Source organism: Pseudophryne corroboree, chromosome 8 (genome assembly GCF_028390025.1).
Source record: "Pseudophryne corroboree isolate aPseCor3 chromosome 8, aPseCor3.hap2, whole genome shotgun sequence".
NCBI classification, from domain to species: Eukaryota; Metazoa; Chordata; class Amphibia; order Anura; family Myobatrachidae; genus Pseudophryne; species Pseudophryne corroboree.
In genome coordinates this window covers 353873088-354017266 of record NC_086451.1, presented here as the reverse complement: position 1 = coordinate 354017266, position 144179 = coordinate 353873088, and the positions used below count along the sequence as shown (strand labels likewise).

General features: G+C 45.8%; 1 protein-coding gene across 3 annotated transcripts; it reads left to right on the top strand.

Moving 5' to 3' along the window:
* Positions 1-73601: 73601 nt before the first annotated feature.
* Positions 73602-130945, top strand: LPAR4 (lysophosphatidic acid receptor 4). Of its 3 annotated transcripts, none has more exons than XM_063937515.1 (2): positions 73602-73862; positions 129423-130945. In XM_063937515.1, the coding sequence occupies exon 2, from the start codon at positions 129574-129576 to the stop codon at positions 130624-130626; it is 1053 nt and encodes a 350-aa protein (XP_063793585.1). In that variant the 5' UTR covers positions 73602-73862; positions 129423-129573; the 3' UTR covers positions 130627-130945. The 3 variants fall into 3 exon arrangements, with proteins under 3 accessions (XP_063793585.1, XP_063793584.1, XP_063793586.1); XM_063937514.1 differs by lacking the exon at positions 73602-73862 and adding an exon at positions 74735-75029; XM_063937516.1 differs by lacking the exon at positions 73602-73862 and adding an exon at positions 122693-122715.
* The last annotated feature ends 13234 nt before the right edge of the window (positions 130946-144179 follow it).

Below are 144179 nucleotides of genomic sequence, written 5' to 3'. Positions count from 1 at the left end.
GGACGTCAGAGAAATGGTGGCATGTGAAAACTGGGCAGGCATCGGACCTCTGCAGCAGCCTGAATGGGTCATGTGTTTTTTAATTATGTTCCTGCATAGGGCAAAAAATCGAAGAGAAGATCTGTCAATACCCATGCCAGGAGTTTATGCTATAATGCATTTTGGAATAACTGTTGGATTGTATGATGTATTTCCCCCTTTGAAGTAAGATGAGTGGTCCTGCTCTTGAAAGGGACCGAAATGTGTCCTTGTGAAACCTTTCTATCGATGTCCACTAGGGGGTGATGAGATACAATGCAGTCTTGTCTGCCATGTGAGGGCCATGTGTATTATATTTTATGTTCCTGCTGTGGGGGTAAGAAATATTATTATTGGTTCTCCTTTGACTGATCTCAGTCAGTGGCTGCACTGCAGGGCACTTAATGCGTAATCGTACCTGTCCCTCGTACCAACTTCTCAGCACCTCTGCTGGTGTGCTCCCATATCAAGGTAACCTTGAGCCCATGTCATGCTTCTTAATGGGGTTGCAGTATGTTGACATTTACAGTGTAGGCTTTCGTAATTTCGACACCACAATGTCGACAGTTATGATGTTGAAATGTTGATACTGAACACGTCAGACTGCAGAATGTTGACAGGTAAAAAAAATCGACATCCTGCATGGACCAAAGGGATAAGATGTGGCATCAGAAGGTTAGGGTTAGGCTGCAGGTTTGGATGGTTTGGGTTAGCCTGCGGAAGGGGTTGGTTAGGGTTAGGCTGGGGGTGGAGAGGGTTAGGATTAGGCTATGGGAGTGGAGGGTCAGAGTGGAAAGTGTTAGGGTTAGTCTGTGGAAGGGGTAAATTAGGATGTTGGAGGGAGGATTAGGGTTAGTCTGTGGAAGGGGAGGGTTAGCTTTAGGTGGTGGGAGACTCAGAGCTCTATCAAACATTAAAAAATAAATAAAGCATTTTTTTAAAACAATTTACAGGTTTTAGTACAAGTTTGGGTTAGTTTTTTTTTATTTTAAAAGAACTTTATTTGAGGCATTGGTTCAGAAGATAAACAGCATATATTTCTCCTTTTGTTGACATCTTGGACATAAAAAAGACCAAATGCAATTAACATATAAATTTAACATACTGAGACAATTGTACTAATCACATAAAAAACAATATTATACTATCTATGAACAACTAGAGAGATGAAGAGAAGGTTAAGTATGTTAGGTAGGCGTGTGCGGGAAGCCCCATAAAGCCAATGAAAATTGCCAGTCAGGAGGGACATATCGGAACAACCTGTAGGAGTATCCAAGTTATAATCCATAGTGTTGAGTGGAAGTATTTGTGAATTTGGACTTTTATATTAGCTGTCCTACCCATTCTTTGCAAGGGAGTTTCTGATTTTCATGGTTATACATATAAATTATTGTTAAAAAGTTGGTAAATCTATAGAGATGTAAATTTGAGACGACTTAATGTAAGTAAATATTAATCCATGGTTCTTGGTGCTACCTGAGGAGCACCCACAGCAGATATGGCAACAAGTGACAAGACTATTTTTGTAGTTTATTAAATTCTACATACTGATGTTGCAATCCTAATTTTGATCTGATTGTCCGTTTGGGTTTATCATGCAACGCAAGGCACGCATCAGTAATGATGTAATTATGTCAACCCCCTTTTCTTAACCTTAGGAGATGTTTATTAAACTTCTGATTACGTAGTTTTTAGAGATGTGCACTTGAAATTTTTCGGGTTTTGTGTTTTGGTTTTGGGTTCGGTTCCGCGGCCGTGTTTTGGGATCGACTGCGTTTTGGCAAAACCTCACCGAATTTTTTTTGTCGGATTCGGGTGTGTTTTGGATTCGGGTGTTTTTTTCAAAAAACACTAAAAAACAGCTTAAATCATAGAATTTGGGGGTCATTTTGATCCCAAAGTATTATTAACCTCAAAAACCATAATTTCCACTCATTTTCAGTCTATTCTGAACACCTCACACCTCACAATATTATTTTTAGTCCTAAAATTTGCACCGAGGTCGCTGGATGACTAAGCTAAGCGACCCTAGTGGCCGACACAAACACCTGGCCCATCTAGGAGTGGCACTGCAGTGTCACGCAGGATGGCCCTTCCAAAAAACACTCCCCAAACAGCACATGACGCAAAGAAGAAAAAAAGAGGCGCAATGAGGTAGCTGTGTGAGTAAGCTAAGCGACCCTAGTGGCCGACACAAACACCTGGCCCATCTAGGAGTGGCACTGCAGTGTCACGCAGGATGGCCCTTCCAAAAAACACTCCCCAAACAGCACATGACGCAAAGAAGAAAAAAAGAGGCGCAATGAGGTAGCTGTGTGAGTAAGATAAGCGACCCTAGTGGCCGACACAAACACCTGGCCCATCTAGGAGTGGCACTGCAGTGTCACGCAGGATGGCCCTTCCAAAAAACACTCCCCAAACAGCACATGACGCAAAGAAGAAAAAAAGAGGCGCAATGAGGTAGCTGTGTGAGTAAGCTAAGCGACCCTAGTGGCCGACACAAACACCTGGCCCATCTAGGAGTGGCACTGCACACAATTGGACTCTCCTTGTGGATTTGGGATTTCGAAGAACGCACAGTTCTTTGCGGTGCTTTTGCCAGCTTGAGTCTTTTCGTTTTTCTAGCGAGAGGCTGAGTGCTTCCATCCTCATGTGAAGCTGAACCACTAGCCATGAACATAGGCCAGGGCCTCAGCCGTTCCTTGCCACTCCGTGTGGTAAATGGCATATTGGCAAGTTTACGCTTCTCCTCCGACAATTTTATTTTAGATTTTGGAGTCCTTTTTTTACTGATATTTGGTGTTTTGGATTTTACATGCTCTGTATTATGACATTGGGCATCGGCCTTGGCAGACGACGTTGCTGGCATTTCATCGTCTCGGCCATGACTAGTGGCAGCAGCTTCAGCACGAGGTGGAAGTGGATCTTGATCTTTCCCTAATTTTGGAACCTCAACATTTTTGTTCTCCATATTTTAATAGGCACAACTAAAAGGCACCTCAGGTAAACAATGGAGATGGATGGATACTAGTATACTTATGGATGGACGAGCGACTGCCGACACAGAGGTAGCTACAGCCGTGGACTACCGTACTGTGTCTGCTGCTATTATAGACTGGATGATAATGAGATGAAATTAATAAATATATATATATATATATATCCAAGTAGAAAAGAAGGCACTCACCAGACTTGTATTAAATGCAGATAAAGCCGTTTATCAAATTCACAACGGTGATTAAATCATGGTTGGTCGACGTTTCGGTCCTAGCCGGACCTTCTTCCAGACCAATATGTGCAACCGTCACAATCACAGATCAAATGACCAGTATTATTGTAGAGCCCTAAATACCCAAACAGAGCCCGCCCTCTAATTAACTAATGATAATGTCGTGCACCTGAGTAAACACATGGTTCTATATTGAACTAGAAGTATAACAAGTAGAACATCACAAGTTTAACACATAGTGGGATGTAAACAATAGTCATGATATTCAATCTTAAAAGCGCTCACCAAGTTCCCTGTAGGTATTAAAATCATCAGTGGAACGCACGCCAGCCGTGACACGCACGGCGCTTCCTCTATATGTAAGAACATTACTTCCGGACTGACGATGCTGCACTAAGTATGCTGGTGGAACGCAGTGCGTCAATGACACGCAAAGCGCTTCCACCTGTGATGGTGTGCATGTTCCCTGTAGATGTAAGTGGAACACCAGCAAGCCGTGACCCGCACGGCAATTCCGTTATAAACAAAGCCATTACTTCCGGAAGAGTGTTACTGAATAATCAGGTGGAACGCAGTGCGTCAGTGACACGCAAAGCGCTTCCATCATAGATCAATATTACAAATACAAAGGGAGAACGGTGGCTCTATATAAAGATAGATACTCAGGCATGAATAAAATAAGTAGAGTGTTTCAAATCTCAACTCAGCCAATATTCAACTAGTAGGGCAGGTTTAAGGGATATATAGAGCTCTACAAGAAACAGCATAATTACTACATATAACATATATAACTAACAAGACAATACATTTAAAAACATATATATTAACCTAAACCATATTAAATAAACTAAACTACAGTGGACTGAAAAGCTAGGTGGCCACAGTGGATACCCTAAAACACAAAAATACTCTCAAAAAAGTTTCAAAAAAATCGCGAAAAATCACGGTTGATTCATAGTTACAGAAACACACTGAGATGGTTCTGTTCGTTCAAACCCCTTGGGGATACAGTGCCCAGATGATGTATCCAATATGCCTCTTTTTTCAGTAGTGATAACCCTCTATCACCTCCTCGTGGTGGTGGTGGGATCCAATCAATTATCATATGTCGTAATGTAGCTACTTGATGTTTGAACTGTAGAAAGTGAAGTGCTACAGGTTTATCGCTCTTGCCGCTGGTGAGTGCCAACTGTATCGAGGATCTATGTTGGTTGATCCGTTCACGGTACGTCCTAATAGTTTTCCCCACGTACATTTTTCCACAGGGGCATGTAAGATAATAAATCACATGGTCCATTAGGCATGTTAGATGATATCTTAATTCAATTTTAGTGCCGTGCAGTGGGTGATTGAAGAAACGTCCAGTTATCATGGCTCTGCAAGTCATACATTTCAAGCACTTAAAACAGCCAGGGTTCACATTTAGCCAAGTAGTGCCAGAAGATGTTGACGGTCGCATTGTAGGTCTCATCAACATGTCCTTCAAATTGGCACCTCTTTGTACGCTTAGTAGAGGTGGTCGAACGCCAACTTTCTTGAACTTTGGATCAGTGCTGATCATAGACCAATTTTTCTTGATCGATCTCTCCACGTTGCGTAAGCCAGTATTGCAACTGGTTTTAAAGATGACCCGATCACGGGACTTATTTTTGCTACTGGTCTTGTGTATGTGTAGATTGCGAGCCTTGGTCATGCATCTGTCAACCACTGCGGCTGTGTAACCACGTTCAATGAAGCGCTTTCTGCATTCAAATAATTGAGTCTCGGCATTTAACTCATTAGAGTTATTTCTTAATACTCTAAGAAATTGAGAGACAGGTAAATTAGACTTCAAACTGTCTGGGTGATGACTGGAAGCCCATAACAACGTGTTCCGGTCGGTGGGCTTGCGATACAAAGTATACTCCAGTACTGAAGGTAAATCAGGATTCTTGTATATTGAAATGTCCAAAAAATTAATCTTGGACTCACTTACTGTAACAGTGAGTTTAATGGGACTAGTGAGGGCATTTAGGGTATCCACCATGGTAAAAAGTAGTTCAACAGAGCCCCGCCAAACTATAAAAAGATCGTCAATGAATCTTTTGTAACACACAATGTGCTCCGCATAGTTACCCAAGATATTTTCGTGTTCATACTTGGCCATGTACAAATTGGCGAACCCCGGGGCTAAATTCGAGCCCATAGCGGTGCCCGCCAATTGCACATAGTACTCATCCTGGTATTGGAAATAGTTGCATTTAAGAACCAATCTGATCAAGCTTAGGATAAACTCAATAGGCGGACCCTCGTACGGGCCCTTGATAAGAGCCTCCCTTACGGCAGCAATTCCCTCCTCATGGGGGATAACCGTATACAAGGAAGTTACATCTAAGGTGGCTAATGTACAAGATGATAAATCATCAGTAATAAGGGCTAGCGTGCTTAGGAGGTCATTAGTATCACGGATATAGCTGTCCATGACCCTCACACAAGGTTGAAGGAAATGGTCAACAAATTTGGCCAAAGGTTGTAGCAGTGATCCTTGTGCCGATATAATCGGCCTACCTGGTGGTGTGGTTAAGGATTTATGTACCTTGGGTAAGGTATAAATAATGGGGCAGATAGGATAAGCCACCGATAAATAATCAAAGACCTCATCATTGATCCAAGTGCATTGTAATGCCTGTAATAATAAATCATCTACTTCTTTCTTAAATCTCGGAGTAGGGTTATAGGGAATTTTGAGGTAGGTGTTACTATCAGACAGCTGTTTTCTGATTTCGACATCATAATCAGCGAAATCCTGAAGGACCACTGCTCCCCCTTTGTCAGCATTTCTGATGACCACATTAGTATTTCGTTTAAGATCTCTCAACGCTTGCCATTCACTTTTTGATAGATTTGAGAATCCTTTGTTGTTACTGTGATTCAATAACACCTCATTATCAACAACCTGTAGAAAAGTTTTCAAGCTGGCGTTATTAGAGATAGGATCAAACTTGCTAGTATTTCTAAATATGCCAGATGAGCGTATATCAGACTGTGCTTGGTTGTTCATGAATTTGTTATCGAAAAATTCCCTAAGGCGTAATTGTCGCCCCATTTTATATTTTTGGATAGACCAATTAAACGATTTAAAGTGACAAGTGGGAATGAAGGACAAACCCTTCTTTAACAAGGAGGTTTCAGCCTCTGTAAGTACATGAGAGGACAAGTTAAATATTAAGTTCGAGAGCCTCTCCCTCCCCGTCCTCGAGGTTTTGAACCTCCCCCTCCGCGGGTGGGGTCGCCTGTGGCGGTTTTGGCTCTCCGTGCCCTGGTGCCCGGTCCTAAAAAAGAGGATGAGGCACCAGATCCGGATGGGGGTACACTGTCAGTAAATTCAGAGTCGGAGGAGGAATAGCCCTGTGGGTGATTAAATCTTTGTTGTCTATGGTTATACCTATTTGATCGATTGTGTCGCCACCTGGTGGATGAATCATCCCCAGTCAGCCATTTGTATACCGAATGTTGCTGATAATCAGTTTCCACAGTTTCCCATTTTTTTCTCTTGAATGCTAGCAAGTCAGATCGGTATTTATCAATTTGTGTTTTAATTTTATCTAACCAATTATCCGACTTATCAGCCTTCAAGACAGAAACATGTTCTCGTTCAAATAGATCAATGTCACTTTTCACCTTTTTAAGTTCTACTCCGACCTCTTCAACAACCAGTATAAGGAGGTCAGAGGAACATTTGTTCAATATTCCACACCATTTCACACAAAAGGAAGGATTTTTCCTACCAATGGTGGGAGTATTGGCAATCCTAAATCCCCTAGGGATTCTTTTTTTCCGATAGTACTCGGATAAAAACTGTCCATGAAGAGTTAAATCTATTTCTCTCTTCTTTAATTTATTAAGTTTGTGAAAAAGGTCAAGTGGTGTACGGGCTGGTAATTGATCAAAGTCTGTTTGATTAAACAAGACTTTCTCAATATCGTCATCAGTGTAGCTGACAAAAGCATTCTCTGCTTCACTTAGAGAGTTCTCATCCAATATACCTACACCAAGAGACATTCTATACCAGGATGCAGTATGACCACTAGTGCACCAAGCGATTCAGTCCACAAAAAGTCAAACAGTTAAAATAACCAATCTTTGGTCAAATAGATATAGATAGTAAACGAATTGATTCAAAAAAATTAATCAAAAACAAATGAAAAAGACCTCATAGAGAAAAATATTCCAAAAAGATTTTTCAAAAAAAGGGTGCTCACTTAGAAGAATATCATAAAGATACCATCCAATATTCCAAGATAGATGAAGTGGCACTCACTATAAAAGCAGTATCGGCTGCTGGGGTGTCCAAATTCCAGGGAAAGTCCTGTTTTCACAAGGTCCCATAATATATCCAAGTAGAAAAGAAGGCACTCACCAGACTTGTATTAAATGCAGATAAAGCCGTTTATCAAATTCACAACGGTGATTAAATCATGGTTGGTCGACGTTTCGGTCCTAGCCGGACCTTCTTCCAGACCAATATGTGCAACCGTCACAATCACAGATCAAATGACCAGTATTATTGTAGAGCCCTAAATACCCAAACAGAGCCCGCCCTCTAATTAACTAATGATAATGTCGTGCACCTGAGTAAACACATGGTTCTATATTGAACTAGAAGTATAACAAGTAGAACATCACAAGTTTAACACATAGTGGGATGTAAACAATAGTCATGATATTCAATCTTAAAAGCGCTCACCAAGTTCCCTGTAGGTATTAAAATCATCAGTGGAACGCACGCCAGCCGTGACACGCACGGCGCTTCCTCTATATGTAAGAACATTACTTCCGGACTGACGATGCTGCACTAAGTATGCTGGTGGAACGCAGTGCGTCAATGACACGCAAAGCGCTTCCACCTGTGATGGTGTGCATGTTCCCTGTAGATGTAAGTGGAACACCAGCAAGCCGTGACCCGCACGGCAATTCCGTTATAAACAAAGCCATTACTTCCGGAAGAGTGTTACTGAATAATCAGGTGGAACGCAGTGCGTCAGTGACACGCAAAGCGCTTCCATCATAGATCAATATTACAAATACAAAGGGAGAACGGTGGCTCTATATAAAGATAGATACTCAGGCATGAATAAAATAAGTAGAGTGTTTCAAATCTCAACTCAGCCAATATTCAACTAGTAGGGCAGGTTTAAGGGATATATAGAGCTCTACAAGAAACAGCATAATTACTACATATAACATATATAACTAACAAGACAATACATTTAAAAACATATATATTAACCTAAACCATATTAAATAAACTAAACTACAGTGGACTGAAAAGCTAGGTGGCCACAGTGGATACCCTAAAACACAAAAATACTCTCAAAAAAGTTTCAAAAAAATCGCGAAAAATCACGGTTGATTCATAGTTACAGAAACACACTGAGATGGTTCTGTTCGTTCAAACCCCTTGGGGATACAGTGCCCAGATGATGTATCCAATATGCCTCTTTTTTCAGTAGTGATAACCCTCTATCACCTCCTCGTGGTGGTGGTGGGATCCAATCAATTATCATATGTCGTAATGTAGCTACTTGATGTTTGAACTGTAGAAAGTGAAGTGCTACAGGTTTATCGCTCTTGCCGCTGGTGAGTGCCAACTGTATCGAGGATCTATGTTGGTTGATCCGTTCACGGTACGTCCTAATAGTTTTCCCCACGTACATTTTTCCACAGGGGCATGTAAGATAATAAATCACATGGTCCATTAGGCATGTTAGATGATATCTTAATTCAATTTTAGTGCCGTGCAGTGGGTGATTGAAGAAACGTCCAGTTATCATGGCTCTGCAAGTCATACATTTCAAGCACTTAAAACAGCCAGGGTTCACATTTAGCCAAGTAGTGCCAGAAGATGTTGACGGTCGCATTGTAGGTCTCATCAACATGTCCTTCAAATTGGCACCTCTTTGTACGCTTAGTAGAGGTGGTCGAACGCCAACTTTCTTGAACTTTGGATCAGTGCTGATCATAGACCAATTTTTCTTGATCGATCTCTCCACGTTGCGTAAGCCAGTATTGCAACTGGTTTTAAAGATGACCCGATCACGGGACTTATTTTTGCTACTGGTCTTGTGTATGTGTAGATTGCGAGCCTTGGTCATGCATCTGTCAACCACTGCGGCTGTGTAACCACGTTCAATGAAGCGCTTTCTGCATTCAAATAATTGAGTCTCGGCATTTAACTCATTAGAGTTATTTCTTAATACTCTAAGAAATTGAGAGACAGGTAAATTAGACTTCAAACTGTCTGGGTGATGACTGGAAGCCCATAACAACGTGTTCCGGTCGGTGGGCTTGCGATACAAAGTATACTCCAGTACTGAAGGTAAATCAGGATTCTTGTATATTGAAATGTCCAAAAAATTAATCTTGGACTCACTTACTGTAACAGTGAGTTTAATGGGACTAGTGAGGGCATTTAGGGTATCCACCATGGTAAAAAGTAGTTCAACAGAGCCCCGCCAAACTATAAAAAGATCGTCAATGAATCTTTTGTAACACACAATGTGCTCCGCATAGTTACCCAAGATATTTTCGTGTTCATACTTGGCCATGTACAAATTGGCGAACCCCGGGGCTAAATTCGAGCCCATAGCGGTGCCCGCCAATTGCACATAGTACTCATCCTGGTATTGGAAATAGTTGCATTTAAGAACCAATCTGATCAAGCTTAGGATAAACTCAATAGGCGGACCCTCGTACGGGCCCTTGATAAGAGCCTCCCTTACGGCAGCAATTCCCTCCTCATGGGGGATAACCGTATACAAGGAAGTTACATCTAAGGTGGCTAATGTACAAGATGATAAATCATCAGTAATAAGGGCTAGCGTGCTTAGGAGGTCATTAGTATCACGGATATAGCTGTCCATGACCCTCACACAAGGTTGAAGGAAATGGTCAACAAATTTGGCCAAAGGTTGTAGCAGTGATCCTTGTGCCGATATAATCGGCCTACCTGGTGGTGTGGTTAAGGATTTATGTACCTTGGGTAAGGTATAAATAATGGGGCAGATAGGATAAGCCACCGATAAATAATCAAAGACCTCATCATTGATCCAAGTGCATTGTAATGCCTGTAATAATAAATCATCTACTTCTTTCTTAAATCTCGGAGTAGGGTTATAGGGAATTTTGAGGTAGGTGTTACTATCAGACAGCTGTTTTCTGATTTCGACATCATAATCAGCGAAATCCTGAAGGACCACTGCTCCCCCTTTGTCAGCATTTCTGATGACCACATTAGTATTTCGTTTAAGATCTCTCAACGCTTGCCATTCACTTTTTGATAGATTTGAGAATCCTTTGTTGTTACTGTGATTCAATAACACCTCATTATCAACAACCTGTAGAAAAGTTTTCAAGCTGGCGTTATTAGAGATAGGATCAAACTTGCTAGTATTTCTAAATATGCCAGATGAGCGTATATCAGACTGTGCTTGGTTGTTCATGAATTTGTTATCGAAAAATTCCCTAAGGCGTAATTGTCGCCCCATTTTATATTTTTGGATAGACCAATTAAACGATTTAAAGTGACAAGTGGGAATGAAGGACAAACCCTTCTTTAACAAGGAGGTTTCAGCCTCTGTAAGTACATGAGAGGACAAGTTAAATATTAAGTTCGAGAACCTCTCCCTCCCCGTCCTCGAGGTTTTGAACCTCCCCCTCCGCGGGTGGGGTCGCCTGTGGCGGTTTTGGCTCTCCGTGCCCTGGTGCCCGGTCCTAAAAAAGAGGATGAGGCACCAGATCCGGATGGGGGTACACTGTCAGTAAATTCAGAGTCGGAGGAGGAATAGCCCTGTGGGTGATTAAATCTTTGTTGTCTATGGTTATACCTATTTGATCGATTGTGTCGCCACCTGGTGGATGAATCATCCCCAGTCAGCCATTTGTATACCGAATGTTGCTGATAATCAGTTTCCACAGTTTCCCATTTTTTTCTCTTGAATGCTAGCAAGTCAGATCGGTATTTATCAATTTGTGTTTTAATTTTATCTAACCAATTATCCGACTTATCAGCCTTCAAGACAGAAACATGTTCTCGTTCAAATAGATCAATGTCACTTTTCACCTTTTTAAGTTCTACTCCGACCTCTTCAACAACCAGTATAAGGAGGTCAGAGGAACATTTGTTCAATATTCCACACCATTTCACACAAAAGGAAGGATTTTTCCTACCAATGGTGGGAGTATTGGCAATCCTAAATCCCCTAGGGATTCTTTTTTTCCGATAGTACTCGGATAAAAACTGTCCATGAAGAGTTAAATCTATTTCTCTCTTCTTTAATTTATTAAGTTTGTGAAAAAGGTCAAGTGGTGTACGGGCTGGTAATTGATCAAAGTCTGTTTGATTAAACAAGACTTTCTCAATATCGTCATCAGTGTAGCTGACAAAAGCATTCTCTGCTTCACTTAGAGAGTTCTCATCCAATATACCTACACCAAGAGACATTCTATACCAGGATGCAGTATGAACACTAGTGCACCAAGCGATTCAGTCCACAAAAAGTCAAACAGTTAAAATAACCAATCTTTGGTCAAATAGATATAGATAGTAAACGAATTGATTCAAAAAAATTAATCAAAAACAAATGAAAAAGACCTCATAGAGAAAAATATTCCAAAAAGATTTTTCAAAAAAAGGGTGCTCACTTAGAAGAATATCATAAAGATACCATCCAATATTCCAAGATAGATGAAGTGGCACTCACTATAAAAGCAGTATCGGCTGCTGGGGTGTCCAAATTCCAGGGAAAGTCCTGTTTTCACAAGGTCCCATAATATATCCAAGTAGAAAAGAAGGCACTCACCAGACTTGTATTAAATGCAGATAAAGCCGTTTATCAAATTTTTTTGAATCAATTCGTTTACTATCTATATCTATTTGACCAAAGATTGGTTATTTTAACTGTTTGACTTTTTGTGGACTGAATCGCTTGGTGCACTAGTGTTCATACTGCATCCTGGTATAGAATGTCTCTTGGTGTAGGTATATTGGATGAGAACTCTCTAAGTGAAGCAGAGAATGCTTTTGTCAGCTACACTGATGACGATATTGAGAAAGTCTTGTTTAATCAAACAGACTTTGATCAATTACCAGCCCGTACACCACTTGACCTTTTTCACAAACTTAATAAATTAAAGAAGAGAGAAATAGATTTAACTCTTCATGGACAGTTTTTATCCGAGTACTATCGGAAAAAAAGAATCCCTAGGGGATTTAGGATTGCCAATACTCCCACCATTGGTAGGAAAAATCCTTCCTTTTGTGTGAAATGGTGTGGAATATTGAACAAATGTTCCTCTGACCTCCTTATACTGGTTGTTGAAGAGGTCGGAGTAGAACTTAAAAAGGTGAAAAGTGACATTGATCTATTTGAACGAGAACATGTTTCTGTCTTGAAGGCTGATAAGTCGGATAATTGGTTAGATAAAATTAAAACACAAATTGATAAATACCGATCTGACTTGCTAGCATTCAAGAGAAAAAAATGGGAAACTGTGGAAACTGATTATCAGCAACATTCGGTATACAAATGGCTGACTGGGGATGATTCATCCACCAGGTGGCGACACAATCGATCAAATAGGTATAACCATAGACAACAAAGATTTAATCACCCACAGGGCTATTCCTCCTCCGACTCTGAATTTACTGACAGTGTACCCCCATCCGGATCTGGTGCCTCATCCTCTTTTTTAGGACCGGGCACCAGGGCACGGAGAGCCAAAACCGCCACAGGCGACCCCACCCGCGGAGGGGGAGGTTCAAAACCTCGAGGACGGGGAGGGAGAGGTTCTCGAACTTAATATTTAACTTGTCCTCTCATGTACTTACAGAGGCTGAAACCTCCTTGTTAAAGAAGGGTTTGTCCTTCATTCCCACTTGTCACTTTAAATCGTTTAATTGGTCTATCCAAAAATATAAAATGGGGCGACAATTACGCCTTAGGGAATTTTTCGATAACAAATTCATGAACAACCAAGCACAGTCTGATATACGCTCATCTGGCATATTTAGAAATACTAGCAAGTTTGATCCTATCTCTAATAACGCCAGCTTGAAAACTTTTCTACAGGTTGTTGATAATGAGGTGTTATTGAATCACAGTAACAACAAAGGATTCTCAAATCTATCAAAAAGTGAATGGCAAGCGTTGAGAGATCTTAAACGAAATACTAATGTGGTCATCAGAAATGCTGACAAAGGGGGAGCAGTGGTCCTTCAGGATTTCGCTGATTATGATGTCGAAATCAGAAAACAGCTGTCTGATAGTAACACCTACCTCAAAATTCCCTATAACCCTACTCCGAGATTTAAGAAAGAAGTAGATGATTTATTATTACAGGCATTACAATGCACTTGGATCAATGATGAGGTCTTTGATTATTTATCGGTGGCTTATCCTATCTGCCCCATTATTTATACCTTACCCAAGGTACATAAATCCTTAACCACACCACCAGGTAGGCCGATTATATCGGCACAAGGATCACTGCTACAACCTTTGGCCAAATTTGTTGACCATTTCCTTCAACCTTGTGTGAGGGTCATGGACAGCTATATCCGTGATACTAATGACCTCCTAAGCACGCTAGCCCTTATTACTGATGATTTATCATCTTGTACATTAGCCACCTTAGATGTAACTTCCTTGTATACGGTTATCCCCCATGAGGAGGGAATTGCTGCCGTAAGGGAGGCTCTTATCAAGGGCCCGTACGAGGGTCCGCCTATTGAGTTTATCCTAAGCTTGATCAGATTGGTTCTTAAATGCAACTATTTCCAATACCAGGATGAGTACTATGTGCAATTGGCGGGCACCGCTATGGGCTCGAATTTAGCCCCGGGGTTCGCCAATTTGTACATGGCCAAGTATGAACACGAAAATATCTTGGGTAACTATGCGGAGCACATTGTGTGTTACAAAAGATTCATTGACGATCTTTTTATAGTTTGGCGGGGCTCTGTTGAACTACTTTTTACCATGGTGGATACCCTAAATGCCCTCACTAGTCCCATTAAACTCACTGTTACAGTAAGTGAGTCCAAGATTAATTTTTTGGACATTTCAATATACAAGAATCCTGATTTACCTTCAGTACTGGAGTATACTTTGTATCGCAAGCCCACCGACCGGAACACGTTGTTATGGGCTTCCAGTCATCACCCAGACAGTTTGAAGTCTAATTTACCTGTCTCTCAATTTCTTAGAGTATTAAGAAATAACTCTAATGAGTTAAATGCCGAGACTCAATTATTTGAATGCAGAAAGCGCTTCATTGAACGTGGTTACACAGCCGCAGTGGTTGACAGATGCATGACCAAGGCTCGCAATCTACACATACACAAGACCAGTAGCAAAAATAAGTCCCGTGATCGGGTCATCTTTAAAACCAGTTGCAATACTGGCTTACGCAACGTGGAGAGATCGATCAAGAAAAATTGGTCTATGATCAGCACTGATCCAAAGTTCAAGAAAGTTGGCGTTCGACCACCTCTACTAAGCGTACAAAGAGGTGCCAATTTGAAGGACATGTTGATGAGACCTACAATGCGACCGTCAACATCTTCTGGCACTACTTGGCTAAATGTGAACCCTGGCTGTTTTAAGTGCTTGAAATGTATGACTTGCAGAGCCATGATAACTGGACGTTTCTTCAATCACCCACTGCACGGCACTAAAATTGAATTAAGATATCATCTAACATGCCTAATGGACCATGTGATTTATTATCTTACATGCCCCTGTGGAAAAATGTACGTGGGGAAAACTATTAGGACGTACCGTGAACGGATCAACCAACATAGATCCTCGATACAGTTGGCACTCACCAGCGGCAAGAGCGATAAACCTGTAGCACTTCACTTTCTACAGTTCAAACATCAAGTAGCTACATTACGACATATGATAATTGATTGGATCCCACCACCACCACGAGGAGGTGATAGAGGGTTATCACTACTGAAAAAAGAGGCATATTGGATACATCATCTGGGCACTGTATCCCCAAGGGGTTTGAACGAACAGAACCATCTCAGTGTGTTTCTGTAACTATGAATCAACCGTGATTTTTCGCGATTTTTTTGAAACTTTTTTGAGAGTATTTTTGTGTTTTAGGGTATCCACTGTGGCCACCTAGCTTTTCAGTCCACTGTAGTTTAGTTTATTTAATATGGTTTAGGTTAATATATATGTTTTTAAATGTATTGTCTTGTTAGTTATATATGTTATATGTAGTAATTATGCTGTTTCTTGTAGAGCTCTATATATCCCTTAAACCTGCCCTACTAGTTGAATATTGGCTGAGTTGAGATTTGAAACACTCTACTTATTTTATTCATGCCTGAGTATCTATCTTTATATAGAGCCACCGTTCTCCCTTTGTATTTGTAATATTGATCTATGATGGAAGCGCTTTGCGTGTCACTGACGCACTGCGTTCCACCTGATTATTCAGTAACACTCTTCCGGAAGTAATGGCTTTGTTTATAACGGAATTGCCGTGCGGGTCACGGCTTGCTGGTGTTCCACTTACATCTACAGGGAACATGCACACCATCACAGGTGGAAGCGCTTTGCGTGTCATTGACGCACTGCGTTCCACCAGCATACTTAGTGCAGCATCGTCAGTCCGGAAGTAATGTTCTTACATATAGAGGAAGCGCCGTGCGTGTCACGGCTGGCGTGCGTTCCACTGATGATTTTAATACCTACAGGGAACTTGGTGAGCGCTTTTAAGATTGAATATCATGACTATTGTTTACATCCCACTATGTGTTAAACTTGTGATGTTCTACTTGTTATACTTCTAGTTCAATATAGAACCATGTGTTTACTCAGGTGCACGACATTATCATTAGTTAATTAGAGGGCGGGCTCTGTTTGGGTATTTAGGGCTCTACAATAATACTGGTCATTTGATCTGTGATTGTGACGGTTGCACATATTGGTCTGGAAGAAGGTCCGGCTAGGACCGAAACGTCGACCAACCATGATTTAATCACCGTTGTGAATTTGATAAACGGCTTTATCTGCATTTAATACAAGTCTGGTGAGTGCCTTCTTTTCTACTTGGATATATTATGGGACCTTGTGAAAACAGGACTTTCCCTGGAATTTGGACACCCCAGCAGCCGATACTGCTTTTATAGTGAGTGCCACTTCATCTATCTTGGTATATATATATATATATATATATATATAATATCACTAGTACTGCAGCCGGACAGGTATATATATTTATTATGTAATGACTGATGTCGGACCTGCTGGACACTGTCAGCTCAGCAGCACCGCAGACTGCTACAGTAAGCTACTATAGTAGTATGTATCAAGAAGAAAGAGAAAAAAAAAACCACGGGTAGGTGGTATACAATTATGGATGGACCAGCGACTGCCGACACAGAGGTAGCTACAGCCGTGGACTACCGTACTGTGTCTGCTGCTAATATAGACTGGATGATAATGAGATGAAATTAATATATATATATAATATCACTAGTACTGCAGCCAGACAGGTATATATATTTATTATGTAATGACTGATGACGGACCTGCTGGACACTGTCAGCTCAGCAGCACCGCAGACTGCTACAGTAAGCTACTATAGTAGTATGTATCAAGAAGAAAGAGAAAAAAAAAAACACGGGTAGGTGGTATACAATTATGGATGGACCAGCGACTGCCGACACAGAGGTAGCTACAGCCGTGGACTACCGTACTGTGTCTGCTGCTAATATAGACTGGATGATAATGAGATGAAATTAATATATATATATATATATATATATATATATATATATAATATCACTAGTACTGCAGCCGGACAGGTATATATATTTATTATGTAATGACTGATGACGGACCTGCTGGACACTGTCAGCTCAGCAGCACCGCAGACTGCTACAGTAAGCTACTATAGTAGTATGTATCAAGAAGAAAGAAAAGAAAAAAACACGGGTAGGTGGTATACATATACAATTATATATATATTATATACAATTATATATATATATATATATATATATTAAACTGGTGGTGATTAATTAAACTGGTGGTCAGGTCACTGGTCACACTATCAGCAACTTGCAAGTAGTACTCCTAAGCAGACAATCACAATATATACTGGTGGTCAGTGTGGTCACAATGGCAGTGTGGCACTCTGGCAGCAGAGTGCCAGCAAAAGTGTGCACTGTACGTTAAAATATGTACTCCTGCTCTCAGACTCTAACTGCTCCCCACTGTCTCCCATACAAGTCAGATATACATTCACACTATCACTTCAGCAAGTAGTAGTACTCCTCCTAATGCTCCCCAAAATTCGCAATTCTACTAAGCTAAGATACACTCCCAGAGGGCGGCGGCTTAGCGTGTGCAATGCTGCTAAAAGCAGTTAGCGAGCGAACAACTCGGAATGAGGGCCTATGTACCAAGGGGTATCAGTAACCAGATTTAGGGGGCTATTCATGAAGCAGTGAAAAGTGTGGAGAAGTTTCCCATGGGAACCAATCAGCTGCTTTGTATGATTTTATAGTATGCAAATTATAAATGTTACTTTGATGCTGATTGGTTGTCATGGGCAACTTCTCCACTGGCTCACTTCTCCACACTTTTCACTGCTTCATGAATAGACCCCTCGAACTGTATACGGTATTAGAAAATTCAGAGATCTAATTTGCAAAGATACTGTATAGTTAAGCTCCAGGCCAACTTCACTGATACTCTAGGTCCCTTTACTAAGTTTAAGTATGGTTTACGGTTTGCATAACGCCACAAAAGCCACCCAAGTGAAAGACTAAGGTGTTAGTGTGTTTAATACCGCTTTCAGATCGCAAATGCCGGGTCGCACCTGGGAATTGGAAACAGATCCTTCCCGGGGATCACGGCGGCATCAGGGTCGGGTGTGGAGGCAGCTCTGGGAGATGAGATAATTTCCGCACTGCCTTTCCCTATGCTGTAAACGGGTACCGGATCGCATCGACCTGGGTAACCCGTTCACACTGCACCTGGCCCTGGAATAACCTTTCTTTATTCCCGGGTTGAATTACCAGGTCAGGCAACCCGGGAATTCGGGAGTGACCCTTTCAGACCGCACGGCGACCCGCATCGACCCGGCAACTTAGTAAGATAGAAGCAAAAGCTATACAGGATTTATTAGAAGGTGAGACATGTGAAAGGGTGTTAATTAAAATACTAAAAAAGAGTAGTAGTGCAACTGCATCTGAATGACTCCCATTGTGAGAAGCTAAGGAGTTGTCACCAGTGGTGTGTGGGTGTGGCCAGTGCCATGTGGGCGTGCACACCTCCTACACTATCAGCACCAAAGTTTCCCTAAATACATAGCAGTAGAAAAATTGCATAATTCTGTGAGGAAATTGGAAATGCAATTCTAATACTTATGATTAATGGCCAACTGTGTGGCCAGCTGGGCAGCTGATCATCATCATGCTGTTATAATGATGGGCCTATTATCTGGCGGCCTGGAGCTACATCTCCATCCGCCCCATTGTTAATCTGGCACAGGTTGCAACCATGCGCATATCTAGTGTATGGCAAGCAGGGCATATGCCCTGGGTGCTGTGACAGGCCTACCAGAAGGGGCGCCACCGGCCAGGGCAGTTTAAATGGTTGCAGTGTCGGACGCTGATCATCCCGTCGCCACCTCTGCTCCGAACCGTCCAGGAGCGGGTGGGGACCGTAGGACTGCTTACTTGCGCCCACAGTGGGAAGGTAGCCATCTTTGTGTTAATAGGAGATGGGTGGGGTGGGGAAGAGCAGCTATGGCAGCAGCATTGGGTGGGCGGGCCAGGCAAACATGCAGTATTTTTAAATCTAATGTATAGAGTCTGCCCACCGGCATTCCCGCATAGTGGATTGCTGGTGCCAGATAAGAGATGCTGGGCAGTGTAAAACGCTGCTGATCACAGTGAGGGTGAATGACACTACTGATGATTGCCGTGCAGCAGCAGCCAGAGCGGGACACATATGATGAAGTGCATGTCCCTCTCGGCACTGTACTTCTTCTAGAGGCTCCTCCCCCCAACTCTCTTACACATATGGTGGGCGGTCGCGAAACCTGCTTCCTCTGCTTTGAAGAAGTTTGATGCATACTTGCCTACCTAACCCTCTCCATGAGGGAGAAAATGCTCTGTTCCTGGACTTTCCTGGTAATGTATGATTGCCATCACCTGTGGTGAAACACCTTTCTTATCAATTAACTAGCTCACACAGGTGATGGCAATCCTACATTACCAGGAAAGTCCAGGAACAGATCATTTTCTCCCTCATGGAGAGGGTCAGGTAGGCAAGTATGGTGTGATGCACGGCAGAGAAAGCTGCCTGCAGCCGCAAGGTTTCCACATCCCTATATAGCAACATCCGGTGAGTTGACGTGATGGGGGTGGTTGAAGAGGTGTCTCAGTGTTGTAGTGAACTGTATGAGGGGGAGGGCTGTCTGGGTGTATGAGCAAGGGGGGGACTAAGTGCTGTATTAAATGAGGGTGGAGGGGGGTGTTGGAGTGTATGAGAGGGGGAGGGGGCTGGGGGCTGTAGTGTATAAGTGTTTTTTCTGGGTGTTGGAGTGTATGAGAGAGGGGGGCTGGGTCCTGTAGTATGTGAGGAAGGGGGGTGCTGGGTGTTGGAGGGTATGAGAGAGGGGGGCTGGGTCCTGTAGTATATGAGGGGGGGATGCTGGGTGTTGGAGTGTATGAGAGAGGGGGGCTGGGTCCTGTAGTATATGAGGGGGGGATGCTGGGTGTTGGAGTGTATGAGAGAGGGGGGCTGGGTCCTGTAGTATGTGAGGAAGGGGGGTGCTGGGTGTTGGAGGGTATGAGAGAGGGGGGCTGGGTCCTGTAGTATATTAGTATATGGGGGGGGGGGGTGCTGGGTGTTGGAGTGTATGAGAGAGGGGGGCTGGGTCCTGTAGTATATGAGGGGGGCGGTGCTGGGTGTTGGAGTGTACGAGAGAGAGAACTGGGTCCTGTAGTATGTGAGGGGTGGATGCTGGGTGTTGGAGTGTATGAGAGAGGGGGGTTGGGTCCTGTAGTATATGAGGGGGGATGCTGGGTGTTGGAGTGTATGAGAGAGGGGGCTAGGTCCTGTAGTATATGGAGGGTGGATGCTGGGTGTTGGAGTGTATGAGAGAGGGGGGCTGGGTCCTGTAGTATATGAGGGGGGGATGCTGGGTGTTGGAGTGTATGAGAGAGTGGGGCTGGGTCCTGTAGTATGTGAGGAAGGGGGCTGCTGGGTGTTGGAGGGTATGAGAGAGGGGGGCTGGGTCCTGTAGTATATTAGTATATGGGGGGGTGCTGGGTGTTGGAGTGTATGAGAGAGGGGGGCTGGGTCCTGTAGTATATGAGGGGGGGTGCTGGGTGTTGGAGTGTACGAGAGAGAGGGCTAGGTCCTGTAGTATGTGAGGGGTGGATGCTGGGTGTTGGAGTGTATGAGAGAGGGGGGCTGGGTCCTGTAGTATATGAGGGGGGATGCTGGGTGTTGGAGTGTATGAGAGAGGGGGCTAGGTCCTGTAGTATATGGGGGCGGATGCTGGGTGTCGGAGAGTATGAGAGAGGGGGGCTGGGTCCTGTAGTATATGAGAGGGGGGATGCTGGGTGTTGGAGTGTATGAAAGAGGGGGGCTGGGTCCTGTAGTATGTGAGGGGGGGATGTTGGGAGTTGGAGTGTATGAGAGAGGGGGGCTGGGTCCTGCAGTATATGATGGGGGGGATGCTAGGTGTTGGAGTGTATGAGAGAGGGTGACTGGGTCCTGTAGTATATGAGGGAGGGATGCTGGGAGTTGATGTGTATGAGAGGGAGGGCTGGGTCCTGTAGTATATGAGGGGGGGATGCTGGGTGTTGGAGTGTATGAGAGAGAGGGCTAGGTCCTGTAGTATGTGAGGGGGGATGCTGGGAGTTGGAGTGTATGAGGGAGGGCGCTAGGTCCTGTAGTATATGAGAGGGGGGATGCTGGGTGTTAGAGTGTATGAGAGTGGGGGGCTGGGTCCTGTAGTATATGAGGGTGAGGGATGCTGGGTGTTGGAGTGTATGAAAGAGGGCGGCAGGGTCCTGTGGTATATGAGGGGGGAATGCTGGGAGTTGGAGTGTATGAGAGAGGGGGGCTGGGTCTTGTAGTATATGAGGGGGGACGGTAGGTGTTGGAGTGTATGAGAGAGAGCTGGGGCTGTAGTGTATAAGGGGGGCTTGCTGGGCACTACCACTGTGTGGAGTAATGGGTATAATGGGCACACTGTGCGGCGTAATGTATATAATGGGCACACTGTACTGCATAATGTGTATAATGGGTACACTGTGAGACGTAATGTGTATAATGGGCTCATTGCGGCATAATGTGTATAATGGGTACACTGTGCACCGTAATGTGTATAATGGGTACACTGTGCGGCATAATGTGTATAATGGGTACACTGTGTGGCATAATGTGTATAGTGGGCATACTGTGCGGCGTAATGTGTATAATGGGTACATTGTGTGGTGTGAGGTTTATAGGGAGTACTACTACTGTGTGGCGTAATGTGAATAAGGACCACAATTGTGTGGCGTAATGTGTATAATGGGTACACTGTGCGGCGTAATGTGTATATTGGGTACACTGTGCAGCGTAATGTGTATAATGGGCACACTGTGCGGCATAATGTGTATAATGGGTACACTGTGTGACGTAATGTGTATAATGGGTACACTGTGTGGCGTAAGGTGTATATGGGGGGTAATTCCAAGTTGATCGCAGCAGGATTTTTGTTAGCAATTGGGCAAAACCATGTGCACTGCAGGGGAGGCAGATATAACATGTGCAGAGAGAGTTAGATTTGGGTGGGGTGTGTTCAATCTGCAATCTAATTTGCAGTGTAAAAATAAAGCAGCCAGTATTTGCCCTGCACAGAAACAAAATAACCCACCCAAATCTAACTCTTTCTGCACATGTTATATCTGCCTCCCCTGCAGTGCACATGGTTTTGCCCAATTGCTATCAAAAATCCTGCTGCGATCAACTTGGAATTACCCCCATGGAGTACTACTACTGTGTGGCGTAATGTGAATAAGGACCACAATTGTGTGGCATGTGAGTTTTTGGCATTTTACTACAGTACATATAATGTGACATGGATCATATTAATTTATAAAAAGCCACCCTGGGCCACCCCTGGTTTGAATAGTTTTTTTACAAAAAAATAATGAAAAAGTCCCAGGCTTTTTTTAAATGAAGAAAAAATTAGTCCCTACGACTTTTTTTTATATATTTTTAAAAGCCCCTTATTTATTAAAAGAAAAGCCCTAGGCCAGCATTGGCCAACCCGCAGCTCTCAAGCCACGTTAAGCTTTCTTTTGTGTGATGCGGCTCCCACACCCAGCACTGCTCCTACTGTTAGCCTGCCTATTTTGACATACGCACACAGAGTTGGACTGGTCCACAGGGGAACAGGGGAAACCACCAGTAGGCCCCACTACCTGTGGGCCCTCCTCCTCCTCTAGGGATCAGGTTCCAGTCTGTATCCTAGTGCACATGAATTATGCATTATACATATGTTACATTATACTTCATAAGAACATGGTTTATTATATGTTTACCAAGGGGCACAGAACATGTACTCTGTAATGGTTAGCCAAACTTCTGGGGTGGCTGGCCACACCCCCACTGGAGCATGGCCACACCCTTAAGCATGGGCCCCTACAACAGCATTCCCCCCGGTGGGCCCTTCATTCCCCAGTCCGACACTGTACGCACAACTGTTCAGAGGAGGATTCACTTGCAGCTGGGAGGAGCCCGCACTGTTCCGCACTATGCGCGATGTGATGTCATGATGACACATTGCCTAATGAGAGGCGGAGCTCAAGACAGCCACGAGGAGATGTTAGAAGAACACAGTGCTGACGCAGAAGTAAGTGTTGTGTGGCTGCAGGTGGGCTGCCTGAGTGTGAGTCAGGGGGAGCCTGGGGGAGGACTGCCTGGGAGTCTCCTCTGCAACCACGAGGACCGCCGGCATAGTGAGCTGGGCGACCCTGCTGACCACCACTGGGTCAAAGCAGGAGGTGAACTGGCCACCACTGTGAATCCTTTGATCCTATTGATTTTAATATAAGGTCAAAAACACTTACTTTCATGTTTATGATTTGTGCACCTTAGGTATCATTTTAAACCCAACCCCACACTCTGCTCTATTCCTTCATCCTTCCTCATCTTCCAACATTCCTGCTTTCCTCTCTCCTTCCTATTCCTTTTTCCTCATTTCTTTCTTTCCTTTTCAAGCTTTTCTGTCTCCTGTTTCCTGAGGGACTACCCTCCTGTATATCTTTCTTCCCACCACATAACACATTCTTGCTTCACTCTCTTCCTTAGTGCTGTGCTGCATCTTACCTTACCTGCAGCGGTGCAAGTGGGCGGGTACAGGTAGGTACGGCGTACCCTTAAGAATTTAGCCGTGGGTACGCCGTACCCACGCCAACGGGCCGACGCTCCTCACCGCTCGCTCCCCTCCCTCCCTCCGCTGATCACCGCCGCTGCCTCCCTCCCTCCGCTGATCAGCGCCGCTACATGAGGGGAGGAGAGCGGAGCGTTCGCTCTCCTGCCCCTCAGTGTCTTTCTTCAATTCAGCGCCCGGCCCATGAGCCAATCAGAGCTCGCGGACCGTCAGTCAATGCTGCCAGACCGCGAGCTTTGATTGGCTCACGGATCGGCGCTGAATTGAAAAAAGACACCCGCACCGACTGAGGGGCAGAGAGGCGCATCCCCTCACAGTCACACACACAGGACAGCAGCAGAGGTGAGCAGGGGGAGATGGGAGCAGAGAGGCATGTATACTTGGCACTGGGGGACATGTGTGTCTTTCACTGGAGGGCATATCTGGCACTGAGGGCATATCTGGCACTGGGGAAAATGTATACCTGGCAGTGGGGGCATATATGGCACGGGGGGCATATCTGGCACTGAGGGCATATCTGGCACTGGGGAACATGTATACCTGGCACTGGGGAACATGTATACCTGGCACTGGGGGAATATCTGGCACTAAGGGTATATCTGGCACTGGGAAACATGTATACCTGGCACTGGGGGCATATCTGGCACTGGGGAACATGTATACCTGGCACTGGGGGCATAACTGGCACTGAGGGCATATCTGGCACTGGGGAACATGTACTGTATACCTGGCACTGGGGGCATATTTGGCTCTGCGGGGGACATGTGTATCTGGCACTGGAGGCATATCTGGCACTGCGGGGGACATGTGTATCTGGCACTGGAGGCATATCTGGCACTGCGGGGACATGTGTATCTGGCACTGGGGGCATTTCTGTATCTGGCACTGGGGGCATATCTGGCACTGTGGGGGCATTTCTGTATCTGGCACTGGGGGCATATCTGGCACTGTGGGGGAATTTTTGTATCTGGCACTGGGGGCAATGTATATCTGACACAGTGGGGGCATTTGTGTATCTGGCATTGTGGGGCAATGTGTATCTGGCACTCTGGGGGCATTTGTGTATCTGGCACTATGGGGCAATGTGTATCTGGCACTCTGGGGGCATTTGTGTATCTGGCACTGTGGGGCAATGTATATCTGGCACTCTGGGGGCATTTGTGTATCTGGTACAGTGAGGCAATGTGTATCTGGCACTGTGGGGCAATGTACCTGTAAGACATTTTTTCTACTTGCACCACTGCTTACCTGCATTTATACATGAATGTGGGCTGGAATGACATGGGAGGGGGCAGGAGAGACACATTGGAGGAGCTGATGTGTACTATGTGGATATGGCTTTTTCAATGTATTTTATGTGGATCTGGCTCTTTCAATGTATTATATGTTGGATCTGGCCCTTTCACTGTATTTTATGTTGGATCTGGCCTTTTTAATGTATTATATACCAGGGGTGTGGCCTAGTGGACACAAGGCCATGCTCCATTTTGCGCGTGCGCTTTCAGCGCGCACATGGTTTCATCTCTTTGACATAATTCAAAGATTTTTCTTGTCTCTTTGTCGCTGACTGGATGGCCACCTCTGCTCTAGGCCTTGTTTAATTATTTTAAAAAAGCCCCAGGCTTTGCTAAATTAATTATAAAAAGACCTAGACCTTGCCTATTCATTTACAAAAAAAAAAGAAGCCCCAGGCAGCAATAAAAGTTTCATAGTTGTAAGTGTTTTATTTAATTATGGAAGCCGTTTTAGAGTAATTAACCGGTTTATGCATCTATCTATTTTATAGTTTGTTGTTTTTTGTTTTTTCTTGGGAAGGGGGGGGGGGCACCGTTTTTAATTTTGCCCTGGGTGCCAAAAAACCTAGTTAAGCCTCTGGTTGCAACATTTATCCCTTATTTGCTTTTTCATTTTCTCACAACAAAAAGGGTCGGTTACAATATGTGAAAAAATTAAAAAATTATCTAGTGTAAAACACCAGTCAGAGGCGACAGCAGGAGACACTGACAGCGGCCCATGCTGGAGCTCTGTCACCCTCTTTATATGTCTCACTGTCTGATTGTAGCTGTGCGCAGCAGGGTTCATTCTGTCCTGCAGCACCACTCTCTGCCCCTGATGCTGCAGCACCTCTTTATGCCCCAGCTGTTGCATCACCTCTCTGTGCATTAGAAGCTGCTTAGTAACATGTATAAGCATCTCTACTGTGGCATAACGTATTAAGGGGCTCTATAGTGTTGTGTAACTTGTATAAGGGGCTCTACTGTGTGGTGTAATGTGTATAAGGGGCTCTACTATGTTGAGTACAGTGTATAAGAGGAGTACTACTGTGTGGTGTAATGTGAATAACGGACACTACTGTGCGGTGTAATGTGAATAACAGACAATAATGTGCAGTGTAATGTGAATAACAGACAATACTGTGCTGTGTAATCTGAATTGGAATAATTCTGTGGCCACCCCAGTTCCCCATGAAGCCCCACCCCAATATTTTTAATTAACATATAGAAGGAGCGTCCAAAGGAACCTTTCACCCTGAGCTTCACAAAGTCTAGAACCAGCCCTGTCACCAACTTAAGTTTTTTAAAATATTCTTTTCTTTTCAAATGTAACATTCACCCAACACAGTAAAGTGGAGGAGGCACCAAAACAGTGGCGTCACAAGGTGGGTGTTGGGGTGCAGCCCACATCCGGGTGTAATCCGCCGAGGGGTGACACCAAAGTGCCGGCTCCTGCTCAGTGACAGGAGCTGGGGGCTGCACTGTAATATTACGTGCAGCAACCCAGCTCCTGTCACCATGTAGGAGCTAGCACTGCAAACACGCCAGTCTCCGGGGGCAGGCCGCAACTCCCGGACCCCGGGGTGATGAAAATGCGGGTCGGGGCACTTAGCCACGCCCCTCCCGCAGGCTGCCCGCGAAGCCACACACCGGGTACAAAAGAGGTGAGTAACGCCTCTGCGCTAAAACATGCCCTAGCTCCGGGCACCATAGCACCTAGCTACGCCTCTGACAGTAGGGGGGGGGGGGAGCAGATATAACATGTGCAGAGAGAGTTGCATTTTGGTGGGTTATATACTTTCCGTGCAGGGTAAATACTGGCTGCTTTATTTTTACAATTTGCAATTTAGATTTCAGTTTGACCACACCCCACCCAAATCTAACTCTCTCTGTATATTATATCTGCCCCACCTGCAGTACAATTGGTTTTGCCCATTAGAGGTAGATTTTGCTTTTGCAATCAACCTTGAATTAGGGCCACTGTGCGGTGCCCTAAGCAGGATCCTGGTTTCCCCTTCTCTCCGCTCCTCTTGTACAGGCCAATCAGTACCCACGGGGCACTAGGCTGGAGCCTGGGGTGTTTAGCGCATGACCTGGCTCTGACCAGGTCTACAGTAAGCACAGAATTAACCGTAGCAATTGCCAGTGTTTGAACATGAATGCAGGTTGTTTGACTAAATCTTGGATATAATTTAGCTTCAAACTGTTTTGATCTCTGTGTACTAACACATGCTGTATTTCTTTCATTTCAGTTAGGTTATGATGACCATGTAAAGAGATATAAGCGGTATACAGTGTATTCATTACAAACCTTATGAACCTTCTCTTCATTCAAAAAAAATCTTTGACAGACGTTTTAAAAGTTGGAGTGGCCCACAGGTATACAGGAGAAATCCCCAGTGGGGTCCCACCCCTACCTCTAGTGGTCAGGTTCTAGACTATGCACTACATTGTTTCTGTATTAGAGGATCAGCTACCTGGTGGAGCCTAACCATGGATGAACATAGGTGCTTCGTTCACTTCTTAAGAAACAACCATGATTCACCTTCCTGACAACTGAAGTTGAACACAGTTCCTGTCTGTGGTTAAAATGAAATTGTAGTTCTGCACTAATTCTCTAACATACGTGCTTAGTTGTTATTTTTTATATATATATATATAAGACGAAGGCGATGAAGCAATCAGCGGCACTCAGGGTCTTTTGTGATAATCAAGTGTATTGAAAAAAATCACTACATGAATCCCAACGTTTCGGGACACACACGTCCCTTTGTCAAGGTGAATAGCAAGTGAGAAGTGAATAGGAACATACCTTTATACCAAGAGGAAAAGATCCCTCAGGTGCTCGTGTGTCCGGCGTCGCCCGCTGTTCCCGGCTGGACCCGGCGTCTTCCGCTTGCGTCATCCAGCGGCGTCCGTCGGTGCCATGGAGACCGGGCAACGCCGGCGCTCCGTGTGACGTACTGTAGTAAACAAACAGAGAAGGCTGAGACTTAGCGCACAGACGCTGTGATTAGTTAAGCTCCTTACCAAAAAACTATTAAGGCCGTGTAGAGCGGACCAACATGGTGTCGTATCATATTATACAGAGTGTGCACTTGGTGTTCTGAAACAGAAGTGGACCTTAGTATATTGTGGTGATGTGAATGAGTCTGAGGGCAAAAATGGATAAAAGCATGCGGGGCCAATGAGTAGCCCTGCTGTGATGGGTTCTAAATAGACAAACCACCGTGGTTAGTGGTAATGTTGAGGGTGCGTGCAGTGAAAGTCTGTGGAGAAGGATAGATAAAAATCATAACGTGTAAAAGGACCATAACCTGTTCATGTGGTCCGTCAGCATGGCCAATGGATGACAGGATGAGATAATACTAAGTATGTATAAATAAAAGTGCACATGGGATAAAAAGGGGGGTTAAAAAGATGTCCCAGGTACCGAAAGGAGAGACTAGAGGGCAGAGATTAATAGAAATAACAGCACATCACTGACTGGGAATTATAGCTAATATTCTTCTAGTAACAAAGAGTCCAGAATGACACTTCAGATGGATGGAGGTGGAGATTCCTAGTACGGGAAATTTCTGGTCTTGGAGGGGTTTCTTCAACGCCTCCTGGGTCATCCCGTTCATTTCTGCAGGAACAAATTCCACGGCATCAATTCGTTTAGGCCTTTGGGACTAATGGTGTCGAGCTTGAAGATCCATTTGGCCTCAATGCGCAGTAATTTCTTCTCCCTATCGCCACCTCTAATGGATTTGGGCACATGGTCAATCAAAATGTGTTTGAAATCATTAATGGAATGTCTTTTTTCAGCGAAATGTCTCGCTACCGGTTGATCTGAGGGCTTGCCAGCTAGTGCCTGTTTTATGGCTGACCGATGAAGGGCCATCCTTTCTCTGGCTGTCCGAATTGATTTGCCAACGTAGTACAGATTGCATGGGCATATTATCAGATATATGATGTATGAAGAGGTGCATGTTAGAACATGATGGATCTTCAATGAAAAATCGTTGTGTGGATGTTTAAATGTGGTACCCGTCATCATATGGCCACATGTAGTGCATTTGGGGCACTTATAGCAGCCGGTTGGTCTAGTTAGGAACCCTTTGGGTCGTTCTGAATGTAATCTGAAGCTTGTGACGTCTGTATGTACTATTATATCTTTGATATTGCGGCCCCTAGTGTAACAGGGCATGGGGCGCCGATCTCTGAATGTGTACAAGGACTTGTCAGTTGCGACAATGGGCCATAGCGCTCTTGAGGCCCGGGGAATGACCGAGCTTGCGGTGTTATATCTGGTTACAAACGGGATGATTTCTTCCTGGGGCTTAGCTTTAGTCATCATAAGACTGTTCCTAGGCATCTGGAGTACTTCCTTCTTATGTTGTTGTAATAAATTCCAATCGTAGCCCCGTTGTAGAAATGTATTTATTAATTTATCCAGCTCATCTTCCAAGATTGATCTATCGCTAGTTATTCTGGAAACTCTGATCATTTGAGACCGGGGAAGTCCCCTGATAAGACCCTTGGGATGGTGGCTGTTAGCCCTTAAGATGGTGTTCTGATCTGTCGGTTTGACAGATACCATCCATATATTTATTGTCTAGATATGAGCCCCAGATGAAGTCCATTTGGACGAAATGCATTGGGTTTGGTTCGGATGTGAGAACATCAGATATGCACTAACTAAGAAACATCACTGGATTAACAATCTGTTCATATTGCATCATTTATACATCTGATGTTTGTATTTTAATGTGGATGTGTTAGCCATTTGACATTGACGCAGCTATTTTATCTACTGCGGTATATTGTTCAATGCTAATATGCAAGTAAATTGAAGTTTTTTAAGTAAATTGTGGTCAAAATTTGGAAGAGGTTCTCATATTTAAAGATTATATTGCACAGCTTCCTTGGACATTCTATTTCTTATATATATATATATATATATATATATATATATACAGTGACGGAACTAGCGTGCGGTGGGCCCATGTGCGACAAAATGCTTTGGGCCCCCTCATCCCATCCAAGTCCACCCCCTCACCCCTGGAGAGGATCTGGTGAGGGGGACCTGCTCAGGGCCAGGGAAATGGATACCTAGCAACAGTGCCGTAATTAGACATTTTAGCGCTGTGTGCAAGAAACGGCATCGGAGCCCCCTCCCCACTCCATGTAAAACAGGGGCGATGCGTGCCGTAGGCGCGCACATAAAAAATAGGAGTGTGGCTTCGTGGGAAAGGGGTGTGGCACAAAATAATACCAATTCATATAACAGTGCACAGTAGTCTCCATTATTCAAATTACTCCGCACAGTAGCACCACTACACCAGGTAGAGCCCCTTACGGCGGACAGATTCCCCTCTTTACACATTATGGCAGACAGCGTCCCATTTTTACACATTACGGCAGACAGCGTGCCCTTTTTACACATTACGGCAGACAGCGTCCCCCTTTTTACACATTACAGCAGACAGCGTCCCTTTTTTATACATTACAGCAGTGTCCCCCTTTTTACAGATTACGGCAGACAGCGTCCCCTTTTTTACACATTACGGCAAACAGCGTCCCTTTTTTACACATTACGGCAGAAAGCGTCCCCTTTTTTTACACATTAAGGCAGACAGCATCCCCTTTTTTACACATTACGGCAAACAGTGTCCACTTTTTTACACATTACGGCAGACAGCGTCCCCTTTTTACACATTACGGCAGACAGAATCCCCTTTTCTCTGACGTCCTAGTGGATGCTGGGAACTCCGTAAGGACCATGGGGAACAGCGGCTCCGCAGGAGACTGGGCACAAAAAGTAAAAGCTTTAGACTAGCTGGTGTGCACTGGCTCCTCCCCCCATGACCCTCCTCCAAGCCCCAGTTAGATTTTTGTGCCCGAACGAGAAGGGTGCAAGCTAGGTGGCTCTCCTGAGCTGCTTAGAAGTAAAAGTTTAAATAGGTTTTTTATTTTCAGTGAGTCCTGCTGGCAATAGGCTCACTGCATCGTGGGACTAAGGGGAGAAGAAGCGAACTCACCTGACTGCAGAGTGGATTGGGCTTCTTGGCTACTGGACATTAGCTCCAGAGGGACGATCACAGGTTCAGCCTGGATGGGTCCCGGAGCCGCGCCGCCGGCCCCCTTACAGAGCCAGAAGAGCGAAGAGGTCCGGAGAAAGCGGCGGCAGAAGACGTTCCTGTCTTCAAATAAGGTAGCGCACAGCACTGCAGCTGTGCGCCATTGCTCTCAGCACACTTCACACTCCGGTCACTGAGGGTGCAGGGCGCTGGGGGGGAGCGCCCTGAGACGCAATAAAAACGATATAAAAACCTTATATGGCTAAAAAAAATGCATCACATATAGCTCCTGGGCTATATGGATGCATTTATCCCCTGCCAGTTTCCTGAAAAAAGCGGGAGAAAAGGCCGCCGTGAAGGGGGCGGAGCCTTTCTCCTCAGCACACAAGCGCCATTTTCTTTCACAGCTCCGCTGGAAGGACGGCTCCCTGACTCTCCCCTGCAGTCCTGCACTACAGAAACAGGGTAAAACAGAGAGGGGGGCACTATTGGCAGCTAATATATAAATACAGCAGCTATAACAGGGAGTAACACTTATATAAGGTTATCCCTGTATATATATAGCGCTCTGGTGTGTGCTGGCAAACTCTCCCTCTGTCTCCCCAAAGGGCTAGTGGGGTCCTGTCCTCTATCAGAGCATTCCCTGTGTGTGTGCTGGGTGTCGGTACGATTGTGTCGACATGTATGAGGAGGAAAATGATGTGGAAGTAGAGCAATTGCCTGTGTTAGTGATGTCACCCCCTAGGGAGTCGACACCTGACTGGATGGTAGTAATTAAAGAATTACGTGACAATGTCAGCACTTTGCAAAAAACTGTTGACGACATGAGACAGCCGACAAATCAATTAGTGCCTGTTCAGGCGTCTCAGACACCGTCAGGGGCGCTAAAACGCCCGTTACCTCAGATGGTCGACACAGACCCTGACACGGATACTGAATCCAGTGTCGACGGTGACGAGACAAACGTAATGTCCAGTAGGGCCACACGTTACATGATCACGGCAATGAAGGAGGCATTGAACATTTCTGACACTACAAGTACCACAAAAAAGGGTATTATGTGGGGTGTGAAAAAACTACCAGTGGTTTTTCCTGAGTCAGATGAATTAAATGAGGTGTGTGATAAAGCGTGGGTTTCCCCCGATAAAAAACTGCTAATTTCTAATAAATTATTGGCACTATACCCTTTCCCGCCAGAGGTTAGGGCACGTTGGGAAACACCCCCTAGGGTAGATAAGGCGCTCACACGCTTATCAAAACAAGTGGCGTTACCGTCTCCTGATACGGCCGCTCTCAAGGAACCAGCTGATAGAAGGCTGGAAAATATCTTAAAAGGTATAATAATAATAAATAATAATAATTTTATTTATATAGCGCTCTTTCTCCAATAGGACTCAAGGCGCTTAACAGATACATAGCATAATATAGTACAGAAAATAATGAAGTACATTTTCATAAAATACAGAGCATGAAGATACTAAAAGGGACACTATGAAAATGCTTTAGTAAACAGAAAAGTCTTGAGTCTACTTTTGAAGGATTCTATAGTTGGGGCCTCTCGCACTGTGCGGGGAAGTGAGTTCCATAGAGTCGGAGCCGCATGACTAAAAGCTCGACCCCCAGATGAATTATGGTAGATTCTAGGTACTGCTATAAGTCCTTCATCTACAGATCGCAGTAATCGAGTGGGGCAGTATGGGGTCAGAAGCTGTTTCAGGTACCTTGGGCCTTAGTCATGTAATGCTTTGAAACTCAGTAAGCCAATCTTGAAGATGATTCGCCATCGTACAGGCAGCCAGTGAAGGGAGTAGAGGATGGGTGTTATGTGGCTAGAACGGGGCTGGTTGGTTAATAGCCTGGCAGCTGTGTTTTGCACCAGCTGTAAGCGCTGCAATTCTTTTGCTGGTAGACCAAGGTAGAGGGCATTACAGTAGTCTAAACGAGATGATACAAATGCATGTATGACTTTTGGCATGTCATCTGAGGGAATTAAGTGCTTGATTCTGGCTATGTTCCTCAGGTGAAAGAATGAGGATTTGATTGTGGCTGATATCTGATGTTTAAGTGTCAAGCCACCATCCAGGACAACACCAAGATTCCGCACACGATCACTGGTCTGTAATTCTGAATCCCCGAGTGTAAGTCCAGTTGGTTGGCTATGCTGCAGTCTTGTCCTTTGATGTTGCGGTCCTATAATAAGGACCTCTGTTTTATCCGGGTTCAGTCGCAGCCAACTGGCGCTCATCCACTCCTGTAGTTCAGCTAGACAGCCATTTAGGGTTGCTATTGGGTTATCAGTGCCCGGAGCAAAGGACAAGTACAGTTGTGTATCATCTGCATAGCAGTGGTAGACCAGGCCATGGCGCCTGATTATTTCGCCCAATGGGAGCATGTATACTGCAAAAAGCATGGGGGATAGTATAGAACCTTGTGGGACACCACATGGCAATGGCACTGGTGGTGATGAGTATAATCCAGATGATACTCTCTGTGACCTGCCTGTGAGAAATGATTTGAACCAACTTAGGACTGTGCCATCCAGACCACAGAAATGTATCAGTCGCTCAATCAGAAGCCCATGGTCCACGGTATCAAATGCTGCCGAGAGATCCAGAAGGATTAATATTGAACAGTCACCTCTGTCTTTTGCCATCAGAAGATCATTTAACACACACACCAGGGCTGTTTCAGTGCTATGTCTTCTCCTGAATCCTGATTGAAATGGATCATAAATATCATGGGTTGTCAGGCGGGTTTCCAGTTGATTTGCAACGACTTTCTCAATAACCTTTCCTAGGAAAGGAAGGTTCGATACCGGTCTGTAGTTGGTCATGCAGTCGGGATCTAAATTAGGTTTTTTAAGAAGCGGTCTAACAATTGCTTCCTTTAGGGGTCCAGGAAAAATGCCTGTCTGCAAAGAGCATTGAACAATTTTTGTAAAGACAGGACCAATTATATCCATACAACCTATTAGAAGCTTGGTTGAGGCTGGGTCCAGATCACAGGTGGTGGGACGCAAAATTTGAGCAATTTCAGCAGTGTCCTTTACATCCACTGGGTCAAAGCTGGTCCATGAAGGCAGGTAGCTTATATTGGCAGGCTTTGTAGTTTGGCACTCCTTTGATGGCACTGTGGAGATTCCAGCCCGGATGGTGGATATTTTATCTGCAAAGAAGTTTGCAAACTCGTTGCATCTTGCCTGGGAGAGGGTCTCATCAGTCTGCAGGCATGCTGGCTTGCAAAGCATCTCCACTGTGCGGAAAAGCTGAGCTGGCCTATTGTTTGCTGCTGTGATCTCATTTGACAGGAACTGTGCCTTCTTACGAGTGATTGTCGATTGATATTCTTCGTTATGCTTTATTAGTTTTATTTTGTCATCCACTAGGTTAGTCTTCCTCCATCGTCTTTCCAGTCTATGCCCCCTTTTCTTGAGCTCACTACCGGTGTTATACTGCGACCAGCGATCGCCTCAGCCTGGATGTGCAGCGCTGGAGTGGCTTGGTCGGATTCCCTGACTGAAAATATTGATACCCTGGATAGGGACAGTATATTATTAACTATAGAGCATTTAAAGGATGCATTACTATATATGCGAGATGCACAGAGGGATATTTGCACCCTGGCATCTAGAGTAAGTGCGATGTCCATTTCTGCCAGAAGAACGTTATGGACGCGACAGTGGTCAGGTGATGCGGATTCCAAACGACATATGGAAGTATTGCCGTATAAAGGGGAGGAGTTATTTGGGGTCGGTCTATCGGACCTGGTGGCCACAGCAACGGCTGGAAAATCCACCTTTTTACCCCAGGTCACCTCTCAGCAGAAAAAGACACCGTCTTTTCAAACCCAGTCCTTTCGTCCCTATAAGGGCAAGAGGGAAAAAGGCCGCTCGTTCCTGCCCCGGGGCAGAGGAAGGGGAAAAATACTGCACCATGCAGCCTCTTCCCAGGAGCAGAAGCCCTCCCCCGCTTCTGCCAAGTCCTCAGCATGACGCTGGGGCTCTGCAAGCAGACTCGGGCACGGTGGGGGGCCGTCTCAAGAATTTCAGCGCGCAGTGGGCTCACTCGCAAGTGGACCCCTGGATCCTGCAGGTAGTATCACAGGGGTACAAATTGGAATTCGAGACGTCTCCCCCTCGCCGGTTCCTGAAGTCTGCTCTACCAACGTCTCCCTCCGACAGGGAGGCAGTATTGGAAGCTATTCACAAGCTGTATTCCCAGCAGGTGATAATCAAGGTACCCCTCCTACAACAGGGAAAGGGGTATTATTCCACGCTGTTTGTGGTACCGAAGCCGGACGGCTCGTTGAGACCAATTTTAAATCTAAAATCTTTGAACACTTACATAAAAAGGTTCAAATTCAAGATGGAGTCACTCAGAGCAGTGATAGCGAACGTGGAAGAAGGGGACTATATGGTATCTCTAGACATCAAGGATGCTTATCTCCATGTCCCAATCTACCCTTCTCACCAAGGGTACCTCAGGTTTGTGATACAAAACTGTCATTATCAGTTTCAGACGCTGCCGTTTGGATTGTCCACGGCACCACGGGTCTTTACCAAAGTAATGGCCGAAATGATGATTCTTCTTCGAAGAAAAGGCGTATTAATTATCCCTTACTTGGACGATCTCCTGATAAGGGCAAGGTCCAGGGAACAGTTAGAGGTCGGAGTAGCACTATCTCAGGTAGTGCTACGTCAGCACGGGTGGATTCTAAATATCCCAAAATCACAGCTGATTCCAACAACACGTCTACTGTTCCTAGGGATGATTCTGGACACAGTCCAGAAAAAGGTGTTTCTCCCGGAGGAGAAGGCCAGGGAGTTATCCGAGCTAGTCAGGAACCTCCTAAAACCAGGACAAGTGTCAGTGCATCAGTGCACGAGAGTCCTGGGAAAAATGGTGGCTTCTTACGAAGCGATTCCATTCGGAAGATTCCATGCAAGAACTTTTCAGTGGGATCTGCTGGACAAATGGTCCGGATCGCATCTTCAGATGCATCAGCGGATAACCCTATCTCCAAGGACAAGGGTATCTCTTCTGTGGTGGTTACAGAAGGCTCATCTTCTCGAGGGCCGTGATTCGGCATTCAGGATTGGATGCTGGTAACCACGGATGCCAGCCTGAGAGGCTGGGGAGCAGTCACACAGGGAAGAAATTTCCAGGGCTTGTGGTCAAGCATGGAAACGTCTCTTCACATAAATATCCTAGAGCTAAGGGCCATTTACAATGCCCTAAGTCAAGCAAGGCCTCTGCTTCAGTGTCAACCGGTATTGATCCAGTCAGACAACATCACGGCTGTCGCCCACGTAAACAGACAGGGCGGCACAAGAAGCAGGAGGGCAATGGCAGAAGCTGCAAGGATTCTCCGCTGGGCAGAAAATCATGTGATAGCACTGTCAGCAGTGTTCATTCCGGGAGTGGACAACTGGGAAGCAGACTTCCTCAGCAGACACGACCTCCACCCGGGGGAGTGGGGACTTCATCCAGAAGTCTTCCAAGTGATTGTAAACCGTTGGGAAAAACCAAAGGTGGACATGATGGCGTCCCGTCTCAACAAGAAACTGGACAGATATTGCGCCAGGTCAAGGGACCCTCAGGCAATAGCGGTGGACGCTCTGGTAACTCCGTGGGTGTTCCAGTCGGTATATGTGTTCCCTCCTCTTCCTCTCATACCAAAAGTACTGAGAATCATAAGAAGGAGAGGAGTAAGAACGATACTCGTGGCTCCGGATTGGCCAAGAAGAACTTGGTACCCGGAGCTGCAAGAGATGCTCACGGAGGACCCGTGGCCTCTACCTCTAAGGAAGGACCTGCTCCAGCAGGGACCTTGTCTGTTCCAAGACTTACCGCGGCTGCGTTTGACGGCATGGCGGTTGAACGCCGGATCCTGAAGGAAAAAGGCATTCCAGATGAAGTCATCCCTACCCTGATCAAGGCCAGGAAGGATGTAACTGCAAAACATTATCATCGCATTTGGCGAAAATATGTTGCGTGGTGTGAGGCCAAGAAGGCCCCTACGGAGGAATTTCAACTGGGTCGTTTCCTACATTTCCTGCAAGCAGGATTGTCTATGGGCCTAAAATTAGGATCCATTAAGGTTCAAATTTCGGCCCTGTCGATCTTCTTCCAGAAAGAACTGGCTTCAGTGCCTGAAGTTCAGACATTTGTCAAAGGGGTACTGCATATACAGCCTCCTTTTGTGCCTCCAGTGGCACCTTGGGATCTCAATGTAGTTTTAGGGTTCCTAAAATCACATTGGTTTGAACCACTTGCCACAGTGGATTTAAAATATCTCACATGGAAAGTGGTAATGCTGTTGGCCCTGGCTTCAGCCAGGCGCGTATCAGAATTGGCGGCTTTATCCTATAAAAGCCCTTACCTGATATTTCATTCGGATAGGGCGGAATTGAGGACTCGTCCTCAATTTCTCCCTAAGGTGGTTTCAGCGTTTCACATGAATCAACCTATTGTGGTACCTGTGGCTACTAGGGACTTGGAGGACTCCAAGTTGCTGGACGTAGTCAGGGCCCTAAAAATATATGTTTCCAGGACGGCTGGAGTCAGAAAATCTGACTCGCTGTTTATACTGTATGCACCCAACAAGCTGGGTGCTCCTGCTTCTAAGCAGACGATTGCTCGTTGGATTTGTAGTACAATTCAACTTGCACATTCTGTGGCAGGCCTGCCACAGCCAAAATCTGTAAAAGCCCATTCTACAAGGAAGGTGGGCTCATCTTGGGCGGCTGCCCGAGGGGTCTCGGCTTTACAACTTTGCCGAGCAGCTACTTGGTCAGGGGCAAACACGTTTGCTAAATTCTACAAATTTGATACCCTGGCTGAGGAGGACCTGGAGTTCTCTCATTCGGTGCTGCAGAGTCATCCGCACTCTCCCGCCCGTTTGGGAGCTTTGGTATAATCCCCATGGTCCTTACGGAGTTCCCAGCATCCACTAGGACGTCAGAGAAAATAAGAATTTACTTACCGATAATTCTATTTCTCATAGTCCGTAGTGGATGCTGGGCGCCCATCCCAAGTGCGGATTGTCTGCAATACTTGTATATAGTTATTGTTACAAACAAATCGGGTTGTTTATTGTTGGAAGCCATCTTTTCAGAGGCTCCTACGGTTATCATACTGTTAACTGGGTTCAGATCACGAGTTGTACGGTGTGATTGGTGTGGCTGGTATGAGTCTTACCCGGGATTCAAGATCCTTCCTTATTATGTACGCTCGTCCGGGCACAGTATCTTAACTGAGGCTTGGAGGAGGGTCATGGGGGGAGGAGCCAGTGCACACCAGCTAGTCTAAAGCTTTTACTTTTTGTGCCCAGTCTCCTGCGGAGCCGCTGTTCCCCATGGTCCTTACGGAGTTCCCAGCATCCACTACGGACTATGAGAAATAGAATTATCGGTAAGTAAATTCTTATTTTTTTACACATTACGGCAGACAGCGTCCCCTTTTCATACATTACGGCAGACAGCATCCCCTTTTTTATACATTACAGCAGACAGTGTCCCCCTTTTTACACATTACGGCAGACAGCGTCCCCTTTTTACACATTACGGCAGACAGCGTCCCCCTTTTTACACATTACGGCAGACAGCGTCCCCCTTTTTACACGTTACGGCAGACAGCGTCCCCTTTTTTACACATTACGGCAGGCAGTCCCCCTTTTTACACATTAAGGCAGACAGGGTAGATAGATAGATAGATAGATAGATAGATAGATAGATAGATAGATAGATAGATAGATAGATAGATAGAATAGACATACTTACTGTTTCCGCTGGCTCAGGCTCCTCGTGCAGCTTCTGGCAGATCCCGGGCAGCCAGGGAGAAGAAGCGCATCCCAGCATTCACAGCAGCGGAGGGCAGCTTATGGTGATGGAGAGGGCCAGCAGCAGCGCATCCACCAATTACACAGCACAGCTGCGGCTCCCTCCTCCATCTCCCTCCTCCTCCTTCACCCCCCCTCGTAATCGGTGCGCTCCTCGGCGGCGGCACACAGCGGCAGCCAGGCGGCATGTAATGAGTCAGTTTGACTCTTTACATGCCGCTCTGGCTTTGGGCCCCTGGACAGTGGCGGGCCCCAGTGTAAGGCACTGCCAGCACTGGCGGTAGTTCTGCCACTGGATATATATATATATATATATATATGGTGATCAAGGGGTGATATTTGGCGCGTAGAAAACCTTCCTCCAATAGTTTATATAGTTTGGAATATATTAGGTATATTTAGGGCACTTCCCCTATGTTTTCCGGGGTGGCTGCCTATTTTCCAAACGACCCGCTGTTCAAACAGGTCTTCATAGATTCTAGAAAACAAAAAGTGAAAAAGGCGCCTCCTAGTGCAATACTGCTAGTACAATCAACCTCCACCAATATAAAAACACCCTAAAAGTTGGAGGTGTACCGTAAACTAGAGATGAGCGGGTTCGGTTTCTCTGAATCCGAACCCACCCGAACTTCATGGTTTTTTTCACGGGTCCGAGCAGACTCGGATCCTCCCGCCTTGCTCGGTTAACCCGAGCGCGCCCGAACGTCATCATGACGCTGTCGGATTCTCGCGAGACTCGGATTCTATATAAGGAGCCGCGCGTCGCCGCCATTTTCACACGTGCATTGAGATTGATAGGGAGAGGACGTGGCTGGCGTCCTCTCCATTTAGATTATAAGAGAGAGAGATTTACTGGAGCTTAGGACTAGGAGGAGTACTGTAGAAGTGTAGAGAGTGCAGAGAGTTTACTAGTGAGTGACCACCAGACAGTGCAGTTTATTTAATATATCCGTTCTCTGCCTGAAAAAAGCGATACACACAGTGACTCAGTCACATACCATATCTGTGTGCACTACTCAGGCTCAGCCCAGTGTGCTGCATCATCTATATATATTATATATCTGTCTGACTGCTCAGCTCACACAGCTTATAATTGTGGGGGAGACTGGGGAGCACTGCAGTGCCAGTTATAGGTTATAGCAGGAGCCAGGAGTACATAATATTATATAGTGAGTGACCACCAGACAGTGCAGTTTATTTAATATATCCGTTCTCTGCCTGAAAAAAGCGATACACACAGTGACTCAGTCACATACCATATCTGTGTGCACTGCTCAGGCTCAGCCCAGTGTGCTGCATCATCTATATATATTATATATCTGTCTGACTGCTCAGCTCACACAGCTTATAATTGTGGGGGAGACTGGGGAGCACTGCAGTGCCAGTTATAGGTTATAGCAGGAGCCAGGAGTACATAATATTATATTAAAATTAAACAGTGCACACTTTTGCTGCAGGAGTGCCACTGCCAGTGTGACTGACCAGTGACCTGACCACACTGACCACCAGTATAGTTAGTAGTATACTTATATTGTGATTGCCTGAAAAAGTTAAACACTCGTCGTGTGACTTCACTTGTGTGTTGTTTTTTTTTTTATTCTATAAAAATAAAACTCATTCTGCTGACAGACAGTGTCCAGCAGGTCCGTCATTATATAATATATAATATATACCTGTCCGGCTGCAGTAGTGATATATATATATTTTTTATATCATTTATCATCCAGTCGCAGCAGACACAGTACGGTAGTTCACGGCTGTGGCTACCTCTGTGTCTGCACTCGGCAGGCAGTCCGTCCATAATTGTATACCACCTAACCGTGGTTTTTTTTTCTTCTTTATACATACATACTACTACGACATCTCTTTATCAACCAGTCTATATTAGCAGCAGACACAGTACAGTACGGTAGTTCACGGCTGTGGCTACTTCTGTGTCTGCACTCGGCAGGCAGTCCGTCCATAATTGTATACCACCTAACCGTGGTTTTTTTTTCTTTCTTCTTTATACATACATAGTTACATAGACATCTCTTTATCAACCAGTCTATATTAGCAGCAGACACAGTACAGTACGGTAGTTCACGGCTGTGGCTACCTCTGTGTCTGCACTCGGCAGGCAGTCCGTCCATAATTGTATACCACCTAACCGTGGTTTTTTTTTCTTTCTTCTTTATACATACATAGTTACATAGACATCTCTTTATCAACCAGTCTATATTAGCAGCAGACACAGTACAGTACGGTAGTTCACGGCTGTGGCTACCTCTGTGTCTGCACTCGGCAGGCAGTCCGTCCATAATTGTATACCACCTAACCGTGGTTTTTTTTTCTTTCTTCTTTATACATACATAGTTACATAGACATCTCTTTATCAACCAGTCTATATTAGCAGCAGACACAGTACAGTACGGTAGTTCACGGCTGTGGCTACCTCTGTGTCTGCACTCGGCAGGCAGTCCGTCCATAATTGTATACCACCTAACCGTGGTTTTTTTTTCTTTCTTCTTTATACATACATAGTTACATAGACATCTCTTTATCAACCAGTCTATATTAGCAGCAGACACAGTACAGTACGGTAGTTCACGGCTGTGGCTACCTCTGTGTCTGCACTCGGCAGGCAGTCCGTCCATAATTGTATACCACCTAACCGTGGTTTTTTTTTCTTTCTTCTTTATACATACATACTACTACGACATCTCTTTATCAACCAGTCTATATTATTAGCAGCAGACACAGTACAGTACGGTAGTTCACGGCTGTGGCTACCTCTGTGTCTGCACTCGGCAGGCAGTCCGTCCATAATTGTATACCACCTAACCGTGGTTTTTTTTTCTTTCTTCTTTATACATACATAGTTACATAGACATCTCTTTATCAACCAGTCTATATTAGCAGCAGACACAGTACAGTACGGTAGTTCACGGCTGTGGCTACCTCTGTGTCTGCACTCGGCAGGCAGTCCATAATTGTATACTAGTATCCATCTCCATTGTTTACCTGAGGTGCCTTTTAGTTGTGCCTATTAAAATATGGAGAACAAAAATGTTGAGGTTCCAAAATTAGGGAAAGATCAAGATCCACTTCCACCTCGTGCTGAAGCTGCTGCCACTAGTCATGGCCGAGACGATGAAATGCCAGCAACGTCGTCTGCCAAGGCCGATGCCCAATGTCATAGTACAGAGCATGTCAAATCCAAAACACCAAATATCAGAAAAAAAAGGACTCCAAAACCTAAAATAAAATTGTCGGAGGAGAAGCGTAAACTTGCCAATATGCCATTTACGACACGGAGTGGCAAGGAACGGCTGAGGCCCTGGCCTATGTTCATGGCTAGTGGTTCAGCTTCACATGAGGATGGAAGCACTCAGCCTCTCGCTAGAAAAATGAAAAGACTCAAGCTGGCAAAAGCAGCACAGCAAAGAACTGTGCATTCTTCGAAATCCCAAATCCACAAGGAGAGTCCAATTGTGTCGGTTGCGATGCCTGACCTTCCCAACACTGGACGTGAAGAGCATGCGCCTTCCACCATTTGCACGCCCCCTGCAAGTGCTGGAAGGAGCACCCGCAGTCCAGTTCCTGATAGTCAGATTGAAGATGTCAGTGTTGAAGTACACCAGGATGAGGAGGATATGGGTGTTGCTGGCGCTGGGGAGGAAATTGACCAGGAGGATTCTGATGGTGAGGTGGTTTGTTTAAGTCAGGCACCCGGGGAGACACCTGTTGTCCGTGGGAGGAATATGGCCGTTGACATGCCAGGTGAAAATACCAAAAAAATCAGCTCTTCGGTGTGGAGGTATTTCAACAGAAATGCGGACAACAGGTGTCAAGCCGTGTGTTCCCTTTGTCAAGCTGTAATAAGTAGGGGTAAGGACGTTAACCACCTCGGAACATCCTCCCTTATACGTCACCTGCAGCGCATTCATAATAAGTCAGTGACAAGTTCAAAAACTTTGGGTGACAGCGGAAGCAGTCCACTGACCAGTAAATCCCTTCCTCTTGTAACCAAGCTCACGCAAACCACCCCACCAACTCCCTCAGTGTCAATTTCCTCCTTCCCCAGGAATGCCAATAGTCCTGCAGGCCATGTCACTGGCAATTCTGACGATTCCTCTCCTGCCTGGGATTCCTCCGATGCATCCTTGCGTGTAACGCCTACTGCTGCTGGCGCTGCTGTTGTTGCTGCTGGGAGTCGATGGTCATCCCAGAGGGGAAGTCGTAAGCCCACTTGTACTACTTCCAGTAAGCAATTGACTGTTCAACAGTCCTTTGCGAGGAAGATGAAATATCACAGCAGTCATCCTGCTGCAAAGCGGATAACTGAGGCCTTGACAACTATGTTGGTGTTAGACGTGCGTCCGGTATCCGCCGTTAGTTCACAGGGAACTAGACAATTTATTGAGGCAGTGTGCCCCCGTTACCAAATACCATCTAGGTTCCACTTCTCTAGGCAGGCGATACCGAGAATGTACACGGACGTCAGAAAAAGACTCACCAGTGTCCTAAAAAATGCAGTTGTACCCAATGTCCACTTAACCACGGACATGTGGACAAGTGGAGCAGGGCAGGGTCAGGACTATATGACTGTGACAGCCCACTGGGTAGATGTATGGACTCCCGCCGCAAGAACAGCAGCGGCGGCACCAGTAGCAGCATCTCGCAAATGCCAACTCTTTCCTAGGCAGGCTACGCTTTGTATCACCGCTTTCCAGAATACGCACACAGCTGAAAACCTCTTACGGCAACTGAGGAAGATCATCGCGGAATGGCTTACCCCAATTGGACTCTCCTGTGGATTTGTGGCATCGGACAACGCCAGCAATATTGTGTGTGCATTAAATATGGGCAAATTCCAGCACGTCCCATGTTTTGCACATACCTTGAATTTGGTGGTGCAGAATTTTTTAAAAAACGACAGGGGCGTGCAAGAGATGCTGTCGGTGGCCAGAAGAATTGCGGGACACTTTCGGCGTACAGGCACCACGTACAGAAGACTGGAGCACCACCAAAAACTACTGAACCTGCCCTGCCATCATCTGAAGCAAGAAGTGGTAACGAGGTGGAATTCAACCCTCTATATGCTTCAGAGGTTGGAGGAGCAGCAAAAGGCCATTCAAGCCTATACAATTGAGCACGATATAGTAGGTGGAATGCACCTGTCTCAAGCGCAGTGGAGAATGATTTCAACGTTGTGCAAGGTTCTGATGCCCTTTGAACTTGCCACACGTGAAGTCAGTTCAGACACTGCCAGCCTGAGTCAGGTCATTCCCCTCATCAGGCTTTTGCAGAAGAAGCTGGAGACATTGAAGGAGGAGCTAACACGGAGCGATTCCGCTAGGCATGTGGGACTTGTGGATGGAGCCCTTAATTCGCTTAACAAGGATTCACGGGTGGTCAATCTGTTGAAATCAGAGCACTACATTTTGGCCACCGTGCTCGATCCTAGATTTAAAGCCTACCTTGGATCTCTCTTTCCGGCAGACACAAGTCTGCTGGGGTTGAAAGACCTGCTGGTGACAAAATTGTCAAGTCAAGCGGAACGCGACCTGTCAACATCTCCTCCTTCACATTCTCCCGCAACTGGGGGTGCGAGGAAAAGGCTCAGAATTCCGAGCCCACCCGCTGGCGGTGATGCAGGGCAGTCTGGAGCGACTGCTGATGCTGACATCTGGTCCGGACTGAAGGACCTGACAACGATTACGGACATGTCGTCTACTGTCACTGCATATGATTCTCTCAACATTGATAGAATGGTGGAGGATTATATGAGTGACCGCATCCAAGTAGGCACGTCACACAGTCCGTACTTATACTGGCAGGAAAAACAGGCAATTTGGAGGCCCTTGCACAAACTGGCTTTATTCTACCTAAGTTGCCCTCCCACAAGTGTGTACTCCGAAAGAGTGTTTAGTGCCGCCGCTCACCTTGTCAGCAATCGGCGTACGAGGTTACATCCAGAAAATGTGGAGAAGATGATGTTCATTAAAATGAATTATAATCAATTCCTCCGCGGAGACATTGACCAGCAGCAATTGCCTCCACAAAGTACACAGGGAGCTGAGATGGTGGATTCCAGTGGGGACGAATTGATAATCTGTGAGGAGGGGGATGTACACGGTGATATATCGGAGGGTGATGATGAGGTGGACATCTTGCCTCTGTAGAGCCAGTTTGTGCAAGGAGAGATTAATTGCTTCTTTTTTGGGGGGGGTCCAAACCAACCCGTCATATCAGTCACAGTCGTGTGGCAGACCCTGTCACTGAAATGATGGGTTGGTTAAAGTGTGCATGTCCTGTTTTGTTTATACAACATAAGGGTGGGTGGGAGGGCCCAAGGACAATTCCATCTTGCACCTCTTTTTTCTTTTCTTTTTCTTTGCATCATGTGCTGATTGGGGAGGGTTTTTTGGAAGGGACATCCTGCGTGACACTGCAGTGCCACTCCTAAATGGGCCCGGTGTTTGTGTCGGCCACTAGGGTCGCTAATCTTACTCACACAGTCAGCTACCTCATTGCGCCTCTTTTTTTCTTTGCGTCATGTGCTGTTTGGGGAGGGTTTTTTGGAAGGGACATCCTGCGTGACACTGCAGTGCCACTCCTAGATGGGCCCGGTGTTTGTGTCGGCCACTAGGGTCGCTAATCTTACTCACACAGCTACCTCATTGCGCCTCTTTTTTTCTTTGCGTCATGTGCTGTTTGGGGAGGGTTTTTTGGAAGGGACATCCTGCGTGACACTGCAGTGCCACTCCTAGATGGGCCCGGTGTTTGTGTCGGCCACTATGGTCGCTAATCTTACTCACACAGCTACCTCATTGCGCCTCTTTTTTTCTTTGCGTCATGTGCTGTTTGGGGAGGGTTTTTTGGAAGGGCCATCCTGCGTGACACTGCAGTGCCACTCCTAGATGGGCCCGGTGTTTGTGTCGGCCACTAGGGTCGCTAATCTTACTCACACAGCTACCTCATTGCGCCTCTTTTTTTCTTTGCATCATGTGCTGTTTGGGGAGGGTTTTTTGGAAGGGACATCCTGCGTGACACTGCAGTGCCACTCCTAGATGGGCCCGGTGTTTGTGTCGGCCACTAGGGTCGCTTATCTTACTCACACAGCGACCTCGGTGCAAATTTTAGGACTAAAAATAATATTGTGAGGTGTGAGGTATTCAGAATAGACTGAAAATGAGTGTAAATTATGGTTTTTGAGGTTAATAATACTTTGGGATCAAAATGACCCCCAAATTCTATGATTTAAGCTGTTTTTTAGTGTTTTTTGAAAAAAACACCCGAATCCAAAACACACCCGAATCCGACAAAAAAAATTCGGTGAGGTTTTGCCAAAACGCGTTCGAACCCAAAACACGGCCGCGGAACCGAACCCAAAACCAAAACACAAAACCCGAAAAATTTCAGGCGCTCATCTCTACCGTAAACAGTGGTCTTATAACCACTCTTTGTGCAGCGTTTTTAGAGATCCGAATCCTCCCCTGTTCTGATAGTTAACTCCCGGATGTAAAGGTCTCATAGGTGTCCAAAGCCTGGAACAGAAGAGATAACCCGTTTCTTCTGTTCTGGATGCACGGAAAATACAGAATTCACCTGTACATTGTGCCAGCAGTAGAGCGGTCTCGGAGGTTAAATAATGGTTCAGAATACTTTCAAACTCCTTGTGAAAAACACTGGTAAAAAAGCCAAGATCCTATGAATCATCATGATTTCCATCGATGTCGATTGTTATTCTTATTCCATACTTAGTGTAGAAAACAAACATTAATTAAATTGAAAATCCACATATGTTCCAAGCCAAATAATGGTAGTATTCCAAATCCAAGCTATTTTTGTGACAAACTGGTCACTGTGTCCTCTGAAGAAAGGCTGTGCTCTTTGAATTTCTCTTTGTGGAGAATGCATAGGGTGGATACGCTAGCTGCTGGCACAGTGGCTTAGAGGCATATTGGAAGTGTCAGAGCCCACTTCAGGTGAACTTCAGCCTTCAGAAGCAAGCAACACGTTTAGGAGAACTTTACAGTTCCTCCCCTTTTGGACAGTTGTTACTGGAGATGAATGAGAGGAGATGCTGCATGTGTTCTGTGTCAGGGCTTGCAGTTTGCATTAGATCCTGGATAGTGAGTATACTGCCGCTCCTGCATGTACAGTATTGTACTGCTGCCTGGATGATGCACTTAACACCAGCACTGCACCAGAGCCGGAGTGCATCATCCAGGCAGCAGTACAATACTGTACATGCAGGAGGGGCAGGATACTCACTATCCAGGATGGTGTAATGGTTAGCATTACTGCCTCACAGCACTGAGGTCATGGGTTCGATTCCCACCATGGCCCTAACTGTGGGGAGTTTGTATATTCTCCCCGTGCTTGTGTGGGTTTCCTCCGGGTACTCTCGTTTCCTCCCACAATCCAAAAATATACTGGTAGGTTAATTGGCTCCCAACAAAATTAACCCTAGTGTGAATGTGTGTGTGTACATGTGATAGGGAATATAGATTGTAAGCTCCACTGGGGCAGGGACTGATGTGAATGAGCAAATATTCTCTCTGTAAAGCGCTGCGGAATATGTGTGCGCTATATAAATAACTGGTAATAATAATAATGCAGTGCCGTAACTAGACATTTTAGCGCTGTGTGCAAGAAATGGCATTGGCGCCCCCCTTATGTAAAATAGGGGCAAAAATATAGGGCCTTGGCTTCATGGGGAAGGGGTGTGGCCACAAAATAGTAGCAATTCATATTACGATGCACAGTAGTCTCCATTATTCAAATTACGCAGCACAGTAGTGCCACTACACCAGGTAGAGCTCTTTTTACACATTACGTCAGGTAGAGTCCCCTTTTACACATTACGGCAGAGTCCCTTTTTTACACATTACGGCAGACAGAGTCCCCTTTTTACACATTACGGCAGACAAAGTCTCGTTTTTACACATTATGGCAGATAGAGCCTCCTTTTACACATTACAGCAGGCAAAGTCCCCTTTTTACACATTACAGCAGACAGAGTCCACCTTTTACACATTACGGCAGAGTCCCTTTTTACACATTACGGCAGAGTCCCTTTTTACACATTACGGCGGCCAGAGTTCCCTTTTAACACATTACAGCAGACGAGTCCCCCTTTTTACACATTATGGCAGAGTCCCCTTTTTACACATTATGGCAGGCAGAGTCCCCTTTTTGCACATTACGGCAGACGAGTCCCCCTTTTTACACATTACGGCAGACAGAGTCTGCTTTTTACATATTACGGCAGACAGTGTCCACCTTTTACAGATTAAAACAGGCATATGCGTTGTAGGCCACCTAATTATGACCTTGGATAAATAGACAGATAGATATACAGCAGGTAGATAGATAGATAGATAGATGATACTTACTAATGGGCCCTACACACTGGTCGACTGGTCAGGCTTCTCGGTGCAGCTGCTGGCAGATCCCAGGCAGGGGAGGAGGGAGGGTGACTCGAGAGGCACAGCAGTGCAGTGTAATTGGTGGTGGCACCGCTGCAGCTGTCTCTCTCCTTCCACATTGGCTGGCTGCTGCTGTGAATGCTGGGATGAGGGAAGCGTATTCACAGCGGCGGTGGCCAGCCTATGTGGAAGGAGAGGGACAGCTGCAGTGGTGCCACCACCAATTACACTGCACTGCTGCGGCTCCCGAGTCCCCCTCCATCCTCCTCCTCCCCTGCCTCCGGAGCTGCTCCTCACGTCACTCCGGTGGCAGCATACACAGGCGGCTTGTAATGAGTCAGTTTGACTCATTACTCATTACAATGCTGCTGACTAGCGTCCCCTTGGAACGGGGGTGTGGGCAGTTGCGCCCTCAGGGAGACTGTGCTGTGTGCTAAGCACCGCTGGCACACATGTAGTTACGGCCCTGCTGCAAGGGATATAATCAGTGCTTAAAGTGGCCCTAGAGAGGCGGTGGAACTCACCCAACCCCCACCCCAGTACCTTAACTCTAAAGGGATTGCGTGCGCTGCAAAAAGGGGGTGGTCTTAAAAAGAAAGGGGCATGGTCACACAATCGTATCCCCAATTCAAATTAGGTTGCACAGTAGCACACTTAGTCACATTACACCACATAGTAATGTCCCTTATTCATGTTATGACACACATTAGTGCCCTTTATACACAAAGTCCATAGTAGTAGCACCCCTAATACACATAATGCCCACAGCAGTAATGCCCCTTATACAATGCCTTCAGTAGTAGTGCCCCTTATGTAATGTTCACTGTAGTGGTAGTGCCCACAGTGGTAGTGCCCCTTATGTGGAGCCCATAGTAGTGGTGCCCTTATGTAGTGCCCCTTATGTAGAGCCCATAGTAATGGTGCCCCTTATGTCCCCAGAAGTGATGCCCCAGTAGTAATGCCCTCAGTAATAATGAATGAATTATTCCCCCATGTAGTAGTGCCCCCAGTAGTAAAGCCCTGTAGTTATGCCCCATGTATTATTGCCCCTAGTAGGTAGCCCCCATGTAGTTTAGACCCCATGTAGTTTAGCCCCCATGTAGATTGCCCCCCAGTAGTTTGTCCACAGTAGTTTAGCCCCCTTGTAGTTTGCACCCAGCAGTTTGTCCCATGTAGTTTGCCCCCATGAGTTTAGCCCCCTGTAGTTTGCCCCCATGCATTTTGCCCCCATTAGTTTAGTCCCCAAGTAGTTAGTCCCCATGTAGTTTGCCCTCGGAAGTTTAGCCACCATTTAGTTTGCCCCCAGTAGTTAACCCCCATGTAGTTTGCCCCAGTAGTTAGCCCCCATGTAGTTTGCCCTCAGTAGCTAGCCCCAGTAGTTAGCCCCCATGTAGTTAGCCCCCATGTAGTTAGCCCCCATGTCTGTTTTAGCTCATCGATTAGTGAATGTTAATTGGCAAGTAAAGGTCATTTGTATCTGTCGCTCAGTAGTTACAGCAGTCATTAAGGGTTATGTTTGAATTAGCGACAAAACAGAGTTTTGCTTTGATCACTTTGATGTATGTCAGGCTGCATCCCAAATCACAACATAACAGTTTTCCATTAGCCTCACTAGGTGTAGCACTGTGCAAAAGTAATACAATGTCTGCAACCTGTCTGTCACACAGCGGATGTAGAAACTGGACTGGACTGGCTACTAAGGATTTTTTATGCTCATGTGTTTTTGCAATAGATGAATGATAGAAAGTTTTGGTCTTTCATTCAGCCATGACTACAGTTTTCTGTTATGCTTAGTAACATAGGAGGCCAAAATTATCCACTGCTAGATTAAGCTTCACTTATAATGTAATTTGTCTTCTTGGGCAAATACATCTATTTTTGTATATATGACTAACAGGGATCATCTAAGAGCTACCAGACTCAAGGGTGTGGCTGTAATGACGCCTTGCAAACAGAGTACAGTACCTGCTTTAATCAACCTTTATATACGGTAGGTGGCTGTTGGCAGAATCAGATGGGTGTGATACCTGTCAGTCAGGCTAGAGCTGTAGGAGCAGTAGCGGCTCTTGCCACGGACAAGCAGGCTTTTTGCCCGGGGCACTGCTACCCCGAGGGCCGTCGTGGCAAAAGACGCTACTCCTGACCCCCTCTCCCCGGCTGCAGCGGGCGCCATGGGCTGTGTGGGCGTCCACTGCAGCCGGCGTCGCTGACTGATGCTAGAGGTCATAATTGACCCCTAGTGTCAGTGCAGCGCTGCTATGGGAGAGACGTCATGATGTCTCTACCATAGAGAGGAGCCGGCAGCGGCCAGAGACAGTAGCAGCAGCAGCAGCAGTCCGGAAGCAGGAGTGGTGCTGGTAAGTACTGTTTTTTTTGTTTGTTTTTCTTGTTTGCAAGCGGCGCTACTACAGGGGGCACAACTACAGGGGGCACATACTGGGGGTACTACTACAGAGGGCACTTCTACGGGGGAACAGTTACTGGGGGCACTGCTACTGGGGGCACAACTACTAGGGGCACAACTACTAGGGGCACAACTACTAGGGGCACTTCTACAGGGGGCACTGCTACAGGGGGCACAACTACTGGAAGCACAGCTACTGGGGCAAATCTACAGGGGGCGCAACTACTAGGGGCACAACTACAGGGTGCACATACTGGGGACACTACTACATGGGGCACTGCTACAGGGGGAACAGCTACTGGTGGCAAATCAACTGGGTGCACTACTACAGGGGGCATAGCTACTGGGGGCAAATCTACAGGGGGCACATACTGGGGATGCTACTACAGGGGGCACTGCTACAGGGGGAACAGCTACTGGTGGCAAATCAACTGGGGGCACAGCTACTGGGGGCACAGCTACAGGGGGGCACAAGTACAGGGGGATAACTGTGTCCATGCCCCTTCCCTATGAAGAAGCCATGTCCCTATTTTTGACGCGCGCCTTCAGCACGCACCAACTCTATTTTGCCGTGGGGGGGCGCCACAGGAAACTTTCAGCCTGGGCGCCACAAAGTCTAGAACCGGCCCTGTGTTGGAGGAGCTTAACATTTAAAAGGGTTGAGCTTCATGAGGGTGTGGCAATCAATGCTCACATCAGGGGCGTTTCCAGAGAGGAGGAGGCATGTGTGCAGGAACCGTCTGGGCCCCCTCCTCTCTAGCTGGCAGCGCTGTAGCTCTAGGCACTAGGGTCTCCCAGAGTCTAGCGCAGATCTCCGGGAAAGTGGCGCAGCGGCCATTCTCCCAGTGATTTTTTCAATTGCGCATGCGTGAAACACCGGGAAAATGGTGCTGCACCATTTTCCCAGTGATTCCTGCAGCGCTGCTGCTGCGCCGTGGGTCTCCAGAGGGTAAGTATTGAAAAATAATGGGTGCAGGGTGTGTGGTGTAGGCCCCCCTTGACCCTGGGGGCCCACACACTGCATACATTATAAATACGCCAGTGGCTCACATGCAGTATTTAATAGTAATATTGTTTAATTACAGTTCTTGTGGCTTACATAGAATTTTTTATATTTTAAAATGCCATATTATTCAGAGCTGTCATTCCCCCCCCCCCCGAATTGTTTTGTTTTTTCAGTGTGCTCTCTGCAGCTAAATGAAAAAATATTGATACTAATAGAGACCTGAGATCAAATATAATATAGCACAATTAATAGGGGCCCATATATCAACGAGTTTTAGCCATTTAAAACGTGTTACATATGATAAATGATGCTCCAGCCAATCAACTCCTGTCATGGGTTTAAAAAATGACAGGTGGGAGCTGATTGACTGGAGCACCTTTGATCATACGCAACAAGTTTTAAATAGCTAAAATCCGTTGATGAATGGGCCCCATAATTTGCTAAATGCTTTCACAGGCTTCCTTTGTTACTATATTTAGGTGGGAATGAACTGTTACCTACGCCCACAGCAGTATTGTGTATCTGATGGCAGCTATTCAATTGTTTCTGCTGACGGGTGTAATAGCATGATTTCTGCTCGCTGCCTCCTGAGTTGAACAGTCCGGGTTTTGTGCATCTAAACTGCTAGGCTCGCTAACCAGCACTTCAGACAACTTCAGCAATGACATCACCCCGCCAGTTTAGATGGGGGCTAAGGCGACATAAAAACAATTGAATTCCCCATTAGAGTTTACCACCTTTATACACATAGTATCATATCTCCCAACTTCACCGTAGCATCAAGAGGGACTCCTGCGCGACTCTGCCACACCCGCCCGGAAAAGGGGACATGGGTTTAGAAAAGAGAGCGTGGCTTCAGAGAAAAGGCGTGGATTTACGGTAATGCCGCGATCGTGAGCCGCGGTCCCGGTTTCTCGTCACTATGGGGGCATGCCCAGCGCTCAGTGAGCTGCTGGCATGGCCCCAGTCCCTCTGTATCCGTGAATAGATGCTATGTGCGCAAAAAAATTTGGACAGTTGGGAGGGGTGGTCTTCTGTTTGCCGGCGGTCGGGCTCCCGGCGCTCAGTATACCGACGCCGGGAGCCCGACAGCCGGCATACCGACACTTATTTTCCCTCGTGGGGGTCCACGACCCCCATAGAGGGAGAATAAAATAGTGTGGCGCGCGTAGCGTGCCACCGTGCCCGTAGCGTGGCGAGCGCAGCGAGCCCGCAAGGGGCTCATTTGCGCTCGCCAAGCTGTCGGTAAGCCGGCGGTCGGGCTCCCGGCGCCGGGATGCTGGTCGCCGGGAGCCCGACCGCCGGCCAGCCGTAGTGAACCCGTTGGGAGGTATGTAGTTTGGATAAGGTGACAAACAGAGCATGAAATAAAGTACACTGTTGGTTCTCAATCATCCTGTTTATCAAACAATTTTCATCTGTTAGCATTTTTGAGGGGGAAAAAGAAGGACAATAGTACCTTAACAGTGCCAAGCAATATACTGTACTGACAATATAGGTATCCATGCAAAGTTATGGCACTGGCATATCTATAATGGGTGCAGTGTGTGCCATGCACACGGGCCCCTGAGTCCAGAGGGTGCCCCCACCACACAACATGCTGCACCCATTTATAAAATAGTCACACCTCCGGAGTCCCGCGCTGACGTCCGCACCAACGCAGCGCCCATTGTCATGGATTTCTGCACATGCGCAGTACAAAAATCAATGGGAAAAATAAGAATTTACTCACCGGTAATTCTATTTCTCGTAGTCCGTAGTGGATGCTGGGAACTCCGTAAGGACCATGGGGAATAGCGGGCTCCGAAGGAGGCTGGGCACTCTAGAAAGATCTTAGACTACCTGGTGTGCACTGGCTCCTCCCACTATGACCCTCCTCCAAGCCTCAGTTAGGACACCGTGCCCGGACGAGCGTACACAATAAGGAAGGATTTTGAATCCCGGGTAAGACTCATACCAGCCACACCAATCACACCGTATAACTCGTGATATGAAACCCAGTTAACAGTATGAAACAACCGAGCCTCTCAACAGATGGCTCAACAATAACCCGATTTAGTTAACAATAACTACGTACAAGTATTGCAGACACACCGCACTTGGGACGGGCGCCCAGCATCCACTACGGACTACGAGAAATAGAATTACCGGTGAGTAAATTCTTATTTTCTCTGACGTCCTAGTGGATGCTGGGAACTCCGTAAGGACCATGGGGATTATACCAAAGCTCCCAAACGGGCGGGAGAGTGCGGATGACTCTGCAACACCGAATGAGAGAACTCCAGGTCCTCCTCAGCCAGGGTATCAAATTTATAGAATTTTGCAAACGTGTTTGCCCCTGACCAAGTAGCAGCTCGGCAAAGCTGTAAAGCCGAGACCCCTCGGGCAGCCGCCCAAGATGAGCCCACCTTCCTCGTGGAATGGGCATTGACAGATTTTGGCTGTGGCAGGCCTGCCACAGAATGTGCAAGCTGAATTGTACTACAAATCCAACGAGCAATAGTCTGCTTAGAAGCAGGAGCACCCAGCTTGTTGGGTGCATATAGGATAAACAGCGAGTCAGATTTTCTGACTCCAGCCGTCCTGGAAACATATATTTTCAGGGCCCTGACAACGTCTAATAACTTGGAGTCCTCCAAGTCCCTAGTAGCCGCAGGCACCACAATAGGCTGGTTCAGGTGAAACGCTGACACCACCTTAGGGAGAAACTGGGGACGAGTCCTCAATTCTGCCCTATCCATATGGAAAATCAGATAAGGGCTTTTACAGGACAAAGCCGCCAATTTTGATACTCGCCTGGCCGAAGCCAAGGCCAATAACATGACCACCTTCCACGTGAGATATTTCAGATCCACGGTTTTTAGTGGTACAAACCAATGTGATTTTAAGAAACTCAACACCACGTTGAGATCCCAAGGTGCCACAGGGGGCACAAACGGGGGCTGAATATGCAGCACTCCCTTTACAAAAGTCTGAACTTCAGGTACTGAAGCTAGTTCTTTTTGAAAGAAAATCGACAGAGCCGAGATCTGTACCTTAATGGAGCCCAGTTTTAGGCCCATATTCACTCCTGCTTGCAGGAAATGCAGAAATCGACCTAGTTGAAATTCCTCTGTTGGGGCCTTTTCGGCCTCACACCATGCAACATACTTCCGCCATATGCGGTGATAATGATTTGCTGTAACCTCTTTCCTAGCTTCAGTAAGCGTAGGAATGACTTCCTCCGGAATTCCCTTTTCCTTCAGGATCCGGCGTTCAACCACCATGCCGTCAAACGCAGCCACGGTAAGTTTTGGAACAGACAGGGCCCCTGCTGCCGCAGGTCCTGTCTGAGTGGCAGAGGCCATGGGTCCTCTGATATAATTTTTTGAAGTTCTGGGTACCAAGCTCTTCTTGGCCAATCCGGAACCACGAGTATCGTTCTTACTCCTCGCCTTCTTATTATTATTCTCAATACCTTTGGTATGAGGGGCAGAGGAGGGAACACATAAAACGACTGGTACACCCACGGTGTTACCAGAGCGTCCACAACTATCGCCTGAGGGTCCCTTGACCTGGCGCAATATCTTTTATAGCTTTTTGTTGAGGCGGGACGCCATCATGTCCACCTGTGGCCTTTCCCAAAGGTGTATAATCCTTTGGAAGACTTCTGGATGAAGTCCCCACTCTCCCGGGTGGAGGTCGTGTCTGCTGAGAAGATCAGCTTCCCAGTTGTCCACTCCGGGAATGAACACTGTTGACAGTGCTAACACATGATTTTCCGTCCATCGGAGAATCCTTGTGGCTTTTGCCATCGCCATCCTGCTTCTTGTGTCGCCCTGTCGGTTTACATGGGCGACCGCCGTGATGTTGTCTGATTGGATCAGTACCGGCTGGTTTTGAAGCAGAGGCCTTGCCTGTGTAGAGAAGTCACCTGACTTGACCAAAGTCCTTGGAATTTTCTTCCCTGTGTGACTGCCCCCAGCCTCAAAGGCTGGCCTCCATGGTCACCAGGACCTAGTCCAGTATGTCGAACCTGCAGCCCTCCTTAAGATTAGCACTCTGCAGCCACCATTTTAGAGATACCCTGGTCCTTGGAGACAGGGTTATCAGCCGATGCATTTGAAGATGCGATCCGGACCACTTGTCCAACAGGTCCCACTGAAAAGTTCTTGCATGGAACCTGCCGAATGGGATTGCTTCTTAGGAAGCTAACATTTTTCCCAGGATTCGCGTGCAATGATGCACCGATACCTGTTTTGGCTTCAGGAGGTCTCTGACTAGAGATGACAGCTCCTTGGCTTTCTCCTCCCGGAGAAACACTTATTTCTGGTCTGTGTCCAGAACCATCCCCAGGAACAGTAGACGTGACATAGGAACCAGCTGTGACTTTGGACTGTTTAGAATCCAACTCTGCTGTTGTAGCACTTTCCAAAATAGTGCTACCCCGACTAGCAACTGCTCCTTGGACCTCGCCCTTATAAGGAGATTGTCCAAGTACGGGATAATTAAAAACTCCCTTTTTTCGAAGGAGTATCATCATTTCGGCCATTACCCCGGTAAACACCCTCGGTGCCTTGTACAGTCCTGTCTGGACTTGGTAATGGTAATCCTGTACCACAAATCTGAGGTACTTCTGGCGAGGATGGTAAATGGGGACATGCAGGTAAGCATCCTTGATGTCCTGGGATACCATGTAATCCCCCTCGTCCAGGCTTGCAATAACCGCCCCGAGCGATTCCATCTTGAACTTGAATTTTTTTTTTTTTTTTATGTATGTGTTCAAGGATTTTAATATAAATGGGTCACACCGAACCATGCGGTTTCGGTACCCCCACCCGTGTAGAATAGTAACCCCGTCCTTGTTGAAGTAGGGGCACTTGAGTATTACCTGTTGGGAATACTGCTTATTAATTGCCTTTAGTACAGCCTCCCTGCCTGAGGGAGTTGTCGGCAAGCCATAATCTAGGAAACGGCTGGGGGGAGATATCTCGAATTCCAGCTTGTATCCCTGACATACTTCTTGAAAGAAACAGGGATCCACCTGTGAGCGAGCCCACTTATCGCTGAAATTTTTTTTAGACGGCCCCCCACCATACCTGGCTACACCTGTGGAGCCCCCGCGTCATGCTGTGGGCTCAGAGGAAGCGAGAGAAGAATTTTGAATCTGGGAGCAGGCTGACTGGTGCAGCTTTTTCCCTCTTCCCTTGTCTCTGTACAGAAGGGAAACACCTTTGACCCGCTTGCTTTTCTGAAGCCGAAAGGACTGTACCTGATACAGTGCTTTCTTAGTCTGTGAGGAAACCTGAGGTAAAAATATTTCTTCCCAGCTGTGGCTGTGGATACGAGGTCCCAGAGACCATCCCCAAATAATTCCTCACCCTTATAAGGCAGAATCTTTTTAAAGTCAGCATCACCTGTCCCGTGACAGGTCTCTAATACCCTCCTGACAGAATGGACATTACATTCATTTTGGATGCCAGCCGGCAAAATATCCCTCTGTGCATCCCTCATATATAAGACGACGTCTTTAATATGTTCTCATGTTTGACAGGGTCACCGACCACGCTGCAGCAGCACGATCTGCAGGCCTCCGTCTAGTACCTGAGTGTGTAAATACAGACTTCAGGATATCCTCCTGTCTTTTATCAACAGGTACCTTCAAAGTGGCCGTTCCTAAAATGTCAGTGCCACCTTTTTTGACAACCGTGTGAGCGCCTTATCCACCCTAGGGTATATCTCCCAGCGTAACTTATCCTCCTGGCGGGAAAGGGTACGCCATCAGTAACTTTTTAGAAATTACCAGTTTCTAAACGGGGGAACCCACGCTTTTCACACACTTCATTTATTCATCTGATGGGGGAACAAAACACTGCCTGTTTTTTCTCCCCAAACCTAAAAACCCATTTTTAGAGGTGCTTGGGTAAATGTCAGAAATGTGTAACACATTTTTTATTGCCGGGATCAAGTCACGGATGTTCCTAGTGGATTGTGTATATGTCTCAACCTTGTCGACACTGGAGTCAGACTCCGTGTCGACATCTGTGTCTGCCATCTGAGAGAGCGGGCGTTTTTGAGCCCCTGATGGCCTTTGAGACGCCTGGGCAGGCGCGGGCTGAGAAGCCGGCTGTCCCACAGCTGTTACGTCATCCATGTCGGCCCCACAGGGGGCTACATCACATATATCGGCCTCTGCTCCGTCACCATATAAGCCTCCTCATTCAACATGTCGACACAGCCGTACCGACACACCGCAGACACACAGGGAATGCTCTAAACGAGGACAGGACCCACAAAAGCCCTTTGGGGGGACAGAGTGAGAGTATGCCAGCACACACCAGAGCGCTATATAATGCAGGGACTAACTGAGTTATGTCCCCTATAGCTGCTTTTTTTATATATGTATACTGCGCCTAAATTAAATGCCCCCCCTCTCTTTTTTAACCCTTTTCTTGTTGTAAACTGCAGGGGAGAGCTAGGGAGCTTCCCTCCATCGGAGCTGTGAGGGAAAATGGCGCCAGTGTGCTTGAGGGAGATAGCTCCGCCCCTTTTCCGCGGCCTATTCTCCCGCTTTTTTATGGAATCTGGCAGGGGTATTTACCTCATATATAGCCCCTGGGGCTATATATTGAGGTATTTTTGCCAGCCAAGGTGTTTTTATTGCTGCCTCAGGGCGCCCCCCCCCCCAGCGCCCTGCACCCTCAGTGACCGGAGTGTGAAGTGTGTGAGAGGAGCAATGGCGCACAGCTGCAGTGCTGTGCGCTACCTTGGTGAAGACTGAGTCTTCATGCCGCCGATTTTCCGGACCATCTTCTTGCTTCTGGCTCTGTAAGGGGGACGGCGGCGCGGCTCCGGGACCGAACACCAAGGACTGGGCCTGCGGTCGATCCCTCTGGAGCTAATGGTGTCCAGTAGCCTAAGAAGCCCAATCCGGCTGCAAGCAGGCGAGTTCGCTTCTTCTCCCCTTAGTCCCTCGCTGCAGTGAGCCTGTTGCCAGCAGGTCTCACTGAAAATAAAAAAACCTAAGTCTATTTCTTTCTAAGAGCTCAGGAGAGCCCCTAGTGTGCATCCAACCTCGGCCGGGCACGAAATCTAACTGAGGCTTGGAGGAGGGTCATAGTGGGAGGAGCCAGTGCACACCAGGTAGTCTAAGATCTTTCTAGAGTGCCCAGCCTCCTTCGGAGCCCGCTATTCCCCATGGTCCTTACGGAGTTCCCAGCATCCACTAGGACGTCAGAGAAATGGCCACCACACCATTTTCCTAGAGATCTGCGCATGTGCAGTGTGATGTTAGTGTATTAGAATGCTTACTATTTGTAGACACTCCCTTACTAATGTGTGTAAGCCTGAATCTTCAATGATGGTCCCTGGGACCAGGGGGATGCTGGGAAGTGGGTGGTCCAGTGTGCAGTGTGCCTGGAGTTGGTGATGGAATAAAAAGCACAGCAGTGAACTCACATCTCTCTGTGTCCTTATGACTGGATTTACAAACATATGAACAAAACATGCAGTAGAGTTTGAGCGCTCTAGTGCTCAGACTCTCCTCGCTCTGCCGGCAGAGAGGAGGGGGCCCGAACGGAGGTGGCTGCACCCGGGCCTCCTCCTCTTTTAAAGTGCCCCTGGGTGTAGGGCAGTGGTTCTCAAACTGTGGGGCAGATGTATTAAGCTTACCATAAAGATCGTTATTTGTAGTCTGGCACTTTACCACATTATCGTGGTGATATGTTGTCACTGATCACCAGAATGTAAGAACATCCCTCCTGCTGTTATAGTGAGTCGTTATAACACACCTCTGGTGATGCAGCCCTCATATCTCCTTCGGCGTTGCAGCACTGCGCCTGCGCTATAGTCTTCTTACCCAGCAGGCCCCATGCATATGTGCTTGCGCATGCGTGCTAGCAGTGGCTGGACGCTGTGGATGAGGAAATGGGGACCTGAGGCGGAGGAATAATAAAGCTTTATTGCAACATAAACAAACAAAACACACGATCATGTCAAACAGTTTCAGCCCCAGCCCATACCTGAAAAAGTGATCGGAGGTGAGTAACGTGCGGTGAAGAGCTACCACAGCCTTCATACATCAGGTAGCCATCGCCTTCCTATGCACACAGCGCGGCAGACAATATTGCTGTATGTGCTGTGTGCATTGGTTAAAACCCTGATGTGAGCTGCTTTTTACATTTCGGGGATGTGGTAACTGCTGGTGTTAGCGTGCGCTATGTTCAGAAAGTACATAGCGATGTTCATAGATCTACCCGGGTGCCTAGGTATCCTAGGGTGCCTGAGGGGACTTGCAGAGGTGCCTTGGATTGGTGGTCCAGGAACAATTCAATTTATTTATGGTTAATATAATAGACAAAACCAGTGCTGGTGGCTGCCAATCATAAAATACGTGGACAAACAGAAGCAAATCCTGTCCCTCACCACACAATTGAGCCTAAAGATGACATATAAACACAATTTAATATTTATTTCTAAATTTCTCAATAAGAAACTTTTGGCCTAGGGGTGCTGTGAAAAAATAAGATTTTACTCACCGGTAAATCTATTTCTCGTAGTCCGTAGTGGATGCTGGGGACTCCATAAGGACCATGGGGAATAGACGGGCTCCGCAGGAGACTGGGCACTCTAAGAAAGATTTAGTACTACTGGTATGCACTGGCTCCTCCCTCTATGCCCCTCCTCCAGACCTCAGTTAAGGAAACTGTGCCCGGAAGAGCTGACATTATAAGGAAAGAATTTTGGAATCCAGGGTAAGACTCATACCAGCCACACCAATCACACCGTATAACTTGTGATAAACTTACCCAGTCAACAGTATGAACAACAACAGAGCATCAGACAAACCTGATGCAACCATAACATAACCCTTATTTCTCTGACGTCCTAAGTGGATGCTGGGGACTCCGTCAGGACCATGGGGATTAGCGGCTCCGCAGGAGACAGGGCACAAAACTAAAGCTTTAGGATCAGGTGGTATGTACTGGCTCCTCCCCCCATGACCCTCCTCCAAGCCTCAGTTAGGTTTTTGTGCCCGTCCGAGCAGGGTGCAATCTAGGTGGCTCTCTTAAGGAGCTGCTTAGAAAAAGTTTTTAGGTTTATTATTTTCAGTGAGTCCTGCTGGCAACAGGCTCACTGCATCGAGGGACTTAGGGGAGAGAAGTTCAACTCACCTGCGTGCAGGATGGATTGGCTTCTTAGGCTACTGGACACCATTAGCTCCAGAGGGAGTCGGAACACAGGTCTCACCCTTGGGTTCGTCCCGGAGCCGCGCCGCCGACCCCCCTTGCAGATGCTGAAGATTGAAGGTCCAGAAACCGGCGGCAGAAGGCTCTTCAGTCTTCTTGAAGGTAGCGCACAGCACTGCAGCTGTGCGCCATTGTTTGTCACACACTTCTCACCAACGGTCACGGAGGGTGCAGGGCGCTGCTGGGGGCGCCCTGGGCAGCAATGTAAATACCTTTTATGGCTAAAAAATACATCACATATAGCCCTTGAGGCTATATGGATGTATTTAACCCCTGCCAGATATTACAAACTACGGGAGAAAAGCCCGCCGGAATAGGGGGCGGGGCTTATTCTCCTCAGCACACCGCCATTTTCCTGCTCAGCTCCGCTGTGAGGAAGGCTCCCAGGACTCTCCCCTGCACTGCACTACAGAAACAGGGTAAAACAGAGAGGGGGGGCACTTTTTATGGCGATATTTTATATAGTTAAGCTGCTATAAGGATACAACACTTATATAAGGTTGTTCCCATATATATTATAGCGCTTGGGTGTGTGCTGGCAAACTCTCCCTCTGTCTCCCCAAAGGGCTAGTGGGGTCCTGTCTTCGATAAGAGCATTCCCTGTGTGTCTGCTGTGTGTCGGTACGTGTGTGTCGACATGTATGAGGACGATGTTGGTGTGGAGGCAGAGCAATTGCCGGTAATGGTGATGTCACCCCCCAGGGAGTCGACACCGGAATGGATGGCTTTGTTTATGGAATTACGTGATAATGTCAGCACATTACAAAAATCAGTTGACGACATGAGACGGCCGGAAAACCAGTTGGTACCTGCCCAGGCGTCTCAGACACCGTCAGGGGCTGTAAAACGCCCTTTACCTCAGTCGGTCGACACAGACCCAGACACGGACACTGAATCTAGTGTCGACGGTGAAGAAACAAACGTATTTTCAAGTAGAGCCACACGTTATATGATCACGGCAATGAAGGAGGCTTTGCATATCTCTGATACTGCAAGTACCACAAAAAGGGGTATTATGTGGGGGGTGAAAAAACTACCTGTAGTTTTTCCTGAATCAGAGGAATTGAATGATGTATGTGATGAAGCGTGGGTTAACCCAGATAGAAAAGTGCTAATTTCAAAAAAGTTATTGGCATTATACCCTTTCCCGCCAGAGGTTAGGGCGCGCTGGGAAACACCCCCTAGGGTGGATAAGGCGCTCACACGCTTATCAAAACAAGTGGCGTTACCGTCTCCTGATACGGCCGCCCTCAAGGATCCAGCTGATAGGAGGCTGGAAACTATCCTAAAGAGTATATACACACATACTGGTGTTATACTGCGACCAGCCATCGCCTCAGCCTGGATGTGCAGTGCTGGGGTGGTCTGGTCGGATTCCCTGACTGAAAATATTGATACCCTGGATAGGGACAGTATTTTATTGACTATAGAGCAATTAAAGGATGCTTTTCTTTATATGCGAGATGCTCAGAGGGATATTTGCACTCTGGCATCGAGAGTAAGTGCGATGTCCATATCTGCCAGAAGAAGTTTATGGACGCGACAGTGGTCAGGTGATGCGGATTCCAAACGACATATGGAAGTATTGCCGTATAAAGGGGAAGAATTATTTGGCGTAGGTCTATCGGATCTGGTGGCCACGGCAACTGCCGGAAAATCCACCTTTTTACCTCAGACACCCTCCCAACAGAAAAAGACACCGTCTTTTCAGCCGCAGTCCTTTCGGTCCTATAAGAACAAGAGGGCAAAAGGACAGTCATATCTGCCCCGGGGCAGAGGAAGGGGTAAGAGAGGGCAGCAAGCAGCCCCTGCCCAGGAACAGAAGCCCTCTCAGGGTTCTGCAAAGCCCTCAGCATGACGCTGGGGCTGTACAAGCGGACTCAGGAGCGGTGGGGGGTCGACTCAGGAATTTCAGCGCACAGTGGGCTTGCTCACAGGTGGACCCTTGGATCCTGCAGGTAGTATCTCAGGGTTACAGGTTGGAATTCGAGAAGTCTCCCCCTCGCCGGTTCCTAAAGTCTGCTCTGCCAACGTCTCCCTCAGACAGGGCGACGGTATTGGAAGCCATTCACAAGCTGTTTTCTCAGCAGGTGATAGTCAAGGTACCCCTCCTACAACAGGGAAAGGGGTATTACTCCACGCTATTTGTGGTACCGAAGCCGGACGGCTCGGTAAGACCTATTCTAAATCTGAAATCTTTGAACCTGTACATACAAAAATTCAAGTTCAAGATGGAATCACTCAGAGCAGTGATAGCGAATCTGGAAGAAGGGGACTTTATGGTGTCCCTGGACATAAAGGATGCTTACCTGCATGTCCCAATTTGCCCTTCACATCAAGGGTACCTCAGGTTCATAGTGCAAAACTGTCATTATCAGTTTCAGACGCTGCCGTTTGGATTGTCCACGGCACCTCGGGTCTTTACCAAGGTAATGGCCGAAATGATGATTCTTCTGCGAAGAAGAGGCGTATTAATTATCCCTTACTTGGACGATCTCCTGATAAGGGCAAGGTCCAGAGAACAGCTGGAGGACGGAGTAGCACTAACCCAAGTAGTGCTGCAACAACACGGGTGGATTCTGAATTTTCCAAAATCTCAGTTGACCCCGACAACACGTCTGCTGTTCCTGGGAATGATTCTGGACACGGTTCAGAAAAAGGTGTTTCTTCCGGAGGAGAAAGCCAAGGAGTTATCCGAACTTGTCAGGAACCTCCTAAAACCAGGAAAAGTGTCTGTGCATCAATGCACAAGAGTCCTGGGAAAGATGGTGGCTTCTTACGAAGAAATTCCATTCGGCAGATTCCACGCACGAACTTTTCAGTGGGATCTGCTGGACAAATGGTCCGGATCGCATCTGCAGATGCATCAGCGGATAACCTTATCGCCACGGACAAGGGTGTCTCTTCTGTGGTGGTTGCAGAGTGCTCATCTGTTAGAGGGCCGCAGATTCGGCATACAGGACTGGGTCCTGGTGACCACGGATGCCAGTCTGAGAGGCTGGGGAGAGGTCACACAGGGAAGAAACTTCCAGGGAGTATGGTCAAGCCTGGAGATGTCTCTTCATATAAATATACTGGAGCTAAAAGCAATTTACAATGCTCTAAGCCTGGCAAAACCCCTGCTTCAGGGTCAGCCGGTGTTGATCCAGTCGGACAACATCACGGCAGTCGCCCACGTAAACAGACAGGGCGGCACAAGAAGCAGGAGAGCAATGGCAGAAGCTGCAAGGATTCTTCGCTGGGCGGAAGATCATGTGATAGCACTGTCAGCAGTGTTCATTCCGGGAGTAGACAACTGGGAAGCAGACTTCCTCAGCAGACACGATCTACACCCGGGAGAGTGGGGACTTCATCCAGAAGTCTTCCACATAATTGTGAACCGTTGGGAAAAACCAAAGGTGGATATGATGGCGTCTCGCCTCAACAAAAAACTGGACAGGTATTGCGCCAGGTCAAGAGACCCTCAGGCAATAGCTGTGGACGCTCTGGTAACACCGTGGGTGTACCAGTCAGTGTATGTGTTTCCTCCTCTGCCTCTCATACCCAAAGTACTGAGAATTATACGGCAAAGGGGAGTAAGAACGATACTCGTGGCTCCGGATTGGCCAAGAAGAACTTGGTACCCGGAACTTCAGGAGATGCTCACGGAAAATCCGTGGCCTCTACCTCTAAGACGGGACCTGATTCAGCAGGGACCGTGTCTATTCCAAGACTTACCGCGGCTGCGTTTGACGGCATGGCGGTTGAACGCCGAATTCTAAAGGAAAAAGGCATTCCAGAAGAGGTCATTCCTACACTGGTTAAAGCCAGGAAGGAGGTGACTGCACAACATTATCACCGCATTTGGAGAAAATATGTTGCGTGGTGTGAGGCCAGGAAGGCCCCCACGGAGGAATTTCAACTGGGTCGATTCCTACATTTCCTGCAAACAGGATTGTCTATGGGCCTCAAATTGGGGTCCATTAAGGTTCAAATTTTGGCCCTGTCGATTTTCTTCCAGAAAGAATTGGCTTTAGTTCCTGAAGTCCAGACTTTTGTAAAAGGAGTACTACATATACAGCCCCCGGTTGTGCCCCCAGTGGCTCCGTGGGACCTGAATGTAGTTTTGGATTTTCTCAAATCCCATTGGTTTGAGCCACTCAAATCGGTGGATTTGAAATATCTTACATGGAAAGTAACCATGCTACTGGCCCTGGCTTCAGCCAGGAGAGTATCAGAATTGGCGGCTTTATCGTATAAGAGCCCATATCTGATTTTCCATTCGGACAGGGCAGAACTGCGGACGCGTCCTCAGTTTCTGCCTAAGGTGGTGTCAGCGTTTCACCTGAACCAGCCTATTGTGGTGCCTGCGGCTACTAGCGATTTGGAAGATTCCAAGTTGCTGGAAGTTGTCAGGGCATTGAAAATATACATTTCAAGGACGGCTGGAGTCAGAAAATCTGACTCGCTGTTTATACTGTATGCACCCAACAAGCTGGGTGCTCCTGCTTCTAAGCAGACGATTGCTCGTTGGATTTGTAGCACAATTCAACTTGCACATTCTGTGGCAGGCCTGCCACAGCCTAAATCTGTCAAGGCCCATTCCACAAGGAAGGTGGGCTCATCCTGGGCGGCTGCCCGAGGGGTCTCGGCATTACAACTCTGCCGAGCAGCTACGTGGTCGGGGGAGAACACGTTTGTAAAATTCTACAAATTTGATACCCTGGCTAAAGAGGACCTGGAGTTCTCTCATTTCGGTGCTGCAGAGTCATCCGCACTCTCCCGCCCGTTTGGGAGCTTTGGTATAATCCCCATGGTCCTGACGGAGTCCCCAGCATCCACTTAGGACGTCGGAGAAAATAAGATTTTACTTACCGATAAATCTATTTCTCGTAGTCCGTAGTGGATGCTGGGCGCCCATCCCAAGTGCGGATTGTCTGCAATACTTGTACATAGTTATTGTTACAAAAAAATCGGGTTGTTATTTGTTGTGAGCCGTCTGTTCAGAGGCTCCTACGTTTGTCATACTGTTAACTGGGTTTAGATCACAAGTTATACGGTGTGATTGGTGTGGCTGGTATGAGTCTTACCCGGGATTCAATATCCTTCCTTATTGTGTACGCTCGTCCGGGCACAGTATCCTAACTGAGGCTTGGAGGAGGGTCATGGGGGGAGGAGCCAGTACACACCACCTGATCCTAAAGCTTTAGTTTTGTGCCCTGTCTCCTGCGGAGCCGCTAATCCCCATGGTCCTGACGGAGTCCCCAGCATCCACTACGGACTACGAGAAATAGATTTATCGGTAAGTAAAATCTTATTTTAAGCAATAACTATATACAAGTATTGCAGAAGAAGTCCGCACTTGGGACGGGCGCCCAGCATCCACTACGGACTACGAGAAATAGATTTACCGGTGAGTAAAATCTTATTTTCTCTAACGTCCTAGTGGATGCTGGGGACTCCGTAAGGACCATGGGGATTATACCAAAGCTCCCAAACGGGCGGGAGAGTGCGGATGACTCTGCAGCACCGAATGGGCAAACACAAGGTCCTCCTCAGCCAGGGTATCAAACTTGTAGAACTTAGCAAATGTGTTTGTACCCGACCAAGTAGCTGCTCGGCAAAGCTGTAATGCTGAGACCCCTCGGGCAGCCGCCCAAGAAGAGCCCACTTTCCTTGTGGAATGGGCTTTCACTGATTTTGGATGCGGCAAACCAGCCGCAGAATGAGCCTGCTGAATCGTGCTACAGATCCAGCGAGCAATGGTTTGCTTTGAAGCAGGAGCACCCAGCTTGTTGGATGCATACAGGATAAACAGCGAGTCAGTCTTCCTGACTCCAGCCATCCTGGCTACATAGATCTTCAAAGCCCTGACTACATCAAGCAACTTGGAATCCTCCAAGTCACGAGTAGCCGCAGGCACCACAATAGGTTGGTTCAAATGAAAAGATGACACCACCTTTGGCAGAAATTGCGGACGAGTCCGTAATTCTGCCCTGTCCGTATGGAAAACCAGATAGGGGCTTTTACATGACAAAGCCGCCAATTCTGACACACGCCTAGCCGAAGCTAAGGCCAATAGCATGACCACCTTCCACGTGAGATACTTTAGCTCCACGGTCTTAAGTGGCTCAAATCAGTGGGATTTCAGGAAACCCAACACCACGTTGAGATCCCAAGGTGCCACTGGTGGCACAAAAGGGGGCTGAATATGCAGCACTCCCTTAACAAACGTCTGAACTTCAGGAAGAGAAGCCAGTTCCTTTTGAAAGAAAATGGATAGGGCCGAAATCTGGACCTTTATGGACCCCAACTTCAGGCCCCTAGTCACTCAAGGCTGTAGGAAGTGCAGGAACCGACCCAGCTGGAATTCCTCTGTAGGGGCCTTCCTGGCCTCACACCAGGCAACATATTTTCGCCATATACGGTGATAGTGTCTTGCTGTCACGTCCTTCCTAGCCTTTATCAGCGTAGGAATAACTTCCTCCGGAATGCCTTTTTCCGCTAGGATCCTGCGTTCAACCGCCATGCCGTCAAACGCAGCCGCGGTAAGTCTTGGAACAGACAGGGCCCCTGTTGCAACAGGTCCTGTCTGAGAGGCAGAGGCCACGGGTCCTCTGTGAGCATTTTTTGCAGTTCCGGGTAACAAGTCCTTCTTGGCCAATCCGGAACAATGAGTATTGTTCTCACGCCTCTTTTTTTCTTACGATTCTCAGCACCCTGGGTATGAGAGGAAGAGGAGGAAACACATAGACCGTCTGGAACACCCACGGTGTTACCAGTGCGTCCACAGCTATCGCCTGAGGGTCTCTTGACCTGGCGCAATACCTTTGTAGCTTTTTGTTGAGACGGGACGCCATCATGTCTACCTGTGGCAGTTCCCATCGATTTGTAATCTGAGTGAGGACTTCGTGATTAAGTCCCCACTCTCCCGGGTGGAGGTCGTGCCTGCTGAGGAAGTCTGCTTCCCAGTTGTCTACTCCCGGAATGAACACTGCTGACAGTGCTTGCACGTGATTCTCCGCCCAACGAAGAATCCTGGTGCCTTCCGCCATCGCCATTCTGTTTCTTGTGCCGCCCTGGCGGTTTACATGAGCCACTGCGGTGATGTTGTCTGACTGAATCAGCACCGGTTGGTTGCGAAGCAGAGGCTCCGCTTGACTCAGGGCGTTGTATATGGCCCTTAGTTCCAGGATATTTATGTGCAGACAAGCCTCCTGACTTGACCACAACCCTTGGAAGTTTCTTCCCTGAGTGACTGCCCCCCACCCTCGGAGGCTCGCATCCGTGGTCACCAGGACCCAGTCCTGTATGCCGAACCTGCGGCCCTCGAGAAGGTGAGCACTCTGTAGCCACCACAGAAGAGACACCCTGGCCCACGGGGACAGGGTGATCAGCCGATGCATCTGAAGATGCGATCCGGACCACTTGTCCAACAGATCCCACTGATAGATCCTCGCATGGAACCTGCCGAAGGGAATGCAGGGCTGAAACTAGGGGGGGGCTAGGGGGGCAGGCGACCTGGGCGCCGGATTGGAGGGGGCGCCGAGACCCCCTAACACCCTCTCCCTATGCGCCTTGTACTTTGAAACCCCCTTCTCCCTCCTCCCGAGTGCCCAGCTCGGGGGGGCGGGGTTTCGCAAACGCGTCATTCCACGAAACCCCGCCCCCCGAGCTGGGCACTCGGGAGGAGGGAGAAGGGGGAGCCGCGCAGACGAGGAGGGAGAGGCGGCTGAAGAGCGGCGAGAACCGCTTCAAATGTAAGTCAGCCCCTCTCCCTCCCTCTCTCTCTCTCTCTCTCTCTCTCCCTCCCTCTCCCCACCACCTGCCGGAATGTGTAAAATGGGGACCTGTCTGCCGCAATGTGTAAAATGGGGACACTTTTTCCTGCCGCAATGTGTAAAATGGGGACACTTTTTCCTGCCGCAATGTGTAAAATGGGGACACTTTTTCCTGCCGCAATGTGTAAAATGGGGACACTTTTTCCTGCCGCAATGTGTAAAATGGGGACACTTGCCTGTCGTACTGTGTAAAATGGGGACACGTGCCTGCCGCAATGTGTAAAATGGGGACACTTTTTCCTGCCGCAATGTGTAAAATGGGGACACCTGTCTGCCGCAATGTGTAAAATGGGGTCACCTGTCTGCCGCAATGTGTAAAATGAGGACACTTGCCTGTCGTACTGTGTAAAATGGGGACACGTGTCTGCCGCAATGTGTAAAATGGGGACACCTGTCTGCCGCAATGTGTAAAATGGGGACACCTGTCTGCCGCAATGTGTAAAATGGGGACACTTGCCTGTCGTACTGTGTAAAATGGGGACACTTTTTCCTGGATATGAAATTTATGTTAGAAAAGGCAATTTTTCAGGTAAAAAAGTTCTGAAAGAGATTATATATATATATATATATATATATATATATATATATATATATAATATTTTTATTCATTTATTTATTTATTTTAAAATGGTTTTTTTTTATTTTATTTTTTTATTGTAAAAAAAAAAATAAGAATTTACTTACCGATAATTCTATTTCTCATAGTCCGTAGTGGATGCTGGGGACTCCGTGGAGCCCCAGCGTCATGCGGTGGATTTAGTGGAAGCCGGGGAGGACTTCTGTTCCTGGGAACTAGCTGTTTGGTGCAGCTTCTTTCCTCTACCCCTGCCTCTGGCAAGAAAGGACACACCTCTGACCTTCTTGCTTCTTTGTGATCGAAAGGACTGCATTTGGTAATACGGTGCTTTCTTAGGCTGTGAGGGAATATATGGCAAAAAATTTGACTTCCCAGCCGTAGCTGTGGAAACTAGGTCCGAGAGACCGTACCCAAACAATTCCTCACCCTTGTAAGGTAAAACCTCCATGTGCTTTTTGGAGTCGGCATCACCTGTCCATTGCCGAGTCCACAGGACCCTTCTGGCAGAAATTGACATTGCATTTATTCTAGAGCCCAGTAGGCAAATGTCCCTCTGGGCATCCCTCATATATAGGACAGCGTCTTTTATATGCCCCAGGGTCAGTAAAATGGTATCCTTGTCTAAGGTATCCATTTCCTCAGACAGATTATCTGTCCATGCTGCTACAGTACTACACATCCAGGCCGACGCAATTGCCGGCCTCAGTAGAGTACCTGAATGTGTATAAACAGACTTCAGGATACTTTCCTGCTTCCTATCTGCAGGATCCTTTAGGGCGGCCGTATCCTGTGACGGCAGGGCCACCTTCTTAGATAAGCGTGCCAGAGCTTTATCTACCCTAGGGGAGGATTCCCAGCGCAACCTGTCCGTTGGCGGGAAAGGGTACGCCATAAGCAACCTTTTGGAAATCAGCGCTTTCTTATCGGGGGAATCCCACGCTTTCTCACATAATTCATTTAACGCATGTGAAGGGGGAAAAGTCACCTCTTGCTTTTTCTCCCCATACATATAAACCCTCTTGTCAGGGACAGGGTTTACCTCTGATATGTGCAATACATCCTTCATTGCTATAATCATGTAGCGGATGGCTTTAGCCATTTTAGGCTGCAATTTTGCATCATCGTCATCGACACTGTAGTCAGAATCCGTGTCGATATCTGTGTCAACAATTTTTGGATAGTGGGCGCTTCTGAGACCCTGACGGCCTCTGCGCTGTAGGATCAGGCATGGGCTGAGACCCCGACTGTCCCAAGGCATCAGCTTTATCCAACCTTTTATGCAAGGAGTTTACATTATCATTTAACACCTTCCACATATCCATCCAATCCGGTGTCGGCGCCGTCGGCGGAGACACGTCATTCATCTGCACTTGCTCTGCCTCCACATAGCCCTCTTCGTCAAACATGTCGACACACGCGTACCGACACACCACACACACAGGGGATGCTCTATATGAGGACAGGACCCCCACAAGGCCTTTTGGAGAGACAGAGAGAGAGTATGCCAGCACACACCCCAGCGCTATATGACCCAGGAATCACACAGTAACTTAGTGTTTACCCAGTAGCTGCTGTATATATGATTAATGCGCTAAATTTATGTGCCCCCCCTCTCTTTTTACCCTTTCTACCGTGAGTCTGCAGGGGAGAGCCTGGGGAGCTTCCTCTCAGCGGAGCTGTGGAGAGAAAATGGTGCTGGTGAGTGCTGAGGAAGAAGGCCCCGCCCCCTCAGCGGCGGGCTTCTGTCCCGCGATTTTGTGTAAAATTAATGGCGGGGGCTCATGCATATAACAGTGTCCAACTGTATATATGCTGCTTTTGCCAGGAGGTATTTAATTGCTGCCCAGGGCGCCCCCCCCCTGCGCCCTGCACCCTACAGTGACCGGAGTGTGTGGGTTAGTGTGGGCGCAATGGCGCACAGCTGCAGTGCTGTGCGCTACCTCATATGAAGACAGGAGTCTTCTGCCGCCGATTTTGACGTCTTCTTGCTTCAACCCGCCGGCTTCTGTCTTCTGGCTCTGCGAGGGGGACGGCGGCGCGGCTCCGGGAACGGACGACAAGGTTAGGTTCCTGTGTTCGATCCCTCTGGAGCTAATGGTGTCCAGTAGCCTAAGAAGCGCAACCTAGCCGCAGTTAGTAGGTTTGCTTCTCTCCCCTCAGTCCCACGTAGCAGAGAGTCTGTTGCCAGCAGAAGCTCTCTGAAAATAAAAAACCTAACTAAAATGCTTTCTTATTAGCAAGCTCAGGAGAGCTCACTAAAATGCACCCAGCTCTGTCCGGGCACAGATTCTAACTGAGGTCTGGAGGAGGGGCATAGAGGGAGGAGCCAGTGCACACCAGTAGTACTAAATCTTTCTTAGAGTGCCCAGTCTCCTGCGGAGCCTGTCTATTCCCCATGGTCCTTACGGAGTCCCCAGCATCCACTAGGACGTTAGAGAAAAATTCTGATACTCTAGGGTGCTGTGATTCAAAAACGTTTGGGAACCACTGATGTAGGGATCTCTGTATTTGTGCTGGTATAATGTGCTTGAACTAACTGAGTTATATAGGGAGCTCATTATTGTACGTTACCCTAAAGGAACAGAGGGGGTCATTCCGAGTTAGCACAGCTACGATCATCTTCCCAGCATGCTGGGGGAGACCCAGCACAGGGCTAGTCTGCCCCTCATGTCAGTCCGGCTCCCCCCGGCGATGCTTTTGTACTTGAAGAGTAACTCCTGGCCAGCGCAGCTCCTGCGGCTGGCCGGGAGTTTCTCGTCGCTGCCCCAGGGTCCCAGCGGCTGCGTGTGACATCACGCAGCCACTGCGGCCCGCCCCCCCCCCCCCCCTCCCCACGGTCCGGCCACACCTGCATTGGCTGGACCGCGCACCGAAAATGGCGGCCAAATGCTACCGTACCGCCCCCTCCCACCCAGCAGCCACCTCTGCCTGTCAATCAGGCAGAGGCGATCGTTAGGTAACGACGGCCTTCGGCCGCATGGCATGTGCCGGCGCACTGCGGCACCGGTGCATGCGCAGTTCCGACCCGATCGCTTCGCTGCGAACAACTGCAGATTGCGATCGGGTCGGAATGACCCCCCGATGATGCTTGTTGCCAGGGGTTTAATGTGCTGGGTGTGTAATACTCATTGCCATGGGGTAATGCTTGTTGCCAGGAGTTTCATGCGCTAGGTGTGTAATGCTTGTTGCCAAGGGGTAATGGTTGTTGCCAGGGGTTTCATATGCTAGGTGTGTAATGATCGTTGCCAAGAAGTAATACTTGTTGCCAGGGGTTTCATATGCTAGGTGTGTAATGATCGTTGCCAAGAAGTAATACTTGTTGCCAGGGTTTTCATGTGCTATGTGTGTAATGGTTGTTACCAGGGGTTTAAGGATGCCACAGCACCAGCACTACCTGGCACTATGCGCTCGGCTCCTTGGTCCCAGCACTTCCCAGCCATCAGACGCTAGAGGTCAAGTATGACCTCTAGCATCTGTCTCATCCATGGCGGTGGCCATTTTGGGAGGGACATTTACCAAACTAGTCCGCATGTCAATCTGTACTGAATCAGCGTACCCGCAGCCCTGCGCCTCCAAGCCTCCAAATGGCTATGGGAGTGGTAGTTATGCCACTGGCAGCCATCTTCCCTCCCAGTAGCCCCCTTCCCAGTGTATTGATGGGAGGGAGACCACCAGAGAGGGAAGTATCTTTATTTTATTCTTTTTATTATTCATGTGGCACAGGGTTTTCAGAGCCAAAAAGCCTAATTTTTTTTTTTATTGGATACCGAGGGTATCGGTAGCGCATCTACCTGCAGTCCAAACTGGGTGCGAGATCCACAGAATTTTTACCTATTGAGTTCCCCCCATACACAGTCATTGAAGAGTGCCCTCTAGTGGCCAAAATATCATGAAGAATGCTGAGACACTTTTTAGAATCACCATTTGGCACCATTTAAGCGGCTTTGTTATATGGAAATCCATAGTTTATTATACAACAAAAATCTTTACAATTTTGTATTCATCACTGATTATTGTAGAGTGCAGTCTTTTAAATAGGAATAAAAGCCTTTTACCAAAATAAAGCACTTACATTCTAGAATGACCTTTGAAAGTTTCACAATTATTATGTTTCACTTGCATCACTTTCGTGGAAAGTGTATACACATAAAACAGAAAAAAATACTGCTAAAATTTAAATCCTCCATTACCGCAGTGCTTTGAGGTCTAACTGGCACAACTACGGTTAAGGGAACAGCTCCTCACACATGCTGTGGTTCTAGAGGCGGACCTGTGTTTGCTTCTACTCTGCAGTCCATCGGTTAGGAAGGAGAATTCTCTCGCTATATAAAAACTACTTTACAGCTATATTCTATCATTTTGTATTATTTTTCACAGAACAGAAGCATGAAGAAAGTGAGAAGACTTGGTTTTAAGATCAAATTGTCTAACAATTCAAGCTTTCAATAGGTTGGGCTAGCTCTGAAAGAGGGCAGCTGGCCAAAGACCAGAGGAATTAATATTCCAGTCAAGACGGAGGTAAGGCAGACAATTAACCAGGCCTGCTTCAGCAGTGCTACAATACCTCTCATTATACTGTTTGGCACTGAATTTGTTTTGCAAGTTACAGGGGTGGGGTGGGGGGGAAGGCATAATAATGACTGTGAATCCAGTTTTGTTATTTATAGTACAGAGGATGTCAGTCTGTGAGACTTCAGGGCATGCTGGGACTTTTAGTTCTAAAACAGCTAATGCGTTACAGATTACCTAAATCTATTTTGTTACAACGGTAACATAATTAACAAATAAATTCTTGTAGCGAAGAATGAGGTAATCAATGAAATGTGCCAAACAAGTCCAAAATATTTTAATTTGTGGACCCAAAATAGTAAAAAAAACTGCAATAAAATCACGTCAAAGAAGAAAAATGTGAATAGTGTTATTCAAGACTCAATAGTTTGATGTTCTTGCCAGAGAGTATTTTGGGAAATGCATCTGGTAATTTTTTTTTATAGCTTGGCAACATAAAGTGAAACAAGAGAGACAGATGTTTTACATGTTCTTTTGTCTTTTTACATTTCAGTCTTTTTACATTTAGCTTAAGGTAAGCTAATAGAAAAATAAATTGCTTGCATTTTCTATAACATCTAAAAGACTTGAAGGTTGATGTCCCATTTTCATACTCCTCCTGCAAACTAAGTGAGCAGGAAATGGGTTTTATTCATTAAAAGCTGCACATATGATGGTAATTCCTTTGTGGGAGAGCTGTTTTCCCTGGCAGTAAATAAACCCTATAAGGATTGTGATTGGTTTTTCAAAGAATGGTAAAACACAGGGAACTGGGTGGGAACTCGTAGTCTAATAATATTCCTTATCCAATAGAAAACATTTCCTATTGAGACCCCCCAAGGGTCCCCTGGCTTTCAGATCCAGGCCAGACATTAGGCCTATTCTCTCCAGATTTTTTTCCCCCTCTGAGGCATGCTGCATGTAATACTCAAGCATTGGCTGTGCCTAACAAAGGAGTGCTGATAACAGCTGCTGCTCTCACATTGGGAGGATTAGCTAGGTTCTGGAGAGTGAGAAACTGGACAACTGTCTCATAGGTTCCGTCTATTCTATTCCCTCTAAGGATGGATGTGCACATGGGGTTCTAATCATTGTCATCTGTTCCTCCGTTACTGGAAACGCTGACTCTGGTCTGTGGTGAGTGTTGTGACTTGTTCCCGTTACTTTAACTGATGTGTTTTAGTAGAATTAGAATCAGTAGTTACACATCAGATTGTGTGTATGTATGTATGTATAGTGTGTATGTATAGTGTGTATATGTATGTATATACGTGTAAGGTAACTGCAAATTTTCAGTGTTTCATAGTAGTAAATTGCTAAATTTTAAAAGTTTACTTTGCTGTCCCAGCAATGTGTAAGTTTTGTTTATACATGTTGTAGATGCTTAGTGGCACACATACAGTAGTGAGGTCTTGTAATGCGCTGCTTCTAGCTGAATTGTTTTGCTAGTTATAAGCCTATGAGTATTGATACTGTTTATATACTGCCAGTTCCCTGGGGAAACAGGGGAGATAGGCAAAGGTCCCTCAAAGACATTCTGTGTTATTGCTAGTGGCTAACACCTCTGATTATATGGCTATTGAGCATAATAAACCCGTAAGAGAATTATATATTATATATGTGTGTGTGTATGTGTATATATATATATATATATATATATATATATATATATATATATATATATATATAATATTCTACTATAAGACCTGATAATGACATGAAAAGATCTCTTTACGGGAAAGGTGTAATGTAGATCTCAATGTATTGTATGCACAATGCATTTAGTAAGTTATTTACATTAATGCACACATCTGCTGCAGAAAATATTTGGTCATTCACATCAGTCCATGTCCCAGTGGAGTTTACAATGTACAGTCACCACCTTATGTACTTGACGCAAGACTAACAAGTAGAGGCACGTGTGTGCATATGTGTGTGTATATGTATGTATATATATATATATTATTACTGTGTGTGTGTGTGTGTGTGTGTGTATGTATGTATGTATGTATGTATGTATGTGTATATATATATATATATATATATATATATATATATATATATATATATATTCCCTATCCTTTTAAGTTGGTGGACAGTTTAATAGAAGACATTGTGCTTGCTGCTGTGAGTTTGGGTCCTGCATTTGCAGATGTATAGGGTTGGGTGTGACCTTGGTGTTTTAAACTGAACTGTGAACTTTGATGCAGATGTTGGGAGGATGGAGCAGAGGGCTGTAGTGTAAACATCAGGAGGGATGAGAAATGTTGTGCGATGGGGGAAGGGGAGAAAGCAGAGGGGGGAGGAAGAGGGGAATTTACACATTTTAATGAGTGTCAGACATAATAGGAGCAGCAAGATTTTACAGAATAGAAGAAATTCTGTAGACATTCTATGAGATGCTAATATATCAGTGTGTGATGGTAAGTGAGGGAGCATTGTGGCTAAGGGACGTATACTTATTAGTCTCCTGTATACAGTCTTACTGTATACTATAGTCTTACTGTATACAGTGAGATGGAGGTAAGGAACCCCCAGCCCACTTACTGGTTGTTTAGCAATAGACATAAGAATAAAGTAGGTTCACATTGTTCATTAATATGAATGAGATGGGGGAATGTGATGTGTATTAAACACTGTTCTGTGACACACTGTCTGTTATATTTAATGAGTCCTTCTGAGTTGGCTAGCACCTTGTGATAAAGTGCATTGATTCTAATAGACAGTGACCACAAGTCATTAATTTCACTTGTCAGTGTGAATTTCAATATAGCAGTGGTTCCCAAACTGTGTGCCGTGGCTCCCTGGGGTGCCCCGGGACACTTGCAGGAGTGCCTTGGATTGGTGGTCCAGGACCAATTCAAATTATTTATGGTCAATATAATAGGCAAAACTAGTGCTAGTAGCTGTCAGTCATAACATATGGGGACAAACAGAAGCAAATCTTGCCCCTCACCACACAATTGAGCCCAAGGATGACATATAAACACAATCTACTTAATTTAATATTTCTTTCTAAATTTCTCAATAAGAAATTTCTGGCCTAGGCGTGCCGTGAAAAAAATTCTGATACTCTAGGGCGCGTGACTCAAAAAAGTTTGGAAACCACTGCAATATAGCATAGTATAGTAGGGATGTTAGTATCAATTTAATTGCTGGAATATCAATAAAATGTAATGTCTTATTGTAGAATATCCACATCAGTAAGACTGATGGACAGCAAAGGTGTATTATATTTTTTTTAGAGATTGTGGTATAGAATTGCTGAAGACACACTTGAGGATATTTATGAACAATAGTACAACAGTGAAGGTGTAGTACCATAGCAACCTGTCAGATTATCATTCTAATTGTACTAGCTAATGCAGTTTCAAGGTTATGCCCCAAAGATGTATCTACTATTGAAGGGGGTGCAACTGTTATAGGGTCTGCATCAGAGGCGTAACTAGGGTAGGGCGAGTGGGGCACGTGCCCTGGGCGCCTTTACAGGCCCGGGAGAGGGGGGTGAGTGGGGCATGATGCCCTGGCCGCCGGCGAAATGTGAGGGGAGGAGAGCGCAGCGCATCTCCCTCCCCTCACTGCCGCTGCCAGCAGCGCTGCTGTGTCCGGTCTCCGGCGGCGTTAGCCAATCAGAGCTTGCGGACCGGCTCCTGATTGGCTGCCGTTCCGCGAGCTCTGATTGGCTAGCGAACCGGCGCCACACAGCCGCCGGAGACCTGGTGCGGTGAGGGGAAGCAGAGGCGCTGCGCTGTGCTCTCCTCCCCTCACATATCAGAGGTGAGTCGGAGCCACAAGCGGTGAGTGACCGGGGGGAGGGGAGCACTGTGGGGCATGTATCTGGCCCTGTGGGGCAATGTATCTGGCCCTGTGAGGCAATGTATCTGGCCCTGTGGGGCATGTATCTGGCACTGTGGGCCATTTTCAGTGGCCCACCCCTTCTGGTGTGTGGCCACGCCCATTTTTTCGGCGCGCACATGCTTCTTTTGGTGTGTGTGTTGTTTTTTTTGGGGGGGGGTGCCATTTTCCATCTTGCCCTGGGCTCCGAAAACCCTAGTTACGCCTCTGGTCTGCATCTGGTGTCTTTCACCATTTGGCTCTTATAGAATGTGGCTATGGGACCCCAGCTATCTAGTTATGCCCCTGTATATTTGCTGTAGGTCAGTGATTCTCAAACTGTGGGGTATATTTATTAAAATACTGATAAGGATCTTTATATGCAGGGTCCTGCTTCACCACATTATCGTTGTGAAGCAGGACCTCTTTTCCGGTGCATTTATTAAGGCTGCTTTGTTCGTTATGGGAGCGCGGTATCTCACCCCTCTGGTGATACGCATCTTCCCATAACGGCTGTCATTCTCTGCTGTATTACCTACATCCGCGCCTGCACCGTCCCGTAACTCCCAGCCTTCCTTTCGGGAGTTATGAGGGCGCATGCGCTGTTTGAAAGCGTGTATTAAAACAATAAAGTTTTTTATTGAGAGAAAATCAACAAAAACAAAAAAAAGAGTAACTGTTTGGAGACCCGCAGCATCGGATCTTAGAGGCGAAGAGGAACAGGGTAGGAAAGACTAACGTTTGGGCACACCGAATGTTCATAAGTGAGCAAACTTATCGGTGCTCTGTCTAACAGATGGAGGCGCCGATAAGGCACCTGGTGCATACCGCCCCTGCTTACAGTAGCGCTTTGACGGGATAATACATCAGGGGATGCGCTATCTGCGGCACATAATGTGATAGCGCATTACCCCTTAAAGAAGGATAGTAAATCTACCCCCGTGTGCCTAGGCATCCTGTGGTACCTCAGGGCACTTGCAGAGGTGCCTTGGATTGGTGATCCAGCACCAATTAAAAATATTTATGGTTAGTATGATAGGCAAAACCAGTGCTGGTAGCTGTCAATCAAATATAGACCCTCCCCACACAACTGAAACTAAGGATGCCATATAAACACAATTTGCTTAATTTAATTTTTATATTTCTAAAATTCACAATAAGAAACTTTTGGTCTAGGGGTCCCGTGAAAACAATTCTGATACTCTAGGATGCCGTGATCCAAAAATTTTTTTTAACCACTGCTATAGGCGATGACGGTGTAAACTTTTGTCACCGAGGGGTATATTCATTAACTGTCGTAAGCTGCCGTCTTGTCGGAAAGACGGCTGCTTCCGACAGTTTTAGGTCGGAAGGGGTTCCGACCTATTCATTACGGCCCTGTTTTTTCCGACAAGTTGGGAAACGCGACTTGTCGGAATGCACGCTGATCGGCGGCTGAAGCCGATCAGCGTGCATTGTCGGAAGCAGGGCCAAACCCGACAGGTTTTAGCCCCGTTTCCGACAATCTCAATCCAACTTTAAAAAAAGTTGGATTGAGTTGTGGGAGCTCAGAGCAGGTGACGGTGGTGGTGGAGGGGAGGGAGGGGGAGGGGAGCAGTGCGGAGAGCAGGAACCCAGCGGCAGCGTCCACCCAGCTCCAGCAAGCGAGGTCCCGCTTGCTGGAGCCGGGTGGATGCTGCCGTGAGCCTCCAGTTACGCTGCTGCAGCCGCTGCTCACCCCGTATACTCCTCTCCGTGTCCTCCTCTTCCACTGCTCTACCGCTGCTGCCCCCACCGCTGCAGACATCTCTCCACTCGGCAGCCGCTGACAGCTCCGCCCCACCTCCCCGGCGCTGCTGACAGCTCTCCCCACCCCAGCTGTCAGCACACCCGGCAGCCATTGATAGCAGCGGCAGGACAAGAAACCGGGAGCGGCCAAATCCGACAGATTTGGCCGCCCTTTGAATATGGGTTGTCGGGTCCATTCCGACAACTGCATGTCGGAATGGACCCGACTCTTATTGAATATACCCCCTAGTCGTACTAATGTGTGGTGTAGAATAGAAACCCCTCAGGGTAACACGTGATGTGATCATGCTTTTTGTACACTGCAACATATACCTACAATACAGTGATTAGGGTGAGCTGTAGCCATTATTAATTATGATTTGCAAACCAAAGGATAAATGTTCTCCCAGTTATTCTGAAAGACTCAGACTCAGGTCTTTGTGGATCACAGGGCTTTGCGGATACAATATCACTGTATGTGTAAGTGGATGGTATTGTGTGTAGATCACGCAGGTGTGACATACATTCTTTCACTGACAGTTACACATACTGTTGCAATATATACAGGCTCATGTCCCACTTATATGAATAGACCTATTTTGGTTAACTGGTTGAGCTATGAACAGACCCCTTTGTTGCTATATCCACGCCTTTTCAGTGTTCTTTACACAGTTTGACCCACGAACATAATTCTTACAGCTATTATTAACAACACAGGGGTCCAACTTGCCCATTCTCCTGGAACTGGGGAGAGGCTCCAAGAAACGTGTGGGCCATTTCAAGCATCCTGCTGACTGTCGCCGCTGCTTCTGTAAAGTGGACGGAACAACGGAAATTATGCCGAAAGTCGCTATGAATGGCATCATTGCAGCCCTGACCCCAAAGACACATTTGGGGGGATTTCAATTGATATCGCCGCCTGATCTGCCATCTAAAATGATGGGAGATCGCAGGGACAATATTCAATTGATGCCCGTTATTGTGCCCATTAGTGTCTGGTGTTGCCACGTAAATCAGCTAAACCCTACTAAACTAATGGGTACGATCGTGAAAAGTGACGTTTGGGCACCCAGGCGGGTCACTTTCCTCACATTTTAGCTTGCTAACACGAGATGCTGCTAGCTGAAACCCCCAAAGCCAGAAAATACGCTAAATGTGATTCAGATCTTCCCATCCATCCCCCATCTTGCCTACTGGGACCTCCTGTAGAGGGACCTGCCAAAGTCAGCAAGTATTCCTATGCCTAGGGTCCCACGGTTCAGATGATAGCCCCTAGAAATGTTCTGCATGTGAGCAAGACTCCTACCAGTGTGTCAAGTGGTTGTACAAAAATGTTAGAACAAAGCATCCTATTAACTTTTCAGCTTGCAATGCAGGTGACTACTCCGGTCACTACTGGACAGCACCACAGCCATTCCCATGAGGCTGCTCGGCATGAGTTGTCAGGTGAGCATGTGCCAAATTTCCTCCAATCAGAGCTCCACTGACTCCTTGAGCTGAGTCTTATGGGACTGGCTATCTAATTTGCCCATACATACAAGTGGTCAAGCTACATGACATCTGGGTCACTGTTAGAAAAGGGAAAAAGTCACGCATGAGAAGTGGAGGTAGAGCATTCCATGACCAAGTAAGAATATCGCCACCAGCATCCTGATTATAGGATCAACCCTGATGATGGGGGCGTATTAGTCTCTGCTCAGGCCCCTCCTCTCTAGCTAGTGATGAAAGTGAGTAGAATCTGGTGCTGTGTCAGAGTTTGTTGGCTTGAAAATGTAAGCAGCACAATTTTCCCGGTGATTTGTGCAGCGCTGCTGACATGGTGACATGGGACTTTGGAAGATTAAGTATTGAAGAACATGGGTGCAGGGGGTGCGGTGTGAGCTCCCCGGACCCAGTGACCCAAGATCACCGCAAATTCTGCACCCGTTATAGATACGCCATTGCTGCTGATACATTAGGTCTTCAAGAATTATCTATAAGTCACAATATATGTCCATGAAGATGAATTTTAATGAAAGATTGCATATCGATAGCCATTGCTAGTCACTGGGTTCTATAGATGAGGGTGGAAGATAATAGCACAGTCAGGCTGACAGCTAACAGCTTCCAAACACATTTACTTACATATACCTGATAATAATCTACTTCAAACTTGCATTCCCTGCACTGTCTCCATGTGTGACCAGCTTTATATCTACACGTCTCTGAATACTCTACCGTTCCTTTGTGCTTTCCCAGTTTGTTTCCCTACTTGCTGACTCTGGATTTTCTGTGACATATTTGACATTTTGTGGTTTCTTTAATCCTATTTATGTATTCCAAAACTGCTAATTCACTTCCTGTGGTCGATAAGACATGACATTCCCAAACATATGCTTTGCTATCATTGAAAAAAACGGTGTGTGTGTGTGTTTCATTTGTGCTACTTTTGCTATTGTTACATGTTTGTTTATTTTAGATTTTTCTCCCATAGCACAAACATTTACAGTCTGTAAATCTTCATATGTTATGACATCAGTATTGTCAGTAAGGCTGTGTTACCCAAGGTATTGTTGTTTCCAATATTTAAAGGGGTAGCAGGAGTTTTCTTTCAGTACTTCATAAAATGCTGCATTGTAATGGCGATGGAGATACACAATAGAGAGTTGCTTAAGGAGTCTGTTTATGAAGCTGAAATCATGCCTCTTTAAGATGAGCTTAATGCAAGAAATAACAGATCTCCTATCTTAGCAGGGGCAGAACTCCCAGTGACAATGGAGAAGCCTGCCTCTGGGCACCAAGCCCTGAAGGTGCTTCTACGGGCAGACATTGGGCCTAATTCGGACCTGATTGCAACAGCAAAATTTTTCTCTAATGAGCAAAACCATGTGCAGTGTAGGGGGAGCAGATATAACATGTGCAGAGAGAGTTAGATTTGGGTGGGGTGTGTTCAATCTGAAATCTAAATTGCAGTGTAAAAATAAAGCAGCCAGTATTTACCCTGCACAGAAACAATATAACCCACCCAAATCTAACTCCTTCTGCACATGTTATATCTGCCCCACCTGCAGTGCACATGACTTTGCCCATTCGAGAAAGATTTTGCTGCTGTGATCAGGTCTGAATTAGGCCCATTATCCTTCAGTGATCATGCTTTCCTGTTCATGATGGCTCCTATCCTGGCTGACAACTCCTCACCTCCTGCTGGAGCCCAACCTTAGACAAAGAGCCATGGCAGGTTGAGAAAAGCAGAACTGACCCCAAATCACAAGTGCCGCCTGCGAGAAGATTACTGCTGATTTTCCACTGCCGCTTCACATCAGCGCACCCACTGCTGCTGCTGTGTTCATCTCTGTCCTGGGAGCTCCACTGATACCTGCATTAGGCGACAGGACAGCCTTGTCTGGTACTGCTGTGCCTGCACTGCAGCAAGTGACAGCTCAACAGTCGCTGCTGCTGAACTGGGAACTGGGGCCTGAGACACTGTATGACCGATCCCCTATCCCAGGGACCACAGTAATAGAGAGCTCAGCCTCTGATGGGACCCGCTAGTGACCACTGATTCAGCATCATGGCAAACAGCGATGTACCCAGGGGCGTAGCCAGAACTTTGTGGGCCCCACAGCAACATTTTGAAGGGGCTCTTTTCTCGAGGCTTCTAGAGAGACACCTATCCGTAGCAGTAGTTAAGTTTAAGACCCATAATAGAGCCTTGGTTAATGTTATGCCCCCTAGTAGTGCTTTAGTAAATGTTATGCCCCATAGTTGTGCCTAGTTAGTAGTGCCTTAGTTAATGTTATGCCCCATAGTAATGCCCTTGTTCATGTTATATCACATGTAGGGCACTCTGAGGGGCTGATGTATTAACCTGGAAAAGGCATAAGGAAGTGATAAACCAGTGATAAGTGCAAGGTGATAAACACACCAGCCAATCGGCTCCAATATGTAAATTAACAGTTAGGAGCTGATTGGTGCGTTTATCACTTCCTTATGGAACACAGTATCCCAAATTCCCATTATGACATACAGTGTCCCCAGTTCATATTATGCTACACTATAGTGCCTTCACTTCATATTGTGCCACAATACAGTTCCACAATTCATATTATGTAACATTATAATGCCCTGGATGTATTGTAGGCTCCAAGGCAAAAGTTTGTAAAGGCCCCTATGTATCACCCATTGGCGAAAAATGTATATATAGATGGAGCCCTGCTCATCTATCCCTTTAATAGGGTTAATTGAGTCAGTGCTGTCTGACTTAATCCCCTGCTGTATTGCTCTCTCTGCATTGTATTGCAGATGAGAACAATAGATGAAAGGCTTAGCTTATGCTAATAAGCCTTGATGCACCATGGTGCACCAGAAAAGGCTAGATGAGCGAGGTTCCATCTGTACTATGTAACATTTACAGGTAACGTGGGCCCCTCCCCTCTCAGGCCTGGGACCCATAGCAGCTGAATTCCCTGCACCTATGGCGGCTATGCCCCTGAATGTACCTGTACCCACATCTGCTGCTGCAGACACAACGAAACGCGTTGGTGTGAGCTGCTGCTCGTGTATACTCCCTGGACCTACATTAATTGGAGATTTGAGGACTTGGGCTAAGTCCCCGCCATTGAATCATTTGGACCTTTGACGGAGGGTAATCCCCGAATCGTGGAAACTTCATCACACAACTCAATCAAGGGACTGCAAAACTGCGGATTGCTGAACCGCTTAACACCTTGGATACGTCTGTGGTAACTATTCACGTTTGGCTATATTTTGGGTCCATATGAGACTAGAAAAGGGGACTATTAATCGGGAACAGGTCTCTACAATCATCCTGATCCACACACAGATTTGGTTGGGAGCAACACCATTTTTTACCAATTTTTTCTTATAATTTTTTTTTTTGTAATTTTATATACAATTTTACTTTTTTATATATTCTTTTTTTAAACGAATGCCATATTGAATTTTACTCTGAGCTATTAAATATGTGTATTGCAATAACCTATTCATCTAGTCTGTGACTAGGTGAGAGCGGCTCTGGCAGGGCGCCCGCGACGGAGAGGCGCCCCATTCACTTGAATGGAGAGCGTCTCCGTCCGTGTGCCCGGACAGAGACGCTCAGAATGGGAGCGTCTCTGTGCACTCCTCGCATGACTAGGTATATGGATGGCCTAGTCACGCCGGAGTGCATGTTTGCAATGGAGCCACCTCAGATGACTATCTATTGAAGGGGGGAACGATCACTGTTCCGTCCTTCATTAGCATTAGAGATGTGCAGCGGGCATTTTTCATGTTTTGGATTCGGGTCCGCGGTCGTGTTTTGGATTCGGACGCGTTTTGGCAAAACCTTCCTTTCGGGTTTTGGATTCGGGTGTTTTTTTTTGTTTTTTTTTTAAACTCAAACAGCTAAAATCATAGAATTTGGGGGTAATTTTGATCCTATAGTATTATTAACCTCAATAGCAACAATTTCCACTTATTTCCAGTCTATTCTGAACACCTCACAATATTATTTTTAGTCCTAAAATTTGCACCGAGGTCACTGGATGACTAAGCTAAGCGACCCAAGTGGGCGGCACAAACACCTGGCCCATCTAGGAGTGGCACTGCAGTGTCAGACAGGATGGCACTTAAAAAAAATAGTCCCCAAACAGCACATGATGCAAATAAAATAAAATAAAAAGTGCACCAAGGTTGCTGGATGGCGGTCGTTGGATGGCTAAGCTAAGCGACACAAACACCTGGCCCATCTAGAATTAGACTCCAGTATCATGTGAATTATAAGTACAACCCCCACCTGTGGGCGTCGGGCCCTCATACCACCCTCATGGAGTCTGTTTCTGATCGTTTGAGTAAACACATGCACATTTGTGGCTTGCTGGATGTCATTTTGCAGGGCTCTGGCAGTGCTCCTCCTGTTCCTCCTTGCACAAAGGCGGAGGTAGCGGTCCTGCTGCTGGGTTGTTGCCCTCCTACGGCCTCCTCCACGTCTCCTGGTAGCGCCTCCATGCTCTGGACACTACGCTGACAGACACAGCAAACCTTCTTGCCACAGCTCGCATTGATGTGCCATCCTGGATGAGCTGCACTACCTGAGCCACTTGGGTGGGTTGTAGGGAGGTCATACAGGCACGTGGAGGCCACACACACTACTGAGCCTCATTTTGACTTGTTTTAAGGACATTACATCAAAGTTGGATCAGCCTGTAGTGTGTTTTTCCACTTTTATTTTGAGGGTGACTCCAAATCCAGACCTCCATGGGTTAATAAATTTGATTTCCAGTGATAATTTTTGTGTGATTTTGTTGTCAGCACATTCAACTATGTAAAGAACAAAGTATTTAATAAGAATATTTCATTCATTCAGATCTAGGATGTGTTATTTTAGTGTTCCCTTTATTTTTTTGAGCAGTGTGTGTGTGTGTGTGTGTGTGTGTGTGTGTGTGTGTGTGTGTGTGTGTGTGTGTGTGTGTATGTATATATATATATATATATATATATATATATATATATATATATATATATATATATATATATATATATCTCTATATATATATATATATATATATATCCATTGTAGAAGAGCCGCACTCACATGTCGTTAATAATCACAGTTGCTGGGGTGCAAAATCCAGGAACAGGTCCTATCAGAACAAAGTTCCACGATACATGTGCACAAATAAGGATGCACTCACCATACTTCTCCAGGGTGAAATTGACAGATTTTAAACCAGACGGCACATACTCACAAACCGAAGGTCAACGTTTCGGCTCACAGCAGAGCCTTTGTCAAGACCAGATTACCAGGTTGCCATCTCCCTGACAAAGGCTCTGCTGTGAGCCGAAACGTTGACCTTCTGTTTGTGAGTATGTGCTGTCTGGATTAAAATCTGTCAATTTCACCCTGGAGAAGTCTGTTGAATATAAATATATATATATATATATATATATATATATATATATATATATATATATATATATATATATATATATATCACTGAACCCACTGATATCTTCCAGAATTTGACCACAAATCACTTTAATTTTTTTTATATAAAAGTATTTAACAAACACAGTGAATAACAAATGGCTGACATAATCAAAATGCAGACATCAGATATGGACACCATATATTGCGGATAATTGGTAAGTCCAATGTGGTTTTCTTAATTATTACATATCCGATGTTCTTATATCCGAACCAGAAACCCGACGCGTTTCGTCCAACTGGACTTCATCAGGGGCTCAATATCAGTAAAACAGGCTTTGCAATAACAGATGTAATAAAGAATGAGCTGATTCCACAGCAAGGTTTGTATTGAATATTCTCAGCAGGAAGAGTGGCTTCTCCTAGTCAGCAGTCTAAAATAAAAATCCAGGACACAAATAAAGCTGCACACAGATATCCAATTCAGTCAATTAATGCTGGGGTGCATTGTATCTCAAGGCAATCCTGTAAAGTCCAGGATTGTCTTGAAGGTGAAAAATTAGTTTATTAACTCATAGCAGCAAAACAGTCATAGCAGGGGCGCATCCATCTGGGCCCCCTCCTCTCTTGCCGGCAGCTCTGTATTCTCTGGGCGCTGGGGTCACTAGGGGACCCTAGTACTGGTGAGTGCTCTCCCATATACCTGAAACAACCCTGTAATAGTACAATTTCTGGTTCTGTATAATGTGTGGTCTGGGTTTAGTTTTCCTGCAACCCTGAACAAAAGAGAATAATGATGCCTTAAGAATATTATTGAGGTACTTGGTGTTAAAAGGTGAATGAACCTCATTCAAGACACAAATTAGCTCATATTCTAATTAACTAACCCTAAATAAGAAAACTCTCCAAAGCAGTCACGTTATAGTGACAAAAGCAAATCTGAGATGTGTAACTAAGATGTGCTCCTTATTTTCTTTTTTAATCGGTTCTCTTATCTCCTTTCCTTCTGTGTGTTCCAGCCAGCCGTGTGTTTTCTCCACTTCTTCCTTGTATATACTCTGCATTACTTGTTACCAGGGCGGGTGCAAGGTCTCTCTGCACCCTAGGCAGATCTTCAGCCTAGCGCCCCCTAACCTGCACCCCCCCATGTGCACACACACATACATCTCCCAGAGGGGAGAGGTAGGTGGCCACTAGGTGGACTTGAGTGAACGTATACAGAGAAAAGGGACAACACTCAAGCACTTTTAAAGTGATAAAGTATATTGTAAGCAAGTCACAAAATGTTGTGAATTTGTTCACAATATACTTTCACTTTAAAAGTCCTTGAGTACCGTCTATTCTTTTTATGCTGTATAATACTGTATATGGGATCTGCTGGGGATATTGGGGTTGGGTACGGGATGCCACTGGTCAGAATACCGACAGCAGCATCCCGACCACCATAATACTGACATTTTGAATGAAATATATTAACCCTTAAAATGACTTACCCCTTACCCTAACTCTACCTCCCCACAGCCTAATCCAAACCCTCCATGGCATACTAACATTCAGGATGCCAGCTGTCGGGATTCCGGCGCCAGTATTCTGAACCCCAACATCCCATCCACTGGGATGCCATCTACATCCCTTTAATTGTATGTGTATAACAGGGACGTGTGGTGAGGTAAATGGCTGAGGAGGCACTGGCCAGCACCAGAGCCAGAATTACATGCAATATATGAGCCAAATGGTGCATCTGGGCATTATACACAGGTGCAGCAGTATAAACTCATGGAAATTTGGTTATTTTTTATTAAAAATGAGCGGAAAAGATAGGCAGTGCCTCACCTGCCATAGACGCTCTACTCCAGAGTTTTGGCTATAAAAATGATTAGAATAATGGAAAGAAATTCTTTGAATTCTTTATATACTTTATACAGTAAAAACTCTGACACAAATGTTAGTATAACAGAAAAGGCTCAGCCTCACCCCACCACACGTCACTGGTGTATACATACATGTATACGCACAGACATATATTTATATGCTCCTTATGTGCTCTATTCCCCTATCTGTAAGTTCATTACCAACCCGCATACTGAGACATCCTTCACTTTTTGGTAGATGAATTCAGTGGTGCCCTCCAGTGGCCGGCGCCCCTAGGCAGCCTCCTAAAGCTGCCTAATGGTAGAGCCGGCCCTGCTTGTTACCTTTCCCATGTCTCATACACTTCCTCATGTTTGCTCCACATCATTAGATGTTTTACTTGTTTGTTTCCTGTGAATGCCTCTTATGTCTTGTCTGCTTTCCAGTCTATGCTCCCTTATTTCCCTGTCCGATTCCCTCATTCCTGTTTGTACTGTATGTTCCACATGTTACATTAGTTGTCTCGACTTCTATGCTGCATGCCCAAAGCTGTGAGAGCCTCTAAAGCTGCTCACCTGATTGTCCATGTTGCCCGACCCCGCTTTCTCCTCTTCTCCATTGTCTGGTTCTAACTAGAGATGAGCGGGTTCGGTTTCTCTGAATCCGAACCCGCCAGAACTTCATGTTTTTTTTCACGGGTCCGAGCGACTCGGATCTTCCCGCCTTGCTCGGTTAACCCGAGCGCGCCCGAACGTCATCATGACGCTGTCGGATTCTCGCGAGGCTCGGATTCTATCGCGAGACTCGGATTCTATATAAGGAGCCGCGCGTCGCCGCCATTTTCACACGTGCATTGAGATTGATAGGGAGAGGACGTGGCTGGCGTCCTCTCCGTTTAGAATTAGAATAGATTAGAGAGACACTTGATTTACTAATTTTGGGGAGCATTAGGAGTACTCAGTAGTGTACAGTGCAGAGTTTTGCTGATAGTGACCAGTGACCACCACTTTTATTTATAATCCGTTCTCTGCCTGAAAAAAGCGATACACAGCACACAGTGACTCAGTCACATACCATATCTGTGTGCACTGCTCAGGCTCAGGCCAGTGTGCTGCATCATCTATATATATATTATATATCTGTCTGACTGCTCAGCTCACACAGCTTATAATTGTGGGGGAGACTGGGGAGCACTACTGCAGTGCCAGTTATAGGTTATAGCAGGAGCCAGGAGTACATAATATTATATTAAAATTAAACAGTGCACACTTTTGCTGCAGGAGTGCCACTGCCAGTGTGACTAGTGACCAGTGACCTGACCACCAGTATATAATATTAGTAGTATACTATCTCTTTATCAACCAGTCTATATTAGCAGCAGACACAGTACAGTGCGGTAGTTCACGGCTGTGGCTACCTCTGTGTCGGCACTCGGCAGCCCGTCCATAATTGTATATACCAGTGACCTAACCGTGGTTTTTTTTTCTTTCTTTATACATACATACTAGTTACGAGTATACTATCTCTTTATCAACCAGTCTATATATTAGCAGCAGACACAGTACAGTGCGGTAGTTCACGGCTGTGGCTACCTCTGTGTCGGCACTCGGCAGCCCGTCCATAATTGTATATACCACCTAACCGTGGTTTTTTTTTCTTTCTTTATACATACATACTAGTTACGAGTATACTATCTCTTTATCAACCAGTCTATATATTAGCAGCAGACACAGTACAGTGCGGTAGTTCACGGCTGTGGCTACCTCTGTGTCGGCACTCGGCAGCCCGTCCATAATTGTATACTAGTATCCAATCCATCCATCTCCATTGTTTACCTGAGGTGCCTTTTAGTTGTGCCTATTAAAATATGGAGAACAAAAATGTTGAGGTTCCAAAATTAGGGAAAGATCAAGATCCACTTCCACCTCGTGCTGAAGCTGCTGCCACTAGTCATGGCCGAGACGATGAAATGCCAGCAACGTCGTCTGCCAAGGCCGATGCCCAATGGCATAGTACAGAGCATGTCAAAACCAAAACACCAAATATCAGTAAAAAAAGGACTCCAAAACCTAAAATAAAATTGTCGGAGGAGAAGCGTAAACTTGCCAATATGCCATTTACCACACGGAGTGGCAAGGAACGGCTGAGGCCCTGGCCTATGTTCATGGCTAGTGGTTCAGCTTCACATGAGGATGGAAGCACTCAGCCTCTCGCTAGAAAACTGAAAAGACTCAAGCTGGCAAAAGCACCGCAAAGAACTGTGCGTTCTTTGAAATCCCAAATCCACAAGGAGAGTCCAATTGTGTCGGTTGCGATGCCTGACCTTCCCAACACTGGACGTGAAGAGCATGCGCCTTCCACCATTTGCACGCCCCCTGCAAGTGCTGGAAGGAGCACCCGCAGTCCAGTTCCTGATAGTCAGATTGAAGATGTCAGTGTTGAAGTACACCAGGATGAGGAGGATATGGGTGTTGCTGGCGCTGGGGAGGAAATTGACCAGGAGGATTCTGATGGTGAGGTGGTTTGTTTAAGTCAGGCACCCGGGGAGACACCTGTTGTCCGTAGGAGGAATATGGCCGTTGACATGCCAGGTGAAAATACCAAAAAAATCAGCTCTTCGGTGTGGAGGTATTTCACCAGAAATGCGGACAACAGGTGTCAAGCCGTGTGTTCCCTTTGTCAAGCTGTAATAAGTAGGGGTAAGGACGTTAACCACCTCGGAACATCCTCCCTTATACGTCACCTGCAGCGCATTCATAATAAGTCAGTGACAAGTTCAAAAACTTTGGGTGACAGCGGAAGCAGTCCACTGACCAGTAAATCCCTTCCTCTTGTAACCAAGCTCACGCAAACCACCCCACCAACTCCCTCAGTGTCAATTTCCTCCTTCTCCAGGAATGCCAATAGTCCTGCAGGCCATGTCACTGGCAATTCTGACGAGTCCTCTCCTGCCTGGGATTCCTCCGATGCATCCTTGCGTGTAACGCCTACTGCTGCTGGCGCTGCTGTTGTTGCCGCTGGGAGTCGATGGTCATCCCAGAGGGGAAGTCGTAAGCCCACTTGTACTACTTCCAGTAAGCAATTGACTGTTCAACAGTCCTTTGCGAGGAAGATGAAATATCACAGCAGTCATCCTACTGCAAAGCGGATAACTGAGGCCTTGGCATCCTGGGTGGTGAGAAACGTGGTTCCGGTATCCATCATTACTGCAGAGCCAACTAGAGACTTGTTGGAGGTACTGTGTCCCCGGTACCAAATACCATCTAGGTTCCATTTCTCTAGGCAGGCGATACCGAAAATGTACACAGACCTCAGAAAAAGAGTCACCAGTGTCCTAAAAAATGCAGCTGTACCCAATGTCCACTTAACCACGGACATGTGGACAAGTGGAGCAGGGCAGGGTCAGGACTATATGACTGTGACAGCCCACTGGGTAGATGTATGGACTCCCGCCGCAAGAACAGCAGCGGCGGCACCAGTAGCAGCATCTCGCAAACGCCAACTCTTTCCTAGGCAGGCTACGCTTTGTATCACCGCTTTCCAGAATACGCACACAGCTGAAAACCTCTTACGGCAACTGAGGAAGATCATCGCGGAATGGCTTACCCCAATTGGACTCTCCTGTGGATTTGTGGCATCGGACAACGCCAGCAATATTGTGTGTGCATTAAATCTGGGCCAATTCCAGCACGTCCCATGTTTTGCACATACCTTGAATTTGGTGGTGCAGAATTTTTTAAAAAACGACAGGGGCGTGCAAGAGATGCTGTCGGTGGCCAGAAGAATTGCGGGACACTTTCGGCGTACAGGCACCACGTACAGAAGACTGGAGCACCACCAAAAACTACTGAACCTGCCCTGCCATCATCTGAAGCAAGAAGTGGTAACGAGGTGGAATTCAACCCTCTATATGCTTCAGAGGTTGGAGGAGCAGCAAAAGGCCATTCAAGCCTATACAATTGAGCACGATATAGTAGGTGGAATGCACCTGTCTCAAGTGCAGTGGAGAATGATTTCAACGTTGTGCAAGGTTCTGATGCCCTTTGAACTTGCCACACGTGAAGTCAGTTCAGACACTGCCAGCCTGAGTCAGGTCATTCCCCTCATCAGGCTTTTGCAGAAGAAGCTGGAGGCATTGAAGGAGGAGCTAACACGGAGCGATTCCGCTAGGCATGTGGGACTTGTGGATGCAGCCCTTAATTCGCTTAACAAGGATTCACGGGTGGTCAATCTGTTGAAATCAGAGCACTACATTTTGGCCACCGTGCTCGATCCTAGATTTAAAGCCTACCTTGGATCTCTCTTTCCGGCAGACACAGGTCTGCTGGGGTTGAAAGACCTGCTGGTGACAAAATTGTCAAGTCAAGCGGAACGCGACCTGTCAACATCTCCTCCTTCACATTCTCCCGCAACTGGGGGTGCGAGGAAAAGGCTCAGAATTCCGAGCCCACCCACTGGCGGTGATGCAGGGCAGTCTGGAGCGACTGCTGATGCTGACATCTGGTCCGGACTGAAGGACCTGACAACGATTACGGACATGTCGTCTACTGTCACTGCATATGATTCTCTCAACATTGATAGAATGGTGGAGGATTATATGAGTGACCGCATCCAAGTAGGCACGTCACACAGTCCGTACTTATACTGGCAGGAAAAAGAGGCAATTTGGAGGCCCTTGCACAAACTGGCTTTATTCTACCTAAGTTGCCCTCCCACAAGTGTGTACTCCGAAAGAGTGTTTAGTGCCGCCGCTCACCTTGTCAGCAATCGGCGTACGAGGTTACATCCAGAAAATGTGGAGAAGATGATGTTCATTAAAATGAATTATAATCAATTCCTCCGCGGAGACATTGACCAGCAGCAATTGCCTCCACAAAGTACACAGGGAGCTGAGATGGTGGATTCCAGTGGGGACGAATTGATAATCTGTGAGGAGGGGGATGTACACGGTGATATATCGGAGGGTGAAGATGAGGTGGACATCTTGCCTCTGTAGAGCCAGTTTGTGCAAGGAGAGATTAATTGCTTCTTTTTTGGGGGGGGTCCAAACCAACCCGTCATATCAGTCACAGTCGTGTGGCAGACCCTGTCACTGAAATGATGGGTTGGTTAAAGTGTGCATGTCCTGTTTTGTTTATACAACATAAGGGTGGGTGGGAGGGCCCAAGGACAATTCCATCTTGCACCTCCTTTTTTTCTTTTCTTTTTCTTTGCATCATGTGCTGATTGGGGAGGGTTTTTTGGAAGGGACATCCTGCGTGACACTATAGTGCCATTCCTAGATGGGCCCGGTGTTTGTGTCGGCCACTAGGGTCGCTAATCTTACTCTCACAGTCAGCTACCTCATTGCGCCTCTTTTTTTTCTTTGCGTCATGTGCTGTTTGGGGAGGGTTTTTTGGAAGGGACATCCTGCGTGACACTGCAGTGCCACTCCTAGATGGGCCCGGTGTTTGTGTCGGCCACTAGGGTCGCTAATCTTACTCACACAGTCAGCTACCTCATTGCGCCTCTTTTTTTCTTTGCGTCATGTGCTGTTTGGGGAGGGTTTTTTGGAAGGGACATCCTGCGTGACACTGCAGTGCCACTCCTAGATGGGCCCGGTGTTTGTGTCGGCCACTAGGGTCGCTAATCTTACTCACACAGTCAGCTACCTCATTGCGCCTCTTTTTTTCTTTGCGTCATGTGCTGTTTGGGGAGGGTTTTTTGGAAGGGACATCCTGCGTGACACTGCAGTGCCACTCCTAGATGTGCCCGGTGTTTGTGTCGGCCACTAGGGTCGCTAATCTTACTCACACAGCTACCTCATTGCGCCTCTTTTTTTCTTTGCGTCATGTGCTGTTTGGGGAGGGTTTTTTGGAAGGGCCATCCTGCGTGACACTGCAGTGCCACTCCTAGATGGGCCCGGTGTTTGTGTCGGCCACTAGGGTCGCTAATCTTACTCACACAGCTACCTCATTGCGCCTCTTTTTTTCTTTGCGTCATGTGCTGTTTGGGGAGGGTTTTTTGGAAGGGACATCCTGTGTGACACTGCAGTGCCACTCCTAGATGGGCCCGGTGTTTGTGTCGGCCACTAGGGTCGCTAATCTTACTCACACAGTCAGCTACCTCATTGCGCCTCTTTTTTTCTTTGCGTCATGTGCTGTTTGGGGAGGGTTTTTTGGAAGGGCCATCCTGCGTGACACTGCAGTGCCACTCCTAGATGGGCCCGGTGTTTGTGTCGGCCACTAGGGTCGCTAATCTTACTCACACAGCTACCTCATTGCGCCTCTTTTTTTCTTTGCGTCATGTGCTGTTTGGGGAGGGTTTTTTGGAAGGGCCATCCTGCGTGACACTGCAGTGCCACTCCTAGATGGGCCCGGTGTTTGTGTCGGCCACTAGGGTCGCTAATCTTACTCACACAGCTACCTCATTGCGCCTCTTTTTTTCTTTTGCGTCATGTGCTGTTTGGGGAGGGTTTTTTGGAAGGGACATCCTGCGTGACACTGCAGTGCCACTCCTAGATGGGCCCGGTGTTTGTGTCGGCCACTAGGGTCGCTTATCTTACTCACACAGCGACCTCGGTGCAAATTTTAGGACTAAAAATAATATTGTGAGGTGTGAGGTATTCAGAATAGACTGAAAATGAGTGTAAATTATGGTTTTTGAGGTTAATAATACTTTGGGATCAAAATGACCCCCAAATTCTATGATTTAAGCTGTTTTTTAGTGTTTTTGGAAAAAAACACCCGAATCCAAAACACACCCGAATCCGACAAAAAAAATTCGGTGAGGTTTTGCCAAAACGCGTTCGAACCCAAAACACGGCCGCGGAACCGAACCCAAAACCAAAACGCAAAACCCGAAAAATTTCAGGCGCTCATCTCTAGTTCTAACCACTTTTTTTTGTTAGCAGTATAGCCTGCTGGGTATAGACCGTTTCAGATAGGGAAGTCATGCACGAGCCTATCATACAGCCTCCTCTGCACAAAACTCTTCTGCCCGTTTCTATATTCAGAGAGTAGGTTACGTGAAAGGGAGAAGAAAGTGCTGTCTAGTGAAACTACATCATTAACACCAGTGCGGTGGTTTATATAGTAGCATTGTGATTTGAACAGCTGCTCTCATGGTTATGTATACACAGTACTTGTTACAGTCACTGGCTGGTCACCTGTATGCATCTGGGTGGCGGTGTAGGGTGCTCACATTACCAGGCTCTCTTGCAGTGAGGAATGGCAGTAATTGTAGATTTCTCTCTCCATTTTTAGCATTCTAATACGGTGACAAGATGGCGCAGTAATAGGGTCGGTGGCCATCTTGGTTAGGGATTTGAAGCCTCCATGTAGGAAATATGGAGTATGCATTGCCCAGTAGCACTCTGAACTGTAACAAAATGTAGATTTAGAGGTCAGGTAGGTGGCACGTGACCCATTAATGCTGACCCAACTCCTTCTATTGCTCACCTCAACAGTGCCACAAGCTAAAATTAATATGGAGCTAATAAAACTGTACTGCGTGCCCTTTAATGCACTTGGTAAAATACTAGAACTATAGTCTTTGTAGCGTTAGCAGAAATATATATGATCAAAGAAATCTGTGGTCTTCATTATTACCAGTGTTCAGACTGCAGTTCTGGATTTGTAATGCTTAAGAGCAAAGTAATGCTATGGAAGATGATTTACTAGACATTCTAATAACTGTTTCCAAGATTTGTAAAATAGAACAATTTTTATATTTGTAAAACTATAGTAACTATTTCCATTTAGTGTATAGAAAGAAATATCCATCCATTTGGCTCAAGAATGATTGAAAGGTGTAGAACCCAATAAAAATGTGAAACTTCCCCTAGTGTTCTAGGAAAGGGAATGGGAATTTTCTGCATCATTGATGCCACAGTAATATAGTAGATTGATATTCTCCAAGAAGGGAAAGGCTGGAGTACAGCTGGGGGCACTGAGAGCTGGTTGGAGCGGGTACAAAGTTGCCTGGCCTCTGTTGGGGGTCCAGTGATGGTAATTATGGTGGTTGTGTAATATAGGCTTCATAAAGTGACTATGGGCACCAATAACTTGCTATCTGTCTATGTGCTCTTGTACTCCTTCTGGGCTGTAAGTCCACTCAACTGTTATGCTGCTTTCACATCGCAAACCCTGCTTTTAAAACGGGTCTTAAAACGGGTCTGAGCAGTTTAATCCCCTTCACATCGCATGTTGTAACCAGTATATTACCATTTCATTACCGTTTTGGTACCTTTCACACTGAACCCGTTTCACCCATAGAAAACAGTGGTTGTCATTGTAAATGGACTTTTCTGGCCCACACATTATTAATTATTAATTCATTATTAATAATTTGGCTAGTCGTACGATGGAACCCAGCAGCTTCAAGCATCTTTACCATGTTTTTGTAGATTACTGCATCCTTCACTGTCCCAGTGATTTTGTCTACATATTTCTTCATCCCCTCTGATCCTAAGCAGCTCCCTAACCTCCTCATCACTCCAATTTGCCATTTTAAACTGTATTCTGTATAATAAAACACTCCCTTCACTCTCATGTGTTTCCTCCAGTTTATTTCCTGCTGCTGCCTGGTGACATCATGCATGGAGACAGCCTATCACCTTCTGTGGTTTGGAAATACCGTTTCTGAGCCTTTCACACTGCACAATGAAACGGGTCTGAACTGGGTAGGACCCTGCTTTTTAACCGTTTCAAAATACCGGTATTTTGAAAACGGTAAATTCAAGGTGGCCCTTTCACACCGCAGCTAGAACAGTTTTGGAATGCTTAAAAATCGGCAATTTACCGGGTTAAAGCTGCGGTGTGAAAGGGGTATTACTTTATTTTTTTGTAACCTAAGCTATGTATTTACTAACTTGTAGAGTTCTATAAAAAAAAAAAAAAAACATTTTAATGAAAATAAGTTTTTGTAATGTGAACCAGTTCTCTTAATAACTGCCTTATTAAAAATCATCATTCTAATAGCAATGATGTTTCATCAAAGTCACTTGAACTTTCAGTACTGAACCTTTTATAATTACTCCCAGTGGAGCGGAGATTATTTTATACATTCATGTGTAGGTATACTGACTCAGCTAATCACACTAATTGGCGTGAAGTTGTGACACAAATATGATGTGTATGCTCTCCTCTGTTGTCTTGTGGGCAGGGCCATAATGAAAGGTCAATAGCTCACATGTGTAAGGGCAGGTTGGGGAAGCCAGGGTGCCTCTGCACCCTGCTGCAGCACTGCATGTTGGTGGCTACTTTCTTGCTGAGTCTAGTGGTATAGTAATAAGAAGTTGTAGTTAGTGGATGGAGGGCCTGTTTTCATTCAAAATAAATGTAGTGGAACATTTTTATTTACTATGGGCCGTATTCAATAGCTGTCGGAAGCTGCCGTCTTGTCGGAAATACTGCAGCTTCCGACAGATTTCTGTCGGAAGGGGTTCTGACCTATTCAATAGGGTCGGAATAGCCGCCGATCAGCGTGCCTCTGTCGGTTTTGGCCCCCTTTTCCGACAATCTCAATCCGACTTTAAAAAATAAGAATTTACTTACCGATAATTCTATTTCTCGGAGTCCGTAGTGGATGCTGGGGTTCCTGAAAGGACCATGGGGAATAGCGGCTCCGCAGGAGACAGGGCACAAAAAGTAAAGCTTTAGGATCAGGTGGTGTGCACTGGCTCCTCCCCCTATGACCCTCCTCCAAGCCAGTTAGGTACTGTGCCCGGACGAGCGTACACAATAAGGGAGGAATTTTGAATCCCGGGTAAGACTCATACCAGCCACACCAATCACACCGTACAACTTGTGATCTAAACCCAGTTAACAGTATGATAACAGCGGAGCCTCTGAAAAGATGGCTCACAACAATAATAACCCGATTTTTGTAACTATGTACAAGTATTGCAGATAATCCGCACTTGGGATGGGCGCCCAGCATCCACTACGGACTCCGAGAAATAGAATTATCGGTAAGTAAATTCTTATTTTCTCTATCGTCCTAGTGGATGCTGGGGTTCCTGAAAGGACCATGGGGATTATACCAAAGCTCCCAAACGGGCGGGAGAGTGCGGATGACTCTGCAGCACCGAATGAGAGAACTCCAGGTCCTCTTTTGCCAGGATATCAAATTTGTAGAATTTTACAAACGTGTTCTCCCCTGACCACGTAGCTGCTCGGCAGAGTTGTAATGCCGAGACCTCTCGGGCAGCCGCCCAAGATGAGCCCACCTTCCTTGTGGAATGGGCCTTAACCGATTTAGACTATGGCAGGCCTGCCTCAGAATGTGCAAGTTGAATTGTGTTACAAATCCAACGAGCAATCGCCTGCTTAGAAGCAGGCGCACCCAACTTGTTGGGTGCATACAGTATAAACAGCGAGTCAGATTTTCTGACTCCAGCTGTCCTGGAACATATTTTCAGGGCCCTGACAACTCCTAGCAACTTGGAGTCCTCCAAGTCCCTAGTAGGTGCAAGGCACCACAATAAGCTGGTTCAGGTGAAACACTGACACCACCTTAGGGAGAGAACTGGGGACGAGTCCGCAGCTCTGCCCTGTCCGAATGGACAAACAGATATGGGCTTTTTTGAGAAAAAACCACCAATTTGACACTCGCCTGGTCCAGGCCAGGGCCAAGAGCATGGTCACTTTTTATGTGAGATGCTTCAAATCCACATATTTGACTGGTTTTAAACCAATGTGATTTGAGGAATCCCAGAACTACGTTGAGATCCCACAGTGCCACTGGAGGCACAAAAAAGGGGTTTGTATATGCAATACTCCCTTGACAAACTTCTGGACTTCAGGAACTGAAGCCAATTCTTTCTGGAAGAAAATTTACAGGGCCGAATTTGAACCTTAATGGACCCCAATTTGAGGCCCATAGACACTCCTGTTTTCAGGAAATGCAGGAAACGACCGAGTTGAAATTTCTTTGTGGGCCTTCCTGGCCTCACACCACGCAACATATTTTCGCCACACGTGGTGATAATGTTGTGCGGTCACCTCCTTTCTGGCTTTGACCAGGGTAGGAATGACCTCTTCCGGAATGCCTTTTTTTCCTTAGGATCCGGCTTTCCATCGCCATGCCGACAAACGCAGCTGCGGTAAGTCTTGGAACAGACATGGTACTTGCTGAAGCAAGTCCCTTCTTAGCGGCAGAGGCCATAAGACCTCTGTAAGCATCTCTTGAAGTTCCGGGTACCAAGTCCTTCTTGGCCAATCCGGAGCCACGAGTATAGTTCTTACTCCTCTACGTCTTATAATTCTCAGCACCTTAGGTATGAGAAGCAGAGGAGAGAACACATACACCGACTGGTACACCCACGGTGTTACCAGAACGTCCACATCTATTGCCTGAGGGTCTCTTGACCTGGCGCAATACCTGTCCCGTTTTTTGTTCAGACGGGACGCCATCATGTCCACCTTTGGTATTTCCCAACGGTTTACAATCATGTGGAAAAAACTTCTCAATGAAGTTTCCACTCTCCCGGGTGGAGGTCGTGCTGAGGAAGTCTGCTTCCCAGTTTCCATTCCCGGGATGAAAAACTGCTGACAGTGTTATCACATGATTTTCCGCCCAGCGAAAAGTCCTTGCAGTTTCTGCCATTGCCCTCCTGCTTCTTGTGTCGCCCTGTCTGTTTACGTGGGCGACTGCCGTGATGTTTTTCCCACTGGATCAATACCGGCTGACCTTGAAGCAGAGGTCTTGCTAAGCTTAGAGCATTATAAATTTACCCTTAGCTCCAGTATATTTATGTGGAGAAAAGTCTCCATACTTGATCACACTCCCTGGAAATTTTTTCCTTGTGTGACTGCTCCCCAGCCTCTCAGGCTGGGCTCCGTGGTTACCAGCATCCAATCCTGAATGCCGAATCTGCTGCCCTCTAGAAGATGAGCACTCTATAACCACCACAGGAGAGACACCCTTGTCCTTGGATATTGGGTTATCCGCTGATGCATCTGAAGATGCGATCCGGACCATTTGTCCAGCAGATCCCACTGAAAAGTTCTTACGTGAAATCTGCCGAATGGAATTGCTTCGTAGGAAGCCACCATTTTTACCAGGACCCTTGTGCAATGATGCACTGTTTTTAGGAGGTTCCTGACTTGCTCGGATAACTCCCTGGCTTTCTCTTCCGGGAGAAACACCTTTTTCTGGACTGTGTCCAGAATCATCCCTAGGCACAGCAGACGTGTCGTCGGGATCAGCTGCGATTTTGGAATATTTAGAATCCACCCGTGCTGATTGTAGCAGTATCCGAGATAGTGCTACTCCGACCTCCAACTGTTCCCTGGACTATGCCCCTATCAGGAGATCGTCCAAGTAAGGGATAATTAAGACGCCTTTTCTTCGAAGAAGAATCATCATCTCGGCCATTACCTTGGTAAAGACCCCAGGGTGCCGTGGACAATCCAAACGGCAGCGTCTGAAACTGATAGTGACCGTTCTGCACCACGAACCTGAGGTACCCTTAGTGAGAAGGGCAAATTTGGGACATAGAGGTAAGCATCCCTGATGTCCCGGGACACTATATAGTCCCCTTATTCCTGGTTCGTTATCACTGCTCTGAGTGACTTCATCTTAATTTGAACCTTTGTAAGTGTTCAAAAAAAATTTTTTAGAATAAGTCTCACCTAGCCTTCTGGCTTCAGTACCACAATATAGTGTGGAATAATACCCCTTTTCTGTAGTAGGAGGGGTAATTTAATTATCACCTGCTGGGAATACAGCTTGTGAATTTTTTCCTATACTACCTCCTTGTCGGAGGGAGACTTGGTAAAGCAGACTTCAGGAGCCTGCGAAGGGGAAACGTCTCGACATTCCCATCTGTACCCCCGGGATACTACTTGTAGGATCCAGGGTTCCTGTACGGTCTCAGCGCCATGCTGAGAACTTGTCAGACGCGGTGGAACGCTTCTGTTCCTGGGAATGGGCTGCCTGCTGCAGTCTTCTTCCCTTTCCTCTATCCCTGGGCAGATATGATCTTATAGGGACGAGAGGACTGAGGCTGAAAAGACGGTGTCTTTTTCTGCAGATGTGTGACTTAGGGTAAAAAACGGTGGATTTTCCAGCAGTTGCCGTGACCACCAGGTCCGATGGACCGACCCCAAACAAGTCCTCTTCCTGTATACGGCCATACTGTGCCGTTTGGAATCTGCATCACCTGACCACTGTCGTGTCCATAACATCTTCTGGCAGTTATGGACATCGCGTTTATTCATGATGCCAGAGTGCAAATATCCCTCTGTGCATCTCGCATATATAGAAATGCTCTATAGTCAATAAAATACTGTCCCTGTCAAGGGTATCAATATTTTTAGTCAGGGAATCCGACCAAGCCACCCTAGCTCTGCACATCCAGGCTGAGGCGATCGCTGGCCGCAGTATAACACCAGTATGTGTGTATATACTTTTTATTATATTTTCCAGCCTTGTCAGCTGGTCCTTGAGGACGGCCCTATCTATAGACGGTACCGCCACTTGTTTTGATAAGCGTGTGAGCGCCTTATCCACCTTAAAGGGTGTTTCCCAACGCGCCCTAACTTCTGGCGGGAAAGGGTATACCGCCCATAATTTTCTATCGGGGGGAACCCACGCATCATCACACACTTTATTTAATTTATCTGATTCAGGAAAAACTATGGTAGTTTTTTCACATCCCACATAATACCCTCTTTTGTGGTACTTGTAGTATCAGAAATACGTAACACCTCCTTCATTGCCTTTAACGTGTGGCCCTAATAAGGAATACGTTTGTTTATTCACCGTCGACACTGGATTCAGTGTCCCTGTCTGTGTCTGTGTCGACCGACTAAAGTAAACGGGCGTTTTAAAACCCTTGACGGTGTTTTTGAGACGTCTGGACCGTACTAATTGTTTGTCGGCCGTCTCATGTCGTCAATCGACCTTGCAGCGTGTTGACATTATCACGTAATTTCCTAAATAAGCCATCCATTCCGGTGTCGACTCCCTAGAGAGTGACATCACCATTACAGGCAATTGCTCCGCCTCCTCACCAACATCGTCCTCCTACCTGTCGACACACACGTACCGACACACAGCACACACACAGGGAATGCTCTGATAGAGGACAGGACCCACTAGCCCTTTGGAGAGACAGAGGGAGAGTTTGCCAGCACACACCAAAACGCTATAATTATATAGGGACAACCTTATATAAGTGTTTTCCCTTATAGCATCTTAATATATATATAAGCATATCGCCAAATTAGTGCCCCCCCTCTCTGTTTTAACCCTGTTTCTGTAGTGCAGTGCAGGGGAGAGCCTGGGAGCCTTCCCTCCAGCCTTTCTGTGAGGGAAAATGGCGCTGTGTGCTGAGGAGATAGGCCCCGCCCCTTTTTCGGCGGCCTCGTCTCCCGCTCTTAACGGATTCTGGCAGGGGTTAAATATCTCCATATAGCCTCCGGAGGCTATATGTGAGGTATTTTTAGCCAAATTAGGTATTCATTTGCCTCCCAGGGCGCCCCCCTCCCAGCGCCCTGCACCCTCAGTGACTGCCGTGTGAAGTGTGCTGAGAGGAAAATGGCGCACAGCTGCAGTGCTGTGCGCTACCTTTAGAAGACTGAGGAGTCTTCTGCCGCCGATTCTGGACCTCTTCTTACTTCAGCATCTGCAAGGGGGCCGGCGGCAAGGCTCCGGTGACCATCCAGGCTGTACCTGTGATCGTCCCTCTGGAGCTGATGTCCAGTAGCCAAGAAGCCAATCCATCCTGCACGCAGGTGAGTTCACTTCTTCTCCCCTAAGTCCCTCGTTGCAGTGATCCTGTTGCCAGCAGGACTCACTGTAAAATAAAAAACCTAAGCTAAACTTTCTCTAAGCAGCTCTTTAGGAGAGCCACCTAGATTGCACCCTTCTCGGCCGGGCACAAAAATCTAACTGGCTTGGAGGAGGGTCATAGGGGGAGGAGCCAGTGCACACCACCTGATCCTAAAGCTTTACTTTTTGTGCCCTGTCTCCTGCGGAGCCGCTATTCCCCATGGTCCTTTCAGGAACCCCAGCATCCACTAGGACGATAGAGAAAAGTCGGATTGAGCAGGGCATCCCCCAGCCAGGCTTCTCACTCCTGGCACCAAGACATCCCCCCCCCGTCCCAGACATCTCCCACCGCAGCCGCTGACAGCACACACACACACACACACACACCCTCCCCGCAGCAGGCGTCCCTGGCCACTACAAGCTCCCCCCCCCCCCCCCCCCCGCACTGCAAAGATCTCCCGCCGCAGTCGCTGACAGCGCTCCCCCACCCTCCCCGCAGCAGACCTCTCCGGGCGTTGACGGCTCCCCCACCACCGCTGACGGGGAACGACCAAATCAGACAGTCGGATTTGGCTGTCCATTGAATAGGGGTTGTCTGATCCATTCCGACAAATGCATGTCGGAATGGATCCGAATATTATTGAATATACCCCTATATGTTGATTGCTGTATCAGTTATATATTAAGTAAAGGAGTATGAAGAATTGCAGATTAAGCATAGTTACTTTCTCAGTGATCATGTAATACTTAATTTTAGAAACCTTATTCCCTACATAAGTGACTATGAAAGCAAAATATTTCACACCATAATAGTAACCTGTCTATCCATGGAGACTCACACCTTCCTGTTAGGGCTTGAGAACAGAAGTAACTCTCTTTGCTTTTATAGCTACCTATTTTCCTGCAGAGTGGGGGCATCTTTAGGACTTTACAATTGCTTTCCTATTAAAAATAACACATTATACTCGTGTGTGTGTGTGTATATGTGTTGTGTGTGTATGTGTATATATGTGTGTGTGTGTATATATAATAATATTTAGTTTTGACGCTTGCAGTCATTTTGATAGTAAGGATGAGGGACCTTTTCAAAACTGTTCTGTAAAATGCTCACCCCATTTTGCATATGGTAATCCCATTTTTCATTTCACTGGCAGAGTTTGAACTTGAGCATTTGCAGTCCTGCCTCTGCCATACTACACGGCTGAGCTGAGTGATTTGATTGTCAGCTTGGCTTTCTTCTTTCAAATGCAGTGCGCAGTTGTCTCCTCTCTGCTCTCTTCATAGAAATGCAGTGCGCAGTAGTCTCCTCTCGGCTCTCTTCATAGAAATGCAGGACGAAGTAGTCCTCTCGGCTCTCTTCATAGAAATGCAGGACGTAGTAGTCCTCTCTGCTCTCTTTATAGGAATGCAGTGCATAGGAGCTCTGCTCTATCCAACCAACCAGTGTGTATAACAGTGAGTACAGTTGTACTCATTATTCCTTAAAAAAAACACTCTACTGGTAAATCAACTGTACTGGCCGCAGTTTGGACATGCCTGTTTTAGGGTATCTGTTGGTGTGTACAGAAACTCTGCCACATCATCAAACCTGTACACGCACATTTCCAACTCATACCCCATATGTTTGGCCATGCACCCTATAGTACCAGGACTCGACTTTTATCACAGTAGTCCCTGCCAGTAATAGAAGCCGGATGGAGCATTGTCAGTCAGACATAAGATTTTAGCTATACTGCCCTACAACCTTTCTCCCAATCCCTCCAGTTTACTCCTATATGCATAGGTAATGGTAAAGGCTCATCAGGAATTTCCCTAGCATCCCGCTGGGCCAGTCTTATGTGGCACAGAGATGTAGGAGACAGCCAATAATTATTTAGCAAATCAGTAATTAATTTATTATATGCTTTATATAAGCCTCTAACCATGTATTCAGTTATTTTATACAAATGGGATTTAGTGGTTTGGTAGCACTATAGAGGAAGAGGACACAGAAAAAAATCATAGCCATAAACTTCACCATAACCAGTACTGATAATCCATGAGACTATTTTCTGAATGAAAATATTGCTAAGATATCCAGCTTTACTATGCTAGTAATATACTGTAGTAATTTATACTGTTAAAGATTAGCAAAATTGTCAAAATTTCTCAATTAGAAATGAATAAGCAATAATTGTTCAGAATAGATTGTCGATTTTCCCACCACCATGCACGGAATATAAATTTAGCAAAGTATGATTTACAATCTCAAATGTGGAATGGTGAAACAAAGCTGATTTCAAAGATTGTATTGCTAGACATTTCTGCAAAATGGCCTATTCATCTGTGACATTCTGTTTGTGTTAAATTGCACCATAACGTCACTCCTCCCTGTAATCTATATGAATGCGGATCCAGGAATGGTTTTCATTTTCTACTGTTCTGAAGAAATTTTGCCGTTGGCTGTGGAATAATGCATATTTCTCCAGTACAATTTGACCTTTGGCAATATACAGTCACGGGCGTAAAAAAATGTTTTTTGCAGTATCTGTGTAGGTCTGAACTAATTCAGCCCTTGCGATCACTTCAGCCTGTCTAGTGCCGGAATTGACGTCAGACACCCGCCCTGCAAACGCCTGGACACGCCTGCGTTTTCCCTATCACTCCCAGAAAACGGTCAGTTGACACCCATAAACTCCTTCTTCCTGTCAATCTCCTTGCGATCACCCGTGCAAATGGATTCTTCACTAGAAGCATTGCTCCGCAACAATGCTGTTTGTACCCGTACAACGCGTGTGCGCATTGCGGTGCATATGCATGTGCAGTAGTAACCTGATCGCTGCGCTGCGAAAAACGTCAGCAAGCGATCAACTCGGAATGAGGGCCAATGCTGGCAAGTTGAGCATCGCTCTGCTGCCCTGACATTGATTGCTTCTTAAACTGTGACATTAGAGGCTGATTTGAAAATGTGCAAATACAGTGGGGGGTGCAGGGTGGGGGGCAGGTACTAATTTCCCAGTCTTGTTGGAGTGGCACAGGTCAACTCCTAAGGGGGACGGGGGGGTTTCCACCGTGTACCACTGTGGGCCAGGTCCAACCCTGTTTTTTTGGGATCCAACTACAACTGAGGTATTGTCCAGTCTCTAGAATTCCCCCAAATGGCAGTTTATAGGGAAAAAAATGGGCATATCTATAATTGGGCATGGTGTGCTGTGATTCAGAAGCGGGGTACACACAGGCCATCCTGCACCCATAGACAATACTTGTCCATTGGTGCTACAGAAATAGATGTGATAGTGGCGCAAGTGCCACTTTTATGGAGATCTATGCATGCGCACTAAAGCAATCGCCAGGAAAATGGCAGAATAGCCATTTCCCCAGATATCAGTAAACTGAGAGGAGGGGACCCGTGTGCAGTCTCTGTGCACGTCCCCACCCCTCTCTAGCCTGCACATTTATAGAAAATACTTTGGCACTGTGCAAACTATATATACACTTTTTTTTTATCTATCTATTCTTGGTTTTGAAATGAGCAAATGATTTTCAGTGATTCTCTGTTGTCTGGTGAAATGATACCCCCATTCCAATAAAAAAAAAAAAATTAAAAAAAAATAGTGATTTCTCTTTTTAATAGACCTTGTTCTTTAATAAATAAGCCAATGCTGTTCCCTTCATGTCCCAGTGACATGATGGAAAATCATCACTTATAAGTGTGTATTGGTTCAGTGTAGCAATGCCATAGTGAGTAATACTGTAGGTCAGAATGTCCCACCATTCATTTGACAGGGTGGTGTACCTATTGGTGTGGTCTTCACGTTGAGACTAAAAAGCTTATTCATTGGTAGCTGGGAGAATTGTGTTTGTGGAGTGAGAAGTTTCTGTGTTGTCATTGTGTACCTTGCTGGCTACAGTCAAGGAAAACAGTGGGAACTGCTCTAGTGCAGTGACTGATCTCTCAGGTTAAAGCACACTTGAAGGCCTCTAAAGGTGTACAGAGTTGTTGGTTGGTTGGTTGGTTGGTTGGTTTGTTTGTTTGTTTGTTTTTCTCTCTCTCTCTCTCTTAAATTCCAAAAGCATCCCAGCCATATATGCTTCCAAATACGCTGAGTGGACAAATTATTATGACCATCGTGATTTTATGCAAAGTACTGTGGCTATTCCACAGATGACATAAGATGGTATAAGGTATGCAACAGGGACGCATCAAGAGAGGAGGAGGCCCCTTCTATTGGCAGAGCAATAGAATCTGGGAACTAGAGTCACTAAGAGACCCTAGCGCTGTCCAAGATTATAGTGCACATGCACTGGTGTCTGGTAAAGTGACGTGATGCCCATTTTCCCAAAGATTTTCCTACTGCCCATGTGCAGAATGCTGGAAAATGGCTACAGCACGATTTTCCCGGTGGTTTCTGCAGCGATGCTGCTGCCGCCAACGCGGGACTCCAGAGTTTAAGTATTGAAAACATGGGTGTGTGGTGAGGGCCCCCTGCACATAACGGGCAAATTGCGCCCATTATAAATACACCAGTGGTATGCAGAGACTAATGAAGTGTATCACTCATAAAATAATGGGTAAACAACGTGGTCAGACGGTCATTGAACATGGAATGATTGTTGGCACTCACAGCAATGATTAAAACATTAGCAAAATGGCTGCACTGGTCAATTGTTCAAGGGCAGCAGTTGTTAAAATGCACACAGTTTGGACCATCGGACAAAAAAACTGGGTCTTAGCACAAGGCCTGTGGTCTTAAATGGCTACTGGATGCTCAAGTGGAACGGAGAGTGGGCAGAAGAGTTTTTGTTAGTCCCAAAAACAGGCATCAGACAGTAGATCAAAATATTGATAATCTGAATCAGTGACCAATTCAGATGGCTTCTCAACAAACAGTACTCCGCTCATTCCATGGTATGGACTACAGAAGTAAAAGTCCTGTCTGTACGCCATTTCTTTCTGTTGCAAACAGGGTGAAATGTCTCTAGCATGCTTAGGAATACAGGAATTAGGCAGTAAATAATTGGTAATGGGGCATGTGGTCTGACAAATCCAGGATTTACTTTACACCATGCAGATGGTGGGGTGAGAATGGAGTGTCTGAGCCCTTTGACATGGCAGTTAGTAGAATCCATTCCTAAAAGACTTAAAGCCATATTAAGGGCACAAGCTTGCCCGCCAAAGTGCTAACTCGTGGTCATATTAATATGACCACTGAATGTATGACGAACACTTTGAAAATGGTTTGAAATTTGGTTGAGTTTCACTAATTCGATGGCCATGAATTTGACTGCAGTGCCAATAGTTCAATAGTTCTTGTATTTGTGAATCAAAATTCACTGCCTGCAGTTAATGTTCTCAGGTTGCTTTTCAGATATGTTGTGCAAGTTACAATTTTGTGTTATTTAACTCGTTGCTGAGCCTATTTTGGCACTCTTTTTCCTAGTCCCCTTCCATCATCAATACCTGTAAATATTTATGCAGTACCCACACACGCCGTAAGGGTACAGTATATTTACTAATCCCCAGGTTTTCAAAGCCACCAAGTAATGGCCATTTTGCATGTGGGATTACTGTGAAAAAACTGGAACAATATGCAATTCAAATCCAAGCATGTTTACCATTCTATATTATTGGCATTCTAAATCCCGTGGGGAAAACCACTGACAATCAGCGGCTTTGACAACAAGCCCTTATTAAAAAAATACCCCCTTAGACTCTGAATTTCCAGAAAATAACTATGGTTTTATTTGGCCTCACACGACAATTACCCAGAATGTCTAATAAAGAGCTTTTTATTCCTTTCTATATTTTGTTTATTGAAATTGCACAAAATAGAACTAAAAGCAAATGTATACATCTTGAATTTTATCTTTCCCCGGCTCATGTAATGTGTGCAGAGAGATTTAGATATGGGTGGGGTGTGTTCAAACTGAAATCTAAATTGCAGTGTAAAAATAAAGTAGCCACTATTTACCCTGCACAGAAATAATGTACAGTAACCCACCCAAATCTAACTCTGTCTGCACGTTACATCTGCCCCACCTGGAGTGCAACATGGTTTTGCAGATTAGTGGGCTTTTTGTTGTTGTTTGCTAACAGCTCTGAATAACATCCTACAGTATGTGCAAATCAGTTTTAATTTCTCAAATTGGCTTTATTCTTTATTTATCAATATAAAAGTTTGCATTTTTGGTACTTCAACAACCAGTTTGAGTAAATATGCAGTATTTCTAGTAATAATGTGCATGCATATTGTTTTCTTTTCTATTATGTCATTTAAATAGAACACACACATTCTGCAGCTCTGTCCATTCACACCAGTCCCTGCCCCAGTGGAGCTTACAATCTACATTCCATACCACATACGCACACTATGGTTAATTTTTGTCAGGAGCCTACCAGTATATTTTTGGAGTACGGGAGGAAACATGAGTACCCATGTATGCATGGGAAGTACATACAAACTCCTCACAGAGCCGTTGTGGAAATAGAACACAAGACCTCTATGCTGTGAGGCAGTATTGCTAACCATTATTACGCCACCTGTGCTGCTCATCTTGTTGGCTGCATTGAAAACAGTAGCCCAAGTGTATTAAGCCTTAACAAGTGATAAAGTAGAAACGGATGAAGGGCGGTATTAATTTCTTTTCACCCCCTTCCACACCCGTTCTGTTTCTGCGAATGGGTGTGGTATAATCATTTCAGCTTGTTACCCTTGGGGTAGTGAGGGCACCCAACCCTTTATGCAGCTAAATCTTATTACTATGCGCGCAATATGCGCATTAGCAGGCATCACTTTAGAAAAGAGATTTGGCGGTATTCAAATGATATATCATGCCCAAAGAGTGATAAATGAACAACCAATCGGCTTCCTAACTGCCATGTAACAGGCTGTGTTTGAAAAATGACAGGAGCGGGTTAGCTGGTACGTTATCACTCTATATTCAATTCTTTTCACCCCCTTCCACACCCGTTCTGTTTCTGCTGACGGATGTGGTATCATCAATTCAGCTTGCTACCCCCTGGGGGGAGCGGGGCGCCCAACCCTTTTTGCAGCTAAACATGATTACTGTGGGTGCGATATGCGCGATAACGGGGATCACTTTAGAAAGGAGATTGGGTGTGATATATCATTTGAATACCACCTTATCCGTCTACACTTTATCACCTTTTAAGGCTTAATATATTTGGGCCAGTGTCCTTTCTTTGACTACCAATGTGCTAGATCAGTGGTTCTCAAACTTGGTCCTCAGGACCCCAGATGGTTCACGTTTTCCATGTCACCCAGCAGCTGCATTGTGTATCACCAAATGTCACATTTTAAAAATCTACAGGTGACCTGCAAAACATGAATCGTGTGATGTCCTGAGGACCAAGTTTGAGAACCTGTGTGCTAGATCCATGACCCACAAAATAAACCTCTTCTAATAGCAACCTCCTATCCAGCACTTCAAATCCCTAGGTTTACTAATGATTTCTCCAGCAACTGGTCTGCGAAGTTATCTTGATGGGGTAATTGGAAGTGACATGAATATTCAATAAGTGTCAGTCTGGTCTATGATGCACAAGATATGAATCATCATGGTAGAAGATACCACACCCAGCTGGGGCTACTGCTGGTTAGTTGGTTGATTGACATACAAGAGGGGTAGACTGGGAAAATGCAAGAATATAATGAAGTATAGCGTTCTGCTGAATTCTGAGCACACGTGGAACACCTTGGAGATCTCCTTCACAGACCTCCTAAAATCACCTTTAAAAATACTGTCAAAGTGGATTTTATTTTACCCAGAGTATAAATTAACTAAGGCGATTTAGGTAATGTTGACATTAAATACATTCCAGCCATTATCCATTATTTATACAACCCTGACACAAGTGTCCATTCTATTTGGAATAAGTTTGTCAGGATATTCTGGTATTTTATAGACCAAATGTTCTAAAATGCAGCAGGCGTGCACTGCAGGAGTCAGAAGAGATAGCAGAACATATGGCGGGCCGATTTTCTGACTGGTTTCTTTTTTTGTTAGAATGCTGGAATACATGGTGGTGGGTTGGCTGATGTTATCTATAGTGAAGAGAACATATGTCCCCTTCCCCCAGGCAAGGATCTGGTTAAGACATCTCTGTGAAGATAATTAGCTGAATCCAAAACAGATCCTTAGTTCAGTCAGTGTACACTAAGCCAGGAAATGCCTTATGCCTCACAGGATATGCAGTACATGGCTAAGGAACATTGATTGGGCGCTCATCCAATCATCCCAAAAAGTAAATGAGCCAGACATTTTGGCGTATCTTTTTTTTTTTTTTTTTTTTTCTTTCTTCGGTTTATGCAAGATGTACTGTGTTTCCACACAAATGAGCTGTAAAATATGAATAATAAGTGGAGCTATAAAAAATAAAAAAAATAAAAGTTGAGGCCTGCTGTAAAATTGACCCCAAGTCGGGCAAAATTGCTTCTGCATTGCAAGCACGGATCTAAATCATTTATTCGCTGGTATGCAGCATTGTATGCATCTCTAACGAGTTAAAAAGACATCACCACTCCCATTTGAGTAACTGCTTGTACAAAGCTATACAGCAATGCCTACACATGAGGTGTCCTCCAACAGGGCAACAGGGCTCTGGAGCTCGCTGTGTAAGCTCTTAAGCACAGGATGGCATGACTTCCTACAGAGGGGACGGGCCGCTGCCTCTGGGAAGTGCAGCACTTCCCGTAGCTTCCTGTGGATACTCTGAGTGGCTGCACAGACTGCAGCGTGCCTGCCTGGAGTTCGAATCAACTCTGCAGGCAGCACTACAGCACAGATACTGGCTGCAGGGTGGTATCCAAAAGCAAGAGTCATGGGGCAACAACAGTTCTGCCCCCCAGAGCTCTGTTTGACGGCACATCCCTAGTTATTAGTACCCTAGTTTCCTCTTTGCCACATGAGTTGACTGATACCTGTGTGGTGCTCAGATTTGCTAACCTCTGTCCTGCAAATATGCTGATCTAAAGATGCCTTAATGTTGTAGTGCCCGTATTATTCCTGATACTCTGCTTGCCCTGTCTAAATTTAGCCTTCTTGCAAACACCCCGTTACGGCACAGTTATGCTCATACAGCCTTGGTGGAGAATGACCGAGTTTTGCGCATGACTCCTCGTCACCTGTAGTCTTGTTCTGGAGTATGCGCATAGCAAGAACACACAAGTTACGTCTTGCTTTCAAGTCTGTGTTGGCCACTTTGTTCTATGCCTTTTAATTAGGGGGCCGTTTGTTGTAATCTGTGATCCACAAATGGTTCTCTTTGTGTTATCGGACAACACAGACAGAAAATTGGTATGTGTCCTGAGTTCATGTGACCGACGCTCAGGATCCCGGCAGTCACCATGCCGATGCCGGGATCCCACCCACTTACCAGCCCGGCAGTTGGCATGCCGATTAACAGGGACTATTCCCACTCGTGGGTGTCCACGACACCCATAGAGTGGGAATAGAACCTGTGGCGAGCGCAGCGAGCCACCGGGTCCGCTACGTGGTGAGCGCAGTGAACCCGCATGGGGCTTTGCTGCGCTGGCCCCTCTCCCCCGCTGGCATTCTGCTAATGGGATCCTAGGGTCAATATGCTGACCGCCGGGATCCCCACCCCCAGCCCCGATCTGTTTTCGCCAACAGGATAGAAAGTTAGGTATCTAGAAATGGATGTATTTGACTGAATGAGTATAGATTTTTTTTTTTTTTTTTACTTGTTATCATTTTTTATATAGTTCTAAGTTATTATACCATGCTGTATACAGAATGAAATCATTCACATCCGTCCCTGCCTCAGTTGGGCTTACGGCCTAAATTCCCTATTACTTAAATGCAGAGACGCACACAGGAAGCCTAAGTTCATAAGAAGCCAATTAACCTTCAGCAAGTATTTGAGCAGTGGGAGGAAACTGGAATACTTGAAGGAGACACATGAACAGGGGTAGCACATACAAACTTTTTGCAGATGGCTCCAGTGCAGCAAAGTAGCTCTTATACAACATTCTGCATATTCCATAAAGTGACATTTTAATGTGGCTTTAACCCTACTTACATGCCTCTTCTCTGTCCCTTCCAAGACCGTTGTCAGAGGGGATATACTGGACATGTGGCGAATGGGACTGGCAGTATCTTGTCATATCACCCACCCGCCGTGGCGCAGTGCCATGAATCATGACATCACACAGAGGTGAGAGCTCATGATGATACTATTTGCTTAAAAAGGTGTCGTCGTCATGCTCCCCTGTCTAATCCATTTACATAGAAAGTGAGCGTGATATGGAAGGGTGACCTGCTCTCCTGGGTGTTCGGCAGTCGTGCAAGCAGAAATATTTTCTTAGTTGTACTGCGTGCCGAAAAATGGCCGTGGTCACGTGTTGTGTGGAGGCGTGGTCACATGCTGCTAATGGGAGTGGCTACGTGACAGACCCTTTTTTGTGGGGAATCTGGAGGCAAGGCTAAAAATATATAGCAATGCATCCAGTATAATAGAAATATATAGTGATACCTCCAGTATAATAGAAATATATAGTAATGCCCCTAATTTAATAACAATATATAGTAATGCCTCCATTATAACAGGAAAATACAGCCACTGTTGCACTCCCAGTAACCCCGACAAAGTGGGAGGAGCCTTCATGCTGCCAAGTACCATGGTCTTGTTGCTTTGTGGCACATTATAATTGTGGTAATGGCAAAGTGTGTGGCAGGTGGTATTGCGTACCCGCTGCCAAATTCTTAAGGGTGCTCCATACCCGCATACTTGCACCGCTGGTGTTCGGGGGGGCTCCCGAAAATTCTGGAGAGTAGGCAAGTATGCTTTTAGTTAACGAATTCAGTAGTCTAAAGGATTGAAGTGGCAAAAAAAAAAAACAGATGAGACAGGTAGAGATGAGCGGGTTCGGTTTCTCTGAAACCGAACCCGCACGAACTTCATGTTTTTTTCACGGGTCCGAGCAGACTCGGATCCTCCCGCCTTGCTCGGTTAACCCGAGCGCGCCCGAACGTCATCATGACGCTGTCGGATTCTCGCGAGACTCGGATTCTATATAAGGAGCCGCGCGTCGCCGCCATTTTCACACGTGCATTGAGATTGATAGGGAGAGGACGTGGCTGGCGTCCTCTCCATTAGAAATTAGATTAGAAGAGAGAGAGAGATTGTGCAGAGTCAGACAGAGTTTACCACAGTGACCAGTGCAGTTGTTGTTAGTTAACTTTTATTTATTTTAATATAATATATCCGTTCTCTGCTATATCCGTTCTCTGCCTGAAAAAAAACGATACACAGCAGCAGCCAGTCACACAGTGTGACTCAGTCTGTGTGCACTCAGCTCAGCCCAGTGTGCTGCACATCAATGTATAAAAGGCAAAGCTTATAATAATTGTGGGGGAGACTGGGGAGCACTGCAGGTTGTTATAGCAGGAGCCCCCAGGAGTACATAATATTATATTAATTTAAAATTAAACAGTGCACACTTTTGCTGCAGGAGTGCCACTGCCAGTGTGACTAGTGGTGACCAGTGCCTGACCACCAGTATAGTAGTATATTGTTGTATGCATTGTATACTATCTCTTTATCAACCAGTCTATATTAGCAGCAGACACAGTACAGTGCGGTAGTTCACGGCTGTGGCTACCTCTGTGTCGGCAGTCGGAACTCGGCAGGCAGTCCGTCCATCCATAATTGTATTACAATATATACCACCTAACCGTGGTATTTTTTTTTCTTTCTTTATACCGTCGTCATAGTGTCATACTAGTTGTTACGAGTATACTACTATCTCTTTATCAACCAGTGTACAGTGCGGTAGTTCACGGCTGTGGCTACCTCTGTGTCGGCAGTCGGCAGGCAGTCCGTCCATCCATAATTGTATTATTATTATAATATATACCACCTAACCGTGGTTTTTTTTTCATTCTTTATACCGTCATAGTGTCATACTAGTTGTTACGAGTATACTACTATCTCTTTATCAACCAGTGTACAGTGCGGTAGTTCACGGCTGTGGCTACCTCTGTGTCGGCAGTCGGCAGGCAGTCCGTCCATCCATAATTGTATTATTATTATAATATATACCACCTAACCGTGGTTTTTTTTTCATTCTTTATACCGTCGTCATAGTGTCATACTAGTTGTTACGAGTATACTACTATCTCTTTATCAACCAGTGTACAGTGCGGTAGTTCACGGCTGTGGCTACCTCTGTGTCGGAACTCGGCAGGCAGTCCGTCCATCCATAATTGTATTATATACCACCTAACCGTGGTTTTTTTATACCACCTAACCGTGGCAGTCCGTCCATAATTGTATACTAGTATCCAATCCATCCATCTCCATTGTTTACCTGAGGTGCCTTTTAGTTCTGCCTATAAAATATGGAGAACAAAAAAGTTGAGGTTCCAAAATTAGGGAAAGATCAAGATCCACTTCCACCTCGTGCTGAAGCTGCTGCCACTAGTCATGGCCGAGACGATGAAATGCCAGCAACGTCGTCTGCCAAGGCCGATGCCCAATGTCATAGTACAGAGCATGTCAAATCCAAAACACCAAATATCAGAAAAAAAAGGACTCCAAAACCTAAAATAAAATTGTCGGAGGAGAAGCGTAAACTTGCCAATATGCCATTTACCACACGGAGTGGCAAGGAACGGCTGAGGCCCTGGCCTATGTTCATGGCTAGTGGTTCAGCTTCACATGAGGATGGAAGCACTCAGCCTCTCGCTAGAAAAATGAAAAGACTCAAGCTGGCAAAAGCAGCACAGCAAAGAACTGTGCATTCTTCGAAATCCCAAATCCGAATTCCGAGCCCACCCGCTGGCGGTGATGCAGGGCAGTCTGGAGCGACTGCTGATGCTGACATCTGGTCCGGACTGAAGGACCTGACAACCATTACGGACATGTCGTCTACTGTCACTGCATATGATTCTCTCACCATTGATAGAATGGTGGAGGATTATATGAGTGACCGCATCCAAGTAGGCACGTCACACAGTCCGTACTTATACTGGCAGGAAAAAGAGGCAATTTGGAGGCCCTTGCACAAACTGGCTTTATTCTACCTAAGTTGCCCTCCCACAAGTGTGTACTCCGAAAGAGTGTTTAGTGCCGCCGCTCACCTTGTCAGCAATCGGCGTACGAGGTTACATCCAGAAAATGTGGAGAAGATGATGTTCATTAAAATGAATTATAATCAATTCCTCCGCGGAGACATTGACCAGCAGCAATTGCCTCCACAAAGTACACAGGGAGCTGACATGGTGGATTCCAGTGGGGACGAATTGATAATCTGTGAGGAGGGGGATGTACACGGTGATATATCGGAGGATGATGATGAGGTGGACATCTTGCCTCTGTAGAGCCAGTTTGTGCAAGGAGAGATTAATTGCTTCTTTTTTGGTGGGGGTCCAAACCAACCCGTCATTTCAGTCACAGTCGTGTGGCAGACCCTGTCACTGAAATGATGGGTTGGTTAAAGTGTGCATGTCCTGTTTTGTTTATACAACATAAGGGTGGGTGGGAAGGGCCCAAGGACAATTCCATCTTGCACCTCTTTTTTCTTTTATTTTTCTTTGCGTCATGTGCTGTTTGGGGAGGGTTTTTTGGAAGGGACATCCTGCGTGACACTGCAGTGCCACTCCTAGATGGGCCCGGTGTTTGCGTCGGCCACTAGGGTCGCTTATCTTTCTCACACAGTCAGCTACCTCATTGCGCCTCTTTTTTTCTTTGCGTCATGTGCTGTTTGGGGAGGGTTTTTTGGAAGGGACATCCTGCGTGACACTGCAGTGCCACTCCTAGATGGGCCCGGTGTTTGTGTCGGCCACTAGGGTCGCTGAGCTTAGTCATCCAGCGACCTCGGTGCAAATTTTAGGACTAAAAATAATATTGTGAGGTGTAAGGTGTTCAGAATAGACTGAAAATGAGTGTTAATTATGGTTATTGAGGTTAATAATACTATGGGATCAAAATGACCCCCAAATTCAATGTTTTAAGATGTTTTTTAGGGTTTTTTGAAAAAACCACCCGAATCCAAAACACACCCGAATCCGACAAAAAAAATTCGGTGAGGTTTTGCCAAAACGCGGTCGAACCCAAAACACGGCCGCGGAACCGAACCCAAAACCAAAACACAAAACCCGAAAAATTTCAGGCGCTCATCTCTAGAGACAGGGAGTGACTTGGGGGGATGTTTAATAAAACCTAATTATCTCAAAAAAGCTGGAAAATGTGATTTTTATGTTCTCTGGAGATAAATATCTCCTCTCCAGTGACAGTTGCAGCACAGTTCAAAATTCAAACTGGCGAGCCACACCAACTGCCACCCCAAACACTGCCAGACATTGCTGTTTGGGACTCACTGGCAGTTGGTGAGGCTCCCCTGTTTGAATTTTGGACTGTGCTCAACTGTCACTGGAGAGGAGATATTTACCTCCATCTCCAGAGAACATAAATATCACATTTTTTTTAGCTTTTATGAGATAATTATGTCTTATTAAATAACCCCCTGGGGCAGGTTATGGGTCATACATGTCGACTTCCTTGCTGTCTCACCCGGGAGATGCAGAGAAGCAAGGCACAGCAAATTGGCTAATGTGGGGGGAATGGAGCAATGATCACATCATCATGGCTCTGCTACTGCTATACAGAGTTGTGATTTTACAGGTTGAGTATCCCTTATCCAAAATTCAAAATCGCACATTGGGTCCACTACTGAGGTAATGACATATATTTATATTATATAGTATGTGTATATATAGATATATTAAATAGATACTGTATATAATATACAGCTGTGCTCATAAGTTTACATACCTAGCAGAATTTGTGTTTTTCTGGCCATTTGTCAGAGAATATGAATGATAACTCACAAACTTTTCTTTCACTCATGGTTAGTGGTTGGGTGAAGCCATTTATTGACAAACAACTGTGTTTACTCTTTTTAAATCATAATGACAACAGAAACTACCCAAATGACCCTGATCAAAAGTTTACATACCCCAGTTCTTAAAACCGTGTATTGCCCCCTTTAACATCAATGACAGCTTGAAGTATTTTGTGGTAGTTGTGGATGAGGCTCTTTATTTTCTCAGATGGTAAAGCTGTCCATTCTTCTTGGCAAAAAGCCTCCAGTTCCTGTAAATTCCTGGGCTGTCTTGCATGAACTGCACGTTTTGAGATCTCCCCAGGGGTTCACTACGGCTGGCCGGCGGTCGGGCTCCCGGCGCCCAGCATACCGGCGCCGGGAGCCCGACCGCCGGCTGACCGACAGTGTGGCGAGCGCAAAGGAGCCCCTTGCGGGCTCGCTGCGCTCGCCACGCTACGGGCACGGTGGCGCGCTACGCGCGCCACACTATTTTATTCTCCCTCTATGGGGGTCGTGGACCCCCACGAGGGAAAATAAGTGTCGGTATGCCGGCGGTCGGTATGCCGGCGGTCGGGCTCCCGGCGCCGGTATACTGAGCGCCGGGAGCCCGACCGCCGGCATACAGAATGCCACCCCTCCCCAGAGTGGCTCAATGATATTGAGGTCAGGAGACTGAGATGGCCACTCCAGAACCTTCATTTTATTCTGCTGTAGCCAATGACAGGTCGACTTGGCCTTGTGTTTTGGATCATTGTCATGTTGGAACGTCCAAGTACGTCCCATGCGCAGCTTCCAGGCTGATGAGTGCAAATTTTCCTCCAGTATTTTCTGATAACATGCTGCATTCATCTTGCCATCAATTTTGACCAAGTTTGCAGTGCCTTTGTAGCTCACACATCCCCAAAACATCAGCGATCCACCTCTGTGTTTCACAGTAGGAATGGTGTACCTTTCATCATAGGCCTTGTTGACTCCTCTCCAAATGTGACGTTTATGGTTGTGGCCAAAAAGTTCAATTTTGGCCTCATCACTCCAAATGACTTTGTTCCAGAAGTTTTGAGGCTTGTCTCTGTGCTGTTTGGAGTATTGTAAGCGGGATGCTTTGTGGCATTTGCGTAGTAATGGCTTTCTTCTGGCGACTCGACCATGCAGCCCATTTTTCTTAAAATGCCTCCTTATTGTGCATCTTGAAACAACCACACCACTTTTTTTCAGAGAGTCCTGTATTTCAGCTGAAGTTATTTGTGGATTCTTCTTTGCATCCCGAACAATTTTCCTGGCAGTTGGTCTACCTGACCGTGATTTGGTTTCCACAGAATCCCCTCATTTTCCACTTCTTAATTAGAGTTTGAACACTGCTGATTGGCATTCTCAATTGCTTGGATATCTTTTTATATCCCTTTCCTGTTTTATACAGTTCAATTACCTTTTCCCGCAGATCCTTTGACAATTCTTTTGCTTTCCCCATGACTCAGAATCCAGACACGTCAGTGCAGCACTGGATGAAAGATGCAAGGGTCTTTCAGGAGTCCAGAAACTCAGTGACCTTTTATACACACACACTGATTACAAGCAAAGAGATCACAGGTGAGGATGGTTACCTTTAGTAGCCATTCAAACCCGTTTGTGTCAACTTGTGTGCATGTTATCAGGACAAAATCTCCAGGGTATGTAAACTTTTGATCAGGGTCATTTGGGTAGTTTCTGTTGTAATTTTGATTTAAAAAGAGTAAACACAGTTGTTTGACAATAAATGGCTTCACCCAACCACTAACCATGATTGAAAGAAAAGTTTGTGAGTTATCATTCATATTCTCTGACAAATGGACAGAAAATCACAAATTCTGCTAGGGTATGTAAACTTATGAGCACAACTGTACATATATATGTCATTTATATATCATTATCTTAGTAGGGCAGAGGTGGGGAACCTCCGGCCCGCGGGCCGTATATGGCCCACAAAGCCGTTTGTTCCAGCCCACCCGCTAGTTTGGCAGCGAGACACGCCGCTGCTCAGTCCAGCGGCGGCGTGTCTCAGCTGTTAGTAGCTGCTCTCTCCTCCCTGCCCTATGTCCGGCAGCTGCGGGTAGGATCTCAAACCAGCCGCCGGTTCGTGAGCCAATCAGGAGCCGCCGCTGCCGGTCCGCGAGCTCTGATTGGCTCACGAACTGACGGCTGGTTTGAGGTCCTACACGCCACTGCAGCCTGACATAGTCACTCCTCCCTGCCATGACCCGACAGCTGAGACACACCACCGCCGGATGGACCTGCAGCAGCGGTGAGCGATCTGGCACTCTGGGGGCACTTGTAGATCATCTGGCACTCTGGGGGCACTTGTAGATCATCTGGCACTCTGGGGGCACTTGTAGGTCATCTGGCACTGTGGGGGCACTTGTATATATGGCACTGCACTATTGGGGGCATATGTGTATCACGTCCCATTTTAATTGGCCACACCCAATTACTTTGCCCCGAGCGCCGGAGGCGCGCGCACACAGTACCTCTAAGGGGCAAACCTACTGGGGGGCAGGGTCATTTTTTAAGTTGAGAATTTTTGTATGGCCCCCGAAGGCTTTTATAAATATCCAAATGGCCCTTGGTAGAAAAGAGGTTCCCCACCCCTGTAGTAGGGGAACCAAAAATGTGTGATTTTGGAAAAGGGATACTCAACCTGTACTGCATTTTAAAGCTGGGAGTGGGGCCACAATGTTGCAATTTATTGTGAATTGCGTCAAGCTGCCTAGTTCACTTAAGGAGACGGGGCGCTTATTGTGGTAAACTTGCCTACTCTTTCTGGGGTCCAAGATAGCCACCTGAGAGTAAGGCATCTTTGTAGAGTAGGCAAGTATGTCATGGGTGTGTCCCAGTGGCATAACTAGGGGGTGTGTGGACTGCACCGAGTAACACCATCCAAAAGGAATGATGCCAAAACAGCAGAGCTGCGTGTGTCGGCCATACTGTGTCGGGAGATTCTTGGGGCTGCACAGCAGCCCCCAGAGTGCTGTGACGAGAAGAGTGAGACATGCAACTACAGCTCCACAACATACACTAGGGGCGTGGTATTGCAAGCATGAAACCACACCTCCTTTCACGTGCATGCGCAGTTTGCCCTGGGTAATACCAACCCTCGCGACACCACTGGTGTGTCCTAATTTGACTGTGCTGTACATGCTGTGATATTGAAATGTATTCACTTGGTAAATACAGCTGGTTTCTTTCATATAAAGTCAGTGTCGAATTTCCCATTAGGCACGTGCCTAGGGGTTGACACTTGGATGCTTGTGTTGGTACTGTCAGCCCAAAACGGCAAAATGTTTCCACTGTACTGTACCATATGCCATCTTAAATGGAGTGTAAGGGATTAGGACATGCACGTACTGCCCCTGTAAGCTGTACCATTTGTATACATAATTTAAAAAAAATAGAATTTAAATTTTTTTCATGATTCTATTAAATTGACTATAATCAAATGATGGCTTATAACCAATCAATAAAAATAATAAAATTAAGCAGGCAGAGGGTGACCTTTACTGTTGTGCCCTCACCCCAAAATCTGTCCCCTGTATATAGTGATCATCTCTTTTTGTGCACCCGTCTATTTGATATATCTTTCATTTCGGTAAGTACATAAAATGTGTTAGTCATTTGTAGACATATCCAGAGGATGTAAAATATAAAAAGTGAAACATAGTTTGCTTAATTCAGTTTATTTTAATTTGGAAATTAGGCAGGAAGCACCGGAGTAGAATAAGTACAGGAAGATGCTGACGGAGCGGGGTTTAATAAGCCTTCTAGACTTTAATTCTGTCAGCTGAGAGTAGAGGGAAGGAGACCAAGATGCTATATGAGACACAGCAGGTTTAATATCCATGTGACACAGTGCCTGATTGACAGTCTTCCAGTCCACGACTTCCGTTACCTCCAAGTTCAGCCTTTGTATTAATTTACAGTTTAGTCGTGCAATTGTACAGCAGTCAGCGCTCCATAAATGGGTATGTTCTTCTCTTGTATGAGTTAGAATTATTCTATCTTTGTATGTATATATTAGGACTGAACATGTTTTATAGAAAAATAAACTTTGCCCATTTTAAAGAAAAGCATTTACAAGTGAGGCTTTCACTAGTTTACATTACTCTAACATTAAACAATAGGATGACATTTTCATTGCTTGTAGCTTGTACACTGCAGAGCAGTGATTGTGGAACTGACGTTCATCCGTTTTATGTATAGATTATATTTTATGTGCTGAAGCTCACATCAACATAAGGAAGGTTCCTTTGCCCTATAGAGCTTACAGTCTATTTGGATAGAACCAAACATTAAGGAACATAAAGTAATACCGAATTGTTGTCTTGGTGCAAATGTGCTGTTAAATTCCACTTATTAAGCAAGCTGGCTTATGGCCTCAGGATCATGGGAATTCCATAGTATCCACATCAGACGTGTCAAACTCGCGGCCCAAATGCATGTGTTTTGCAGCCCCGCTATAGTAATTGAAACCAAGTGGAATGTGGCCCGAACCTTCCCCATGCACACACTGCCACTAGGTCAACCACACTGTACAAACGCCTGGTTCACTCTCACCCCCAATAGCTCTGGTTGGAGAGAGATTCCGTGTACCGTGAGATCTGGGCCAATCATGTGACTGAGAAACAGGGAGCCCCAGCTGCGGGTAATGGCACTCCGGCACCCACAGCCATGGCAGGGGACAGCGGCAGCCGGTCCACAGTTACGTCAGGGGCAGGAAAAGAAATAGGGCAATGGACGAGAGATGCAACCTACACCCAGCCAGCTACAGCTCTGCCCCAACCCAAAGCCTCTTTGAAGAAAAAGAGGAACACTTGCACGGAAGAGACGGGTGAGTGAACTACACTGGTGAGATTGCCACCTAGTGTGTCATTATATTTGTGCTTGCAGCACCATATCACCCCCTCCTTTCCTGAGGTGAGCACAGTGCGAAAGCACCCCCCCCCCCCCCATTTTTTTCCCGCCCTGTGCACGGGCACTTTCAACCCTTAAGCAGGAGCATCGCACAAGTAATATCACACTGGCTCGAAGGAAGAAATACTGCATGCCAGTGACGTGCGGTGAGGTCATAGGCTGGGGAGTCACTGATTATTATATATCAGTGCAATATCCAGCCCAGCGCCCCCCCTCTCTCACCTACGTGTCTACTGTAGGCCAGCGCCCTAAGTTCATCCCAATCGCCCGGAGGCAAGTTAGAGTTTGGTGCTCCCCTACCCCTCGAAAAAAAGGGAAAATTATATATAATTTGGGGCGAGGATAGAGGTGACAGGACCAGGCTGGCAGTGCCAAGACGGGGGTGACAGGGCCAATACTGAGATGAAAGGTACAGTACAGTGGGGCCAGGACAGACTAAGACAGAGGATACAAAAACAGGACAGGGGTGACAGGACCAGGACAGAAGAGAGGGGACAGGAGAGATTGGTGACAGGTCAAGGACAGAGGGGACAGGAGTGACAGGGCCATGACAGGACAGGAGTGACAGGGACAGAACAGATGTGACATGGACAGGAGAGAGGGAAGACAGGGCCAGCACAGAGGTGATAGGGACAAGATAGAGGTGACAGGACCAGGGTGACAGAAACAGAAGAGAGGGTAGACCTGGTCAGCACAGAGGGGACAGGGACAAGAGAGAGGGGAGACAGTGCCAGCACAGAGGTGACAGGGGAGACAGGGACAGAACAGATGTTGCAGAGACAAGATAGAGGTGACGGGGACAGCAGCACAAGTGACAGGGCCAGGATACAGTTCTGAATTCAGCACCCTTACTCAGTATCTATACTGTATGTAACCCCTCCCTTCAATGACAGTCCAACTCACCAGTGGCTATGCTATATGCTCTTTAGCCTGCAGCTGCTCAGACTGAGCCTGTTCCCACAGCCAGAGGAGGAGGGTCCCGCTGATGCCTGCACATGGAGTTAGAGGCCAGGTTGTGCAGTGTCATATTTAGCCTCTGGGGTGCCGTCTCTGTAACTCCTCCCACCTCCTTACTCCTGCCCAGCAATCACCAGGGGGACCATCTAATGTGCTGGAGTCACATACAACAATGATGGAATACTGGATCTGTCTCTGTTATTATTGTTTTGTATGTGATTCCAGCTTACAGAACTAGCTGGGCAGGTATGTGTGTGTTAATGGTGTTTGGAGGAGGCTTGACCTCGGAAGGCTGCCGGCCGCCAGCACAGACTTAAGGCTATACACACTGCCAGCCTCTGCTTATGCTGCTCACCACTCGGTAGGGGCTCAGAACGGTCGGGGGGCAATGGATGAAGTGCTCCCTTCAGGGCTGGAGCCCGGCGGCAGCAGACTCCGCTGTCTCCGGCAGTTCAGCCCCTGGTGTAGGTGCTGCTGCTGGCTGGGAGAGGGAAAAGTGCTGGCCGCTGCCACCGCACGCACTCTGGGCTTCCCACCGCCACCACCTTCAGGGCCACCGCTCCACCGCTGCTGTAGCCGGGCCAGCTCCAACGCCAATCACCGCCAGGTCCCGCCGCCACTTCCGACCCGACGCTCCATGTATGGGTGATTGGACAGTGGATCCAGCACTGGATCCGCTGTCCAATTACAGCTGCCTCGCTGACATGGGCGTGTTGTCCCTGTCAACGAGGCACTTGTAGATGTGCCGCTTTCAGCATCTGGCCGCTCTAACCCTGTTCCCATTATCTACGGGAGGCACTGCTATCAGTGCCTCCCAAACTGATTTAATAAGTTAAAATTATTAGAATAAAATAAAAAAGATACTTATGACACAGAATATGTGTCATAAGTATCTTCTTCTTTGTATTATTTTAATAATTAATCATAGGGGAGGCACGGCCTCGTCTGACTACACGTCCCTGCTGCATACTACTGCACACCACTATTGAGACCGGGAGCCCATCTGCCCGCCTACCACCGCAGCCCTTTCAAACCTTTCAAAATTGCATATACGACTGTTTCTTCTTCTTGCGGCTGACACAAACTTAGACCTTGATTATTTGGCCAGTTGGGATTTTGAATTTGACATGCCTGATCTATATGGATCTCTTGGTATTTTCATCCTGTAGGAATGTGAAGGTAAATATACTGTCCCAAGGGATCTTTAATCAAATTTTTGAACCAGTGAACAATAGCAAAATTGATATCGATAAACAGCTGCTTGCCGCTAATCGGATAAAGCCTATAGTTCTCAGGTCAGTTTTTATGTGGCGGTTGTTACTGCTGGTGTAGCCTATGTACAGTGACAGTTAGATCTTGCTAAAGCCCCACTAGAATGTGATTCAATATTGGTTATTAAACGTGTTAGCTATGTGACCATTTAAGAAGTGTGCAGCTTAAGTTATCTGTGCAGTTAAATGTAATTTTTTTTGTTTTTTAAGCTGCAGAAGTGACGTTTTAATTAAGAATAATTATTTTTAGCATTAGTATTACATGTGCTGAATAGCGACCTCAACCACAGCACATACTGAGAAAGCATTACATGTAGACAAAGCATTACAATTACTTTATTTAAACAGTGGTGATTTATCAATTCTTCTAAAGAGGACAAGTGGAGGTGCTGCCGTAGTAACCAAATAGGTATTTTATTGTTTGTACTAGATAAATTATAGCTGCATTCTGATTGGTTAGTATTGTCAACAGCTTTACTGATAAATCTGTGGGAGGAATCCAGAGTACCCGTAGGAAAAACCACACAAGCATGAGGAGAAAAGTCAAACTTTCCAAACTTATGGCTGTGGAAGCATTGTGCTGTATATTTGGGCAATAATGAACAACATGGACGAGGCCATAACTAGGGGTGTCCGGGCAGTGGCATTGAACAGGAGCCTCACTGTTGCTACCCCACGGCACCTGCATTTGTCTTGCAGGGTGCCGTGGGGATTCAATATCCCGGCTGTCGGAATCCTGGTGCTCCGCATGCCTGCGCCAGGATTCCGATACCTATTCTCCCACTTAGGGTGTCCACGACACCCCTGGAGAGAGAATAAAAAACATAGCGCGCCACCGTGCCTGCAAGGGGCTCTTTTGCGCTCGCCCTGCTGCTGGTATTCTGGCGCCCGACATCCCGCAGTCGGGAAATCTGACAACCGGGATGACTGGCGCGGGTATAGCGATACCAACCCACCTGGAACACCCTGTAGTGCTGCTGCAAAGCTGGACGTCCTTGGCACACACCCTACAGCCTGTACATCCATCCTAATCTATGCTGTTCTTCCTGTGGCTGCAGCCCCGCCCCTTTGGAGTGGGGTCATGTGTTTGGGTTCGGCACAGGGATTTTCAACACGAGTTTAAATTTTTATTGCTCTTTTCTGAAAGAAGAAAACTTATGCTGACGTTTTACTTTGGAAAATTATAGTATTGTAAATTGACATAAACATAGTTTTGAATCATTAGATGCTAGCATGCCAGCACATGCTATATTTCTATCATATAGTACAGTTTACAGCTTTTGACTTTTTTAGGTCTGTAAGCTATGCCAAAACGCATGTCCCTCTATCCTGAAATGCCTTAAGGTTTTAAAATGAAACCCGTACTTATATCACACACATCCAACCACAAGAAGCTCACCGTTAAGTCCCCTGTCATTACAGACTATGGTTTACCATCATTTTTATTTTTATCATGCATCTGGTCTCCTTGTATTCACTGTACACGTGTATGGTCCTTTCCTGGCTGCTCCATTATCTAGCTGAAGAGAGACAAATAGATATGAAAAATGAATTGTATAAAATAAAAACCTGTTATGTTCCTATGCAGACACATTTACCATCACTTATCCCTCTCAGTGTTGAATAAGCAGACAGACATTTTCAGAAATGTGCAGTTAAAGTTCAGGTGATAAAAGTAAAAAATATTGACGTGTCCTGGACTATCAAGATGAATAAATTTGCTATGGTGTTTCCCGAGCCAGAACTACAGATGCTGTTCATGTAACAGTTTATCCCGGGATTGCTAATACTGTAATAAAGAACCAGCACTTCTTTGTTCTTTACCTTTAAAATCGCAGCAGAGAGAGAGTGTTAGTGGGTTGACTTATCAAGTCCCAATCACTTGATTGTATTTTCTGATTAGTCCTGCAGGTTACACCCAACTCTATAATAACATGCAGCCATGACTTTCTGCAAAGGGGATGTGAGAAGGACCAGGGAACTCTGGGGAAAAATGGCTGCTTGGATCATGGTTTCTGCTAGGAGCTACTGTAGTGTACTCTTTAAATGTTCATCTTTGCAATGTAGGGGTCAGTTATTTAAATAACTTTAATAATTGGCATTCAGGAATAATTATTAATGTATCCTAGTTAGTAAAGATCATCTTACACTTTGTGCTTGGCACTCGGGCATGGTCATTTTCAGTCCCTGTTTGGAAATAAGCTGATATGCAGGAGTACTTTAGGTAGAACATTGTGAATGCACAAAGCTGTAGATCAAGGCCTAAAGCTAGAATAAAACAGAAGGGGGTAAATTTACTAAGATGGGAGTTCTATTTAAGATGGGATGTTGCCCATAGCAACCAATCAGATTCCACGTATTATCTTATAGAAGGTGTTAGATAAATAAGAAATAGAAGCTGGTTGGTTGCTATGGGCAACACCCCATCTTAAATAGAACTCCCAGCTTAGTAAATTTACCCCAAGGTGTCTCAAAATTCTTTGTGCTATGTGCAGGGTGAAATGTACTGTATATAATACTTTACTGTATTGTAATTTATATTAGGCCATTATTGTACTGAGCCCTTAAGGTCCACTTTAGGTATGAATCTGAGCATTTCCCCTGTATTACCACAGTTAGCTTATATGGAAGTTAGACATTGCTGATGGTAGTCAGGTGTGGGGGAAAGGGGATGCAGAAGAGAGGATTACCAGGGGCATTCACTGACCTTACCTTAACATAGAATACCGTGTGATTTACTAGATTAAATACTTTGATCAATAGATATAGAGATTCATGAAATGCTACAAGAGAATCTGTGCCTAAGGCAGAGGTTCCCAAATGCGGCCTTCAATACACCCAAAGGTCCAGGATTTTATGTATATTCATGCTTGACAACAGGTGACTTAAGTAGTACCTCAGTAAGTTTGATGTAACCATCTGTGCTGAGCCATGGATATACTTAAGACCTGGACTGTTGTGGGGTGCCTTGAGGACTGTGTTTGGCATCCTCTGGAATAGGAGTTGGTTATAGCCAGTTACAGTGACTAGTGTAAATTTCTGTAATACATTACTACCGGCTTTTAAGCATAGTATTGTAGTTTTCACACAACTACAGCAACTGGGACATCCATGTTTCCATGAACAGTATTCTTTCTTTAGGTAATGTAGTAGAATTTTTATGGGCCCATTGGACTGCTCAGCACAAGAGACTATCCGTTTATATATAGCTGCTGCTAACGGTTATGGTAGTTTTAGGCTAAATTTCTTCTGAAGCCTCCAGATTGTCAAGTTTTGTCAACTCTTGTCAGACTTCATATTTATTATTGTTTTTATTTTTGTTGGTAGCCATCAATAATTTAGGGATAAGATTTTTTTCTTGGATAAGCTAGTGTTTGAGTGCAACAAGAAGAGACAAAGGGGTAAATGTAATATACTTTCAGGTACCTGAAAGTATATTGTGATTTATATTGGCAATAAGATAAAAGGCAAAACCAGGTTGCTTTGTTCTGTAGCTATAAGTTGACTTTTTTTTTGCATCTGACTCAAAACAAGGTGGGATGATTCTTTATTGTATTGGTGTCTTACAGCAGCAGCTCCTACCTTTTCGTTGGCAGGGGAGCTGCACCTGCCTGTGTAGGAGAGAGAGATGAGAGCCGCCGTCCCCGTCCAGCCAGGACCCGGCGCCTGCACAATGGATCTGGCGGGCGTTGAGACCTGTGCATGTGCACAAGCTGTGGCGTGTGTGTGCATACACCTGGCTTCTATATACTGCGTCAGTTGCAGCCCATAGAAGCCGGGTAGGGCTGACGATAAGGCAGGGAGTGACTTCCAACAGGAAATCTGCTCTTTGATTATTGCAGCCTGGTCTGGCAGTCCCGGAGGGAGAATACACCTCCCAATGGGACTGCCTAGCCTGCAGTTGACTGGCAGGTAAGACTTCCAATAGGAAGTCACTGCCAGTGCAGTCATGGACGGCATCTGGCTTCACTGATTCTGGTGGATTTTACCTGGGGGGGCTGCAATCCTGCAAAACGGGAAATTGGTGAAAACAATAAGTGGCGCTCCTCTAAAATGGGTACTACATTGATATCACAAATTCATATAAAGAGAGTATATCTCAACAATATACATTCCTGTAGGTCACTTGTATCCTCAGCACGTAAAAAAATCCACCGCAATCCTGCAGCCCATAGGCAAAATCCGCTACTGGTTATATAATCACTTGTATCCCACCTATTTTCGTTGGTAACCTCACCATTCCTTATGCGCCATGAAGACAATGTTTTTAGAGACTACAACATTTTCTAGTTACAGCGTGTGTATTTATTTGAATTTTTTTGTTGTTGTGGGGTTGGTTATGTGGTGGTATAAATATTCTAGTATTAATTTTCGATTGTGTTCTCTTTCTATTTAGGATACCAGTATGTATTCTAGAGATGAAGACTTACTTGAACGTGACGTCAGACTTCACCACATAAAAATGCCATGCCAGGATTGCTTCTAGAATATTCTATGGATGCTGTCGGAATCCAGAGAGGATTCAGCAGAACTTTCTGGAGTTTGGGATGGGAAACTACAGCAATAATAATAATACCTGCCTCATTGATGACTCTTTCAAGTATAACCTCTATGGAGCGGTTTATAGTGTGGTATTTATCCTTGGGTTGATCACAAACTGTGCTTCCCTCTGTGTCTTCTGCTTTAAAATGAAGATGCACAACGAAACTGCCATTTATATGACCAACCTTGCCGTGTCTGACCTACTGTTTGTATTCACCCTTCCTTTCAAAATATTTTATAACTTTAACCGCCACTGGCCCTTTGGTGACACTTTGTGTAAAATATCAGGCACGGCATTCCTGACCAACATCTATGGAAGCATGCTTTTCCTCACTTGTATCAGTGTGGATCGATTTCTGGCAATCGTCTACCCATTCCGTTCCCGTACCATCCGAACAAGAAGAAATTCTGCCATTGTCTGTGCTGGCGTTTGGATTTTAGTGCTCAGCGGAGGTATTTCAGCATCTCTCTTTTCCACCACCAATGTGTCCAACACAAGCACCACTTGTTTTGAAGGCTTCTCCAAAAGCATCTGGAAAACCTATTTGTCGAAAATCACCATGTTTATTGAAGTGGTTGGTTTTATCATACCATTAATTCTCAATCTTACCTGCTCCTCGTTGGTTTTGAGGACTCTGAGGAAGCCTGAAACCCTGTGCCAGATTGGAACCAACAAAGAAAAAGTTCTGAAGATGATAGTAGTCCATGTCGCCATTTTCGTGGTGTGTTTTGTGCCGTACAACTCCATCCTTTTTCTTTATGCTTTGGTCCGCTCGCAAGCAATAGCTAACTGTTCTGTTGAGAGGTTTGCACGGACAATGTATCCCATTACCTTATGCTTGGCGACCTTGAACTGTTGTTTCGATCCTTTTGTTTATTATTTCACTTCCAAATCATTTCAAAAGTCCTTTAACATTAATCCGCTGATAAAAATGGATAACCTCTTTAAGACTGACTCCGCAAAAATGGTTTTGCGAGTAACACAAGAGGAACTAACTGAACAAATGAATGTTAACAATGGGGGAGATCTGATGTCAGAGTCTAATTTTAAGGACTAGACTTCTATACAATAGTATAACACATAACAGATTGGTTCTAAAGACTGGAACTATAATTTATGAAAAGATGTTTTGAGCTCTATGGTCAGTATTATAGTCGAGGAAATATGTATTGAAATAGAATGTTTAATTTAAGTAGAAATATAATGTCTGGTATATTGTAAAAAGCTTAAACTGTGTGTTTGTCACCACAAAATGTTTCTGTAAATATTCATTTATAAAATATTGTAGATATATTTGCTCCATTGACAGTGTTTTAGTATTTACAGCATTTGAATGTGAAAAAGAAAAAATAACTAAAAAAAAGTATTACACACTGTTCTTGTGGCTGGTGTTATTTATCGAGTTCTTACGGATTGAATGTTCGCGTAAAAACAGTTTACCGGTAATTTGGGGGACTATGGAGGGCATCATTTGCTGCTCTTCAGATCTATCAGTAGGCACATGGACACATACTGTACAGTACCTTAAGGGCATTCTAAGGCCAGTTGCCTACTGGTGTTATACTGTACATATGCTTTTCAACATGCAGCAATAACCAGCACTTATGGTCAGGAATGGGGAGATAAAGGAATGCAAGTGAATAGAACAGGCAGCATCTGTGTGATTTATGTAGGGTGACCATAATATCCCTTTAATCTAATCTATGTTGCCTATGGAAAGTTAACTTTTCACATATCAACTCTTCTAAATAGTTCTCTAATACCGCTTTTATATTAAATATCGCGGGTCGCAGCCGGGAGCCTGACACAGGTGCTACCTGGCTGCGACCACATTGCCGGGTTGGTGATGTCACTGGTGATGCGGCGGGGGTGGCGCTTGGAGATCATATGGTCTCCAAGCGCTGCCTATACATCACTGTGAATGGGTAGCCAGGCCGATGCGACCCGGCTCCCGTTTACACTGCTCAGTTTGCTGGGTTGAACCCTTGCAAACTACCTGAGTTGGAATACCGGGTCACTCGACCCTTTTACACCAAACACCAACATGGGTTATGCACGCTTATGTGCAATCACCCGTGTTATATGCTGGCAGTGTAAAAGGAGTATAACTCCCACTGTGTAACAGCCAGTTGGCTGTGGGAGCAATCCCCACACCCTTTTTTACCATTTTTAAAAATGTGTAGCATCTGTAATAATTCATATTGCATTCTGGCAGCTACCATAACTAGACTGCTACACGGTGTGGAAACAGGAATGTCTACCTTTGGACAGCCAATATATACTGGCTGGCCAAAGGTAGCTATCCCCATTTCTAAAGGGGTGCTATTACCCCTATTACTAAGAATATTAGAATTGTCGGGGGGAAAAAATACAATATACATTAGTTAGGCCTCCGCCCCGCCGCCTGATTGTTGTCGACGCCACTTCCGCCCCCCACCTGCAATGGCAACTCGACCCCGCATATTTGCCGGGTCTGGAAGTCGTTGCTAAAGGGTCCACCCAGGAAGGACCCATTTCCAAATTCCGAGTGTGACCTGGCATTGCGATCTGAGAGCGGTATTAGTGTGCCTTGAATATTGAGGTTGGGAATGTTTGCCTTAGTCTATAATCTGTCAATTCACTTTGAACAAGTTCTTATTCCATCAGTGGTGTCACACTGTCTTCCTGAACTATAAGGCATAGGGGTGTACTATGATATCCCGGCTGTCTGGATCCCGGCGCCAGCATACCAGCGCCGGGATCCCGACCGCCAGAATGCCGGCAGCGGGGTGAGCGCAAAAGAGCCCCTTGTGGGCTCACCATGCTGCGCTCGCTACGCTGTTTATTCTCCCTCCAGGGGAGTCGTGGACACCCCAAGAGTCGTGGACACCCCAATAGCTGTCGGTATCCCGGCGCCGGTGTATGCTGAGTGCCGGGATCCCGACAGCCGGGATAGCGAACGCTTTCCAAGGCATAGGGTTTAACCAACATGGGTACCTAATACCCATGCTAGTGAATGTTTTTTTATTGTCTTTATAAACTTTTTTTTTTTATGTGTTGTCTAGTGCATTATATTTGCATCATATTTTTCATATTCCAATTCTCCATGAATGTCCTAAAGATAGGACCTAAATGATTCAAAAACATTCTCCTTCACTACAAGGTTTCTGCTATTTTACATAAATACAACGTGCTAGAGCTCCTTTAACCCTAAACTAATATTTATGTATTTTAAAACCAGGATATGTTCAGTTGTGCAGCTTAGCTGTCAGGCTAGATCATTTATAACCTGAATTATGGCTGTCTTTTCTCCAGTATAGCGTAGATAAGTGTTTAATTGTGTGCAGATTGGCCTTTCATTGTGCTGTGCCGCTTGATAATATAAACTGTTGGTCTCCCAGGAATATGAGGACTATTTTCTGTAATGAAAGAAAGCCTTACAAAGTATGTTTTAGATTTAATAACACAATACTGATCCAATTAGATTTTTTATTTCTTATTATCTGCTCTGGACGTCATACAAAGGTTTATGTCTAATTAAATGACTTGCTTGTTAAATATCTGCTTACCCAAGTCATACTGTGAATAAATTGTGACCATCTACAGAATTGGCCTTAGAATAGCATTGGCTCATAAAACTGTCAATTAAAAGCAAAAATTATTGGTAGTCTTTCTAGAATCTGTAGATTACACTTAGTTGATGTCCTGCTGTGCTCTTCAGCAGCTCATAATAAAACCTCCTCTTGTGCTATTAAGCAGGAAGTTGGATGTGCACAGAATTATTGATTTTTCCCTACTATAAAATACATTGTTAAAGGCTCTGGAAACTGTTTTTTTTTTTTATAAATAGAATGAGCTTTATACATCTCATTTTAAGTTATTACCAGAGCCTACTGTTTGTAGGGGGTGGTCTTCTGTATGCCGGCGGTCGGGCTCCCGGCGCTCAGTATACCGGCGCCGGGAGCCCGACAGCCGGCATACCGACACTTATTTTCCCTCGTGGGGGTCCACGACCCCCATAGAGGGAGAATAAAATAGTGTGGCGCGCGTAGCGCGCCACCGTGCCCGTAGCGTGGCGAGCGCAGCGAGCCCGCAAGGGGCTCATTTGCGCTCGCCACACTGTCGGTAAGCCGGCGGTCGGCCTCCCGGCGCCGGTATGCTGGTCGCCGGGAGCCCGACCGCCGGCCAGCCGTAGTGAACCCGTTTGTAGCTGCCTTCTTTCAAAGGAAGTTAAAACAATTTTTAAAAATTTTTTTTTAAATGTTCCCCTTATTCTAACAGTTGCTTCCTGTCTTGGGGGTAATTCAGACTTGATCGTAGATGTGCTAAATTTAGCACATCTACGATCATTTACTCTGACATGCGGGGGGATGCTGAGCATGTCAGTCCCTACAAAGCCCCCCACCCTCCGCACAAGTACAAAAGCATTGCCGCCATGTGCTTTGGCAGGGAGCTGGCCGCGTCCAGGGTCACAGCGGCTGCGTGTGATGTCACGCAGCGGCCCGCACCCCCAATGGTTCGGACACACCTCGGACCGCGCCCCACTAATGGCATTCTAATGCCGTTAGCACAGCTCCTCCCGCCCCGCCTCTGCCTGTCAATCGGGCAGAGGCGATCGCATGTCACCGGGCTCCCACGGTGCGCACGCGCAGTGCGGCCGCTGCGCGTGTGCACTCCACACAGTAATTCAGACTACGATAGCTGCCGCTGCAGCGATCCGGTCTGAATTACCCCCTTTGTTTCAGAGCAGACTGTACTTGAACTTCAACAGATCTACAGTTGAGGCACAGCAATGCTGGTACATAGGAACAACAAGTTCCTCTTAATTTTTGCAAGTTAGCTGGTGGCAGAGTTCTTGTTAGAAAAATGTGTTCCTCTCTTTAACAATTTTTTTTTTTGGGTTGGACTAAAATCTGGAGACCAGGGCCGGCACTAGGTGTGTGTGCAGGGTGCACCGCACATAGCGCTGCAGGGTAGGGGCGCTGTTGGCGGCACTTGTCAGTTATCTGTGTTTAATTACTTTCACTTGCAGCTTCCCCACTTTTTGAAGCCCAGCATCTCCTGACCGCCCCTGTATCCTACCGTGAACCCTTCTGTCGCTAAAACCTATACAACATTCATGAACTCAACTTGAGATTTCTTTGTTATTCAGTCACACTGTCCTTTATTACATTTCTAGATGCTGACATACTTGGGATTTGAACCCATTGCCTGTGGCATTGCAGTCAGACAATCTATTCGTTGAGCTACCTGCCCTTGCATAGAAAAGTAGATAATTCTAAGCTAGAGAATTCTAACTATTTGAAGCTTACCTTGTACTTTGTGAAAAAATTATCAGCATTGCGGCTGAGCAGATCAATGTAGTATGTGGCTGCAATAGATTGGATGTGTGGCTGCACACTACGTAGATCTGCTCAATTACAATACTGATATTTTTTTTATTTTTTTTTTGCAAAGTACCAGTAGCTTCATATCGTGTTCATAGTTTTTATGCAGGACCAAACAGCTCAATGAGTAGGGTGTTTTATTAGAATTCAACAGGTTATAGGTTTGAATCCTGGGTATGGCAGTATATGAAAATGTGTTATTTAATGAAGGGTATTGTAACTGAATAACAAAGTGTTCTAAAAAAAACAATTGGACACTTAACAGATAAAGGTTACTTAAAAAAAAAAAAAAAAAAAAGGTTTGTTGAAGGTGATCCAATCTTGGTAATAAATTAGGGGATATAAGCAGAGTGTGCACTGTGAAGATACTGTAAGTGGTGTTAAACCTTGTGGCATATACTGTACTGTATATTTATTGTTTTGTTTTCCTCTACCTATAGATGAATCAATGCTTGTTTTCTACAATAGTTTGTTCCGTGTTGACTATTATGTTATTTTTACATTGGTAATTTCTAGTAATTTGGTATTATCACTAGTGATGAGCGGGTTCGGATCCTCGGAATCCGAACCCCCCCGAACTTCACCCTTTTTACACGGGTCCGAGGCAGATTCGAACCTTCCCGCCTTGCTCGGTTAACCCGAGCGCGCCCGAACGTCATCATCCCGCGGTCGGATTCTCGTGAGATTCGTATTCTATGTAAGGAGCCGCGTGTCGCCGCCATTTTTCACTCGTGCATTGGAAATGATAGTGAGAGGACGTGGCTGGCGTCCTCTCAGTTTTATTCAGGTGGCTGCAAATATCTGTGCTCACTGCTTTATTGTGGGGACTGGGGACCAGCAGTATTATATAGGAGGAGTACAGTGCAGAGTTTTGCTGGCCAGTGACCACCAGTATTATACGTTGTCTGCCTGAAAAACGCTCCATATCTGTGCTCAGTGTGCTGCATATATCTGTGCTCACACTGCTTTACTGTGGGGACAACCAGTATTATAAAGGAGGAGTACAGTGCAGAGTTTTGCTGACCAGTGACCACCAGTATTATACGTTCTCTGCCTGAAAAATGCTCCATATCTGTGCTGCATTGTAGTATATAGTAGGAGTACAGTGCATAATTTTGCTGACCACCAGTATATAATATATAGCAGTATGGTACAGAAGGCCACTGCTCTACCTACCTCTGTGTCGTCAAGTATACTATCCATCCATACCTGTGGTGTATTTCAGTTTTGCACAGTTTGCTGACCACCAGTATATAGTATATAGCAGTACGGTACAGTAGGCCACTGCTCTACCTACCTCTGTGTCGTCAAGTATACTAGTTTTGCACAGTTTGCTGACCACCAGTATATAGTATATAGCAGTACGGTACAGTAGGCCACTGTTCTACCTACCTCTGTGTCGTCAAGTATACTATCCATCCATATCTGTGGTGCATTTTAGTTGTGCGCAGTATATATAGTAGTAGGCCATTGCTATTGATACTGGCATATAATTCCACACATTAAAAAATGGAGAACAAAAATGTGGAGGGTAAAATAGGGAAAGATCAAGATCCACTTCCACCTCGTGCTGAAGCTGCTGCCACTAGTCATGGCCGAGACGATGAAATGCCATCAACGTCGTCTGCCAAGGCCGATGCCCAATGTCATAGTAGAGAGCATGTAAAATCCAAAAAACAAAAGTTCAGTAAAATGACCCAAAAATCAAAATTAAAAGCGTCTGAGGAGAAGCGTAAACTTGCCAATATGCCATTTACGACACAGACAGAGTGGCAAGGAACGGCTGAGGCCCTGGCCTATGTTCATGGCTAGTGGTTCAGATTTACATGAGGATGGAAGCACTCATCCTCTCGCTAGAAAACTGCAGTGCCACTCCTAGATGGGCCAGGTGTTTGTGTCGGCCACTTGGGTCGCTTAGCTTAGTCACACAGCTACCTCATTGCTCCTTTTTTTCTTTGCATCATGTGCTGTTTGGGGACTATTTTTTTGAAGTGCCATCCTGCCTGACACTGCAGTGCCACTCTTAGATGGGCCAGGTGTTTGTGTCGGCCACTTGTGTCGCTTAGCTTAGCCATCCAGCGACCTTGGTGCACCTCTTTTTTTCTTTGCATCATGTGCTGTTTGGGGACTATTTTTTTTGAAGTGCCATCCTGCCTGACACTGCAGTGCCACTCCTAGATGGGCCAGGTGTTTGTGTCGGCCACTAGGGTCGCTTAGCTTAGTCATCCAGCGACCTCGGTGCAAATTTTAGGACTAAAAATTATATTGTGAGGTGTTCAGAATAGACTGAAAATGAGTGTAAATTATGGTTATTGAGGTTAATAATACTATGGGATCAAAATGACCCCCAAATTCTATGATTTAAGCTGTTTTTGAGGGTTTTTTGTAAAAAAAACACCCGAATCCGACAAAAAATTTTCAGGGAGGTTTTGCCAAAACGCGTCCGAATCCAAAACACGGCCGCGGAACCGAATCCAAAACCAACACACAAAACCCGAAAAATTTTCGGTGCACATCACTAATTATCACTTATATATGCAGTGTGCGTGTGTACGGGTGGTCTTCTGTATGCCGAATGTCGGGATTCCGGCGCACAGTATACCGGCGCCGGAATCCCGACACCCGGCATACCGACAACTATTCTCCCTCGTGGGGGTCCACGACCCCCCTGGAGGGAGAATAAAATAGTGTGGCGCGCGTAGCGCGGCGAGCCCGCAAGGAGCTCCTTTGCGCTCACCACGCTGTCGGAATGCCGGCGGTCGGGCTCCCGGCGTCGGTATGCTGGTCGCCGGGAGCCCGAGCGCCGGCATACCATACTACACCCGTGTGTATATATGTGTGTGTGTGTGTGTGTGTGTGTGTGTGTGTGTGTGTGTATGTATGTGTATATATATATATAAATATAAAACATTTTTTAAATGTACATATCTCTATATGAGTATAAAATGCACCTTACACCATTTCTCTAGGCTTTGGCCTTTTGGTCCTAACTCTGAAATCTGCCCTGATATTACCAGTTTGGAAAATCTAAATTTCATTATTGCTTTTAATGTGCATTTGGGTTACTATAGGATTTCCCTTTTACTGTTCACATTGTGAAATAAAGTAAGATATTGTTTTCCCCCATATACTACAATTTCACCAACCTTATTTACATTTGAGTAGTTATTTGTTATAGAAATGTCTCTTTTATTTTAGATCAGTGTATGGTCTTTCATAGGAAATGTTAAGAGGTTGGATGCAGTTGGACTGAATCCAGGGTACATATACACAGTCAAACAGTGTTGAGAGTATAATGGTTGTCTTTTACTTAGGCCAGTGCTTGCAGGCATGTATTTGCACAGGAAGAAAACCCTGTGGTTCATATTCTCACATAAAATAAAACTTTACTGCCATGTGCCAGAAATGAACTGAAAGGATCCACTATTTGGTAATCAAACGCCTTTGGAAATTATATAAAGGTCATATGTTGACTGAGACTCAAATGTGTCTGGTTAGACAGTCATTTAATATTTTCTAAGACAGATAAATGGCTATGTAGCTTCTGGCCTGTATATAAATAGCTAATTAACTGATCAGAGATACAGATTTATTTATTTTACACTAGTAGTTCAGTCTGGGTGACATCTTGAGTAGAACACGATGAAGTAAATAGTTTACACATTACACTAGTATAGTTTATTTCTGTCCAATACTAGCTTTATTCATTTGAAAAAATGAAAAAAAAAAAATAACAAAATAAATATAATAATTTTATATATATATATATATATATATATATATATAATTATAGTGAATGTGGGGGGGCATGGCCTGGCAGCAGCTTAGTGAGGATGCATGTAGACTGAGCTACTCACTATTTTGCTTTAAAAGTGCTGTAAGCTGCCCTCACAACCTGTACAGCCACACTGCCCTTTGCCCAGGACACCCATCCGTCAGCTGCCACCCGTCAGCGGTTGTCGCGGAGCCGGGAGGGATCTCCTATCCCTCTGCGGCATGCAGCCTGTTGACGCGTGTGAAGCCGGGACCTGGAGTCTGAGGCTGAACGGATCACCTGCATCCTCGGTGCGGCCGGCAGGCACGAGCGGAGCTACTGGAGGCATCGCGGCTGATCCGGAGCATCTATTGAGACGGTGGAGTTGCTTGTGTCCCTGCACTGCCTGTCGGAGACACTGGGTTCAGCGGTGAAGTCCCAGAGCCTGGCGGAAGCGGCTGTTGAGTTTCCCCTCACGTGAGTGAGGCACCCTGCGACCCGCTGCCCATGGAGGGAGAGCAGGGTCACAGTGTTCTCTCCCTGCCATATCCCAACTGTTAGGGGGCACCCTGTGATGTGTTGTATGGAACAGGTGGACACTGGTGCCATGTATCCCGTGGTCCCCTTCCCAGAAGCCCAGGACCTTGTAACCACCTGCTGTCTGGACTTGCTGGGCTATTCTCTCACTCCCTGCTGGCCCTGCTGCTCGTTCCCAGCACTGCATCGGGCCCGATAAGTCTGACCTCACTGTGTGTTTTTATTATTAGCTCTGATACCCTGCTGTTTAGTTTTTAGATTCTACAGCAGTACAGGAATTAATTGAATGATTTATACACGGGTCCACATGACCATAATAAGCCCTCTAGTGGTCGTTTGCTGGCAACTCGATCACACTAATTGATGCATCACACTGCTTCTAAGTATCTGCAGTCCATTATATTAAGCTGTATGACTCTGTTTCTAATTCTGCAGGGCCCTCCTGACAACCTATGACAGGCATGTCCAAACAGCGGCCCTCCAGCTGTTGAGAAACTACACATCCCAGCATGCCCTGATACAGCTTTAGAATTCTCTGACCGCAAAACTGTGTCACGGCATGCTGGGATATGTAATTTCACAACAGCTGGAGGGCCGCAGTTTGGACATGCCTGACCTATGAGGTTTACATTGTCCTGGTGTTTTGGCAACAACTGCTACCTCTAGGTTTACCTACTCAGAGGCGCTCAGGCTGTCGGGTTAGCGGTCTGGTCTCTCACTAAGCTTCTGTATCTGGCTATGTGCTAGTTTTTGCACTCCTCTTGTCCACCCTGAATTTCTCTCACTCCACCCACACTGTTTTTGTTTTGTTTGTTTTTTCCCTTTTTCTTCTTGAGTAAAACGGCCCCCAAAGTGAAGAGAGACAACCAACATCTATCTCGCACTGACTCTCGTCAGTCGTCTGACTCCCCACCTGCCTCACCAGTGAGTATGCAAACAATGGACTCCTCTCCTGCTCCTGTTTATGCTACTAATTCTGATATTCAAGCTATGATCGCTGATCTGAGTAAATTCCTTAACACCAATTTCCAACACCTCTCTGCTGACCTTAAATCTGAAATCACTACATTAACTGGTCATATCCCAACAGTGGAATCTAAAATGGAATCTAATACTAAAGGTCTATACGAGGTCTCTCAGGATGTAGACTTTCTTTACAGAGAACTTACTTCCCTTCATGATAAGAATGAAGATTCGGAGAATAAGGAGAGAAGAAACAACCTCAGAATCCATAACATCCCAGAAACTGTCCCCTCTCAGAATTTGGAACCTTATCTGAAACGCCTTTTCCTAATGTTGGTTCCCAACCTCTCGGATCACTCTCTACTTATAGAGCAGGCTCATAGGGTCTTGCGCCCGAGACCTAAGGATGGTGACCCACCTAGAGACGTTATACTAAAGTTTTTGTCTTTTAAAACCAAGAATTCAATTGTCAACAGTAGCAGATGGTCTTCGCATATTCTCTTTGAGGATCTCCGCCTTCAGCTCTTTCAAGATTTAGCTCCATCTACCATCTTCAAGTGAAGAGAACTTAGGGATATTACCAAAACTCTGTGGAACAATGGATATGTCTATAAGTGGGGTTTCCCCTTCCGCTTAATTGTATAAATTAATGGACGTCTAGTTATCGTGAGAGACCCTGAAGAGAGGGTAAAGCCCTTCTTCACAAACTCAAGCTTACAAGAGGCGGATCGATCGCTCCTTCACAAAACCAGGATGGTTCTTCTACTTGAACTCTCTGTGTAATCATCACTGGTATAGTTAAAGTGTTAAATATTGCAGTTCACCATGGTAGACATTGCTTTTAGGTTATGGGCTCTGGGTTTCATGCTCCTGTCTCATCTCCTTTGTGTTTTGGTATAACTTTAGATGTCTTACTCACTACGCATTGTAAGTTTAAGCTTCAATCTTACTTTACTTCGGAGCAATGAGTGCAGGGTGGGAACTCTGACCCCATACCTTGTTTTACTGTTCATTACATAATATAATAGCATTTCTTGTTATCCACATTACTGTACTACACCTGTTTATTTTAATACGTGGGTGATGTGACTAGTTTGATTTTTTTTTAATGTTTCATGTTATGTTTCCGGGTGGAAGGAGGCTGGTTTATTTAAACCTTTCCACCCCCCCACCCCCCTCTTTATTCGGTGGGACTAGTGTAAGGTGTTCTAGAGATTGTTCTCACTGCTATCAGTGAGTACATTTTTTCTTACACGAACTCCCAGACCTCAAGCCCACTAGAATTTGTCCCTTACTCTGAAACGGAATTTCCCTTTTTTTTTTTTTTTTCCCACCCCCAGGGCTCAACCAATGTGAACCTTTGGCTTCCAGTTGAGAAGCATTTAGTTCACATTTCCCTAAACACTTCCCCTTCCACCCCCCCGCCCCATTTCACCACTCACTGGGCAGCACGGTATTCTAAAGTCTATAGTTGTTGCTACATAACTGTATCTCTCCTCCATTTACAATGCCCATTACAGTATTGTTGCTTAATGTGAAGGGTCTTAACACCCCTTAAAAGAGGCTGCTCTTACATAAAACAATTAATGCTAATCATGGAGATCTCATATTTTTGCAGGAGACTCATTTTAAAAAAAGCTCTCACCCTTTATTGGTGTCTCGTAGGTACTCGAGTGTAGAATATACTAACCACTCTTCTAAGAAAAACGGAGTGGCCATTTTGGTTCACTCCTCGGTCTCCTTCTAGATGATCTCAACTCACAGTGACATTGATGGTAGATACATTATAATGGTATGTCAAAAATGTCACCAGATAATCACCTTGGTCAATTTGTACGCCCCCAACACGGGCAAGTCTAGGTTTTTTTGGTCACTTTTTACAGAACTACAAAAACTGCGCAGAGGCATGGTCATTTTGGGGGGGAGATTTTAACTCTATTTTATCAGTAGATTTGGATAAGTCTGGTCCTAGGAATACTGAACCGCAACGTCACATTTCAGGTACTCTTCGGAGGCACGTGGCTGAGGCTGGTCTCTTTGACACTTGGTGGGCTCGCCATTCTGACTTCTAGAGAATACACTTTCTACTCGCATCCGCATGGTTCATATTCTCATATTGACATGCTTATGGGATGTAGCGGGGTATTGAATGTTTTATTAACTGTAGGTATAATACCTAATGTCTGGTCGGATCATTCCATCATGCAGTTTTCATTTGAACCCATCCACACACCCCGTGGTCGCCCTTCTTGGCGTTTCAATGAGGCTATTCTTCGTATTCCTGCATTTAGGGACCATGTCCGTTCCCAGATTGAAGACTATTTTACACTTAATGTATCCACTGATGTACATTTTTGTACAATTTGGGAGGCACACAAAACGGTGATCCGCGGACCGATTATAAAATATTCGTCCTATGGAAAGAAACCGCAAACCCAAAAGATTACAGGCCTTACTAACCAGCTGGAACAACTCAAATGTACTCCTAAAACCACACGTTCCCCCTCACTTTATAAGCAAATACAGGGTGTTAGAGGTGAGCTCCAGTCCCTATTAGCTGAACAAGCTAAAAAATCACTTAGGTGGCTGAAACAGAAATTTTACTAAAAAGGCAATAAAAAAGATACACTGTTGGCATCTAAATGGATAACTAAATGAGCTACCCAGACCATTACAGCTCTTCGTACTAAAACAGGACATTTAAGCTATGACCCTGTTGCTACAACAGACTCTTTTTATGCATTTTATAAATCACTGTATAACCTTCAGGATGGGGACCCTGTACAGGTACCACACTCTTCGGCAATACAAGCTTATTTTGACTCTTGCAATTTACCTAAATTAAGTAATTCCTCTCTTTCCAAACTTAATTCAGCTATTGCCATTGAGGAATTAGATGCAGCCTTAAAAATCTCAAAAACCTTCTAAAGCTCCAGGCCCCCGATGGACTTCCGGCTTCATATTACAAATCATTTTCAGGAGTTTTGACACCACACTTGCTTTCTCTTTTTAACAGAATTATGCTGGGAGAGCATTTGATACTCTAAAATCTGTGTTCATATAGTCCTTCCCAAACCTCAGAAAGACACTGCATTCTGTACAAATTATAGGCCGATCTCCTTGATTAAAGCGGATATTAAGTTATTTGCGACTAAACTTATACTTATACTTACAATAATTAATTGACGCATATCATGTTGGTTTTGTGCCAACCAGGCAAGCTCTGGATAGCACTCGGCGCACTGTTAACCTCATTACTCATATTAATCCACTCAAACTGCCCGCTGTCATTGGATGCAGAGAGGGCCTTTGACAGACTGTCTTGGCCTTTTATATTTCAGGCGTTAGTCTTATGGTCTCCATGGTGATTTTCTCACAGCGATACAGGCTTTATATTATAACCCTACAGCTATTGTATCTGTCAACTGGCTTTCTTCGATGCCGTTTGGTTTGAGTAATGGGACTAGACAGGGTATAGAACCTCTGGCAGCTAAAATTCGAGGCAACCCTGCCATTAACGGCATTTCAGTTGCAAAATCAGAATATAAGTTATTGTTGTTCACAGACGACATGCTGTTGACATTACCCTCTCCTTTGACGTCTCTTTCTAATTTGGAAGATGAATTGGCATTGTATGGCACATATTCTGGATACAGGATTAACAGGACTAAATCAGAAGCCATGGCATTTCACCTTACTCATACTGATTTACATTTTTGGAACGTAAATGCAGAGCCGGATTAACAATGGGGCGGGTGGAGCTGCAGCTCCAGGCCCTCCACTAAAAATAGGCCCACAGCAGGACCATCAACAGTAAAACTGGCCAGGCAGAGAACAGAGTAAAATCCGTCAGAGCTGTGTTGCCTACTGTGCGGGTGTTGTCACTGTTCTTGCGCCGATGTGGACATGCTTTCCCTCAAATAACATGCACCGCCGGCCATCCATGAGAGCGGACAGGCAGAAGGCACGGGGTGGGCGGAGCCTGAAGAT

Bases quoted from the DNA above. Each gene is read 5' to 3' on its own strand.
- LPAR4 (XM_063937515.1), top strand. From the start codon at position 129,574: ATGGGAAACTACAGCAATAATAATAATACCTGCCTCATTGATGACTCT.